General features: G+C 43.6%; 2 protein-coding genes and 1 long non-coding RNA gene across 11 annotated transcripts in view; 1 reads left to right on the forward strand and 2 right to left on the reverse strand.

Annotated features, from left to right (window-relative positions):
* Positions 1–9224: 9224 nt before the first annotated feature.
* LOC117522318 (acyl-coenzyme A thioesterase 1-like) lies at positions 9225–56315 on the reverse strand. Its single transcript, XM_034183713.1, has 4 exons — positions 56195–56315; positions 26340–26816; positions 15875–16074; positions 9225–12015 (listed from the first exon to the last, which is right to left on the reverse strand). The coding sequence occupies exons 2-4, from the start codon at positions 26794–26796 to the stop codon at positions 11407–11409; spliced, it is 1266 nt and encodes a 421-aa protein (XP_034039604.1). The 5' UTR covers positions 26797–26816; positions 56195–56315; the 3' UTR covers positions 9225–11406.
* On the forward strand, positions 44123–68156 carry LOC117522319. The gene is made up of 3 exons (XR_004564197.1): positions 44123–44351; positions 66558–66563; positions 68145–68156. It is a non-coding gene; the product is annotated as an uncharacterized LOC117522319 (long non-coding RNA).
* Positions 68157–101678: 33522 nt separating this feature from the next.
* The window catches only part of LOC117521482 (supervillin-like), a 207587-nt gene continuing 165086 nt past the window's right edge, over positions 101679–144179 (reverse strand). For 8 of the 9 annotated variants that reach the window (XM_034182785.1, XM_034182786.1, XM_034182782.1 and 5 more), the window contains 2 exons: positions 137388–137543; positions 101679–102452 (listed from right to left, as the gene is read on the reverse strand). In XM_034182785.1, coding sequence (XP_034038676.1) covers positions 102366–102452; positions 137388–137543 — 243 coding nt within the window. In that variant the 3' untranslated portion in view covers positions 101679–102365. Of the gene's footprint in view, positions 102453–124747; positions 124766–137387; positions 137544–144179 lie in introns of those variants that run through there. The other variant, XM_034182788.1, reaches the window with a different exon arrangement.

A 144179-nucleotide genomic window follows, 5' to 3' on the forward strand; every position in this document is an offset into this window, starting at 1 on the left:
CAATTATTATATCATTTACCAACAGGGACTTAGAAGAGAGAGACCTAATGTTTAATAGACCACATTTAACTGTTTTAGTCTGTGGTGCAGTTGAAGGTGCTATATTATTTTTTCTTTTTGAATTTTTATGCTTAAATAGATTTTTTCTGGTTATTGGTAGTCTGGGAGCAGGCACCGTCTCTACGGGGATGGGGGAATGAGGGGATGGCAGGGGGAGAGAAGCTGCAGAGAGGTGTGTAAGACTACAACTCTGCTTCCTGGTCCCAACCCTGGATAGTCATGGTTTGGAGGATTTAAGAAAATTGGCCAGATTTCTAGAAATGAGAGCTGCTCCATCCAAAGTGGGATGGATGCCGTCTCTCCTAACAAGACCAGGTTTTCCCCAGAAGCTTTGCCAATTATCTATGAAGCCCACCTCATTTTTTTGGACACCACTCAGACAGCCAGCAATTCAAGGAGAACATGCGGCTAAACATGTCACTCCCGGTCCGATTGGGGAGGGGCCCAGAGAAAACTACAGAGTCCGACATTGTTTTTGCAAAGTTACACACCGATTTAATGTTAATTTTAGTGACCTCCGATTGGCGTAACCGGGTGTCATTACTGCCGACGTGAATTTCAATCTTACCAAATTTACGCTTAGCCTTAGCCAGCAGTTTCAAATTTCCTTCAATGTCGCCTGCTCTGGCCCCCGGAAGACAATTGACTATGGTTGCTGGTGTCGCTAACTTCACATTTCGCAAAACAGAGTCGCCAATAACCAGAGTTTGATCCTCGGCGGGTGTGTCGTCGAGTGGGGAAAAACGGTTAGAGATGTGAACGGGTTGGCGGTGTACACGGGGCTTCTGTTTAGGGCTACGCTTCCTCCTCACAGTCACCCAGTCAGCCTGCTTTCCCGACTGCACGGGATCTGCCAGGGGGTAACTAACGGCGGCTAAGCTACCTTGGTCCGCACCGACTACAGGGGCCTGGCTAGCTGTAGAATTTTCCACGGTGCGGAGCCGAGTCTCCAATTCGCCCAGCCTGGCCTCCAAAACTACGAATAAGCTACACTTATTACAAGTACCGTTACTGCTAAAGGAGGTCGAGGAATAACTAAACATTTCACACCCAGAGCAGAAAAGTGCGGGAGAGACAGGAGAAGCCGCCATGCTAAATCGGCTAAGAGCTAGTAGCTACGCTAAGCTAGCGGATTCCTAAAAACACGCAAAGTGAATAATGTGTAAATAATTTAGAGGTGATTCAGCAGAAGGAGTGCTTTAGTTAAGGCACGTAAAGATTACACTGGGAAACAAATCGTAATCTAGATAACTAGATCAATCTAACTGCGCAGATTAAACAGCTAACAGATACAGAAAAACACCGCTGTGCTCCGGAACAGGAAGTGATACAATACCGCAGTGAGAGCCAACCACCAGTAGAGGTCAATCACAACAGAGTTGCCTCAAAGTGCTTCACACAGGTAAGGTCTAATCTTACCAACCCCCAGAGCAACAGCGGTAAAGAAAAACTCCCTCTGAGGAAGAAACCTCAAGCAGACCAGACTCAAAGGGGTGACCCTCTGCTTGGGCCATGATACAGACATAAATTACAGAACAATTCACGGACGAATATACAAGAAATGCTATTGGCGCACAGGACAGGAGGATCGCCAACACAAATATAACTCCCATCTCTGGATGGAGCTGCACCTTAAACAGAGAAAAAAAAAACAATCAGGCATCAGAAAGACAAAAAAAAAATACTGTATAATTTGTCAGCATTAAACAACAAGAAAAACAGAGAAATACTAAGGTGATCACCGGCCACCAGCCCTAAACTTCACTCACAGACCCAGAATTTATGTAAAGTTGAGGCGGCAGCCCGCTCCAATTACTAATAAATGAATTAAAAGAGTAAAAAGTGTAAAACAAAACTGTACCAGTATGCTGCCATATGAAAGTGAAAATAAGTGCGTCTAGGGTTGCCAACTCTCTGAAAAATAAATAAGAGACACCTCACTGGCAGGGCTGACTGGCCCATGGAAATATAGACCTGGAATGGACGTGCGCGCCTCTATCTATTAGCGTCACTCAGGACAGGAAGGCGCCATTACTAAGGGTGGAAATGTGCAGCTCATCAATAATCAATCAATTTTTTTATATAGCGCCAAATCACAACAAACAGTTGCCCCAAGGCGCTTTATATTGTAAGGCAAGGCCATACAATAATTATGTAAAACCCCAACGGTCAAAACGACCCCCTGTGAGCAAGCACTTGGCTACAGTGGGAAGGAAAAACTCCCTTTTAACAGGAAGAAACCTCCAGCAGAACCAGGCTCAGGGAGGGGCAGTCTTCTGCTGGGACTGGTTGGGGCTGAGGGAGAGAACCAGGAAAAAGACATGCTGTGGAGGGGAGCAGAGATCGATCACTAATGATTAAATGCAGAGTGGTGCATACAGAGCAAAAAGAGAAAGAAACAGTGCATCATGGGAATAATAAACTGACTGCTTTTTTTGCACTAGTGTCACTATTTCTTAATGGATTTTAATAAATGTAGGCTTGTTTCAAAGCCCTTTGAAAGCTCTTTCCAATGCACCTATGCATGTGGGTGAAAAAAAAAAACTTTTATGTAAAATGCAGAAATCTGGGGAAATTACAACAAACTGTGCTGCTTTTCTCACTTTATTGTCGCTATTTGTTAACAGATTTTAATAAAAGTAGGCTTGTTTTGAAGCCCTTTAATTGCTCTTTCTAATGAACCCATACATGTCTAGGTAGAAAAAAAGGTTTTATGTAAAGTGTGGAAATTTGTGGAAAATATTCCATTCTGTTCATTTACTGTGATTTTTTTTTCCCTGTCATCATAATTCTTGATGGATTTTTATAAATGACGCTTGTTAAGTTGTATTCATGCTAATTAAAAGCTCTAATGAACCCATACATGTCTGGATAAAAAATCCTTATGTATTAAAATATAAATCTGAAGTATGCCTTGACATTGTGCTCATTTATCTTGCTGCTTTTTCCACTGTAATATTACTGTTAGTCTTTTAATAACAACATATATATGATTTTTACTAACATTTTATTACAAGCAGTTTTAAAGCCATTCAGAATTTATGACTTAATTTTGACCCTCAGTCAGGGTAAAAAGTACCTCCTCCATCCCCTCCAACCACACTGTTCAAATTTAAATGCCTCCTGTGACCACATGTACATATCATATTAAACAACAGCTGCAAGTATATATATAGACATAAATATATTTAAACATTTTTGTTTCCGCATGTGAACGCAGCTTAATGAAAAGAACTTATGGCGTTGAGTTATAGTCTCAGTATATTGACATTAAATTGCGACATAACGACTTTAAAATAGACATTTGTTTTACATAATTACATTAAGGCTCTTGTACAGTTCATTTTAGTATTGGAGAATTTGTTGTTGTGGTTTGTGCAGTTGATTTCTCCTCATATCGCTTCTGTTTAACAGGATCAAGGTCTCTCTCCACCCTCAGTAACAGCCGCCGTGCAGCACGCCGCTAGTCACGTGACGTCCATTCCAGTCTCTATTTCCACGGACCGGCCAACTGACCATCACCTTCACCCTTCCCAGCGTGTGTGTGAAACGATTTTTAACCATTTGACTATTGACTTGACCCTGAATTTAAGTAGATGCACACATGCATTTGTTATATGAACATGCGGAAAACAAATTATTATTTAGCAATTTATTTTTAGTGCAAAATAAATTTTCACTCAATTTCAATATGAGCATCCTGTCCTGCTTCAAAATATATAAAAAAATGTCTTTAAAATCTTTCTCTGTCGTGTTATTGCTTAACTTAAAAGTGTATAAATTAACAAAAAATATCATCCAAAACAATGTAACAGTGAAAGTCTGAAAAAGTAAACAATACTTACAATACTTATAGATGTTGTCGCGCACCTTTTCCACCCAGACATTTTCCTTTTCCCATTTGTCCATGTACTTTTGCTTTCTTTTTTGTTTTGTTTTTTTCGAGGAGGAGTAACGACGTTACAGACTTTGCTGTTTGTAGGCGTGTCTGCAGTGCCAGTGTCGGTGTCTGTGTCGGTATCAGTCATGCTACTTTGTTATGGTCGTCAGACGACCGTCGTCGGCTCATGATTCTCGTCCGGGATCTTCTTGCGAGCAGATGTCCCTCAACCAATGAGATAAGAGTGATTCTGTATCGTCAACTCGTGTCTGTCAGCTCATTGGTGAAGAGCAGGAGAGAGGCTGGGATCAAATTTACCGTAAGTTTACATATAAAGCGCCAGTCAATTCCATTGACATTTTACAGACTTTTTGATTCTCACAGAAATATGGGACAAACTGCGTCCCGTTTCAGGTCAATACGGAACGCACACTTTTATTTCCAAATAAGGGACGATTCCGTTTTTCAAGGGACGGTTGGCAACCCTAAGTGCGTCTTAAATCTGGACTTGAAAGTCTCCACAGAATCTGACTGTTTTATTGACGCAGGGAGATCATTCCACAGAACAGGGCATGATAAGAGAAAGCTCTGTGACCCACAGACTTCTTATTGGACACAAAGTAGTCCTGCACCCTGAGAATGTAAAGCACGGGCCGGTATGTAAGGTTTAATTAGGTCAGTTATATAATTATATTATAGGTTATAATTATAATTATAGGTTAGTAGCAGAACCATAAAATCTGATCTCACTGGGAGAGGAAGCCAGTGAAGAGACACCAAAATGGGTGTAACGTGGTCGAACTTTCTGCTTCATGTCAAAAGTCTGGCTGCAGCATTTTGAACCAATTGGAGACCCCTAATGCTAGACTGCAGTGGAACTAGTGGAATGTTGGCAGAGGTGGAGAGAATTTTTGGGATCAAGCATCAGTTTGGAGCAGTATACCATCCAGCATCCCAGGGATTGGTGGAAAGGGCCAATAGATCCTTAAAAGAGGCCTTAGCTAAGGTCTGTGTGGATAGGACTTCCTTGCTTGGAGGCTTTGTCAGTGGTGTTGTTTGGAATTCGATCGCTTCCTAACAATACCATGGGCATCAGTCCACATGAACTTCTGATGGGTAGAGTGATGCCCGCCCCCTTTAGACTCCTCGGCTCAGGGGCCACAGGTGGAGGATGTGGGAGAGTATTTCAGACATTTAAAAATACTGTTGCTAGTGTTTCTCAACAGGTAACAAAGATCCTGGCAAAGGAGGAGGAGGTGGAGACTATGCCTGTGGAGTTTGGTGAGTGGGTACTTCGACATGCTGCTGATCACCATCGGACGGAACCACTGTGGATGAGACCATGGCATAGGTCTCTAGCCACACGATTAAGGTGTGGCAAGACGGAGAAATATTGAGTAACAGAATACACAAAATTCATTGCAAGACTGATCCTCCCACGGATAAGAACAAAAGACATCAGGGAACATTATAAGGATTTTGCTTATGACCAGGATCAACCGGGTTCACCAATTTAAGTCGTAATGAGATAAGATAAAATAAAAATACACTTGGTAGACAAGAGGGGGCCACTTAGTGATACTGGTCTTAAGTCTTTACTTCTATCGGAAAGAGGGATATTTTCTTTCAGTGGGGAAATTAGGGGGGTAAGTGTTGGCCCTAATTTGGTGGGATAACAGGCATATTCTATGTGGTTCGCCTACAAGGACCCAGCTGGGGGTCCTTATGGTCATAATTTCATGTGTAGTGATGATGTTAATTTGGCAGGAACATCCTTGGACAAGTGGTCACTAACTACATAAAAAAAAAATGGTCCGTGAGAATTACGTGTTAATGTACAGTAGTGTTCAGAATAATAAGTAGTGTATGTGACTAAAAAGATTCGTCCAGGTTTTGAGTATATTTCTTATTGTTACATGGGAAACAAGGTACCAGTAGATTCAGTAGATTCTCACAAATCTAACAAGACCAAGCATTCATGATATACACACTCTTAAGGCTATGAAATTGGGCTATTAGTAAAAAAAAAAGTAGAAAAGGGGGTGTTCACAATAATAGTAGTGTGGCATTCAGTCAGTGAGTTCATCAATTTTGTGTAACAAACAGGTGTGAATCAGGTGTCCCCTATTTAAGGATGAAGCCAGCACCTGTTGAACATGCTTTTCTCTTTGAAAGCCTGAGGAAAATGGGACGTTCAAGACATTGTTCAGAAGAACAGCGTAGTTTGATTAAAAAGTTGATTGGAGAGGGGAAAACTTATACACAGGTGCAAAAAATTATAGGCTGTTCATCTACAATGATCTCCAATGCTTTAAAATGGACAAAAAAAAAAAAAAAAAAAACAGAGATGCGTGGAAGAAAACGGAAAACCATCAAAATGGATAGAAGAATAACCAGAATGGCAAAGGCTCACCCATTGATCAGCTCCAGGATGATCAAAGACAGTCTGGAGTTACCTGTAAGTGCTGTGACAGTTAGAAGACGCCTGTGTGAAGCTAATTTATTTGCAAGAATCCCCCGCAAAGTCCCTCTGTTAAATAAAAGACATGTGCAGAAGAGGTTACAATTTGCCAAAGAACACATCAACTGGCCTAAAGAGAAATGGAGGAATATTTTGTGGACTGATGAGAGTAAAATTGTTCTTTCTGGGTCCAAGGGCCGCAGACAGTTTGTGAGACGACCCCCAAACTCTGAATTCAAGCCACAGTTCACAGTGAAGACAGTGAAGCATGGTGGTGCAAGCATCATGATATGGGCATGTTTCTCCTACTATGGTGTTGGGCCTATATATCACATACCAGGTATCATGGATCAGTTTGGATATGTCAAAATACTTGAAGAGGTCATGTTGCCTTATGCTGAAGAGGACATGTCCTTGAAATGGGTGTTTCAACAAGACAATGACCCCAAGCACACTAGTAAACCAGCAAAATCTTGGTTCCAAACCAACAAAATTAATGCCTCGCAAATGTGAAGAAATAATGAAAAACTGTGGTTATACAACTAAATACTAGTTTAGTGATTCACAGGATTGCTAAAAAAGCAGTTTGAACATAATAGTTTTGAGTTTGTAGCATCAACAGCTGATGCTACTATTATTGTGAACACCCCCTTTTCTACTTTTTTTTTTTACTAATAGCCCAATTTCGTCCTCGTCTCCCCCGCCTCCTTGTCTTCCCCTGCCCCTCCCTTCCCAGTCCTGAGATGTTGACTGTGGGACCTTGAGACTCTGGTGGACTGATTCAGGACTGGGATCCCCCCCCCCCCAGGATGGACAGATAAGGCCTGATGGCCTTATCTGTCCATCCTTCCATCTGACCTGTCGATTGTGGGACATGAGATACTCCTGCCATCTATCCATCTCTCCAGCTCGGTCTGTGATGTCTGAGTTCTCAGCAGCTCCCCCAAGGCCGCGCGTCCGACGCGGCGGCGTGAACTTCCTGAATATTAGCCCATTGCAACGCTCTCAACCCTCACAGCCTTTGGAATATCTCACGGTAAAAGTCGCATTACTGAACACCACGTCCGTGTTAAACAAGAGTTTTCTTCTAAATGACTTCTTTACTCAGCGCGATCTGGACCTATTGTTTTTAACAGAGACATGGATCGGTGACAGCGCTGGTGAGACATCCGTCTTCGGTGAGCTTTGCCCCGCAAACTGTTCATATATAAGCACTCTGAGAGGTTCGGGTAGAGGTGGTGGAGCAGGTTTGGTTTTTAAAAACCGATTCAAGGTACAGTCAATTCCTGTTCAGTGCATTTCATCATTTGAAGTTCAGTGCGTAAAAGTTGACTCTGTGCCAACCCATTGGTGTGTGTACTTGTATACCGACCGCCAAAATCAGATAAAAACTTCATAAATTTTTCAACTCTTCTGTCTCATTATGTTACATTCTATGATCGACTGTTGATTTTAGGTGATTTTAATATTCATGTTTGCTGCCCTGGAAAACCCATGGTTAGAGAGTTCTGTTCTTTATTGGAATCTTTTGGCCTTACCCAACACATTAATCAGCCAACTCCGGTTCGTGGCCACACTTCAGATCTCATTTTAACCTATGGGTCTCATTTTAACCTATGGGTTTTCCATTGATTCCATGTGTTTTGAGGACATATCTATCTATCCCCTTGAATTTCATAGCCTTAAGAGTGTGCATATCATGAATGCTTGGTGTTGTTGGATTTGTGAGAATCTACTGAATCTACTGGTACCTTGTTTCCCATGTAACAATAAGAAATATACTCAAAACCTGGATTAATCTTTGTAGTCACATAGCACTACTATTATGCTGAACACTACTGTAGGTTAACACCCACAAGGTATAAAAAGTGTTGTATGACTCATTTTAGGGGCCTTTCACAAGCTGGACAGTGTCTGTGAGGGTCCCAGGCCTGGTTTCAAACGTGACCTTGAATAAACTCAAAATGAGGAAACCAGTGGTTTGGTTTTTGGTAAGGGGCAGAATTTTACAAAAAAGAACCAGGTAGAAATAACGACCCCAAGTATTTAAACTCATCTACTTTCACCACCTCTGCTCCTTGGGACTCAGAGCTAATCAGTGGACTCATCTTCTCATTAGCATTTTAAAATGACAGAGAACAAGCAGAGATCTCCAGCTTAGTCCACAAACATTCAGACAAGGAGTTGATCATTTCAACAGTTTATTGCAGAATAGAAGCATCCTGTTATCCAAAGAGGTTAAACCAGAGATAAAACAGTGTAAAAATCATATTGAACAACAAAAATCACAAATGAACATTTGAAGATCTTTTTGGACTCTTCTGTCATTTTGAGACATAATTTCAAACAAGTCTCCCACATGTTCCACCATGTTAGGGACAAAGTGGAAAATTGTAAGAACAATAGAGGTGTAACTAAAGTCATCTGTAACGATTAACAAGGAAATGCTGCTATAGGATAGAATAGCTGTTTATTGTTGTACAACTGGGCAAACAATGAAATTAGAGGAAGCACCCTCACATTGGGGCGAGTGTGAGGCATTATTGTAAAGCACTGAGCATCTGATGCACATATGGAAAAGTGCTACACAAATGCAGTCCATTTACCATTTCTTTCTTTCTGACTGTAAATAGTTATTTATTCACACATTTTTGTAGTTTTGCTATTTGTGCTCTTAAATGTAATTGTATAGTTATTTATTTGGAGTTATGTGGGTTTCCTCCCACAATCAAAAACATGCTTATTTAGAGTCTGCTCCTTTCTCTGCCCCTGAGCAAGGCAGCATCTCTACACCTGGAGTTGTTCCCAGGGCGCCAGACTGTGGCTGCACACTGCCCCTAGTGGGTGGATTGTGTTTAACTGTAAGTAGGACGGTTAAATGCAGAGGAGAGATTTTGTTGTATGTATGTACAATGACAATAAAGATTCTATTCTGTTTTTTCTCTGGTTTATGTTTTAAAACAGTAAGAAATTGGACAAACTTAAGTTGTGCCAAAAAAAGTTAATGTACATTTCATGATTTTCAGCAGCCGTGTGAAGCCGCCGAGTTTTCAAATGAACCTGAACTGGTTGTTTTGATGACCCACGGTGTGTTCGGCTGCTTCATCTATTATTTATTGTTGTGTTTTTATTTGTCCTGCCTGCAAAGTAAGTCGTCCCTCTAGGACATTAAACTTAACTCTCTAAAGGCTGTGGCTTGAACTTCCAGCTGAGCCTTAAATGGCAAACAGGTGGAGCATGGGGCAAGACCACTGTGACCCGGGCGGGCAGATGAAGTCCAACCCCCCACCATGAGGTTCACTTTGGTTTGGCTGTTTGACTAACGCCTGATTTGTGGACCGCGCACTGGTTGTGCATGGGGATTCAAACCTGTGCTTTAGTAACCATCAGCGGATCTAAAGTCAGCAAGCTACCTGCTAATTAGTGCTAGCCTTGTGCTAACATATAAGACATAAATTAAATACTAAAATTTCACTCAGTGGAGTTAACAGAACAGCGATGTCACTGCTGGTCCGTTCGTACCACACAGTTCGCCGTATTATCTCAGATATTTACAACAAAATGCTCAGAAAAGACAAACAGTGGCACCTGGCTGTCAGTCAACGCAACCACACCTCCAATTATTCATAACTTTGCAGCTTAAAATGGCTTAAATCAGTGAGTTTTATATGAAAAAACAATTAGCCCCGTAGAGAAACATTCCACAGAGACCAATAATGTTTTTTTTTTTTGTTTTTTTTTATGTACGAGGCTTTACTTCAGCTGTAAAGTTGGAGTTTTTAACTACAGACTGTCGATAGTCTGGACAAAGCCTCTGTGACATCACCCATAGGTTTATTGAAGACCTGTTTTTGAAGGTTGAAAAGTGCTGATCTGGGTTTGGCTGTCCTGACAGCGTTTACTCCGCCTTTGTCCCACCCAACTCTTACACGGGTAAAGAGGTGGAGCCTGAGTGAGACTGAGACAAGGAAACTCCCATCTCAGCGTTAGAGAATCAGCTGAACTTAAGTGACCTTAGCCTTTGTTCGAGTGTTTTAACGCACACTGGGAGGTGGTCTTCATGATGGTTGGCTTGGCTGTGGTTACTAAAAAATATGGCCAACTTATTTCCTCAGAAATCGTGGATTAACTGGACCTCATGTCCTCAAACTACCAACAGCTGCTAAAAGTGCTGATGCAAAGATAAAAATTTCACTCGATGCAAATACTGGCGCACAGACATCTTGGACTTAACCACACAGCAACCCATATTATGACAGATATTTTTAAGGACCGATACAGTTATACAGTATCTGGTAGCGGAGCACACACTCCCCATCATTCAAAGTAACCACACCCCAATGAATTAATCTCTGTGTTATTAAAAGAGTTATAAAAACAGTATAATCCCCTCGTACAACAGTAATGAAGGGAGAACTCACAAATGAGACCAAAACTGTATTTCGACTCGAAAGTTGGGCATTTTAACATAGACTTCTATGGGAATCTGCTCACTTTTGGAGCCAGCCTCAAGTGGCCATTCAAGGAAATGCAAGATTTTCCAGTTCTGTGTTGGCTTCATTTTCAGCACTGGAGGTTAGGTCTCTGACTCCGTGTTCTTCAGGTGTATTTCCAGGAAAAAACAAAAACCCACTTGCTCATATTCAGGTAAATCAGATAAATGGCATAAACTGACCAAAAAGAAAGTTCTGAACTTTCTCCACTGTTCTTCCACTTGTTCATCAAAGTGACTCCGTCCCTCTGTGTGGCAGAAACCTCACAAACAGGAACATAGATTTTTGGCACCTGCTGTTTGGAGAACCTTTGCTCTGGTTGTCATTCACATTGTTTCAGAAATTGCACAATATTTGGCCAAGGCAGCAGAGCCAAACGTCGCCTTCTGCCGGACCGTGTTGGCAGCAGTTCAGATGAAGTAAAGACTAGATTTAAGTGAGCACACAAACTATCAAAGCAGAGTTCATCATGCTGAAAGCACCAACGCTACACTCAGCCATCCTGTCTACATCTATAACATGGCTTTACCCTGAGCCCCGTCACCGGTCAGGTGACTTCTGAAGAACTCTTGGATCTTCTTCCATAAGTGGACCTCAGCTGCAGCGTGGCTGCTGGACACACCTCCCCACACTACTGGTTTCCCCACCAGCACATGTCTGCTGGAGGTGCAGTGCGGTCCATATGGCGGCTCGAGGTAGTGCCCAGCTCCAGGGTAACTCAGTACCTCAAAGTTCTTCTTCCCATAATGCTTCAGCCTCTCCACCATCTGCTCCACAAAGGCCTTGCTGTCCCAGTTGAGGTCATCCTCTGCAGCCACGAAGAGGAAGCATCCCTTGGCTTGCTCAATGGGGACAACACACGACTTGTTCTCCTCAGCCCGGGGGTCGAACATGGTGTACTTAATAAGTGCAGCCCCCAACTCGGTGGTTATGATCTTACTGGTGTCATACATTAGTGGGGGGAGGATGATGTTTTTCTTATAGTGCAGAGGTAAAAGTGTGTTCGCACTGCAGCCGTTGATCCAAACTGTGGCTTCAACACCTGACAGGTAAGAAGCTGCAGAAAGAGCAAGATCTCCACTTTTTGACAGAGAAATCACACCGACACCTTTACTGCAAACCTGAAAAAAAGATACAAGTGAAAATGCAATAATTAGGTGATTTTACATCTTTAAAGGGGATAGAGAATCAAAATATCTTTTTCATGTTTTTGGTGTTAGTTCAGAGTCTCCCCGCTGTGGGGAAAACACACCAAGTGTCAGCAAGTTTCAGAACCTCTGTTTCAAGTATTTCTCCTTTTTTGAAATGCCGCCAGAAAACAGGCCAATCCGTTTTTGAGAGAAAACTTACGTCACTTTTTCCACCAATAGCCCCCCCCCACACACACACCCACACCCTTTCACACACGCCCCTTCAAAATTAATTATTCATAAGGTTGTGCCATAGACATGCGTTAGCGTTAAAAGTTAGCATTGCAGCTGTCATCACGTTCGGGTGCATTTGCTTTCAAATTGTAATATTTCTTAAATTTATTTTTGTTTATATATTAATAATCTAATGATTATTATATACAATTTTAGAGAAAGAGGCAAAAAAAAACCTGAATAGAAACACAACAGAAAATATAAAAGCAATGAAAATAAATAAATAATGCTTTCTTTTCAGTGAGAGCAAGGGCAGCCAATCAAACAACGGCAACCGATCAGCGCCACCTACTTGCATTTCATAATGAGGTTGCCAAATAAGCTCCAAAACGACGTCATTAAAGGCAAACGAGGCATTCTAAACCCAGCATAGTAACATAGCTGTTTCAGAGAGCCTGTTAGGAAGGCTCTGAGCCATTACAGACCCAACCAATTTTTTTTGGGCTACATATCACATCACAGAACAAAGATTAATGCCCCATTCAACCTCTCTCTATCACCTTTAATTATGACACAGTGCAGATTAGCTCCTTTGCAGGAAGTTTTTTAAATTTAATTTATGTTCATTATATAGTGCTAAGTGCTAACCTTACCAACCCCCAGAGGAGGAACACAGGAGGCAGTGGTAAAGAAAAACTCCCTCTGATGATTTGAGGAAGAAACCTCAAGCAGATCAGACTCAAAAGGGCGAACGTCTGCTTGGGCCATGATACAGACACAAATTACAGAACAATTCACAGAACAAATATACAGGAAATGTTGCTGGTGCACAAGACAGGGGGGGTCACAGAAACAGACACCACACCCATCTGTGGATGGAGCTGCAACTCAAACAGAGATAAAAAAAAAAGACAGAATCAGACATCACAAAGACAAGAAATACTGTATAATTTGTCAGCATTAAACAACAAGAAAAACAGAAGAAATACTAAGATGATCGCCGGCCACTAAAAGTCCCAGAATTTAGGTAAAGTTGAGGCCGCGGCACGCTCCGTTTACTAATAAAATGAATTAAAAGAATAAAAAGCATAGAAACGTGCTATACCAGTATGCTAGCCATACGAAAGGGAAAATAAGTGTGTTTTAAGTCTGGACTTGAAAGTCTCCACAGAATCTGACTGTTTTATTGATGCAGGGAGATCATTCCACAGAACAGGGGCACGATAAGAGAAAGCTCTGTGACCCACAGACTACTTATTCACCTTAGGGACACAAAGTAGTCCTGCACCCTGAGAACGCAAAGCTCGGGCAGGTACGTAAGGTTTAATTAGGTCAGCTAGGTAGGGAGGTGCCAGTCCATGAACAATTTTATAGACTAGTAGCAGAACCTTAAAATCTGATCTCACTGGGACAGGAAGCCAGTGAAGAGACGCCAAAATGGGTGTAATGTGATCAAACTTTCTGCTTCGTGTCAAAAGTCTGGCAGCAGTATTTTGAACCAATTGGAGAGCCCTAATGCTAGACTGCGGTAAACCGGAAAATCGAACATTGCAGTAGTGCAATCTAGAAGAGATAAACGCATGGATCAGGGTCTCAGCATCAGCCATAGACAGGATGGGACGAATCTTCACTATATTTCACAGGTGGAAGAAAGCAGTCCTTGTAATATTTCTAATGTGGAGGTCAAAGGACAATGTAGGATCATAAATTACCCCAAGGTTCCTCACTTTGTCAGTGTGATGTATGACACACGAGCCGAGGCTGAGCGTTAACTGGTCAAATTGACGCCGATGTCTCACTGGACCAAGAACCATCATTTCAGTCTTATCAGACTTTAAAAGTAGGAATTTTCTAGACATTCAACTTCTCACTGCTGCAAGGCAATCTTCTAAGGATTTTATGTGAACGAGATTACCAGCAGTTATCAGCATGTATAACTGAGTATCATCAGCATAGCAGTGAAAGATAATCCCAAAACGCTGCAATATGTGCCCAAGGGGTGCTATATAAAGGGAGAAAAGCAGGGGGTCTAAGACAGACCCCTGTAGAACCCCAAATTTCATGTCACTAAAGTTAGAGGTAGTGTTACTGTACAAAACACAGTGAGAACGACTGGTCAAGTATGACGTCAACCATGTAAGGGCACTTCCAGAAATCCCAAAATGATTTTCCAGCCTATCAAGTAGAATATGATGATCCACGGTATCAAATGCAGCACTGAGATCTAACAGCAACAGAACCGTAGTGGTGTCCGAACCCACTGCAAGCAGAAGATCATTCACCACTTTAGTGAGAGCCGTCTCTGTGGAATGATATTTCTAAAAGCAGACTGCAGTGGCTCAAAGAGATTATTCTCAGTAAGATAGTCTACGAGCTGCTGTGAAACCACTTTTTCTAACATTTTAGAGCAAAATGATAGATTTGATATCGGCCGATAGTTTGTCAATACACTAGGGTCAAGATTAGGTTTCTTAAGTAATGGTTTAATCACTGCAGATTTGAAACATTTAGGAACAGAACCATAATTCAAAGAAAGATTAATAATTTCCAGCACAGTCGGCCCAAGAGTGGGCCACAGGTCCTTAAACAGTTTTGTTGGTTTAGGATCAAATAAACAGGTTGTGTTTTTTGTCAATGTTATGAGTTTCGTTAGCACGCCTAGCGTCATACTGTCAAATTCTGTAAATCTAGGTAATACCTCAGTAGTGGCGCCCACCTCAATAGCAGGGTGTAGTGGCTGGGTTAAGGCATGCTGGGATATGTTTAACCTAATGTCTTCAATTTTCTTCACAATCCTGCTGTTCATCTTTGCATCAATGGAGAGTGACTTAGAGATGGTTGACCCAAGCTATATGAAGTGCTCCACGACTTCCAGGCTGTACCATCGATGTCAGTGTTAGGGGGAGCAACTGTGCCCTGTGGCATGACGTTTGTCTTCTTCAGTCCAAACTCCTTGCAGGCATGAGAGAGGCGACTAACAAGCTGCTGCAGGCTGTCTTCAGAGTGTGACGTCAAGCCTGCATCGTTGGCAAAGAGCATCTCACGGATGAGTACCTCCACAACCTCGGTTTTGGAATGAAGTCGGGCGATGTTGAAGAGCTTGCCGGTAGCCCTGGTGTGAAAGTACACTCCCTCACTGCAATCCTTCAAGGTGTACTGGAGAAGCACGGAAAAGAAGATTCTGAACAGAGTCGGCGCAAGGACACAGCCCTGTTTCACCCCACTGCTAACTGGGAAGGCCTCTGATGTTGCGCCAGTGAAGCAAACTGTACTGTGTGCAACCAAGTTTGATTATTAGTTACAAGCTGTCAGCAGCTGCTAATGAAGTAACTGTATAAAGTAACAAAAAATACCTAACAAAGTAACTGTGGAAACACTGTTGAGCACAGTTTGACCTATTTAGGGGTAATTATTTGATGATGGAAGAAGATTCTGGTGAAGGTTCTGTGAATCCAGCTTAAGCATTTGGGTTTTGTGTTTATGGTTTTGAGAAAAGGGTGTGAGGTTTCACAAAATGTGTCTTAGCAATTATGAAATACTGTACTGTGTGTATTTTGTGGCTGCTTTATAAATAAATAAAAGATAAATGAAATGTCAGTTATATTGATTTACTGACCTTATCTTGTCCTCTTAAAAACTCTATTGCTTCTTCAAAATAGTCCAGATGGATCTCATTAGTCTTCTGATTTTCACCACATCCATAGAGACCCACAGTCAGAACCACAAACCCACGGCTGGCCAGCAGAGCCGGCCTTTTCTCCGACAGTCCTCCACCAGAAGTGTACAAATCCAACACAGCCGGGAACGGACCTGGTCCTGGTCATACGGGACACAGTAAGAGTGATGAATCTGATAAAAATAAAGATGAAATAACAAAAAATGGCTCTAATCTCCTATGTGCCTATTAAGGGGGCTAAACATCTCAGGGTACCAGAGCCTTCTTAAAAATGTATGATGGCCCTCCCAGGGTGGCAGCTATAGACAGGAGTCAGTGAAAAACTACACAGGGGTCAACATTTAGAAGTGCTCCAGTCATATTGAAAAGTAAACAACATTATTTGTCTTAGCATAAGGATTCCAAAAATATTTAGTCCAAAAGGTTGGACTAAATATGACTGAAGGTTCTGGAATTATGATGTAAAAACAGTAATAAAGATGGCAACAAAGGTCAATTTCAGTTTGTACAGGGGTCAAAAGTTACAGTTGTTGACTTATAGCAAAACCGTAATGCAGATTATTGTTTGACAGGATTAATAACTGGAATAGTTTTGACGGTGTTGAATGTTTGTCAAATAAGGTCAATGTCCACTGGATTCTAGGACGTGACAGATGGCACATGTTGCCACTTTATGTGATAACTAAACATAACAGGTGGTTCAAACTCATCACTCACTCACTCATCTTCAAATGCTTATCTGGGATCAGGTCATGGGGGCAACAGCTCCAGCAGGGGACCCCAAACCTCCCTTTCCTGGGCGACATGAACCACCTCTGTCTGGGGGATCCCGAGGTCTTTCCAGGCCAGTGTGGAGATATAGATAGGCAATCCATCAGTTTCCTGTTGAGAACCATGGCCTCAGATTTAGAGGTGCTGATCCTCATCCCAGCCGCTTCACACTCGGCTACGAACCGATCCAGTGAGTCTTGTAGGTCACCAGCCAATGAAGCCAACAGGACCACATCATCTGCAAAAAGCAGTGATGAGACCCTGAGCCCACCAAACCAGAAACCCTCCTCCCCCGACTACGCCTCCATATCCTGTCCATGAATATCAGAAACAGGATTGGTGACAAAGCGCAGCCCTGGTGGAGGCCAACCCCCACCGGAAATGAGTCCGACTTACTGCCGATCACCCGAACACAGCTCTCGCTTTGCAAGTACAGAGACTGGATAGCCTTGAGAAGGGACCCCCTCACTCCATACTCCCACAGCACCTCCCACAGTATCTCCCAGGGTACCGGATCATACACCTTCTCCAAGTCCACAAAACACATGCAGACTGGATGGGCATACTCCCAGGCACCCTCCAGGATCCTTGTAAGAACTGTTAATATAACTTAGAGATAGATATTTTATATAATATTGACTCCAAAGGCTCTAAACCCACGTTAATACATTGTTGCATTTCTGCTGGGGGTTACGTGAGGTTAGGAGTGATTGCGGTCACTAAGTTTGCACTGGGTCAGAATGTTCCTGATATCTGCACAGTAATTTACTGTGTTCTTGTTCAGATATTTGTCTGAACCAAAAGTACATCTTGTAAAAGCTAGAGTCTTTCATTATCTCGTTATCATGTGAAAAGACGTTACAGCAGCCAGCGGTTCACCAGTCAGTCCAACCCAAAGACCTGTTTTTACGTCTTTTGAATTTTGATCTAGTTAGCACATGGCTTAAACATGTCCTTTTGATTACACACACGCCTCTCAGTGGCCACTAGTCAACAGAAATCCAGGTCCACCCATCATCTCCAGCTGTTTATAAAATATTTTTGTGAACTCTGTTTGGGGAATTTTTCGGATGGAGCTCCTGCATGAGTCCTACCCAGGACCCAGATCTGAACAATGTCACATGAAATAATAAACTGTAACTTTTGTAATAGCAGACCCAAAGAACCAGGGTTTACAAATTTGGTGCCAAACCCTGGTAGTATGATCCTGATCCCTGACTGTGGTAACATCAAGGATGGAGGATGATATTTTTTTTTTCCAAACAACTGAGGACTCACAAATTAAGGGTAAGCAGAAAACCTTTTGTATTAAAATAGAGAATTTCTGCATATTGAATATTTTCAAATTTATGTTGTTTTCGGAAAGAAATAAACTGAATAGTGTCCAGTAAATTACAAAAAACAATGATGGGATGGATTTTATTTTAATTTTGAACAATCACTGGTTCTTTGGGTCTGACCTGGATCAAAGAGATTCTGATATTATAGAGTGAAGAGCTGGTATTTTGTTCCATGACAGGATGGAACCCACACTGTTCCTCTTCAATCAGAGGTTCAACTATCCACCAAACCCTCCTTTCTAGCACCCTGGAGTAGACTTTACCAGGGAGGCTGAGAAGTGTGATGCCCCTGTAGTTGGCACACACTTTTTAAAGTTTGCCACTCCTTAGGCACTATCCCAGACCTCAACGCAATGCTGAAGAGACGTCTCATCCAAGACAATCCCTCCACACCCAGAGCCTTCAGCATTTCTGGACTGATCTCATGAACCCCCAGGGCCTTGCCACTGCGGAGTTGTTTCACTACCTCAGTGACCTCAGGGAAATTGATGAAAATCTTCCATCAGCTTCCAGGTCTGCCCCTACTATAGTATACACCCGCAGACAACACCAAAACCAATCTGGATGGCCTTCTTCCTCTTTTGTCCAGAGGACATGACGTCCATGATTTCCAAAAACAATTTGAAATGTGGACTCATCAGACCACAGCACACTTTTCCCCTTTTGTCTGTCCATTTCAAATGAGCTCAGGTCCAGAGAAGGCGGCAGTGTTTCTGGATGTTGATGTATGGCTTTTGCTTTGCATGGTAGAGTTTTAACTTGCACTTGTAGATGTAGCGACGAACTGTGTTAACTGACAATGGTTTTCTGAAGTGTTCCTGAGCCCACGCGGTAAGATCCTTTACACAATGATGTCGGTTTTTAATGCAGTACTGCCTGAGGGATCTAAGTTCACGGGCATTCAATGTTGGTTTTCGGCCTTGATGCTTACATGTCAAAAGTTGTCCAGATTCTCTGAATCTTCTGATTATTTAATGGACTGTAGATGATGGAATCCCTAAATTCCTTGCAACTGAATGTTGAGAAACATTCTTCTTAAACTGTTGGACTATTTTTTCACGCAGTTGTTCACAAAGTGGTGATCCTCACCCCATCGTTGCTTGTGAACGGCTGAGCCTTTTCGGGGATGCTCCTTTTATACCCAATCCTGACACCCACAATTAGTGTCCTCAGTTCCCAAACGCTTATTGAGTGTTGTTAGAAGGAAAGGTGATGTAACACAGTGGGAACATACCACTGTCCCAGCTTTTTTGAAACCTGTTGCAGGCATCCATTTCAAAATGAGCAAATATTTGCACAAAAACAATAAAGTTTATCAAGTTTGAACATGAAATATTTTGTCTTTGTGGTGTATTCAATTGAATATAGGTTGAAGAGGATTTGAAAATCACTGTATTCTGTTTTTATTTACATTTTACATAACGTCCCAACTCCATTGGAATTGGGGTTGTAGTTACAGTGAGGAAAATAAGTATTTGAACACCCTGTGGTTTTGCAAGTTCTCCCACTTAGAAATCATGGAGGGATCTGAAATTTTCATCTTAGCTGCATGTCCACTGTGAGAGACATAATCTAAAAAAAAAAAAAAAAAAAAAAAATCCGGAAATCACAATGTATGATTTTTTTAATAATTTATTTGTATGTTACTGCTGCAAATAGTGACAAGTGACAAAGTTTTTATTCGGCACACAAAATATTCAAATAGAAAAAAATGAACAATTCCACAAACGCATAAACAAAACTAGCGAGTCCGAAAGGGTGTGGGCTGAAGTAAAGCTTATTAGCGCCCACCCCTGCTAGTACAAGTCCATCAATTCTAATCAGTCATATTTACATAAATACAAATTCACTACTACATGTTGACACACAGACATACACATCAATATACTATTCACTTATATTTATATAGTACCAGATCACAAGAAAGTCAAATCAAGGCACTTTACGCAAGTAAGGACTAACCTTACCAACCCCCAGAGCAAGCACTAGGCAACTGTGGTGAGGAAAAACTCCCTATAAAGGATGAAACCTCAAGCAGACCAGGCTGTTGGGAGTGACTTTCTGTCTTGTCGCCCTCAAAGAGTTTGTGCTAACAACATTCTGTCAGGAGAGCTCATCATAAGCACTGGCTGCCCACAGGGTAGCGTTCTTTCACCTCTGCTCTTCTCTCTTTTTACAAACGAATTTGCAGTTAATGACACAAACTTTAAACTGATTAAATACGTGGATGACATGGCCCTAGTCGGCCTGCTACAGAAGTGTGACTCCTCTGGTGAAGCCTCCTATCTCGCTCACATTAAGGCTCTTGAAGCTTGGTGTCTCGACAGCCAGCTGGAAATCAATGTGTCTAAGACAAAGGAGCTTGTTTTTCACACAAAGCAAGAACTGACCGTGCAGCCAGTTTCACTCGATGGCCAGCTTGTTGAAACGGTTGAAACTTTTAAATATCTTGGTACAGTTCTTGATAGTCACTTGAGCTTCTTTGAAAACACTGATTTTATCTTTAAGAAATGTTCACAGCGACTCAGTCTTCTCAGAAGATTGAGTTGTCTTGGTGTTAATCTGCAGATTTTAGAGCTTGTGTATTCTGCACATATTGAGAGTATTTTAACATTTCATCTTTGTGTTTGGTTTGGTCACTTGAGTTGTAAATGTAAGGACAAATTAAATAGAATTGTAAAAATGGCGGGGAAAATTGTGGGAAAACCCCAGAAGACTCTGAACCACATTTACACTGACAGGATGAGGAGGAAAGCTGAGAGAGTCCTGGCAGACAGCTCTCATCCTCTGTCCTGTCAGTTTGAGCTCTTGAAGTCTGGGAGGCGCTACAGAGCTCCTCTGGCCAAAGGTTCTTTCAAAAAATCTTTTATACCAAATGCCGTCACCATAATGAACTCAAAAAAGTGACCACTCCACAAATTAAACCTGAACTGCTTTACTTCTGTTTTATCTGATTTTATTAGATCTTACTGTACGTTTTATTTATCTTACTAGGTCTTATTCTATTTCTTCTTTTACTTCCATGTATTTTATGTATCTTATTTTTGTTTTATTTGTGTGTTTGTATGAATGTTTTATGACTGTTTTTTTTTGTCTTTTTTGTGCTGGTGAGCCAAAGACAATTTTCCACATCGGTGGACAATAAAGAATTATTCTATTCTATTCTATACGCAACAAAAATATAAACGCAACACTTTTGGTTTTGCTCCCATTTTGTATGAGATGAACTCAAAGATCTAAAACTTTTTCCACATACACAATATCACCATTTCCCTCAAATATTGTTCACAAACCAGTCTAAATCTGTGATAGTGAGCACTTCTCCTTTGCTGAGATAATCCATCCCACCTCACAGGTGTGCCATATCAAGATGCTGATTAGACACCATGATTAGTGCACATGTGTGCCTTAGACTGCCCACAATAAAAGGCCACTCTGAAAGGTGCAGTTTTATCACACAGCACAATGCCACAGATGTCGCAAGATTTGAGGGAGCGTGCAATTGGCATGCTGACAGCAGGAATGTCAACCAGAGCTGTTGCTCATGTATTGAATGTTCATTTCTCTACCATAAGCCGTCTCCAAAGGCGTTTCAGAGAATTTGGCAGTACATCCAACCAACCTCACAACCGCAGACCACGTGTAACCACACCAGCCCAGGACCTCCACATCCAGCATGTTCACCTCCAAGATCGTCTGAGACCAGCCACTCGGACAGCTGCTGGAACAATCGGTTTGCATAACCAAAGAATTTCTGCACAAACTGTCAGAAACCGTCTCAGGGAAGCTCATCTGCATGCTCGTCGTCCTCATCGGGGTCTCGACCTGACTCCAGTTCATCGTCGTAACCGACTTGAGTGGGCAAATGCTCACATTCGCTGGCGTTTGGCACGTTGGAGAGGTGTTCTCTTCACGGATGATGCGAAGGAGATGTGTTGCACTGCATGAGGCAAATGGTGGTGACACCAGATACTGACTGGTATCCCCCCCCAATAAAACAAAACTGCACCTTTCAGAGTGGCCTTTTATTGTGGACAGTCTAAGGCACACCTGTGCACTAATCATGGTGTCTAATCAGCATCTTGGTATGGCACACCTGTGAGGTGGGATGGATTATCTCAGCAAAGGAGAAGTGCTCACTATCACAGATTTAGACTGGTTTGTGAACAATATTTGAGGGAAATGGTGATATTGTGTATGTGGAAAAAGTTTTATATATACACCTACCCATATCTATATATCTACATATGCATACACATACCCAGACATTCAAATATACAACAGTCCCACTTATAAATTGAACATTCCCTATAAATCAAATTATATTTGCTTCTTTATGATACTTAGACATAATGTTCTTTTTGAGTAGTTTCTTAAATCTTACTAAGGTACTACTCATTCTAACCTCTGTTGAACATTTGTTCCATTTCCTCACCCCAACCACAGACACACAAAAACCCTTTACATTTGTTCTTACTGGTGGTTTCATAAAAACTGCACAACCTCTTAAACTATATCTGGATTCCCTCAATCGGAACAGACTCTGGACATGTGTCGGTAAGGCTTGGTTTTTCGCTCGAAACAAAGTTTGAATTGTAATGTAATCAACCAAATCTATGAATTTTAATAAATTTAAAAAACACAGAGAATGAGTTGGTTCACGATAATGTTTATTGCAGATGATTCGTATGGCTCGTATTTCCAAAAGTAATATTGGATTGGTGTTTGATTTGTAAGTGTTTCCCCATGACTTAACACAATATGTCATATATGGTACCATCAGAGAATGATATAAAGTAAGTAACCCTTCTTGTGGCAGTACGTCTTTGGCTTTATACAAAATGGCTATAGTTTCTGACAATTTAGATTTCACATAATTTATATGTGGTTTCCAGCTAAGTTTATTATCAATTATAACACTTAAAAACTTATTCTCTCTTACTAACTCAATTTCCTTATTGTTTATAGTTAAATTTTTACATTTGGGTGCCTGTTTAAAAAAAAAAAAAAAAGCATGCAAAATTGGACTAAAAAAACTCTGTGAAACTGCAAGGCCGCGAAAGGTGAACCGCATTATAGCGAGGGACCACTGTATAGATGTAATTTCTATGGTAACACATTCCATGATGTTGTCCACTGTAAATGACATGTTGTTAATGAGTTTACAGTTATAATCTGACCTTACAAACAATGCAACACCGATTTTCATCATTGATTTTATAATTTTTGAATTGTTCTTCTGTAAAATATTTGCACTGTCTCACAATATTCTCACTGAAAAAGGTATCAGGATCATTTTCAGATTCGAAGGGGTGGTTAGCAGAGTTATTATAATTAAATGTATCTAGACAGAGCTCCTGGGCAGAAATAAACGGATCATTATCCTTAGTCATTATGTCTCTCTTGTCTCCGGGTGTAGATGATGTGGATGAGTGGGTTGCTCCAGTCTGCATCATGGTGCTGTGATGTGTTTGAGTCCTCATACCTATTGTTCATATTTGTCCAGCTCCTCGATGTTCCTTATTGCCATAACCTTTGCTTGTTCTGGTGATCCGTTCAGTTTGATGAATATTTTACAGTTTGAAGTCCATGTGTGCTGAATTTTTCCCTGTTTCTTTAAGAAGCGTGCTTTCCTGGCGATGTCGGCATTCCGTTTGGTGAGATGTTCATTGATGAATACGTTTGTCCCTTTCAGTTTTCTTCCTTGTTTTAACAGTGCTGTTTTGTGTTTTCTGTTGATGAATCTCATGATGACGGTTCGTTTATCACCGTCATTTCTCCGGGGCAGAGGGTGGCACGCTTCAATGTTATTTAAATCCATTTCTATACCTTTAGATAGGAGGAAATCAGCAACCTGTTTTTCCACAGAGCTGACCTCCTGTTCACTGGGATCCCCTCCGCTCTCATCTGTTACCGCCCGTGCGTAGGACCGTGGTTTGATGTGAAGACCGGTGATGATGACGTTGTCGATTCTGGTGTACTGCTCCAATTCAGCCACTCTATTTTCCAGCTGCACCAGACGACGGTCTTTCTCAGCGTTCTGAAGCCATAGTGCCTTCACCTCCTCCACCAGATCCATGATTGATTTCTGTTGCTGCTTCACAACAGAAATCTCCTCTGATTGAAAGTCCAGAGATTTTTTAATATCGTCACCTTCCTCCGCCATCAGAACCTTCTTAGGCCCCATGGTCAGCTTGTGGGCTGCTTGGCGATCACCGATGTTAACAGCCTGCGTTGTTTGTCACTGGGATAGATCTGCGCTGCGCTGGTGCCGCGCGGCCTCGGTGTTTCAGCGCTGATGGATCCGAGTGCCGCTGCCTTGGGGAAGCGGCACTCGTGACGCGCGGCTTCAATGACGCAGCGCGCGGCCTCAGTGAATTCACCACGTTGGGCGGGCCTCGGACATTGTTGGTGTCCAGCCGCGGGGCTAAGTTGCCGGTTGAGGTGGTATTCCCACTGTCCGGGTTGGCAAACACCGGTGTGGCAGATGGCAACTACAAACACCACCTCTGAAAACTCAGGTACAAACTTTTTGCAGCTCGCTCTCTGACGACACGCAGCTCTGACTGACGACCTACCTATGATTGCACTGAGGATGGTGGAAGATGCCAAGAGATCTGACAAATCAAAACCATAAGTCAGCATGACTTTATTTTTCAAGACCTCCGCCTGACCGGAGCATGAGTGAGTAAGTATTTGATCACCTACCAACCAGCAAGAATTCTGGCTCACACAGACCTGTTAATTTTTCTTTAAGAAGCCCTCTTATTCTGCACAATTTACCTGTATTAATTGCACTTGTTTGAACTTGTTACCTGTATAAAAGACACCTGTTCACACACTCAATCAATCACACTCCAACCTGTCCACCATAGCCAAGGACACCAGGGACAAAACTGTAGACCTGCATAAGAAAGTGGAAGAAACACAAGATGACTGTCAATCTCCCTCGGTCTGGGATTCCATGCAAGATCTCACTTTGTGGGGTAAGGATGATTCTGAGAAAGCTCAGAACTACACAGGAGGACCTGGTCAATGACCTGAAGAAAGCTGGGACCACAGTCACAAAGATTACATTAGTAACACATGATGCTGTCATGGTTTAAAATCCTGCAGGGCAGCAAGGTCTCCCTGCTCAAGCCAGCACATGTCCAGGCCCGTTTGAAGTTCACCAGTGACCATCTGGATGATCCAGAGGAGGCATGGGAGAAGGTCATGTGGTCAGATGAGACCAGAATAGAGCTTTTTGGAATCAACTCCACTTACCATGTTTAGAGGATGAGAACAACCCCAAGAAAACCATCCCAACCGTGAAGCATGGGGGTGGAAACATCATACTCTGGGGGTGCTCTTCTGCAAAGGGGACAGGACGACTGCACCGTATTGAAGGGAGGATGGATGGGGTCATGTATTGGGAGATTTTGGCAAACAACCTCCTTCCCTCAGTATGAGCATTGAAGATGGGTCATGGCTGGGTCTTCAGCATGACAATGACCCCAAACACACAGCCAGGGCAACTAAGGAGGGGCTCCGTAAGAAGCATTTCAAGGTCCTGGAGTGGCCTGGCCAGTCTGCAGACCTTAACTCAATAGAAAATCTTTGGAGGAAGCTGAAACTCCTCTGTATGGTGGAGTGGACCAAAATCCCTGCTGCAGTGTGGAAACTTGATCAAGAACTACAGGAAACGTTTGACCTCTGTAATTGCAAACAAAGGCTACTGTACCAAATATTAACATTGATTTTCACAGGTGTTCAAATACTTATTTGCAGCAGTAACATACAAATAAATTATTTAAAAAAAAATCATACATTGTGATTTCCGGATTTTTGTTTTTTTTTAAGATTATGTCTCTCACAGTGGACATGCACCTAAGATAAAAATTTCAAACCCCTCCATGATTTCTAAGTGGGAGAACTTGCAAAATCGCAGGGTGTTCAAATACTTATTTTCCTCACTGCATCAGTGTGATTGATTAAATGTTGCTCCCTGTGTATTTTTTACTGACCATTATCTGGCTCCAGCTGTCACCCTGGAATGGGCACCATACTTCACAGTGGTTTTTAGTCCCCTAAAGTGGTACTGAAAACCTGCTTGTCTGCTGGACAAATCTTGCAAAACTGAACCTCAGTTGCTTGCTAGTTTTCCATCGTGGTATTCTCTGTGCCATGTTACCATGGAGATGAGACCGGTCACTGTCACTGTGATTCTGTAACTATTAGATTCTTTAAAAAGTTTCTTGAAATTATAACAAATCTTGAAATGTGACAGAGACATCAGCAACAAAACAACCAACCTGGGGGAGTGAAAAGGACTCCACAAATCTTCCCATTATTGATAGGGGTCCGAATGACCCCATCTCCCATCAGCAGCCGCTCATTGACCACCTCCGCCAGCACCCGGTCATTCCCCTCCTCCTCGTGCACAGAAAACGTCACCATATAGGGATTAAGCGCCCTGGTTTTGTGCATCCTTGAGTGCAAAATCTCTGGCTTCATGGACCACAGCAAACCCATGGGTTGGGCCCCGATGTAGCTTCCGCTCATCGATGGGTCTCTTTGCAGATCGATTTCCCCGTTCCCATCGGCCTTGTAAGTGGCGGCGGAGCTGAACACCACACCCTTGTCGTCGGTGGCGTTGGCTCTCACAGAGACCACCTGCCTTGACTTTAATCCAGCCACTTTCAACTGGATGGGCTCGTCGAACAAGCATCTCACTCTAGGCAGCAGCTTTAGTTGAACCTGTGAGGTCATCGCTTCTGGAGCTGGAAACCCTAAAAAAAGGGGGAAAAGATGATCAGTGCCAATGTAAGAGAGTAAAGAGGGCACTCTATAAATACTGGAGAAAAGGCCCCGGGCACTGCTGGTACCTGTCATTATGTCCAGAGCTCATAAATCCTGGAATTAGACGAACTTGTTTTGGATTCTCTCATTTTTGGTGGGATCACCACAGCAGATCCAGTGTCACTGACCGAACGGTCCTCCCTAAAAATCTGTCTCCCTGCCTTCACTGCGCATGTTTCATTAGTCACGGTTCACTGATTATCACCTCGTTTCTGCTTCAAACTGCCTCCAGTCATCATCTGTCTCAGCCACAGATATCTGAAGCTTTTCTACAACAATCATTTCCTCAACAATCACAGAGAGACAGAGACAGACAGACAGAGAGACAGACAGACTGCAGCCATACAAGGTGCTCACTACACACCGGGAGTAATAGGGTCTTCTTCTGGTCTCAAGCCCAACACCTTAACCACTAGACCATCACCTCCCCTAAATCATGAGAAGAAAAGCAGGTTTGACTTATGGTTTGATTTATGAACCAAACTAATTTCGGATGGTTTATTTATATTAATGTTAACTGTCACTTTTACAAAGTCAAAATATCACAAAAATCTGTATTTCTAAATATGTATTTTTTTCATTTGTAAAAACAACAAAAAAGCATCTACAAAACTGAAAATTTTGTTTAGGTCTGACTGATACAGTGCACTAAATGGCGACCGTATGACATTTTGACCCAAAATGCATAGAACACTGCCATCTGGCCATTACTGAGGTATTACCTAGATTTACAAAATTTGATAGTATCTCACTAGGCATGCTGAGAAAAATCATAACACCTACAAAAAGCACAACCTGTTTATTTGATCCTATACCAACAAAACTGTTTAAGGACCTGTGGTCCACTCTTGGGCCGACTGTGCTGGAAATTATTAATCTTTCTTTAACTTCTGGATCTGTTCCTAAATGTTTCAAATCTGCAGTGATTAAACCATTACTTAAGAAACCTAATCTTGACCCTCGTGTATTGAAAAATTCTGGAAAAAGTGGTTTCACAGCAGCTCGTAGACTATCTTACTGAGAATACACTCTTTGAGCCACTGCAGTCTGCTTTTAGAAAATATCATTCCACAGACGGCTCTCACTAAAGTGGTGAATGACCTTCTGCTTGCAATGGATTCAGACACCACTACGGTTGTGTTGCTGCTAGATCTCAGTGCTGCATTTGATACAGTGGATCATCATATTCTACTTGATAGGCTGGAAAATCATTTTGGGATTACTGGGAGTGCCCTTGCATGGCTGACGTCATACTTGACCAGTCGTTCTCACTGTATTTTGTACAGTAACACTACCTCTAACCTTAGTGACATGAAATTGGGGTTCTACAGGGGTCTGTCTTAGGCCCCCTGCTTTTCTCCCTTTATATAGCACCCCTTGGGCACATATTGTGGCATTTTGGGATTACCTTTCACTGCTATGCAGATGATACTCAGTTATATGTGCCGATAACTGCTGGTAATCTTGTTCAAATAAAATCCTTAGAAGATTGCCTTGCAACAGTGAGAAGTTGAATGTCTAGCAACTTCCTACTTTTAAACTCTGATAAGACTGAAATGATGGTTCTTGGTCCAGTGAGACATCGGCATCAATTTGTCCACTTAATGCTCAGCCTCGGCTCATGTGTCATACATTAGTGATTGATCTCTGCTCTCTTCCACAGCATGTCATTTTCCTGGTTCTCTCCCCTCAGCCCCAACCAGTCCCAGCAGAAGACTGCCCCTCCCTGAGCCTGGTTCTGCTGGAGGTTTCTTCCTGTTAAAAGGGAGTTTTTCCTTCCCACTGTTGCCAAGTGCTTGCTCACAGGGGATTGTTTTGACCGTTGGGGTTTTTCTGTAATTATTGTATGGCTTTTGCCTTACAATATAAAGCGCCTTGGGGTGAGTGTTTGTTGTGATTTGGCGCTATATAAATAAAATTTATTTGATTTGATACATCACAATAACAAAGTGAGGAACCTTGACCTCCACATTAGAAATATTACGAGGACTACTTTCTTCCACCTGTGAAATATAGTGAAGATTCGTCCCATCCTGTCTATGGCTGATGCTGAGACCCTGATCCATGCGTTTATCTCTTCTAGATTGGACTACTGCAATGTTCTATTTTCTGGTTTACTGTAGTCCAGCATTAGGGTTCTCCAATTGGTTTGACCACATTACACCCATTTTGGCATCTCTTCACTGGCTTCCTGTCCCAGTGAGATCAGATTTTAAGGTTCTGCTACTAACGTATAAAATTGTTCATGGACTGGCACCCTCCTACCTAGATGACCTAATTAAACCTTACATACCAGCCTGGGCTCTGTGTTCTCAGGGTGCAGGATTAATTTGTGTCCCTAGGGTGAATAAAAAGTCTGTGGGTCACAGAGCTTTCTCTTATCGTGTCCCTGTTCTGTGGAATGATCTCCCTGCATCAATAAAACAGTCAGATTCTGTGGAGACTTTCAAGTCCAGACTTAAGACGCACTTATTTTCCCTTTCGTATGGCTAGCATACTGGCATAGTATGTTACTATGCTTTTGACCATTTTAAATTCATTTTATTAGTAAATGGAGCAGGTTCAAATCCCACCCCTGCCACATTTCTCCATGTAATGTGGAGTTGCGTCAGGAAGGGCATCCGGCATAAAACCTGTGCCAATTCAACATGCAGATCCACCTTGGATTTGCTGTGGCGACCCCGAGTGCAAACACGGGAGCAGCCGAAGGGACTTACTTTTTTAGTAAACAGATCGGGCCGCGGCCTCAACTTTATTTAAATTCTGGGTCTTTTAGTGAACCTTAGGGCTAGTGGCCGGCGATCACCTTTGCATTTCTTCTGTTTTTCTTGTTGTTTAATGCTGACAAATTATACTGTATTTGTCTTTCTGACGCTTTATTCTGCTTTTTTTTTTTTTCTTTTCTCTCTGTTTGAGGTGCAGCTCCATCCAGAGTTGAGTGTGGTGTCTGTTCTGGAAACTGTCCTGTGCAGCAGCAACATTTCCTGTATATTTGTGAATTATTCTGTAATTTATGTCTGTATCATGGCCCAAGCAGAGGGTCACCCCTTTGAGTCTGGTCTGCTTGAGGTTTCTTCCTCAGAGGGAGTTTTTTCTTACCACTGTTACTCTGGGAGTTGGTAAGGTTTGTGAAGCACCTTGAGGCAACTCTGTCGTGATTTGACGCTACATAAATGAAAATAAATGGAAATCGAAAAATCTACTGGATGGCAGTGCACGTGTAAATAGCATCCAACTGTCACATCATACACGTGCTTAGTAAACAAAGGGTCATTCAAGGCAGTGTGTCAGACAGGAGGCGTGTGAAACACCAGCTCTCTGAGCAGACATGATAGCTGTGTGAGTTCTTGAAAAAGCTGTAAATAAGCTGGAAGCTCCCAAGCAAGATAAGAAGAAACAGAGGGGGAAGGACACAGCTGTGAAATCCCCCTACACACACACACACGAAGAGAGTAAAGTCAAAAAGCCAAGGCACACGTGCAAACACACAGTACACAATAAGTAGTACAGAAGCTGTACTGATTACTAACTGAATATATGAAAGTTGGCTGCTTTGACTTTGCAGAAAGTAGAACTATTGAGGAATGGACTGTAAAAAAAAAAGAAAGATGGAGGTGCTGATGTGGTTCAAGAAATGCAGCCAGATGAGTGATACTAAAGTCATAAAAAGAAGAGCAGCAGGTCACACCATCTTCTCAGATGACCAGCCCCAGATCATGTGACACCAGAACCGGCAGGACAGCGCCCTCTGCTGGGAGCAGGAAACACAGCAGAAACTGTTTACAACCAGGCCTGCAGTAGAAAAAAAAAAAAAACTGTGGCCTGAGGAGACCAGGGACAGAGAGTGATGCAGCCAACAACAGCAGCCACCAGCTGAGGGTCGGACAGGACCCCCAGTCACCAGCTGAGACAGCAGCACCACAGCAGCCCGTGATACCAACTGAAGGCCACCATCGCCTGCACCCACACAGACCTTGAACTGAACTGTATGAAAGAACACATCCTGCAGATGGTGGTTATACTGGAACTGAAAGACTGGAGAGTCGGCTGCACGTGTTCAACCTGCAGTGTCTTGGATCTGGTGACCAGCTTGGAGTTGATGCATCAATGGAACATTTGGAGAGTTTGGATCCAGCGGGAGCTCCCTGCTGTGCATGATTCTCTGTCAAATCAAATCAAATAAATTTTATTTATATAGCGCCAAATCACAACAAACAGTTGCCCCAAGGCACTTTATATTGTAAGGCTAAGCCATACAATAATTACGGAAAAACCCCAACGGTCAAAACGACCCCCTGTGAGCAAGCACTTGGTGACAGTGGGAAGGAAAAACTCCCTTTTAACAGGAAGAAACCTCCAGGAGAACCAGGCTGAGGGAGGGGCAGTCTTCTGCTGGGACTGGTTGGGACTGAGGGAGAGAACCAGGAAAAAGACATGCTGTGGAGGGGAGCAGAGATCGATCACTAATGATTAAATGCAGAGTGGCGCATACAGAGTAAAAAGAGAAAGAAACACTCAGTGCATTATGGGAACCCCCCAGCAGTCTAAGTCTATAGCAGCATAACTAAGGGATGGTTCAGGGTCAGCTGATCCAGCCCTAACTATAAGCTTTAGCAAAAAGGAAAGTTTTAAGCCTAATCTTAAAAGTAGAGAGGGTGTCTGTCTCCCTGATCCGAATTGGGAGCTGGTTCCACAGGAGAGGAGCCTGAAAGCTGAAGGCTCTGCCTCCCATTCTACTCTTACAAACCCTAGAAACTGCAAGTAAGCCTGCAGTCTGAGAGCGAAGCGCTCTATTGGGGTGATATGGTACTATGAGGTCCCTAAGATAAGATGGGACCTGATTATTATTATTATCATTTTGAATTAACTGAAGGCTTTTCAGGGAGCTTTTAGGACAACCTGACAATAATGAATTACAATAGTCCAGCCTAGAAGAAATAAATGCATGAATTAGCTTTTCAACATCACTCTGAGACAAGACCTTTCTAATTTTAGAGATATTGCACAAATGCAAAAAAGCAGTCCTACATATTTGCTTAATATGCACATTGAAGGACGTTGTCCTTCAATGTCCTGTCACCGCTGCACTGCACTCTCATAAAATACAACAACACACTGACTATGTTGGAAAGATGTTTCCTGTGGTCTGACAACACCTCTGTCACGTGGACTACACTACTGGTGTCAAGTGCCTGACTCCGCCTCTTATGTCACGTGTGGTGACTAATGGACACAAAACAAGAGACTTGGAGCCCATGACAAAGAACAACTTTGCAAGTGTCCACATGGCAGCACCTCCCCTGATGGACAACATTTGAATATATTACTGAGAACATATGATGAGAGAACACACACACACCTTCAACCGTTTAGTCCAATTAAGGGTCATGGGTGGCTGGAGCCTATCCCAGCAGTCATAGAGTGTGAGGCGGGGTTCACCCAGGACAGGACGCCAGTCTATCACAGGGCCACAAACAGACAAACAAACACATTCACACCTACAGACAAGTTAATGTTTCCACTCCCCCGAACCCACAAGTCTTTGGATGTGGGAGGAAGCCGGAGCACCTGGAGGAAACCCACACAAACACGGGGAGAACATGCAAACGCCACACACACAGGCCACAGACGGGAATCAAACCCATGACCTTCTCACTGTGAGGCAACAGTGCTAACCACTAAGGCACCATTCTGCCATGATGAGGGAACAGGAAAACTAAATTAAAAACCCCCTACTTAACTGATATTATTATTAGAACTCACAAAAGAAAAGAGGAAAAGTTCACACAGACACCACATGAGTTAGGTCACAACACAAACAGACGTAGGATCAGTTCGGTCAGTCCAGCCGGTTCAGATCAAAGCACAAACGGGCAGGTGTTACCTTACAACAGGCAATATAAGCGAAGTGCACAACGCATTTGCACATGTGTGGGTCAAACGGGGTCAAAAATTCCAGCTACCAAACTCACATCGCTACCATTGAATTTTGTATACGGTCGCGTTAGCGGACTGTGAAAGTTAAGGCTTTTACATGGATTGTCTCAAAGGCTTTCAGTGCTGCATACAATAATGACTGTTACACTGTGCTGTTTTCAAATGCTCGAAAGGAATTTATAGACTGGAAAGTTGGCTGAAAACACATGATTGCAAAGCTCCGTCCAGTCCACACAAAGACGGAAAGAAGAAGAAATGTGGTCATAAACCTCCGTTCATTCTACACAATTTCTCCACAGAAAAGAAAGATCCAGACGGACGTAAAAGATGAACTAAAATTGTAAGTTTCTTGCACACATTTATTTTGTCAATATCCTGAAACTGTGCTGAATTCTAATGTGGCTGATGATGCTGTTTTCATGCATCGGCTTATAACTGTAATGTCGCGCCGTGAATGACGTGGTGCGTAATATTGTAAAATTGACATGTTCTATAAACAAACTGCATGCATGCACATATCACTGTACGTCTGTCAACTTATCAATACAAACGTGACACCAAAGAGGTTATATGTGAGACCTACCTTCCTTATAGTCATTACGAAGTCAGCGGAGTAGCGATTTCTCATCCCCAATTAGCAAATATTCTGCAATATCGGCTAACATGCAAGGTGGCCACAGTTTCAGACTCTGGACTTCGTCTAACCATCCATCAGTTGGCTTCAAGGGGTCAGAAATTTGTTTGTCTCCAACTATCAACAAGGACCGGTCGTGTTGGACAGCAGCTCTCTCTTCCTCCTTTGTCGGCACCAACGGTAGTTTCTGTACCGATGCAGCACACACCACGGCAGCCAGCTCTTCTTTCGGCTTTTGTCTGCTGCCGTACGCAGTCCTGGCTGTAACATGCAATCCGTGAAGCTTACAAAAACACTTTAAATCGTCAACTTTCCAGCGGTTGAAATGGTCCAAATCATAGCACTCCTCGCTGCTTCCTGCTGTCTTTGAATGTGGATTGGTAGCCAAAAAATTTAGCGTACCCAGAATGCACTGCACAGCCCAAGATGTGCTCTTTGCTTATTCCCTGAAAGCTCATCAAATAGTGGGTCTAAAACCCACAAATGAGGGCCTGGTAGCAGCAGGCGTGTTAAGACAGAAAACCTCTGTCAAAATGATAAATATTGCATGTTTTACTAAACGTTGTGTTTGAACTAAATGTTCTGTTGGACAGCCCTGACTGTCACCTTTCTGCTACCTAAAGTTAAGGCACGCTTACTGTGAAGGTATCTGATATGAGACATTCCTCCAGCGTTCTCACACAAATGATCTCTGAGTGACAATGCAGAACTCAACTCTGTTCAGTGGCTCACAGCGGGACATCGACCTCCAAGTGACCCCTGATCCATGCCATGATGAAAAGACATTCTGTTAGATGAAAGGGACCCTTTGATCATTACAGGCCTGTCTTCTTATAATGCACCAACTTTTTAATCAAAAACGCCAAATTCAGAAGGTGAGCAATCAGTTCGTTAGTGGACGCTGTGTCCCCAGTGGTCCCAGATCCACACACACTGGTCGTCCTGACGCCTGCTCGTACACAACCATCGACTTATGCTTAACCATTTTTAGGGTTCTACTACATCCAGATTCTCGTATCAATGTGCACTCACCTACATAGGACATCAGCATACTTACACTCATTTGGCACAAGATTATGTTGCAAGTCCTTAATCAAGTGTTAGCGAATGATTTCCAACACCTAGAACTGATAAGTAGGACACTGCAATATGTAGATGACCGGGACGTTTGTAGCACCACCAAATTCAACAAGAAAAAAAGATTCTGTATCAGTCCTGTTAGCTTTGGAAAAGGGAGGACATGAGGTGGGTAAAGATGAATTACAGTTCTGTCAGTCACAAGGTGAATACTGGGCAGACAGCTGTGTAAAATGAGCTGCTGCTCCCTCAAAAACTGAGGCAACATCAACAACAACAAAAAAAGCTCCCAAACTACAAACAGTTGGACACATGTTGTTGTTCTTGGGGATGGTTGGATTTGGCCGACTGTGGATCTGTGATGATGCAGTTATAACGCCTCCGTACGCGGCCTAAGTCGAGCCGCATGTCAAACTAATGGTTCAGCTGAGCTGCAGCGGACGGCCAAAGCTGAAGACGCCTTTCAGGCCTTAAAACATGTTACACAAACGACACTGAGAATGTTTAGAATTTAGAGAATGTTGTGACAGAACACTGTGCTGTCAGGGATCGGGAAAGCATTGGCTATCACAGTGGGACATCCAAACATTTTGTTTGCATCTCACCAGCCACATGTTGTGAACATTAGACCTAGATTTGTGTTAACGGAAGCAAGGTCGACTGGTTATGAGGTCATCCTTGTAGCCCCAGATCTTACAATTCAATGATGTAACATAAATAATGCAGCCATGCGACACCTGTAGAAGGGTCACCACATGACTGTGTCCAGTCAACTGATGTGTTTTTAATACCATGATCACATTTATACGATCAGCACAACTTAAACTGTCTGTAGATGGTTCCTGTTTTAGGGATGCAGCAGGGAACCACTCCGGGTATGTGACCATGCAACTGCATCTTGATGACAACTTTACTGGAGTACAGGCTGTGAAACCGCTCAGCCGAGCTCAGCACATCGTGCAGTAATTAAAACTTTAATCGAAGTGTATTGCCTGGCAAAAGGTTAATAGTACATGAATGAAAGGTCCATGTTGGACGTTTAATATTGGATTATATAGATGTGACAGAATGCTTAAAAGGGTTCAAATATATCTTAGTGGTAGCTGGCGGTTTACTCGGAGGGTAGAAGCAGTTCGAACAAAGGGACCAGACACAGATTAGTGGCCAGTGTTTTGTGTTGAGAAGTTTTTTCACAGTTAGGGTTGCCAGATACGATCAGTTCTGAGAATGGACCTTCCTTTGTAACTGATATAATAGAAACTGCTTTAACAATGTGAGGTATCAAACCAATATGTGGATGTGTGTACCATCACAGGGCACTGTGGAGAGAGTAACTGATACACTCAGTCTAAATTTACAGAAATTGTAGCAGATGGTCAATGCAGATATTAATTGGGAAGATGCTTTGCCTTTAGTTTTATGTCTATGTGCACACAAACTAGTCAACTAACACTTCTAACACCACATGAAACACTAATGAGGAGACCAATGCCAGTCCCCTATTTTAGGGGGCCATGTGAAGGTGCACCACTTGTACAATGTGATCGAGAACTAACCTGCTATCAATGCTATTTGATATGAGGAAACAAGGCTGTGCTTCAGAAGGTGAAAGCATATTCCAGAGCAACGGAGGAAAGTTGAACCAGAAGACTGGCTCTACGTTAAGGTGTCTAAACGGAAGTGGATCAACCAAGACGAGAGGGACACTTTAAGGTGAGCCCAGCTACCCCAACTGCACCAGACGTAGAGGGTAAGAGACTTTGATTCCATCTAAACTGTTGCTGCAAAACACATGGTTCAGGAAAGACAACAAGAGCTCCAGAAAGGGACGTTAAGCCTCCCTACTGCTGGAAACAAGCCAGCTGAAAGAACACCAAGGAGAGAGAAGATCACAGAGACGGACTGAGAGACAGAGAAGTGAAAGTAGAGAAGGAGAGAGGGTGTGTTACAGCCAGGAGAAGGTACTGCAGCTGAAATGGTTCCCCCAAAAGGTTAACTGGTATAATGTGTTAGGGTTAGACAACAAAACAGTGGGAAAGATCTAAGGATCAGTAGATGGAAAGTTTTGAATTTTGGCAGTAGTGAAGTAGGATTATTGGTTGTGGTTTGATGAGGTTTAGAATAAAACAGGGACAGTTCCCGATTAACAAAGTAATTTTCTTTTTCTTTTTCATTTATAATGCACCAAATCACAGCAAAAGCCGTCTCAAGGCGCATTACATAAAACAATTCAACATAAACTTAAATAAATAATTAAAAATTAATAAAAAAAATTCTAATACATAAATAAATACAGAAGTAAAAGAATAAAACAAATAAAAATAAAAACTATCCATAAGAAAGAGAATAAAAATAGGTTTTGAGTCTTGACTTAAAAATGTCCACAGACTCAGACTGCCTCACGGTCACAGGAAGACTGTTCCACAGGGTGGATGCACGATACGAAAAGGCTCTTTGACCTGCTGATTTCTTCTTCACCCTGGGAACACAGAAAAGTCCCGCATCCTGCGACCGCAAAGCCCGGGCCGGCACGTAGAGTTCCACCACATCAGCCAGATAAGATGGCGTCAGTCCATGAACAACCTTATAAGTCAATAGCAAAACCTTAAAATCTGCTGTCACAGAGACAGGGAGCCAGTGCATAGATGCCAAAATGGGTGTGATATGTTCAGACCTTCTGCTACGTGTCAGAAGTCTGGCGGCAGCGTTCTGAACCAGCTGAAGACCCCTAATGCTGGACTGTGGTAACCCTGAAAATATAACATTACAATATTCTAGTCTAGAAGAAACAAATGCATGAATCAGGGTCTCAGCATCAGCCATGGACAGGATGGGGCGGATCCTCGCTATATTTCTCAGATGGAAAAATTACATGGTAATTACACTCACATATATAAGATCCACCCAGTAAAAATCAAATATTCCTGCTGGGACCAGAGGATGGAAAACTAAAATATATTCAGTCCAATGTCTGACAGTAGGGATGGTGACAGTGTCAATGGAATGTGTAGAATCTAAATTTCACCAACTCATCACTAATAACAAATCATCTCAAGGTCGTACAGGTCAACGTCAAGGCAGAAGTCTGAAGGAAGGGAATGTAGTGGGATGGGAGAACAACCTGTTTACCAAGGGGTAAAATACGCAAGCAGACAGGTTGGTTCCCAACTCCACTAGACCTTTTCGGAAACTTTATATTTGTCCAGGTCTCCCTTGCAAAGAGGTCTCGATCTCCAGGAGACAAGCCTGGTTAAATAAAGGCTAAATAGAAACATTTGAAAAGTGAAAAATTACATAAAAAACCACAGGCCTTGAAAGAATATGATGAGAACCTATACAACTGCTAACTACACAGACAAGTTTCAATAGCACAAACTAAAACACATGATCGATATTCAAATTACTTTTGCATTCTAGGGATTTTCCGTTGCCACTCCCACCTTTGAAAGTCAACATGTCATCCACTGAAATTACATCATGGACATCTAAGAATTATAATTGGGACTCAGTATTCTCATAATTTACCCCAAAGTTTCTGTAAAATATAGGCTGGATACTTGTTCAGTACTTACAGTGAGGAAAATAAGTATTTGAACACCTACCATCCAGCAAGAATTCTGTCTCTCACAGACCTGTTAATTTTTCTTTAAGAAGCCCTCTTATTCTGCACTCTTTACCTGTATTAATTGCACCTATTTGAACTTCTTACCTGTATAAAAGACACCTGTTCACACACTCAATCAATCACACTCCAACCTGTCCACCATAGCCAAGACCAAAGAGCTGTCTAAGGACACCAGGGACAAAACTGTAGACCTGCACAAGGCTGGGATGGACTACAGGACAACAGGCAAGCAGCTTGATAGAAGACAACAACTGTTATGATTATTTATTAGAAAGTGGAAGAAACACAAGATGACTGTCAATCTCCCTCGGTCTGGGATTCCATGCAAGATCTCACTTTGTGGGGTAAGGATGATTCTGAGAAAGCTCAGAACTACACAGGAGGACCTGGTCAATGACCTGAAGAGAGCTGGGACCACAGTCACAAAGATTACATTAGTAACACATGATGCTGTCATGGTTTAAAATCCTGCAGGGCAGCAAGGTCACCCTGCTCAAGCCAGCACATGTCCAGGCCCGTTTGAAGTTCACCAGTGACCATCTGGATGATCCAGAAGAGGCATGGGAGAAGGTCATGTGGTCAGATGAGACCAAAATAGAGCTTTTTGGAATCAACTCCTCTTACCATGTTTAGAGGATGAGAACAACCCCAAGAAAACCATCCCAACCGTGAAGCATGGGGGTGGAAACATCATACTCTCAAAGGGGACAGGACGACTGCACTGAAGGGAGGATGGATGGGGTCATGCATTGCGAGATTTTGGCAAACAACCTCCTTTCCTCAGTAAGAGTATTGAAGATGGGTCATGGCTGGGTGTTCAGCATGGCAATGACCCCAAACACACAGCCAGGGCAACTAAGGAGGGGCTCCGTAAGAAGCATTTCAAGGTCCTGGAGTGGCCTGGCCAGTCTCCAGACCTGAACTCAAGAAACTCCAAGCCTGAAAGATTTGGAGAAGATCTGTATGGAGGAGTGGACCAAAGTCCCTGCTGCAGTGTGCAAACCTACAGGAAACGTTTGACCTCTGTAAACAAAGGCTACTGTACCAAATATTAACATTGATTTTCACAGGTGTTCAAATACTTATTTGCAGCAGTAACATACAAATAAATTATTAAAAAAAATCATACATTGTGATTTCTGGATTTTCTTTTTTTAGATTATGTCTCACAGTGGACATGCACCTAAGATGAAAATTTCAGACCCCTCCATGATTTCTAAGTGGGAGAACTTGCAAAATCACAGGGTGTTCAAATACTTATTTTCCTCACTGTATATGATCTTGCAGGGGAATGGTCAGGCTGAGATAGAGCAGGCATCGAGATATAAACAACAAAATTTGCTTTTTCCTGGTGAAGTAATTCTATATCCTTTCATGTCATGTTACTAAGGAAAACATGGCTTACGAGCCAGGTACTCAATGGCAATCTGGTTGGGCAGATCTGGCCCAACCAGATCATCAGCATGTGCCATCTGTTGGTCCAGGCAGTGTCCTCCAGCATGTGACAACCTGGTAGCTGGATGTGCCCTCTGAGGTACCCACAAACCTGCCACTGCTCTGCATGTTCTACGATCAACAACCCGGACTCAGGATCAGCTAGCAGTCACCAGTCGCTGCACGGATGGGTGACTGGGCTCAGCAACCTGCCAGGCTAATGACATCATACCCTGGGGAGCGTTGGTTGAGGATATCATGCCCAGAGCAGCATCGGCTGCAGACATCGTACTCCAGGCACTTCCAGATGGAAATGTGTTGGACTCCATGCTTGTGGAGCAGTTTAAAGCCGAGGGCTGAATGCACTGCAACACCAGATGGTAACTCCCCTGATAGTTATGGTTACTAAGCCCTTGCTTTGTGCCCTTTGTCACTTGCCCTGTGCTATGAACTGTGACTATACATGAACTGCCCGTTGCAAACTGGACTGTTACCTGCTTCATGCTGCACTGCGTCAGGTATGGCCATCTAAGAAGTCATCTGAGACACTGAAAAGTAGTATAAGTTACCGTTCATTTTCTTTTGGTTTTCTGTATTTTATTTTGGTGGGGTTTTTTTTTTTTTTTTTGTCAAAATCTTTTCTGTTTTGTATGTTAGTTCTCAAGATATTCCTTTGGGCTCATTATGTGTGATTTGGCTCCTTATCGTAGGGCTGTGGTAAGGAACCTTGGTGTGCTGTTTGACGACTGTTTAAAATTTGAGAAACAAGATGACAGTGTGATAAGAGCCAGTTTTTTCCAGCTGAGACTCTTGGCAAAAGTCAAACCCTTTCTAAGCCAAAAGGACCTTGAAAAGGCTATGCATGCCTTTATCAGCTCCCGGATTGACTATTGCAATGCACTTTATGTTGGTATCACTCTAGGCTCCCTAAACCGACTCCAATTGGTCCAGAATGCTGCTGCTCGCCCGTTGACCAACACCAGGAAGCACAGCCACATCACTCCTGTACTTTACTCTCTGCACTGGCTTCCAGTCCATTTTAGAGTTGATTTTAAACTGTTAATGTTTGTTTTTAAAGCTGTAAATGGCACTGCACCTTCTTATTTATGTGACCTGTTAAAAACACACAACCCTGTCAGAGCACTTCGGTCTGCTGACCAAAACTTTCTGGAGGTTCCCAGGTCCAGGTTCAAACAATGGGGTGACCGTTCTTTTGCAGTAGCAGGTCCTAAGTTGTGGAATGCATTACCTCCTGAACTGAGGTCCATTAATAGCTTGCCTTTGTTTAAAGCTAAGTTAAAAACGTACTTGTTCAGGGCAGCTTTTTGCACATAATTGCTTTGACACTTTGTCTATTTTTATTCTATTTGGATGCTCTTATTATGCTTTTATGTGTGTTTTTCGTACGGTTCTTTTTATTTCATCTTTAGCTGGTGCTATTGGAAAGCACTTTGGTTCAGTGAAAACTGTTGTAAAGTGCTATAGAGATAAACTTGATTGATTGATTTCTCATCATATGTTATTTCCTTTTGTCATTTTGATGTCTCCAAGATAGTCTTTTGCATTTGGATTTTTAAGTTTGTCTTCTAATATTATCAAAGTATTATGCAAGAAGGAATGTTATTAGTGTGGTCACCTTGACTGTTTTCTTTTTGAGCACAAATTGTTATGAAATTAAAATCTGAACCTTGCCATCTATAGGTTACTGTTACGACATACTTTGATCTGTTGGAGCATTGACCCCTGTCAGTGCTGACAGGGGTCAATGCTCAAAGTGCAAAGATTATATTGTGTATTTCTCATAACAGTGAACAGATGTTTAACAGAAAATGTGTTTTGTTCTCTTTCAAAGGAAACTATAAGACCAGAATTTGGAGTTAAAAGTACAATTTGAGTGTAAAGAAAATGCTGATATTGTCGTAAACACTGGATTAACATAAAGGGTAAAAATCTATGATTCAGGGCCTGTTGATCCGCAGATGAACCGACTGGCCTGGTCATTTTAAATGACTAAGGGTTTTTAACACCCCACCCTGACCCAGAGTGAACCCACAAGGTGGAGAATTTCCAGGAATTTAACTAATTTGTATTTGTAGAATGATGTCATTAATAACTAATTTCATTGGTGTAAAAAGTTGCAAAGTCTTGAAAGGCCACTGATTTTGGGTGGAGTCACTGACCTCTGAAGTGTATAAAATGGATCGTCCAGTAGAAAGTCTTCAAAGCGGTCGTGATCATTTTTGTAAGGTGGACTCTGTGCTGATGCGTCCTTTTGCCGGACTTTGTGACTTTAATTCTCTCTGATTTTTGTGGACACCTTTAAGGAAATGATTTAATGATTGAGCAGCAGAAAAAACAAAAACAAACTTAGACTCATGTCTGGTGAGTGAGAACTTAGTTCTAAATTCTCCATGACAAGACAGCAAGAGAATTTGAATTGAATTTTAAAACAGCTTTATTTACAACAATTGAGTTACATCACTTCCATCGGTTTGTTTTTTTTTTGTCTTTTTTTTTTTTTTTACCTATGTCCACATCTACCAATATGGACTCCGCCAACAGGCACCAAACTCCCATTTTACACAGATGAGAGAACGTCATTTATGCACCTTGCGTCTCTGAAGGTGTCCATGTTATCAGTAAGAGCATAAAACTAGCAGTCCACTCTGATCCGGGCTACCAAGAGTCCCTTCAGCATAAACTCAGGGTCCACAGATCCCTGAGCTAAAACACAGTTCTTCCGAGTCTTCCAGATGGCCAACTTAGCGAGTCCACAAAACAGGTTAATTAAAACATGCAACCTCCTGGATTGTGCACAATAGTTTGTACAAAGAATAAACACGTCCATAGTGAACAACAAACCCACCTCTCCAACAACCCAAACAGCCCTGACAACCGGTGACACTGTGCAAAAACATGGCAAACAGTTTCCCTAAGTGGACAAAAAGGACAAACCCCATCAACCCCTGGATCCAGGTGCGCAAGATAGCCGTTTGTAGCCAGAAGCCCATGGACAATCTTCCACTGGAGGTCCTTTGCGTTTGTCAAGCGGGGGTTTGTACAGGCTCCACCAGCACCCCACAGGAGACAAGGAGGCACCAAGAAACTCGGACCACTTCGACGCTGCCAACCCTGCCAAAGAGCATAAGTGTGACACCTGGACACAGGCGTAATAGAGCTTTCTTGCCAATACTTTCAAACTCTCCCAAAACAGGTGTCCTGAAAGACAGGAGATGAGATGAGATATACTTTATTGATCTCACAGTGGAGAAATTATGTTTACACTCCAGTTACCTCAGAAAGCAATTAGTCCACAATTATTACTTGTTTACCGCAATAATGGCACACATCAGAATTAAGGACAGCACATACACATTTGACATTGTTTACGTGCACTAAATTTGAAGAAGTCCGTTATCCGAGGCAAGTGGGTGAAGGTCGCGCAGCAACCCTGAGTTGCGCCACCATCAGCTTGGAGGGGAACGGGGACTACCAGCAGCTAATCCCTCCCACCCCCCACAGAAGGGAAGGAGGGTGATGTGAGCAGAAGCCGGAGTGGGGGTTTGTGATAGGGGGTGGGGAGAGGCAGTGGAGCATGCTTCAGTCCTATGAAAAACAGTTTATTGTCTTTGTGGGTTGAGATAAGAAAGGAGCCAAATAATCACCAAGGCCTGAAGACATTCCTCTGCAGGAAAACAGTTGGGCAATTTGTCCTTCAGGCTTGATAAGCCTGCCATATTGTGGTTTGAGCAGTGAAAAACACTTTTTACAGTTTCACTTGAACAACCAAATCCCAATTATGAATTAAGAATATTCCCAATTAATTAAGAATATTACCCAGGATCCGAAATCTTCAACTTCATCTGCAAGGCACACATCTGCCCCAAGATGTCATCCAATTTGCATCTAAGTTCAAGAGTCATAGCAGTCTGAGAATGCAACACCTTGCCCACCGTGGGCCGTGGTTCTTGATGCCGCCGTCTTGCTAATTTTCCAATAGATCAGGGTAGCACATAAGCCAGAAAGTACCAGCCCTGCTACCATAAGACCAAATATGAATAAATCCTCGACATCCTCAATGGAGAAAGGCGCCACGCATGCAATACGCCAAGACCCCCAGGAGTTGAGAACATAGCCCGCAGGATGCGTTCCATCTGGGCAGGTAGGATCCCCCGGTCCTGACCTTCTTGTACAAAAGATGGTGTCAATAGCGTTCAGAGACCAGCAGATCAATTCCATGGTTAATCCAATAGTAGTCCAATAGATCCAGAATCCGATATAATTTGAGGAATTCACAGTCTGGTGAAGTAGGGACTTGAAGGTTAAATCAGAGAACAGAGATAAGGGAGAGTGGAGGAGATGCGACCGCCCTCGTCGGAGTCCCAAGCTGAAACGTGGCAGGAGAGCCCCCTGCTCCTCCTGCCATGCCCCCACAGCAGGCGAGACAGTAAGTGAGGGGAACACGTACTCACATTCATCATCCCACTGGTCAGACAGAGTACGGTTCTCAGCAAACGCTCCATGGGGCCCTGGCAGGGAAGCGCAAACCTCCTCCACCACCCTGAGCAGCATCCTGGAGGACAGAACTCCCGCCGACTCCACCAGCCTCACAACAGACGTGCGCAGGAGATGGCCCAATTTGGTGCACCCCGCCTCCCTCAGGCGGGACCGCAGAGTGGTAGATGACAACCCAGGAGAGCTAACAAAGTCACTGAAGAAGAAAGGCTCCTCAAACAGCCGCATCCCAGGGGTACCTGCGTTGTCCCTGCGAAAAGCGAGGACCTGCCATACCTGGAGAACCGACTGGTAAAAAGCCGAGGTGCGCATCCCGATGGTGTCACGCCGATGTAGAAGGAACAGATGTTTGTCATACCCAAGACCTGCCTCCTTCGTCAGCAGGACACGTGCCATATCCTGCCAGCTCAATCCCAAGGTGTACAACAGTCTCTGAGCAGCCTGCAACCTGAAGGTCGAAACCGAGCAGAAATGTCCACCTGCCCCTGTCCTCCTTCATGAAGCGGCATGTACAACACGGGAGGTCTGATCCAGTGATGGCCTGACCAGAAAAAGTCCACCAGTAACCGCTGCAACTGCTCAATAAGGCCCCCGTGGTGGAGGGAGGGCAGACAGTTTGTGCCACAGCGCCAAAGCGACCAAGTTATTAGCGACCAGAACTCGCCCCCTATAGGACATCTGGGGCAGCAACCATTGCCATTTGGACAGTCTGGCACACACCTTCTCTGCCAAGCCCTCCCAATTCCTCTGACGATACCCATCTGCCCCCAGAAACACACCCAGAATTTTTAAACCCTCCACTGCCCACCGCAGACCATGTGGCAGACAGGGAGCAGCCCCTTCCTGCCACCTCCCCATCAGGACAGCCTCACTCTTCTCCCAGTTCACTCTTGCAGAGGTTCCTATCTCATAGAGCCATAAACTGCCTAATAACCCATCAATGTCTGCCTGATTTGTGACAAAAACCGTGATGTCATCTGCATAAGCAGAGAGCACCATGGGAGAAGACAGTTGAAAACCCAGCAAAACAAGGCCAGACAGCCTTGCCCTAATGCGAGACAAGAGTGGCTCAATGGCTAAAGAGTACAGCTGACCTGAGATGGGGCAGCCCTGTTATGCTCCACATTACAGGGACTGGGCAGCTCAACCTTCCCCCAACCTTAACCAAACATGAAGCCCCATTATACAATACCCTAACAAATGAAATAAACCCCTCACCAAAGCCAAATGCCCTCAAAGTGGAAAACAAAAACCCGTGATGAACCCGGTCAAATGCCTTCTCCTGATCAAGTGACACAAAACAGCAAACCAAATCCCCAGTATTGCACAAATCAAACAAATCCCTCATCAAAAAAAAGGTTGTTCATAATAGTCCTATCGGGCACATAATAAGACTTGTCCTTGTGAACAATAAAATCCAGGACACCTTTTAACCTGTTCGCCAGTACCCTTGAAAAAAAGTTTATAATCCGCACAGAGAAGTGCAACCGGTCTCCAGTTCTGCAAAAGGGCAAGATCCCTTTCTTAGGCAGGAGCGACAGAACAGCACGGTGACAAGAAGTGGGCAAGCAGCCTGCCGCAATGCTCTCCAGTAACACCTCCAGAAGATGTTCATAAAAATCCACTAGGAGTCCGTCGATCCCTGGAGCTTTCGCAGATGCCATCTGACGCACCGTCATTGTCAGTCATCCAATGTGATGGGGAGAGTCCAAGGCCTCTCGCTCTGAGGCCACCAGCCGGGGGAGATCTCTCAGAAGGTCAGCCACACAGACCCCGTCACAGTCCACAGCTCCGTAGAGAGCCGAGTAGAAGTCCATAGCATGTCTACGCATCTCCGTCGAATCACTCGTCACCCGTCCGTCATGAAAGCGAAGACAGGTCATCACCTTCTGTTGAGAGGTCCTCTTCTCCAGAATGAAGAAGGAACTAGGTGCATTCATGTCCTTGATGTTCACAAAGCGAGCCATCACCATCACCCCTTTCACCCTCTCCTGCAACAGAGCACCCAGCTCCACCCTCTTCCCCTGCTGCAGACCATGTTGGTCAGGATCCCCAGCTGTATGAAAGCTGGCCTAATTTCCATAATGTCCTTCTCCAGTGTTGCCATGGCTACCTTGACCGTAGCTGTAGAATAGGAAGTGTACTGTTGGCACAAAACCCGAACCTGAGTTTTGCCGGCCTCCCATCACTGACTCACTATCCCAAATGTCCCCTTCCTACCCCTCCAGAAACCCCAAAAAGATTGAAATAAATCACAAAAAGCCCTGTCGTGCAAAACGTGTTGAATTTCCAGTAAGTGTTGAACCCCTGAGTGTGTGAGTGGAATATTTATGTGGTGATGAGATGATGATCTGAAAAACCAGCTGGCTGAATGAAACTCCTGCGTAATCTGTTCCTAAATGAGTGTGACATATAAATCCGGTGAAGCCTGGCTGCAGACACCACCCCATCTGAAACCCGAACACATGTGTACTGTCTGTCCTGTGGATGTGTGACCCTCCACGTGTCCAATAAATCCACCTCATGTTAAAAAAAAAACAGCCAGCGAGGAAACTGACTGCAAATGTGGCTCCTCACCAACTCGATCCAGTGACATATCTACAGTGCAATTAAAGTCACCCCCAACACCAAACAGTCACCAGGATCCTGTTGAACTCAAATATCTCTCACCTGTTTGAATAGCGCCACCCCCTCCGAGCCCTCATTGTGTGCGTAAATATTTTTAAACACCACGGTCAACCCCTCGACCTGAGCCCTGACCAACAGAACCCGATCTCAGTAGTGGATAAAACAGTGATGTTAAGTCGAGGAGAAAATAAAACCACCTCTCCAGCACTGATGTTGGAGACATGACTCTGATAAAAAGGTCCCCTCCACCACTGAGCCCAGTCCACTTCATTAAGTGCATCAGAGTGAGTCTCCTGCAGGAATAACACCTGTAACCCCTTTTGTTCAAAGAGCTCAGAGACCAAAGCCCTCCTCCGGCCGTCCCTGCCACCGTTCATGTTCAAAGAGCCCACCGTCAGATACTGCATGTGGACTGAGTGGAGAGAGAATAGAGAGAAAGACAGACAGAGAAGATAGAACACCCGGTGAGACACACTCAGACTCTATCTGGTGGATTTACGACCCCTGAGACATCCTCCCTGCTTGGACAGAGATTCCTTCCCCAAAGCAGTGATGTGTTTCCTGAGTCTGTACCGCTTCTTCTCATCCAACAGGTCCAAGCCAATGAGCCTCCTCAACACTTTAACAGATTTAACAAATTTGTCTGTATGGGGAAAATAATCCACAACTTTCACTGATTTACCAAATGAATCATCCAGAAAACTGTTGATGTCCTGCAGTGTGTACAGATCACTGCTCTGACAGAAGGAATCGGTGGTGGACATGCTGGAATCTGAATCATAATCCATGTTGTCATCATTCATGGTTTGACTCCGTGGGGGTTTGGGTTCAGCTGGGCCTGATGTCTCCCCATCAGTCCGTTCGCCCTGTCCAACAGGAACTGAGGACTCACCCACAGCAGAAACACCAGCATCAACCACAGAAGGAGAGACAGAACCATGAACCGGACCGACTTCAGGACCGTCAGTCAACCCAGAATGTTCATTTGGCTGCTGATCAACAGTTACACTGACAGCTTCAGGCACCCTGCTGTGGAGAAACATCATGTCCGACCTGCTCACCAACAACCAGGAGGACATCCTCTGCAGACACAGCCGGGTCAGGGACCACCCTCACCCTGTGACCGAGCGAGAGGGCGGTCGGCGGCCCAGACGCCATCCACGCCAAAACCACGTGCAAACCAGTCAAAACAACCAACAAAACGAAAATGAACAAAAACACAGAAATGTAAGAAAAAATGCCACCTCACCTGAACTGCGTCACTCTCACCTGCGACTTTACACACCTCCCAGCATGCACCAGAGAGAGAGAGAGAGAGAGAGAGAGGGAGACAGAAAGAGAGAGACAGAGAGAGACAGACAGACAGAAAGACAGGGGAGAGGGCTGTCTTTTCACTTAAATTCTATAAAAATAAGGCTATAAAAAAATAAAAGTACTTAATTCTTTCATCAAAACATCGAATCTTAAGACCTGCTCACTTGGCGACAGGAACAATGGAAAAAAAGTCACAAAGTCAGAAATCGTCGAGAAAAAGTGGATGAATGAGCCGGCACTTCTCCCATCACCGAAAAGCCTTTGCGTCCAGAGCGCACAAAAGAACGAAACAAAACGGAAACTCACAAAAGAAAAATTAAGCGAACAGCGACCTTGAAGCTTTAAACAAAATCAAAATGAAACATTCATGATAACGTGACTGACAGCGCGTATCAGACCGAGCGCCAGTCTGTGATCATTTCTGCAGCCAGTCTGTGCTCTTAAACAATGTCTCCGAAAGTCCAGATTTCTTGTTTCGCTTTGACTTTGGTGTCCTTCATTTGTGCCGAGTGACCAGGGCTTTAGATTCACCTTCTGGCAAATTGTAGCTGAACTGAAAAAAAAGCTCCACACACTAGAAAACAAAATAGTCTGAAAACAGCTCGACCTACAATTGATTTGGTCTTGAATCAGCAGGTGCTGTTCTGGTGATGACGTAGCAACAATATGGCCGCGGCTGAGGACTGAAATAGAGCGCAGGCTTCAGACAGCTGCTGTTTATCCTTCACCTGCGCACTTATCGACTTTCATTGTTCAGGATTTTTAAAAATATCAACATTTCATCATTTTCAGTGATCATTTGTGCACATTTTTGGTGTCACCCACACTTTCAGCGAGTTAATAATAACAATTACTTATACCATTAATGCAATAAATTAACCACTATGTTATGTGGGCCGCTGAAGAGGAGGTACTGCTGGCCCACCACCACCAGATGGCACCCTGCTTGAAGTGCGGGCTTCAAGCACGAGAGGGCGTCGGAGCCACTGGGAGTGACAGCTGTCACACATCATCAGCACCAGCTCATCCACCTTATCACCATCACCATAAAGGCCGGACTGCAACTCCACCTCCTCGCCAAGAAATCAGCCACCAGAAGAGGTAATTCTCTGCTGTACTGAAAACTGAATAATAGTCTGAACTCTTTTGCAGCCATTTTCCTGTGGTGTTGCCTTATCTGTGGGATTGGCGTTTGGTGTGATCAGCGACGGCTTCGCTTCACACCCCAACCAGATAAGTGGTTAGACAGGAGCTGCACGAGTGTGTGATTGGAGGTGGAGGTGCTCCCTCCCTAACGAACACAGTCTGTGGGATTACTGAGTGTGCGAACTCACACTCATCAATACTGTTTCTGTTCTCTGCCAGCAGTACCAGGTCTGACAGCTGGAGACAGTGGCCACCTGGGGATCCAGGACTTGGCGGCTCCGGTGTTCTTCAGATCCGTTGGCGGTGAAGGCCGTGTGGGATCCGGCTCGGTTCTGGACGGACATCTCCTATCCTCAAGCCTGCCCACACGTCACTCTACATATAATTATCTGTGGTACCAAAAACTGTATTTGTCTGTATTCCGTTGTGCACTTCACAACATTAAATTGTTACTATTTGGCTTATCCATTGCCCGTTCATTTAACGCCCCCTGTTGTGGGTCCGTGTTCCTACACCTTCACAACAGGATTTCTCGGCCAGGAGGTGGAGTTGCAGTCCGGCCTTTATGGTGATGGTGATAAGGTGGATGAGTGACAGCTGGTGCTGATGATGTGTGACAGCTGTCACGCCCAGTGACATCCCGGATTTCCTTGATTAAAAGACTGGCCATTTATTGTGTCAAACCGTGCTCAGCCCCGGCGCATAAACAAGGCAGGACATAATTCAAGCTGGGTGATTATTAACAAAATGCTGCTTGTTGCCTGCACTGTAATATGGTGTTAGGTTTCACACACATCCCTGGGTGTGGAGAACCAAATACAACCTCTGCGGAGCTGCGAACCCTCTCCATTGCCCAGTCGAAACAACCGACACCACAAAGGCTGTGGTTTGTCAATTTTCCACTTTCACTCCTTCCTCTCCTGCCATATTTTAAAGGTTTTTGCAGTCTGCATGCTGATTATATTCAGTCATGGATCAAATAGAAAAACACAATAGAGGAATATTTGGCAGAAAAGTCCACAAATATGACCAACTTTACAACACTGAGTCTACAAACTTCGACGTACAATTCATGGAGGGAAACTGCACATACCGTAACACTGGTTTGGAGGTTGATGATTGTATGAAGAAGTGGAGCTCATTGAGGGACAAATTAATCCAGAAAAAGCCGCTCTTCCCACCATGATGGAGAACTTTAAAAAGGGTCACGCACACGTCGACATAATTGCGTGTACAGAGTTACGGACTTGTAGAAGCATAAATAAATGGACTGCATTTATATCGCGCTTTTCCATCTGCATCAGATGCTCAAAGCGCTTTACACATCAATGCCTCACATTCACCCCGATGCCAGGGTGCTGCCATACAAGGTGCTCACTACACACCGGGAGCAATAGGGGAATAAAGACCTTGCCCAAGGGCCCTTAGTGATTTTCCAGTCAGGCTGCGATTTGAACCGAGGATCTTCTGGTTTCAAGCCCAACGTCTTAACCACTAGACTGTCACCTCCCCTAACTCAGGCTTTAGGATGTTTAGGTACCACTCCACAGCGGACTGAGAAAAAAAAAAACAGTGACTCGAACAAATATAATCTTTTTAATGCACATAATATCTGTTGCTTATTTAAAACAGGTGTTTATTTTTTCAAATGCAGTTTTGACCCGGTCATGAAATGAGGCAGGTCCTGATTTAAGGTCAGGCGTTTAGTCAAGGAAATATGTAAGCCTAATTGGAGCCTTGGATTCCCTGTAGATCATCCTGTGCTTCCTGATTGTAACTAATCCATTATGTACATATAACAGATTTTGTCCATTTTATACATACAAGGGATTTCGATTATAATGGACAAAATTCACTGGTCCACCTGAATCTATTATATGCAAGTTTTACTGCAATACTTCTACCATTCATCGAATAAATAATAACCATAATTTAGACACCTAATCACACAAATAGTTAAGTCCCCTCGGCTGCTGGCTTGTTTTCACTCGGGGTCAGCACAGGTGGATCTGCATGTTGATTTGGCACAAGTTCTTTGCTGGATGCCCTACACGAAGAAATGTGGCACAATCAACCTTCCGTCGTGAAACCGAGCACACTACCCACTTGGACACCATCACTGCTTATTAATCACATAAATAACCACCACATATTTTACAAATAAACCAACCAAAAATAACAGGTTTTCACTCACTGTTCGTTTTTAATGCACTGGTCTTCTCTGGGCAGCACAGTGGCTTAGTGGTCAGCACTGTTGCCTCACAGCAAGAAGGTCATGGGTTCGATTCCCACCTGTGGCCTTTCTTGTGGGGAGTTTGTGTGTTCCTCCCGTGTTTGTGTGCGTTTCCTCCAGGTGCTCCGGCTTCCTCCCACATCCAAAGACATGCAGGTTAGATGGACTGGACACTTTAAACTGTCCGTAGGTGTGTTTGTTTTTCTGTATGTGACCCTGTGACAGACTGGTGTCCTGTCCAGGGTGAACCCGCCTCACGCTCTGTGACTGCTGGGTTAGGCTCCACCCCCCGCAACCCTTAATTGGAGGAAGTGGTTGAAGATGAATGAGTGAGTGAGTGAGTGAGTGGTCCTCTCTGTGTGCTCGTGATCAGATATTGTCAGTGTTTGATCACTCGTTATTCACACCTGTTATTCTTTCAATCCTTGTGTCCCATGATCCTCTGCACATGCAGCACGTCTTTAAAAAATGATGTCTGTGTTTCAACAATTCACATACTTTTGACTGCTGGATTCAGGGTTTTTGGGATGACGTCTTATGTTCAACGTGCCACAGAGTGGGCATGTACTAACCGATTTTGTAAGAATGGAATATTTTGTAACGTGCGAAAATTGTAATAATAAAGGGCCCATTTTAAAATACACATTGCCCCAACTGAAATGACATGAGGCCTGTTTTGTAATATCATACCAGAGGTGCACGGGGTCGCGGACATATCAGGACAATGGGTTCGTATGTTATTACATTTTAGACACTAGGGGTGTCGGAAAAAAAATCGATTCACGTCCGAATCACGATTCTTATTTATTACGATCCTGAATCAATCCAAAATGTCCAAGAATCAATTTTTAAAAAGCATTTTTTTCAACATTTTCTTGCTTACTCGCTGTGTGTACTGTTTGTCAGGCAACGGCTTCCGTACTACAGCGTCCCCGCGAGGGGGGTGGTCCGGCATGCTTCAAACACTCGTGAGCTGCGGAGTTCAGTGGCTGTAGCTTAGCATGGCGGACGAAGAGCTAATTCAGCCAGCACCGTCTTTGCTGAAGGCAAATGTTTGGGCACATTTTGGATTTTATTATTTGCTGCGTAAGAAGGAGCTTGATATGACTTATGCAGAGTGCAAAATCTGCAAAATAAAAGTCAAGTACTTCGGATACACTTAAACTCCGCAAGCCCACATGCTACGCTATGACCCGGAGCTAAAAGGAGCGGAGCAGCGGTATCTGCCGACTACTGACCAGCGCTTCGCTAAACTGCCAGCCAACTCCGAACGCGCAAAGCAGATAAGTAAATTTACATCTAGAATCACTTGATTAACCTTGAAAAGCTGCATTTTCTTCAACATAAACATTTTTAAGTAATATAACTATTTCTCAGAGCTCTTTGAATCGAATCGTCACCCCAAGACTCAGAATCGAATTGAATCGTGAGTTGTTGAACAATTCACATCCCTATTAGACACAGATTATAACACAACACAATGCTATAATACCCTCAGCCGTATGAGCATCATTTGCAGTTGTTTAATTCATTATTAAGATCCTATTGTCTTGCGTAGAAAGACTGATTACTATCAATCTTAAGAGTAACCAAGTGAGATTACTGTTAATGCTGTATGAAGCTGCTCATGAAGTAACTGTATAAGTATCGTGTGGCCTCGGGTAAATCTGTCCTTACAGAAACACCCTCCTTGAGGATGAACATAAAAATGTAAATTGTTGATTAAATCTACATATTTACTTCATCCCTGTTTTGCAGCTTTGCACAAACTGTGAACTGGTTTTATGACGACTGATATCTGCCATGGAACAAGACAACGCCACCGAACCAAGAACACGAGGGAACGCTGTTGTTCATTTCTGACTTCCCCCACATGTGCACAGACTCAGACGGGAAGGCAGAAAACTCCAAACTCCCAGCAGGTGCAGCGAGAAAACGCTGACCCGAGACTGATTATGGCTGTATTTACAACTATCTCATCAACACACCACCCGGGAAAAATGATGGAGAGGCTGTGAGGGCTTTCAGGTCTGTGGAGGCGTGTAATTATTTTATCAGTGATCACATGAGGGAAGGCCGTTATCAGCCTGTTGGTGTGTGTCTGAGCTCTTTCTACCCGCCTTTGTGGGCTGCAGTTCACCTGAAAACCAGTTTGAACAGTCGACTCTGTGTTTCTTATCGCTGGTTTTATTTCTTCCACAGCTTACAATCATTTTGACACTAATGAGTCCAACGTTTCACGTTGTGTTCGTCCATTAATCTGCAAATTTGCTCTTTTGTGCGCTCGCATTGTGATCATCTTTCAGAATGTTATACTGTGTTTGATTTCAAAAGAATGAACCAAAAATCAGATGGCTGTTAGTTTGCAGCCCTCATAATAACTTCAGTCACAGCTTATCACCTAAATGTGGAGTAAAGGAGAAAAGAAGAACTAAACTCCAGAAGGGGAGTGGGTTTGTTTTCATCCATCTGGACACTTCTGAGCCAATTAAACTGCTGCCAAGTGAACCTCTTGGAAATCCGTCTGGATGTGACGTGTCGGTGGGTTTTATCCGTCAACATGTGATGGATCACCGAGTGCACGTGACATCTTCAAATATGATGCACAGTCAGAGGTTTTTTTTTTAACTGCAATATTTCAAATAAAATGTACATAAACATCAGAACATCAGAATGCTAGGGGAGAAGCAAAAGCAATTATATATTACATACATTTTCTGTATCATAATGAGAAAAATACATAAGAAAATGTCTATACAATATATGAGATCAAATAATGTTGAATCTGTTAAGTGACAAGCAACTATCATATGTGAAGATTGCGTTTTGATTTGAGCTCTTTGCTAACAATCAAGTTTAAGACAATATTTTTGTTTCTGGGGAGATTAGTGTGAATACCAAAAATTACATGTTCAAATTTTAATAAAAAAGCAGAATCAAATTTACTGATAAATTGCTGACAATCTTTCCAAAAGATTTTCGTGATTGGACAGTTCCAGAAAAGGTGACTAATAGTTTCAGGGAGTTTTTTTTGCAAAAAGAACAGTTGGGATCAATAGTTTTGATAAATTTCACCATATATTGATTAGTGGGGTAAATTCTATGCAAAAGTTTAAACGCTACATCTTTCATTTTGTTATTTATCATAAGTTTTTGGAGGCTGGACCAGCTCTGGTTCCAGATATTATCACTTACAAAGTTTTGCCAGTAGAAACTTACATTTGGCACAGATATTATATCTTGTTGAAATAGGGCACGAATTCTTTCGTTATTTTTACGAGTGTTAGATGTAAAACAAGTTTTCCTAACGGCAGTGTCAATTACACATGATACAAACATAGTTCCATTAAAGCAATTCGACTTGAACAGTTCACAAATTTCTTCGGAAATGCATCAAACACAATTGCATATTCCTTCGGTGTTACAGCAAGATTATACCTTTGACTGAATTCATTGTACCTCAATAAAAGTCCATCTTTATCAAAAAGTTGACCCACCAGTTGGATATTCTTGTTAAACCAATGCGGAAAAAATAATGATTTGCTCTTATAAAGTATATTTTGGTTATTCCAAGGAGAAAAATTATGTTTATATAAAAGTGCCCATGTTAATAGTGACTTTGTGAAGCAGATAATTTTGCTGGAATCTTGTCAACATTGTAATTACAGAAGAGGAGGAAACTGAGGCCACCAACAGACGAGAATATATGATGAGGGAAGACATTCCAAATGGAAGTCGGGTTTTTAAGATAAGATTTTATCCAGTTTATTTTGAAGGTATTGTTTAGAGTTGTAAAGTCAACGAAATTTAATCCACCTTTCTCATACGGGTTCATTATGACGTATTTTCTCAAATAATGTATGTGATTTTTCCAAATAAAGTTGAACAGCATCTGGTCTATAGATTTAAGGGTAGGATTGTCTGAATATAGTGATAAGGCAGAATAAGTAAGCCGTGAGATTCCTTCCGCTTTAGAAAGCAGAACTCTGCCTTTCAAACTTAGATCCCTTTGGAGCCACTGGGTGAAACGCTTCTTTGTTTTATCAATTATGGGAACAAAATTTATAGCACATATCTCTAATAACGCCCAAATATGTTACTCTTTCTTTTACAGGAATATCACAAATTGAATCTAAATCACAATTCTTTATTGGGAGGAGTTCACATTATTTTTATACTGAGATTAAAACCTGAGACCTCGGAGAAAGATTGTTAAATTTAGGGCATATGGGATTTGGGTGTTGTCCTTTAAAAGAAGTGTAGTGTCATCAGCTAATTGACTAATTCAAATTTCTTTACCAAAAACAGATATACTATAAACAGTTAAAAGGTATTTATAAAAGGAATAAAATAAATAGGGACGGATTCCTTTATTCAGGCGCAGCTTTAATTTAACTGTAAATTGTTATTTTTATAGAGGGTTTAAACAGCATCACGCACAGTTTTCCGCCTACCGGCGCGTGACGTCATCGCGATCCGACGTCGGTCCCGGTTTAATGTTGCACTGAATGTGTGCGCGTGCGTGTTCACGAGTCTTCCCGTTCTTTTCTTTTTCTGTCTTAATGCGGGACGTGGACAGCCTCTTCTTAATCTTCTGAACGTTATTCTTTACCTGATGACGGCCATTTGTTCATTTTTCAGACACGAAGCGTTTGTCTCTCACCGGACCGAACACACCGAACACTAAAAACGCTTTTATTCACCGGGTGTCCTGGTTCAAACTGTTTAACCTTATCAAAATCAAAATGTGTATTTATGAACTTACCAAGTTTAAGACATGACTTAATTCCGTGGAGTTCAGAGGACAAACAGACCGTTCGACAACAAATTAACCAGCTGGCCCCGCCCCCTCCGGTAGACCACCTTCACCTTCTTCTTCTTCTTCTTCTTCTTCTTCTGCTTCTTCTTCTTCTTCTAATAGATTCCGGCAGGCTATATGCTGGCGTAGGATAATGCTGCCCCCACAGGTAATAGTTAAATACTTTATCTCATGTTAGACTCTCACATAGAGGTTGGTGGAATGGAGGAACTTAATCACAGCTTTGTCCACTAAATGCGAGTAACTGCCCTCAGAAAAAATTGACCTAAAAGAAAACTCAGTCAATCCACAGTCTGACAAATCTTTAAACAATTTCCGCCTATCACTAGAATACAGAGGACAGCACATTAAAACATGATGAACACTTTCCAACTGAGCACACTGACAAAACCCATCTGGATGTTTTCCAATCACTTTTAAATATGCTGCCAACCCACAATGCCCCAGTCTCAATCTAATCAATCTGACTTGATCCTTACGACAGGATGAGGAGTCTCTTATTTTTAATCGAAGGCTGACACATAGAATAGTGCCTCCCTACCGACTCACTCTCCCACTGCTTTTGCCACTTCTGATCACTCAACTCTTTAAAAATACTAAAACAATCAACCTTTCCCAAAGGGATATTAACATCAACTTTATTTTTCAGAAGGGACTCTTTGGCCAATGAATCTGCGATCTCATTACCTAAAATGCCAGAGTGCCCAGGAATCCAAGTGAAGGTTACACAACAGCCAGCTGACTCAACGTGATGGAGGAAAGACAGAATCTCTAGCACGAGGTCAAGACGAGCTCCTCCCGAGGCTCCGCCCATCAAAGCTTGCAATGCAGCTGCAGAATCAGAATAAATACGACACTCAGAAGGTCTGTTACTTTGTACCCACTCTAATGCCCACCATATGGCTGACAGTTCCGTCGAAGATACAGAAGAGCAATCAGTAACACGGGTACTCTGCCTTATCTGATTATTCATAACACAAACCCCAAAGCCTGCCCTACCAGAGCTTGGATCCCTAGACCCATCTGTAAAAATGTGGCACATACTAACTGTATTCTGAGATATAAATCGATTTACTAAATTGCTGGCTACAGTCTTATTCAGCCCCAGAAGGTCCAACTCAACATCTGGTACAGGCAAAACCCAAAAAGGAATAGGAGACCCCACTGGCCCTATCACCTTATTTCCCTGGACAGCCCTTTTAGCGACCTGCCGGACATCAAAAAGGAAATTAGATTTATCCTTCTTTTTAGTAAATTCATAACTCTCTTCCAATAAACACTTCGCGGATGAGTTATGTGCAAGTCCTGACAGCGTGGCCCAGTACTGAAGACCCAACTTCTCTCTCCTAACACTCAAAGGGGTCTCTCCCATTTCGACTAACAGTGCTGGGATAGGAGTAGTTCTAAAGGCACCGCTACAGATTCTTAGGGCTTTTGCTTGGATCCTATCAAGCTGGAGAAGTCTGGATTTAACCGCAGAACCAAAAACAAAACAACCATAATCTAGTGATGACCTTATCATTGCTCTATAAATCATGTGCAACGTTGACCTTTCTGCCCCCAATCACTACCAGACAGACTACAAAGTACATTATTAATCTTTTCACATTTCACAACAGTTTTTTTCTACATGTGTACACCACATTAGTTTTTCATCCATCCACATACCTAAAAATTTAAAAACTTTCACCCTCTCTAAAGGACAGCCATACATGATAAGGGTTATGTCTGGGATTTTCTTTTTAAGTCCAAAAATCATATAACTACTTTTTGATATAGGAATCTTAAAGCCCCATTTATTTGCCCACTGTACTATTTGGTTTAAGGGAATTTGAGTTTGTTTCATTAAAAACGCAATGTTTCTACCCCTCCTCCAGATGGCGCCATCATCAGCAAACAAAGACCTCCGGAATCCTACATTGATATCAGAAAAAATGTCATTAATCATAACATTGAATAAAACTGGACTAATAACTGATCCTTGCGGAGTACCATTAAAAATACTTACTATTTCAGAAAATTCCCCTTCAACTCTTACTTGTATAGTTCTGTCACTTAAGAAATCTTTGATCCATATGAACATCCTACCACAAATACCTGCATTATGTAATTTAATCAACAATCCCTCTCTCCACATACTATCATAAGCTTTCTCAATATCAAGAAACACTGCAACTACTGCTTCCTTATTGATTATAGCACGTCTTATATCTTGGTCTAACACTGCAACTGAGTCCATAGTATTTCTTCCAATTCTAAAGCCATTTTGATAATCAACAAAGAAACCACCAACTTCTAAATAATAAACAAGTCTGTTTGTGACCAATCTCTCCATCACCTTACACAACACCACAGTAAGTGCTATGGGTCTGTATGACAATGGAGAGGAAGGGTCCTTTCCTGGCTTCTAAATTGGGAGCTGGTAGACCCCGCCTGCGGATTTCCGAAACATAGTACGGTAGAGGAAGGGTCTGCCCTTTTGGCCTCTGATTGGCTAGAAGGTGAGCAGCAGCAGAAGTCCGTTTTGCTGGAGCAGGACAGACAGACAGACAGACAGACTGACAGACAGACTGACTGACAGCGAGAAACGTTTAAAAAGTGCTAAATGTTTGAAGCTAAGTGGTAAATATATCTGTAAAATAACTAGAAGGCTGTACTTGGTTATCACTGGTGAATAGTTTATCAAAGTCTGCCCACCAGACCTTAATTTGAATATGTGCACGATCCCAGATTAAATAAGATATAAGTTTATCAGTAGAAACAGATAAACAGTCATTTCTATATTCCAGTTATCACATTTCATGTCAACACATAAATGCAAGTGTTCAGGTCTCATTTCTCTTATAGACCCTTGGTTTCTTCCTGAATGATGCCTTGAAAAAGTTCCTGGTGACCCAGTGGATCTTACAGACTTTGTGGACTGGTGTGAGCACCACCACTTGTGTCTCACCACCAGTAAGATGAAGGAGATGGTGATCAACTTCAGGAGGAAACCACCACCTCACCCACCGGTGAACATCCAGGGGAAGGACCTGAAAATCTGAAGGACCTAAATTCTATTAATTCTAGAATAGAATTTAAAATTCTTCTTCTTACTTATAAGGTTTTGAATAATCAGGTCCCATCTTATCTTAGGGACCTCGTAGTACCATATCACCCCAATAGAGCGCTTCGCTCTCAGACTGCAGGCTTACTTGTAGTTCCTAGGGTTTGTAAGAGTAGAATGGGAGGCAGAGCCTTCAGCTTTCAGGCTCCTCTCCTGTGGAACCAGCTCCCAATTCAGATCAGGGAGACAGACACCCTCTCTACTTTTAAGATTAGGCTTAAAACTTTCCTTTTTGCTAAAGCTTATAGTTAGGGCTGGATCAGGTGACCCTGAACCATCCCTTAGTTATGCTGCTATAGACTTAGACTGCTGGGGGGTTCCCATGATGCACTGTTTCTTTCTCTTTTTGCTCTGTATGCACCACTCTGCATTTAATCATTAGTGATTGATCTCTGCTCCCCTCCACAGCATGTCTTTTTCCTGGTTCTCTCCCTCAGCCCCAACCAGTCCCAGCAGAAGACTGCCCCTCCCTGAGCCTGGTTCTGCTGGAGGTTTCTTCCTGTTAAAAGGGAGTTTTTCCTTCCCACTGTAGCCAAGTGCTTGCTCACAGGGGGTCGTTTTGACCGTTGGGGTTTTACATAATTATTGTATGGCCTTGCCTTACAATATAAAGCGCCTTGGGGCAACTGTTTGTTGTGATTTGGCGCTATATAAAAAAATTGATTGATTGATTGATCGATCTCTGCTCCCCTCCACAGCATGTCTTTTTCCTGGTTCTCTCCCTCAGCCCCAACCAGTCCCAGCAGAAGACTGCCCCTCCCTGAGCCTGGTTCTGCTGGAGGTTTCTTCCTGTTAAAAGGGAGTTTTTCCTTCCCACTGTAGCCAAGTGCTTGCTCACAGGGGGTCGTTTTGACCGTTGGGGTTTTTCCATAATTATTGTATGGCCTTGCCTTACAATATAAAGCACCTTGGGGCAACTGTTTGTTGTGATTTGGCGCTATATAAATAAAATTGATTTGATTTGATTTGATTTGAAGGACATAAAGACCGTGGACAGTTTCTAATACCTGGGTGTTCACCTCAACAGCAAACTGGACTGGACTCACAACACCGATGCCCTGTACAAAAAAGGACAGAGTCGCCTCCACCTCCTGAGGAGACTGAGATCCTTTGGAGTGAGCAGGCCTCTGTTTAAGACCTTCTATGACTCTGTTGTAGCCTCTGCTCTCCTCTATGCTGTCGACTGTTGGGCCCCGAGCAGCACAGAGCGGGAGAGAAAGAGACTGAACAAGCTGGTCAGGAAATCCAGCTCTGTCCTGGGCTGTCCTTTCGACTCTCTGGAGGAGGTGGCTGAGAGGAGGGTGTTAACCAAGTTCCAATCCATCAAGGACAACTCCTCTCACCCTCTGCACCAGACTGTAGTGGAGCTGAGCAGCTCGTTCAGTGACAGGCTAAGGCACCCTCAGTGCAAGAAGGAACGATACCGCAGGTCGTTCCTCCCTGCTGCTGTCAGACTGTACAATAACACTGTGAAATAACCACATGCAATAATATGTCCACAAATCACGTGCAATATTATTAATATGTCCACAAATCATGTGCAATATTATTAATATGTCCACAAATCATGTGCAATATTATTCATATGTCCACAAATCATGTGCAATATTATTAAGATGTCCTCAAATCACGTGCAATATTATTAATATATCCACAAATCATGTGCAATATTATTAATATGTCCACAAATCATGTGCAATATTATTCATATGTCCACAAATCATGTGCAATATTATTAAGATGTCCTCAAATCACGTGCAATATTATTAATATGTCCACAAATCATGTGCAATATTATTAAGATGTCCTCAAATCACGTGCAATATTATTAAGATGTCCTCAAATCACGTGCAATATTATTAATATGTCCACAAATCATGTGCAATATTATTCATATGTCCACAAATCATGTGCAATAATATTAATATATCCACAAATCATGTGCAATAACAACTCGTTTACAAATCCCAGCACTAATGTCACCTTATCACATCTAAACTCCACTTCACATATTGTAAATAAGATGCTCCTATCTGTTTTTTCAATTCCAATCATATTTATATATGCATATGTACTTATATATATATATATATATATATATATATATATATATATATATATATATATATATTCTATTTGTACCTCATTTTCTTATTTTATTGTACTGTTACAGGTATTATTATTATTGCTTATCCTTGCACACACTCTTTGATGCACATTTTCCTCTACTCGCACCCACCTTGTGTGTTTTTTAACAGCTGACGTAACATGTGAATTTCTCCTCTGTGAGATCAATAAAGTCTTATCTTATCTTGTCTTACTACCAGTCACCTCCTTATTACTTCACATCATTAACCCATTTAATCCCACATTTTTACGACATGAAAATATGTAAATCATGTGCCATTTTTTTTACCGTTATTATTTAAGTGTTTTATTTGTGTGTGTGTTGATTTATTTATTATGTCCCTTGCCGGTAGTGTGCAAAATTTTGCTATGCCTGCATAATGACAATAAAGATCTTGATTGATTGATTGATTGATTAGTACCCCTAATGGGGGGGATACAATGAGATGGTGAAAGGTGGATGAGGTGTGTGTGTGTGTGTGTGTGTGTGTGGAGTGTAATATCTATAAAATGCAGTATGTTTGGTCCATTGGGGTGAAGGTGAGACACTGGTGGTGCTGTAAAGTGTGTAAATATCGGACTATTCTGACACGTTTGGCTCACTGGGGGGGTATGTTTCTGATTTTGATTTGAGTGTGTTGAACTGAGCTGGGACAAAGTCATAGTAACATTTCTGAGTGAGATATGTTCATATTTTGATGACTGCACAGAGAAAAGTGTCAATTCTGGGAAATGTGTCAATCTTGGTGAGATGTTTATTTGAACAAACCTTCCTGAGGTTTTGTTTGAGAGCTTTGGTGGAACAATTTGATTCTGTCTGTGCCACTATAATGTAAACAGCTCTGGTCATGTGACAAATTGCTCTACACACTTGATATTGTACATTCAAACCCTTCATGTCTCCATTTTGCTCTTCATGTACTGATGATTGATTCAGTAACATTTTTAAAGCCTTAATTGTGACCGATGGGTTGAAATGGGTTGACTTTGGAGGAGATATCTGACTGCACAGGCCTACATTTGGACCCAGGCATTGCACAAGTCTGCATATGATTTAATAGGATCCTGTTCAACTCTCGAGAGCCAACAGAGAAAACAACAATCCAACATTGTAAGTTCACATGTTCATCACAAATCTACCCCAAAAAGCTCAGAGTAATGTAAACACGGTCTAAACAGGCTATGAAAACATTATGATCGAGATAAGACAAAAGCAGATCCTGAACTTAAGATGACTTTTTATGGCCAAATCAAATAACCAATCTGGTTGACACCTTCAAGCCAATCAGAGGCGAAAAGGGCGGAACCTTCCCCCTCCCATCCAACGTTTCGCAAATTCGCGTCCCGCCTCCTCTGACAGAGTGGGCGGCGCATCGACCGCTGCTGCCTCTTAGCGCTGACGAGCAGTGGGGCCGCCATCTTGGAGCGGTCACCCTCTGCACTCAGTGCCGTTTGTCAGCACTTTTAATCCATCGTAACTCTCTGAATACTAAACTGATTTTCATGCATATTTCTGCTATGACACAGGACAAATGGTTTGGCGTATTTTAGTATTTGTAGTGGGATTAACAATAATAGACAAGTATTTTGCAAACACTGTAAACACACATTATACACACACACACACACACACACACACCAATATATAATAGAGAAGCAGATAGTGGCAGTAAAGTCAACTATTTTAGTAATTTGAAGACACAAGATTAGGCTATATATAGATATTGACGTATACAAACAAAATACTAATATATAACTTATACTAATAACATTATATTTAATTAATTTAATAGCATTATATTTCTATAATATGCATAGGGGGTGGTGGCCAAGTGGTTAATGTGCTTGGTTTCAGTGCAGAAGGTTCCGGGTTCAAATCCCACCCCTGCCACATTTCTCCATGTAATGTGGAGTTGCGTCAGGAAGGGTATCCGGTGTAAAACTTGTGCCAATTCAACATGCAGATCCACCTTGGATTTGCTGTGGCGACCCCGAGTGCAAACAAGGGAGCAGCCGAAGGGACTTAATATGCATGTCACAGACATGAACGAGTGAAACTTGTCAGCATCTCACCATGTCATTTAGGTCCTTCAGACTTTATTTTGAGTAAATGCTTCAGGGGAGCATGAGCATGACAAAAACCTTTCAGCTTCAGCCCCCCACCTTTTTAAGCATTTTCCTTTATTTGCCTCTCACATACCTGGAAAAGCTCTTCACCATATAACCATGTCCTTTAGGTCCTTCAGACTTTTTCCAGTAAAATGGTTCTTGGGAGCATGAGCATAACTAAAACCTTTCAGCTTCTGGGGTGCTCTGCCCCCCATACTCCCCACCTTTTTAAGCATTTTTCTTTTTTTGCTTTTCAGCTGACCCCCTCATTGTAGCTCCTTTAACCTCCTGCCACTTTAAGCATTTTTCTAATGTAGATGTAAATTAATATTCAAAGTTTTCAGCTAGTTGACAGTAGGGCTGTACAATATGGACAAATTATCCGTCACAACCCCAGACAGCCAATCAATCCGGGGATTGTGCTGTAACACCCATGGAAACCCCAAAATCACTCGGGAGGTAGAAGGTGTTACATAAAACACAATCTCCTCCCTGTGATTTCCAGACACAACCATTGTCACTGGCTGTGTCTGATGTGTGATTAGTGAAAGAAGGGTGCCATCTAGTGCACATACCGACAATGGTGACGGTAAGGCCACTAGAGGGAGCCCAACCTCCTTTGCCCATCTGCTATCCAGCAGATTCCCCTCTGACCCCGTGTCCACCAGCGCTGGGGCGTGAAGGGTTAGATCCCCACTCAGGATCGTAACTGGGATGCGTGCAGATCGTCGGGGTTTCCCCGCGTGAGTATTATGACCCACCCTTAGCCCAGTCTCTAAGGACGTGTGCTGCTGTTTTGACCGTTTGGGGCAGTTTTTCTGCGTGTGCTCGGTTGAGCTGCAGAGAAAACACTTCCCACGGACCAGCCTCCTTTATCTCTGATCTGATCTTATTTTGGTCCTGCTCGTTTCCCTAACAACGGCAGCAGGGGGAGCTGTCATCACGTGGAGTACCCTGGCTGTGGAGCGTGGGGAAGACGGCTCCCTTTCGGACCCGGGAGGAAGAGGGACGGCTTGTGCCTGACCACGCCCTTCGTCTCGCTCCCGTTGGTGTTCTGTTAATCAGTTGTCTAACCGTATAACCAGGTCGATAAGCCCGTCTAAATCCCGCGGCTCGTCCTTCGCCACCAGGTGCTCCTTAAGGACCAGAGACAGTCCGTTTACAAAGGCGGCGCGGAGCGCAACAGCATTCCAGCCGGCTCGCACTGCCGCGATGCGGAAGTCGACTGCATACTTAGCTGCGCTCCAGCACCCCTGTCTTATCGACAGCAGCACGCTTGAAGCGGTCTCGCCTCTATGAGAGTGGTCGAACACCTGTCTGAATGTTAAAGATTTTATATATATATATTTTTATCACTGTTAAACATTTGTTCCTTTGTCTTTTGTTCTGATGAAATGTTATTGAGCTGTTTTGCACCTGTCTTAACGTAACCCTGAGAATGTACTTGTTATTATTACACTGACAGCACAACCTTTGTTTCTGTAGCCACTAACGACTGGGAGTGAAGAGATGGAGGTTATTTTGACCTTATGCTGTACAAATGCTTACTGTTTTAAACAGGACACTCCAAGCTTTTGCAGAACAGATGATAAGTGCAAACAGAGGAGCCTGCAAGAACGAGATGTGCTGACCTTCAAAGATATGATTAAACAAAGGAACTGTTTTTCCACGCAGCTGCACTTATTGACGTATGTGTTTGTTTTACTTGAAGAAACTTGTCATGCGTTCCCCCCCCCCCCCCCCCCCCCCCCCCCCCCCCTTAGGACAAGTTTCACGCTGTGGGTAGGTTTTCCTAATAAAAAGAGTGAGCAGGCGCAACAGTCCTTAGTGCTTTCAGTGGTACTACGTGTAAGGACTGTTTGCACTCCTCGCGAGCTAAATTTGACTTTCTGTCTCACTGGTGTTTCTTGACTCTGTTTGTCTTGTTAAAGGTTTTAAGAATGTTTGGAGGAGAAAATACCCAACATTGACTGGGGGCTACGTCCGGGATCTCAACAATACCAGAGGTGTCCGGCGGGGGTCGCCAAGTCCAGACGTAAATCCTTGGCCAAGGTCCGATCGATTGATCGTGTCTGCAATTGTCGACCGCCGGTGGCATCGTCTGGTTGACGAGATTTTCCCGAAGAAGACAGACAGGAAGTCGAGTCAGTGAGTAGAATTTCTTTGTAACAGTACTGAGTGAATGGTGATCAGATCACATAAACAGTTAAATTCCGCAAGCGATGATACAGAATCGTCTGTTAATGAAACACAGTTAAACTCTGTAAGGAGGTCGGACTCCTCTACGATGGCGAGGAACGCACGTAGTTAAATTCCGAAGGAGGGTGCGGACTCCTCTGTTTATATACGCGTACCGGTAGGGAATAAAAGTGTGATCACATAAACAGTTAAACTCCGTAAGCGATGGCGTGGAATCGTCTGTTAATGTAAAGCAGTTAAACTCCGCGAGGAGGGCGGACTCCTCTACGGTTGCGAGGGACGCACGTAGTTAAATTCCGAAGGAGGGTACGGACTCCTCTGTTTTAATACGAAGTAATACCGGTTTTTGAGAATAAAAGTGTGAAAGTGTAATACTTTGGACAACGTAAGTGACAACCGTGTGTGTGGATGCAGAGGCAAGTGATTCCGCTTCCTACGGGGAGGTGAAAGGAATCAACCACACGACGGCAAATTAATTGTCACGTCCAAAGAAAGTGAAAACTTCAGATTTAGAACACCCTAGGTGTGCCCCCGTCTGAAGTCCAAATTATAACAAGGAATAATAAAAATGGGGGGAAAGACGTCTAAAAATAAGGAAAATTTATCAACTGACGACTGGAAATTTATGGAAGCAAAAAATCCAAAAGCAACAAAGAAATTGGAGACCTGGATAAATAAACATGACTTTGACGGACGACTAAACCTGACTAGTATTCAAAAACTGAAGGAAAGGTTGGAAAAGGAGCATAAAGCTGATAAAAAAAGAAGCAGAAAGTAGGGGCAGATTTAGTGGCATTTTGGGAGGAGGAAGCAGAGAACAGACGGAAGGGAGCAGAGAAGCGACGATTAGAGAAAGCAAGGAAAAAGAAAGCTGTAGGTAAGGCAGAAGAAGATGTGATAATTCAGCACAGAGAACCTGAACAACCTCAGAAACCACAGACGGCTGGACCGCCGGCAACAACGCATTTGTACCCTCCTCTACCAGAGGATGATGATGTGCCGCCACCGCAGTATGATATGGCGGTGCGACCTAAAGTAAAAAGTGAAAAACAAGAAAAGCCACAAACACGCAGTCAAACAAAAGCGCCTATAGCTCCTCCCATGGAGGAACACAGTGACCAGGAAGGTACCTATCCTTTGATAGAAGTACCAAATCCTCGTGCAGGAACTCCAGGGCACCGATCAACCATGCTCGTATATCGAACATGGAATGCTGATGATATCAAAGCAGCAGTTGACATGATACCATCACCTCATGTTGACATTGAGGGATTCATGCAAGACATAGAAAACATTAGAAAGTCGTATCACCTAGATGGAACTGAGGTCCAACAGGTATGGATGAAAGCATGTGGCCCAAAGTGGAGTCAGGTACGTGGGGACTGGAATCCTGTAGACGCGGAAAGAAAGCCACTGGAGCATGATAATCCAGTGTTGCAGACAAGAGTGGAAGCTATGATTACACGAGCAAAAGGAGTATTGGGCCCAAAGATAAATTATACTGAAATTACTAGGACAACTCAGAAAGAAGGAGAGCCATGGGCAGAGTTTAGATGCAGATTTGAGAGTGTCTTTAGGGTCCATAGTGGCATATCGCCAGGAACACCGGTGTATGAACAACAATTAAAAAACGCTCTGATCCAGCATTCCAATAAGGATATAAAAGCTTGGATACAGAAACACTGGATTGGCTTGCTGTTGGGTATTTTCTCCTCCAAACATTTTTAAAACCTTTAACAAGACAAACAGAGTCAAGAAACACCAGTGAGACAGAAAGTCAAATTTTACGCGCGGAGTGCGGCCAGGCTGTACACCAAGGCTACACTAAAGTCTGGCCTGCTTTTCCGCTCTTTTTATTAAGAGACGCCCTCATCACAACAAAAAACTTGTCCTAAGGGTGGGGGTGATGACGCAAGACAAGTTTCTTCCCGTAACATAAACGCATACGTCAATAAGTGCAGCTGTAAGGAAGGACACTTTCTTTTACACAGGTCAGCACATCTTGTTCGTCTGTTGCAGTTATCAGCTGTTCTGCATCTGCCTGAAGTGTCCTGTCCTTCACACTCCTTCACACTAAGCACCACATCACAACAGTCAAAACGTTCTCTTACTCCCAGTCGTTAGAGGCTGCGAAAACAAAGTTATATTATAATAATAAGTACATCCAGCCCTTCATTCCCAGCTCAGATTGACCCCAGAGTGCTAAAACAAAATTGAATTCTCAGGCTTGGTTAAGACAGGTGCAAAACAGCACAACACCGTTCTCATGAGAAAGAAGACAAAGCTAAAACAAGGTTGAATAACACGTACATTCTCAGGGTGAAGTGCAAAACAGCACAACACCGTTTTCATAAGAAAGAAGACGAAGGTACAAATGTTTAACAGTGACAACATATATATATATATATATATATATATATATAAAATCCTTAACACTTGCCAACTGGCACATTAGAAGAAACACACACTCACTGTTGTCATGCCGAGGAGGTCCTGAAACAGAAAAAGCAGACAGGAAGTAATGACAAAGGAGTGTATGTGGCACAAGGGGATGATGAAATATATTACCAGCAGAGTAATATGAGACAGCAAAAACAATGGAAACGTCCCCAAAAACCATGGCAGAATAGACAAGGTGGACAACCACAACGTCAAGGACCATGGCCGCCACAGCAACCACTGAACAGACAGGGAGGATCACCCCGTGATCCCCTGATATGTTGGAACTGTGGAAGAGAGGGACATATGTCTAGGAATTGTCCAAATCCACCCCCGAATGCGGAAAGAGCTCCACAGCGAAATACTCCTCCGCAGCCACAATATCCACAATGACTAGAATCCATAATCCATGACTCCACATCAGATAGGCAGTCTGATTGTGATATGGATCTGTGTGCCTTGCTGGGAAATCCAGTACCCAAACCAGAAGTGACCTTGTTAGTAAATGGGCGGCCCGTAGTGTTTCTTTGTGATACAGGGGCATGTAGAACTACATGCAATGATAATATACCAGTTCATAAATTGAGCAGCGAAACGTTCAAAGTTCGCTCAGCAAATGGGCAAACATCAAATGTCCCTCTCACTAAACCCATAACGTTGACAGATCCATTTGGCCTGACATGTACTATGTCAGTGTTGAACATGCCACAATGTCCAGTTAACCTCTTAGGACGAGACGGATTGACTGCATTGGGCTTGTCCATAATTGTGGAACAAGGGAAATTAGTTGTTGAACGCACAGGAGGCGTTAACATGGTGAGAGAAGAAAGCGATGACCCCACATTCCACTATTACTATACATTTGACATTTCTGAAGAAGATGCTGCAGGATGGGGTAAAGATGTCGTTTTGCAAGCAACAGCCCTACTGAAACATCCTGAACAAAAGATGTCACCACCTGACCTGCATGTCACAATGTGGCATAAAGATCCTCCAGGTCCGGATGGTGACTATGAAAACAAATTGAAAGACATTTCACCTGTGAAGCTGACAATGACAGATTTGATTCATGATGGCAACTCAACAGCTGTCATAACAGTGACAGGTGCCACTGAAGATGTTTAAAATTGAGATTCACAGGTATGCCATTACATGTGTCACTTTGTAAACCATATTTGACAGAATGGCAAGATTTGGGACTGATGGTCATAACAGCTTTGTCAGCCACTGATTGGAGCAGAATTGGACCACTAACGGAATTCAGTCCATCAACTAAATTGTATAAAGTGCCAGTTAATGTCTCATTAGTGCTGACAGCTGGAACACACATTGATGTGTCCACTTCACAATCCTGAGTGTTTCAGTTGAGTCCTGAAGAAGATGATTTTCTTTCTTCAGTACCATCAGGATTGTGGACAACAGGTCCTTCAGACGTAGGACTGATTAAAAATGCACAACCTGTAGTTATAAGACCAAAAACAGAATACAGACCATGTGTAAGACAGTATCCATTGAAACCTGATGCAATTGAAGGAATCAGGCCAGTAATAGAGAATTTGTTAACAGCAGGAGTAATAGTGCCATGTCCAGATTCACCATGTAACACACCCATATTTCCTGTAAAAAAGGCTCCGCCCTCAGTGGGGTGGAGAATGATACAAGATCTCCAAGCTGTAAATGCTGCTGTAGTAAAAAGAGCTCCATGTGTTCCAGATCCGCACACACTGTTAAACTCATTGAGATCAAATTCTAGTTGTTTTTCTGTAATAGATATCAGTAATGCATTTTTCTCTGTGCCAGTACATCCAGATAGTCAATTCTGGTTTGCTTTTACCTTTAAAGGACAACGATATACATTCACCAGATTACCGCAGGGTTACGCAGAGAGTCCAACTATTTATTCTCAAGTCATGTCAGCATGTTTAGCCAATTTTGTTCCACCGGCAGATAGCCAACTATTAGTGTATGTTGATGACATTCTGATTGCCTCTGACACACGAGAAAACTGCATAACTGACACAGTAGCATTATTATGTTTCTTATTTAATAATGGCCACAAAGTGAGTAAAAACAAAGTTCAGTTGTGTAGGGATAAAGTAAAATATTTAGGACATGAATTTTCAGCCACAGGGCGCATGATCCTGTCTGACAGGAAGGAAGCGATTTTATATGCTCCGAAACCACAAACCAAAAAGCAGATGATGTCATTTCTTGGACTGACTAATTACTGCAGGGCATGGATTCCCTGCTATGCAGAGTTGACTAGTCCACTTTCTGATTTGATGTACAAGGATGATATTTCAATGTCAACCGTGTTGGAATGGAACAAAGATGCTGAGGAAGCTTTTGTAAAAGTCAAACAAACATTAGTGTCATCCACAGTTTTGGCACTACCAGATTATAGTAAACCATTCATTCAAACAGTTGATTGTAAGAATAAGTTCATGACTAGTGTTTTGGTTCAAGTGTATGGCTCAAAATTAAGGCCAGTTGCCTACTACTCATCTAAATTGGATGCAGTGGCAAGTGCTCTACCACCATGTGTACAAGCTGTTGTTGCAGCCTCTATGGCTGTTCAAAGTAGCAGTAATGTTGTTCTATTCCATCAGCTGACATTGAAAGTTCCACATGCAGTTTCTGCACTTCTGTTGCAGACAAACATGAGCTTTTTGTCCCCAGCAAGACATCTTTCGTGCATGTCCTTGCTATTATCACAACCACACCTTACGGTAGAGCGCTGTACAACATTGAATCCATCCACATTGATACCTTTACCTGAGGATGGTGAGCCGCACAATTGTCTTGATGTAGCAACTGTCTGTATGAAGGCCCGTGTTGATCTTTTGGATACGCCCATCCCACACAGTACAATTGTGTATGTGGATGGATCCTCCACTAAAAATGCTTATGGACAAACACAATCTGGATATGCTGTTGTCACAACTTCAGAAGTATTGGATTCTACTTCGTTGCCATCATCATTCTCAGCGCAAGCAGCTGAATTAGTAGCTCTAACTGCAGCTTGTCATTTATTTAAAGGAAAGGCTGTAACAATCTATACAGACAGCCAGTACGCTTTCAGCACAGTGCATGTGTTTGCAAAACTGTGGGAAGAGCGTGGAATGGTGACATCATCTGGAAAACCAGTGACTCATGCCACACTCCTAACTGCACTACTGAAAGCTGTGAAATTGCCTAAACAAATTGCTATATGCAAATGTGCGGCTCACACCAAAGGCTCTGACAGTGTTTCAAAAGGAAATGATTTTGCTGACAAAACCGCAAAGGCAGCAGCAGCTTTTTCTATTTTTCTCCTACACGAAACCCCTCCGGATTTGCATTTAGGTCATACACTGCTTGCTGACATGCAACAGCAGGCAACTGAAAAAGAAAAACAAATGTGGTTAAATAAAGGAGCTACATATGCAAATGATTTGTACTTATGACCACAAAAAAAACCCATATTGCCAAAAAATATGTTTAAATGGGCAGCTATCATGAGCCATGGCGTGACGCATGTCTCATCAGGGGGTATGATATCGCAATTGCAATCTATTTTTTGTCTTTATGGGTTCGATGCATATGCAAAACAGCATTGTAGAGCATGCATGACATGTGCAAAACACAACTCACAAGGCAATTTGAGACCCCAAAGAGGCAAATTTCCAACACCACAATATCCCTTTCAAGTGATTCATATGGATTATATACAGCTGAGTAAACATGAAGGGAAGGAATTTTGTTTAGTCATAATTGATGCCTTCTCAAAATGGGTAGAATTGTTCCCCACAAAACATGCAGATGCACTTACAGTGGCTAAAGCACTGTGCAAAGACATCATTCCACGATTTGGAATACCAGAAACAGTCTATTCAGATAATGGAGCGCATTTTGTTAATACAATAGTGCAATACGTAGGAGAAGCGCTACAGATTAATCTCAAAAATCACTGTGCTTATCATCCACAAAGTGCCGGATTAGTGGAAAGGATGAATGGAACAGTAAAAAACAGACTTAGAAAGACAATGGAGGAAACAGGCAGACCATGGACACATTGTGTAGATTTGGTAAAAATGTATATAAACATAACTAGTACCATGGGGTTGACACCGTATGAAACATTGTTTGGCAGAAAATACCGATTGCCATATTATGGGCAAATTTGGGATGTACCTGAGGAAGCCAATTTGGCAGATTACATGAGGAAGAGTTTCAAACACTGATGATCCCATTTCTCCACAGGATGACCCTAAAGTGGTACCTGGAGACTGGGTGTTGATAAGAAGCATCAAGAGAAAACACTGGCATTCACCTAAATGGGAAGGGCCCCATCAAGTACTACTCACAACACCCACAGCTTTGAAAATTGGGGAAAGAAGTACATGGATTCATTTAACTCACTGTAAGAAAGTCATTTCTGCAGACACAGACAAACAGTAAGAACAGTAGGATAAGACTAGTAATAGTGTGTGAGCTTGGTGTTAAGATCCAGGTTAGACACGAAAGCTAGCAGAAGACATTAAGAAGCCACTGTTCTGAACATAGGTGTGCTGTAGTGTGCAGAAATGGCAAAAGTAAAAAACAAAAAGAACGAGGGTCCCTGGACCCCATGGACAGTCCTTATTATGCTACTTTTCTTTTTTGGATTAGGCTTATTAGTGAAAGCCATAAGTGTCGGACACGACAATACAGGACACATCAACAAACTAAATAGGCCAAAAAGAGAGGACAGAGGCCCCAATCCACTTATACCTGTAGGGCATCGATGTAGTAAACAAAGAGCATATCAATTTGGTGTACAGGCCTGCTTTCCCCGAAATGCTTCAGTAGTAATCAAAGTCCCTTTTACATCCTTGACACGGACACAGGATGATCAACAGGGATCATGGTATAGTGGCTATGATTGGTATATGACAAATGATCAACAGGATAAGAGATGGGAGACCTTGGTGGCAGATAGGTATGACAGATGGACGCCTAGTTGGGCTCAAACCGGGTGGGCTAAGTACCAAAGCCAATTCCTCAAAATGTATCAAACAGAGGATAGCTTGCTGATTGCAGTGGATACAAAAAACAAATCCATAATCCCACCAGGAACACCGGATCCAGAATGTTGGTTGTTTTTGTTGTGGGTCCACAAAACAGGGTCTGACCCCTACTTCTCCCTGATATTGTGTGAAGATAATATCATGGCTACAGCTAACAAGACATTAAAGCAACCAGTTATGACTGATCTCAGCAGGACAAAGGGTGCATCCATAAGAAATACAAAAGACATGAAAACAGATGACTGGTTCCTAGTAACTACAGGAATTATTGGACAAAATAATAATTGGCTTTTAATGGCAGAACAGGCAGGACTAGCTACAAAGAAGGACTGTGTTGTATGTATGGGACCCAGACCTATATTACAGGTAATACCGGCAGCATTACCCAAAGACTGTCTGCTGACTGTAATGACACAGACATACATTGCAGCAAACAACAATTGTTCTAAGTGGGACAAGATCTATCCATTGACCAAATTGACTAAGATTAAACCTTTATTTTCAAGCAAAGTTGGGCATGCTAACCATACATGTGTAAACTTGACAGGGACAAGTAAGACTTTGGGTAGCTTAAACCACACTGCCTGGTGTAAGGATGTGGTCCATAGTAATTCCACATTCAAACCTGTCAGTAGGAGTGATGTATGGTGGTGGTGTGGTGATAACAGAATCTTTGACAGACTGCCAAGACATGTGTCAGGTTATTGTGCATTAATATCATTATTGTTACCGGTTAAAGCTATACCCATGACCCCTGAAGAAGTCATGACATATACAGCCTCTCTCGTTCCTGAAGACTGGCAGAAAGGCATAACCAGACATAGAGTAAAAAGAGATTGGAAAGGAGTGGAAGATCCAACATATATTGATGCAATAGGAGTCCCCAGAGGAGTGCCTGACGAGTATAAACTGGTTGATCAAATAGCAGCTGGATTCGAATCCTCCATCTGTTGGTGGTGTTCAATTAATAAGAACGTAGACAGAATAAACTACATCCACCACAATGTGCAGAAATTAGGAAATTGGACTGAGGAAGGATTTAAGGCTGTCCATTCACAGTTAGAAGCCACGTCCCTTATGGCCTTCCAGAACCGTATTGCTCTGGATATGTTGTTGGCAGAGAAAGGAGGTGTTTGTGCCATGTTCGGAGAACAATGCTGCACATTCATTCCCAACAACACAGCTGCAGATGGCAGCCTCACTCAAGCCATCGACGGGCTGAGGACGTTGAACAGGAAGATGAAAGAGCACAGTGGAGTAAACACCGAAGGCTGGGATTGGTGGCTGGAAGGGATGGGAAAATGGAGGTCTTTGATTTCTTCACTATTAGTGTCTATAGCAGTATTTGCTGCGATTCTAACATTGTGTGGATGTTGTTGTATTCCATGTCTTCGAGGCCTTGCAAATAGAATGATAACCACAGCAATAAGTCCAGGACCAGGAGGGGGACCAGCTTCGTATCCACTCCTGGGGCAAAACGATGACGAGGAGGAAGAGGGCTCTCATGACCTGTACCCAGACCAATGGAAGTATGATGACCCAGACACCGATGATGATGACAATGATGACATCACCTCTGGGGTGTAAGCCTGTAGAACATACCATGATGAACCTCTTAGTGAAAATCTCAAAAGAAGTGCTAAGCTAGGTGATGCCTACTATATGTTTAACAAGCGATAACAGGAGGGAAATGTTAAAGATTTTATATATATATATATTTTTATCACTGTTAAACATTTGTTCCTTTGTCTTTTGTTCTGATGAAATGTTATTGAGCTGTTTTGCACCTGTTTTAACGTAACCCTGAGAATGTACTTGTTATTATTACACTGACAGCACAACCTTTGTTTCTGTAGCCACTAACGACTGGGAGTGAAGAGATGGAGGTTATTTTGACCTTATGCTGTACAAATGCTTACTGTTTTAAACAGGACACTCCAAGCTTTTGCAGAACAGATGATAAGTGCAAACAGAGGAGCCTGCAAGAACGAGATGTGCTGACCTTCAAAGATATGATTAAACAAAGGAACTGTTTTTCCACGCAGCTGCACTTATTGACGTATGTGTTTGTTTTACTTGAAGAAACTTGTCATGCGTTCTCCCCCCCCCTTAGGACAAGTTTCACGCTGTGGGTAGGTTTTCCTAATAAAAAGAGTGAGCAGGCGCAACAGTCCTTAGTGCTTTCAGTGGTACTACGTGTACGGACTGTTTGCACTCCTCGCGAGCTAAATTTGACTTTCTGTCTCACTGGTGTTTCTTGACTCTGTTTGTCTTGTTAAAGGTTTTAAGAATGTTTGGAGGAGAAAATACCCAACACTGAACTCCCTCACAAACCCAGTATATGTCGTTAGGAGCCGTGAATTCTGCTCCCAGAGCGCCGTAGCCCAGGCGCGTGCCTCTCCTCGAAGCAAATTTATTACGTAAACCCGGCTGGCGTCTGACTCGTACATGACGGGACGCTGTGAAAAGACGAGCGAGCACTGCATTAACAAGTCCGCGCACATCTCGACACAGCCTCCGTATGGCTCCGGAGGGCTTATGTAAGCTTCAGGGGATGGTGGGGGGGTTGTTGAACGACCAGCGGAATGTCTGTTTCAGGCCTCCGGTCAGCAGGAGGAGGTGCTGCAGCAGCGCCATGAGCATGCACTTCCACCTGGGTGGTGAGAGCCTCCATCCTCCGATTGAGAATAACATTCTGCTCAGTGACTAAGTCCAACCGAGCAGTGAAAGCGGTTAAGATTTGCTGCAGCTCACCTAACACGCCTCCTGCTGACGCCTGTTCACCTCGCTCTTCCATTGGCTGTTCAAGCGATGGTTGCCGCCCCTCGGGATCCATGACGCTGGCCGAGAAATCCTATTGTGAAAGTGTAGTGACACGGACCCACAACAGGGGGCGGTAATGAACGGACAATGGATAAAGCCAAAAGTAACAATTTAATGTTGTGAATTGCACAACGGAATACAGACAATTGCAGTTGAGGAGTACAGTCAATCATACACAAGGTGACGTGTGGGCAGGCTCGAGGATAGAAGACGTCTGTCCAGAGAAGAGCCGGATCCCACACGGCTTCCACCGCCAACAGATCTGAAGAACACCGGAGCCGCCAAGTCCTGGGTCCCAGGTGGCCACCGTCTCCAGCTGTCAGACCTGGTACTGCTGGCAGAAACAGAAACAGTTAATGGTGGGTGCGTGGATACACACCCAGTAATCTCTCCGTACTCAGTTCCTCCGGGAGGGAGAACCTCCACCTCCAGAAACAGTTTCACCCGTGCAACTCCTGTCAGTCTCTTCCCTGGAAGGAGTGAGAGGCGACAAACGTCGCACTCCCACTATCCGCCAATCCAGCTTCAGACTGAGTCCACAGGAACACGGCTGCACACAGAACAATGTTTAGATACAACAATACTCACTGCAGAGAAGGTTACCTAAGTGGTAGCTGATTTCTCGGCGAGGAGGTGGAGTTGCAGTCCGGCCTTTGTAGTGATGCTGATAAGTGACAGCTGTCACTCCAGCGGCTCCGACGCCCTCTCGTGCTTGGAGCCCGCACTCCAAGCAGGGCGCCATCTGGTGGTGGTGGGCCAGCAGTACTTCCTCTTCAGCAGCCCACACGACAGTGCACTCGTATTATATTGTGCGCACGTTTTATTATATTGTGCACTCGTTTTATTATATTGTGCACACGTTTTATTATATTGTGCGCTCATTTTATTATATTGTGCGCTTGTTTTGTTATATTGTGTGCACGTTTTTTATATTGTGAGCACATTTTATTATATTGTGTGCTTGTTTTGTTATATTGTGCGCACATTTTATTATATTGTGCACTTATTTTGTTATATTGTTCGCACATTTTATTATATTGTGTGCTCATTTTATAATATTGTGCACTCGTTTTATTATATTGTGCGCACATTTTATTATATTGTGCACTTGTTTTGTTATATTGTGCACTCATTTTATTATATTGTGCGCACGTTTTATTATATTGTGTGCTCATTTTATAATATTGTGCACTCATTTTATTATATTGTGTGCTCATTTTATTATATTGTGCGCTTGTTTTGTTATATTGTGCACACGTTTTATTATATTGTGCGCTTGTTTTGTTATATTGTATGCACGTTTTATTATATTGTGCGCTTGTTTTGTTATATTGTACTCACATTTTATTATATTGTGTGCACATTTTATTATATTGTGCGCTCATTCTATTATATTGTGCACTTGTTCTGTTATATTGTGCGCACATTTTATTATATTGTGCGCTCATTTTATTATATCGTGCGCTTGTTTTGTTATATTGTGTGCACGTTTTATTATATTGTGCGCTTGTTTTGTTATATTGTGCGCTTGTTTTGTTATATTGTACGCACGCCTTGTTATATTGTGCGCACGTTTTATTATATTGTGCGCTCATTTTATTATATTGTGCGCTTGTTTTGTTATATTGTGCGCACGTTTTATTATATTGTGCGCTTGTTTTGTTATACTGTATGCATGTTTTGTTATATTGTGCGCACGTTTTATTATATTGTGTGCACATATTATATTTTGCGCACGTTTTAAGCATCATTTGAGTACAACAACACAATTTGTAAAACGTGCACTCAATATTGTCTTGACACATAAATGTTGACTATTAGTCAACAAACCAGCAGACAGTGTGATACATTTCCCCATTAGAAATGGATCTGGTCAGAGTGTATCATCATAGTTTGGACGTACAAGGACATATAGAGAACTCCAGCTGCCCAGCATGGCATCATCTGGAGTTTAAGCACATTAAAAAGGATGCTGAGGGCGAAGCGTCGTGAGGATGACAATCTAGGTCATATTATGGAGTTCATTTTGAACAAAAGGAAAACGTGCAGTCATTGTATTAATTTGATGGCTCGATTAAAGGAAAATGTGCATGTTTTATTAATTCGAGGGCTCAGTTAAAGGAAAACGTGCACACGAATGATCACAGCCATTAAAACGTGCGCACGTTTTATTAATTCGAGGGCTCAATTAAAGGAAAACGTGCGCACGAATATCACAGCCATTAAAACGTGCACACGTTTTATTAATTTGAGAGCACGTTTTATTAATTCGTGGGCTCAATTAAAGGAAGACGTGCGCACAAATTATCATGGCCAGAAATCATTGCCATGCTAATGCTCCCCTGAAGCTTCTTCTTCTTCTTTGTCTTTCGGCTGTTCCCATTAGGGGTTGCCACAGCAGATCAATCGTTTCCATCTCACCCTGTCCTCTGTATCTTCCTCTGTCACACCAACCACCTGCATGTCCTCTCTCAGCACATCCATGAACCTCCTCTTTGGTCTGCCTCTTCTCCTCCTGCCTGGTGGCTCCATCCTCAGCATCCTTCTCCCTATATACCCTGGGTCCTGCACATGTCCAAACCATCTCAGTCTCGCCTCTCTGACTTTGTCTTCAAACCGTCCCACCTGAGCTGTCGCTCTGATATGTTCATTCCTAATCTTGTCCATTCTTGTCACTCCCAAAGAGAATCTCAACATCTTCAGCTCTGCCTCCTGTCTTTTTGTTAGTGCCACTGTCTCTAAACCATACAACATAGCTGGTCTCACTACTGTTTTGTAAACTTTCCCCTTCACTCTAGCTGATATTCTTCGGTCACAAATCACTCCTGCCACCTTTCTCCACCCACTCCACCCTGCCTGCACTCTCTTCTTCACCTCTCTACCACACTCTCCATTACTTTGAACAGTTGACCCCAAATATTTAAACTCGTCTACTTTCACCACTTCTACTCCTTGTAACTGCACTATTCCACTGGGCTCCCTCTCATTCACACACATGGTGTTGGGAAAGTGTAGTGACACGGACCCACAACAGGGGGCGTAAATGAACGGACAATAGAGGAAGTTAAATGTGAACACTTTACTGTTGTGAATGTCACAACCACACACAGCAGATTATAGAATAGATACAAGTCAATGAATGAAGGTGTCGTGTGGGCAGGCTCGACGATAGGAGACATCCGTCTGGAGATGAACCAGAACCACACGATTTCCACCGCCACCGAACCCGAAGGATACTGGAACCGCCAAGTCCCGAAGTCCCCAGGTGGCCACCGTCTCAGCGTGTCGGATCTGGTACTGCTGGCAGAGAACAAAGACAGTCAACTGGTGGGAAGTAGGACGAAACAGTCGCGACCCACGCCGGTCCTCTGAGTAGACAGCTGCAACACAATAGCTCTTGGAATCAATCAACACAGGCAGAGAAAGTTACCTCTCAAAGAAGTCGATATCTCGGTGACGTGGTGGAGGTGTCATCCTGCTTTTATCCAGGGTGAAGTGCAGATGATCGGTGACAGCTGTCATAGTTGATGAGTGACAGCTGTCACCACGGCTGTTCCTGTAAGGCGGCAGCGCCCCCTCGTGCCTGAAGCCCGCACTTCAGGCAGGGCGCCCTCTGGTGGTGGGCCAGCAGTACCTCCTCTTCTGGCGGCCCACACAACAGGACCACCCCTCAACGGGCGCCTCCTGGCGCCCGACCAGGCTTGTCCGGGTGGCGTCGGTAAAAATCGACCAGGAGGGCCGGGTCCAGGATGAAGCTCCTCTTCACCCAGGAGTGTTCTTCGGGTCCATACCCCTCCCAGTCCACCAAATATTGGAAGCCCCGGCCCATTCGACGGACATCCAAGAGCCGGCGTACTGTCCAAGCTGGCTCCCCGTCGATGATACGGGCAGGAGGCGGCGCCGGACCGGGAGTACAGAGGGGTGAGGTGTGATGCGGTTTCAACCGGGACACATGAAAGACTGGATGGATCCGCAGTGAGGCTCCAACTCCTGGCCTCACTGGGACTGAGGACCTTGAGGATCCGGAATGGCCCTATGTAGTGGTCCTTTAATTTTGGGGAAGCCACCTGGAGAGGTATGTCCCGTGTGGATAGCCATACCTCCTGCCCGGGCTGATATGCGGGAGCCGGGGACCGTCGACGGTCTGCATGGGCCTTTGCCCTCGTCCGGGCCCTCAACAAGGCCGAACGGGCGGTGCGCCACACCCGACGGCATCTTCGCAGGTGGGCCTGGACCGAGGGCACACCGACCTCTCCCTCCACCACAGGGAACAAAGGGGGCTGGTACCCCAGACACACCTCGAACGGGGAGAGGCCGGTGGCAGAGGACACTTGGCTATTATGCGCGTACTCTATCCAGGCCAGGTGTTCACTCCAAGCCGTCGGGTGTGCGGATGTAGTACATCGCAGGGCCTGCTCCAGCTCTTGATTGGCCCGTTCAGCCTGTCTGTTAGTCTGAGGGTGATACCCAGATGAGAGGCTCACGGTGGCCCCCAGTTCCCAGCAGAAACTTCTCCACACCTGCAAGGAAAACTGGGGACCGTGATCCGAGACGATGTCTGTTGGTATCCCATGCAGACGGACGACATGGTGGACCAGGAGATCCGCTGTCTCCTGGGCCAATGGGAGCTTTGGGAGGGCCACGAACGTGAGGATGGTGGTGTGCCCCCTGGACGGCGGGAGGCCCGTGACGAAATCCAGACCGATGTGGGACCAGGGGCGATGAGGCACAGGAAGTGGCTGAAGGAGTCCCTGTGCCTTCTGGTGGTCCGCCTTGCCCCTGGCGCAGGTGGTGCAGGCCTGGATATAAGCCCGGACGTCAGCCTCCAGAGACGCCCACCAGAAGCGCTGCCGGACCACTGCCACCGTCCTACGCACCCCTGGGTGGCAGGAGAGTTTGGACCCGTGACAGAAGTCCAGGACGGCAGCCCTGGCTTCTGGTGGGACGTATAGTCTATTTTTCGGCCCTGTTCCGGGATCCGGGCTCCGTGCCAGGGCTTCCCGGACGGTCTTCTCCACGTCCCAGGTAAGGGTAGCCACGATAGTGGACTCCGGTACGATGGGTTCCGGTGGATCCGACAGCTCGGTCTTGACTTCATGTTCATGCACCCGGGACAGGGCATCCGACCTCTGGTTTTTGGTCCCGGGGCGGTAGGTGATCCGGAAGTCAAAACGGCCGAAGAACAGTGACCAGCGGGCTTGCCTGGGGTTCAGTCGCTTGGCGGTCCTGATATACTCCAGGTTCCGGTGGTCAGTAAAAACCGTGAAAGGCACTGCCGCCCCCTCCAGCAGGTGTCTCCACTCCTCAAGAGCCTCTTTCACCGCAAGGAGCTCTCGATTGCCCACGTCATAGTTCCGCTCTGCCGGGGTCAACCTGCGGGAGAAATAGGCACACGGGTGAAGAACCTTATCGGTCTCTCCGCTCTGGGATAGCACGGCTCCTATCCCTGAGTCAGAGGCGTCCACTTCAACCACAAACTGGCGACTGGGATCGGGTTGCACCAAGACGGGTGCAGTCGAGAAGCGCTGTTTCAACTCCCTGAACGCGGCATCGCACCGATCCGACCAGGTGAAGGGAACTTTTGGTGAGGTCAGGGCTGTCAGGGGGCTAACTACCTGACTATACCCCTTAATGAACCTCCTGTAAAAATTTGCTAAGCCGAGGAACTGTTGCAGCTTCCTACGGCTCGTAGGTTGGGGACAGTCTCTCACCGCTGCGACCTTGGCCGGATCTGGGGCGACGGAGTTGGAGGAGATGATAAACCCCAGGAAGGACAAAGAGGTGCGGTGAAACTCACACTTCTCGCCCTTCACAAACAGCCGGTTCTCCAACAACCGCTGCAGGACCTGACGTACATGCCGTACATGAGTCTCAGGGTCCGGAGAAAAAATGAGTATATCGTCCAGATACACGAAGACGAATCGGTGCAGGAAGTCCCGCAAGACGTCATTTACCAAAGCTTGGAACGTCGCGGGGGCGTTAGTGAGGCCGAACGGCATGACCAGGTACTCAAAATGACCTAACGGGGTGTTGAATGCCGTCTTCCACTCGTCTCCCTTCCGGACCCGAACTAGGTGATATGCGTTCCTAAGATCCAGCTTTGTGAATATTTTGGCTCCATGCAGGGGGGTGAACACCGAATCCAACAAAGGCAACGGGTATCGGTTGCGAACCGTGATCTCGTTCAGCCCCCGATAATCAATGCATGGACGAAGACCGCCATCTTTCTTGCCCACAAAAAAGAAACCTGCTCCCATCGGGGAGGTGGAGTTCCGGATCAGCCCGGCAGCTAAGGAGTCCCGGATGTAGGTCTCCATCGATTCGCGCTCAGGTCGTGAGAGGTTGTACAGCCTGCTGGACGGGAACTCCATGCCTGGAATCAAATCGATGGCGTAATCGTACGGACGGTGCGGGGGAAGGGTGAGTGCCCGATCCTTGCTGAAAACGTCAGCAAGATCGTGGTACTCAACCGGCACCGCCGACAGATTGGGAGGGACTTTGACCTGCTCCTTAGCCTGGGAACCGGGGGGGACCGAGGATCCTAAACACACCCGATGGCAGGTCTCGCTCCACTGTACCACCACCCCGGACGGCCAATCAATCCGGGGATTGTGTTTTAGCATCCACGGGAAGCCCAAAATCACGCGGGAGGTAGAAGGAGTCACAAAAAACTCGATCTCCTCCCGATGATTGCATTCATACCTGACAGACCGCTCGTTCGCTGTCAAGTTGGGGGACTCCACCTCGTCCTCTGCCCCTTTGAACTGTGGAGTCCCCCAGGGTTCTATTCATGGGCCTGTTCTTTTTACCCTGTACCCTCTTCCTCTTGGTCAGGCATTTAAAAGACATGTCATTTCTTGTCATCTCTATGCAGATGACACTCAAATTTATGTGCCAATTAAGAACAGTAGCAGCCCCCTGACACCCTTGCTTGAGTGTCTTAATGACGCCAAGGTTTGGTTGGCACAAAATTTTCTTAATTTGAATGAAACCAAAACTGAGCTGATTGTGTTTGGGTCCAGTGTCAGTTCTACAGCTCCTTTAGACCTGGGCCCTCTGATCCAACACACTAAACCTACAGCCACCAACCTTGGTGTCATTATGGACTCTGATTTTAAACTTGATAAGCAGGTCAATGCGGTTGTTAAATCTAGTTTTTATTATCTTCATCTTTTAGCCAAAATTAAATCAATTTTATCCTTCTCAGAGTTTGAGCGCGTTATGCATGCTTTTATCTCGCCACGTCTGTAATACTGCAATTAATTTTATCTAGGAATAAATCAAAAATACCCTTAACCGATTGCAGATAGTCCAGAATACTGCTGCGCCTTTTAACAGGGAGCACAAAACGTGTTCGTATCACACCTATTCTTGCATCTTTGCATTGGCTCCCTGTTAATCTTAGAATTGATTGTAAGATCTTATGGACTGGCCCACCAGTACATCGTGGACCTCCTCCACATTTATTCCCCGTCACGCGCTCTGAGGTCTGAGGGTCAGTTCCAGCTCGTGGTGCCAAAGACCAGGCTTAAAACCGGGGGGGCAGAGCCTTCTCTGGGCCTGAGCTCATTTGAAATGGACAGACGCAAAGTGGAAAAGTGTGCTGTCATCTGATGAGTCCACATTTCAAATTGTTTTTGGAAATCATGGACGTCGTGTCCTCTGGACAAAAGAGGAAAAAGACCATCCAGATTGTTACCAGCACAAAGTTCAAAAGCCAGCATCTGTGATGGTATGGGGGTGTGTTAGTGCCCATGGCATGGACAACTTACACATCTGTGATGGTATGGGGGTGTGTTAGTGCCCATGGCATGGACAGCTTACACATCTGTGATGGCACCATCAATGCTGAAAGGTACATCCAGGTTTTGGAGCAACACATGCTGCCATCCAAGCAACGTCTTTTTCAGGGACGTCCCTGCTTATTTCAGCAAGACAATGCCAAGCCACATTCTGCACGTGTTACAACAGCGTGGCTTCGTAGTAAAAGAGTGTGGGTACTAGACTGGCCTGCCTGCAGTCCAGACCTGTCACCCATTGAAAATGTGTGGCGCATTATGAAGCGCAAAATACGACAACGGAGACCCCGGACTGTTGAACAACTGAAGTCGTACATCAAGCAAGAATGGGAAAGAATTCCACCTACAAAGCTTCAACAATTAGTGTCCTCAGTTCCCAAACGCTTATTGAGTGTTGTTAGAAGGAAAGGTGATGTAACACAGTGGGAAACATACCACTGTCCCAGCTTTTTAGAAACGTGCTGCAGGCATCCATTTCAAAATGAGCAAAAACAATCAAGTTTATCAGTTTGAACATTAAATATCTTGTCTTTGTGGTGTATTCAATTGAATATAGGTTGAAGAGGATTTGAAAATCATTGCATTGTTTTTATTTACATTTTACACAACGTCCAAACTTCATTGGAATTGGGGTTGTAAGTTGTACCTTTTTTTCTGTACTATCAGCTCTTGGAATTTTGTACATTGTTGTAGTGTACTTTTTATTTTTGGCTTTTATAATTGTCTTATTAGTTTATTTTGTTTAGTACTTGGATTCCAATGAGTCTGATATAAATAATAATAACTGTGTGGAGTTTGCATGTTCTCTCCGTGTCTGTGTGGGTTCCCTTCGGGTGCTCCGGCTTCCTCCCACATCCAACTGGATACTTTAAATTGATGGTAGGTGTGAATGTGTCTGTCTGTATGTGGCATCCTGTCCAGGGTGGACCTATGACTGCTGGGACAGGCTCCAGCCCCTTGTGAGCCCTAACTGGAGTAAGCAGATGTAGAAAGTGGATGGATGCAAGAATGTGTAATTTTTTTGGTACACAAGTCGCACCTGAGTCTAAGTTGCAGGAAATCCAAAACTAGTAAAACTATAAAATCTGTATAAAATACATGACTAAACACAATTAAGTATTAATTAAGTATTAAGTTAATTATTAATTAACTGTTAGTTAGTGCTTACTGTTGCATTAATGAATATGACATCATTGTAGAGTGTTATGTATTAACTAGCTGGGGTACCCAGCGCTGCCTGGGTTAACCTGTTTTAGACATAAGCCAAATGTCAATCATTTTAATCAAAACAATTGCCCAACATTTGTTTTTGTAATGCTGATGTCTTATAAATATAATAGTTAATGGGCTAAAGTTTGTCCAGCAGAACTATAAGAGGTGGACTCCCCAAACTAAGTGGAAATACTTAGTTAAAAGGCAAACACATTTGAAGTCCTTCATGCAGACTTTGTTTTGCAATCAAATTTATAACAAAATTACACACAAAAGATAGGTAACAGTAAATGTAAATATCAATGAATCAAGATTGAGGTAGTGGCATATTTCACTGTTTTTACATTGCAATTTTACAACTGCAATGTAATTGTAATGTCGCTGTCACGTGGCCACGACAGTGAGACCTGGACGGGGGTGATCGGGAAGCACGGCCTCCCCGATCTGAACCCGAGTGGTGTTCAGTTATTGGACTTCTGTGCTATTCACAGTTTGTCCATCACGAACACCATGTTCGAGCACAAGGGTGTCCATAAGTACACGTGGTACCAGGACACCCTGAGCCGGAGGTCGATGATCGACTTTGTAGTCGTATCATCTGACCTTTGGCCATGTGTCTCGGACACTCGAGTGAAGAGAGGGGCAGAGCTATCGACCAATCGCCACCTGGTGGTGAGTTGGATCTGCTGGTGAGTTGGATCTGCTGGGAGGGGAGGAAGCCGGTCAGACCTGGCAGGCCCAAACGTATCGTGAGGGTCTGTTGAGAACCACTGGCGGAACTCTCTGTCGGCAAGGTCTTCAACTCCCACCTCCGGGAGAGCTTCTCCCAGATCCCAAGGGAGGTTGGAGAGATGGAGTACGAGTGGACCATGTTCTCCACCTCCATTGTCGATGCGGCCGCTCGTAGCTGTGGTCGCAAGGTTTCTGGTGCCTGTCGCAGCGGCAATCCCCGAACCCGGTGGTGGACACCGGAAGTAAGGGATGCCGTCAAGCTGAAGAAGGAGTCCTACTTATCTTTGTTGGTAGGTGGGACCCCAGAGGCAGCTGACAGGTACCGGCAGGCCAAGCGTGCCGCAGCCTGTGCGGTTGCAGAGGCAAAAACTCGGGTCTGGGAGGAGTTCGGGGAGGCCATGGAGGAGGACTATCGGTTGGCCTTGAAGAGATTCTGGAAAACTGTCTGACGCCTCAGGAGGCGAAAGCAGCTCTCCACCAGCCCTGTTTACGGTGCGGGTGGGGAGCTGTTGACCATGACTGGGGATGTTGTCGGGCAGTGGAAGAAGTACTTCGAGGATCTTCTCAATCCCATCATCACGTCTTCCAAAGAGGAAGCAGAGACTGGGGACTCAGAGGCGGACTCATCCATTACCCAGGCCGAAGTCACAGAGGTGGTTAGAAAGCTCCTCGGTGGCAAGGCTCCTGGGGTGGATGAAATTCGTCCTGAGTACCTTAAGTCTCTGGATGTTGTGGGACTGTCTTGGCTGACATGCCTCTGCAACATCACGTGGCGATCGGGGACAGTGCCTCTGGATTGGCAGACCGGGGTGGTGGTCCCTCTGTTTAAGAAGGGGGACCGGAGGGTGTGTTCCAACTATAGGGGGATCACACTCCTCAGCCTCCCCGGTAAGGTCTATTCCAGAGTACTGCAGAGGAGAATTCGACCGATGGTTGAACCTCAGATTCAGGAGGACCAGTGTGGTTTTCGTCCTGGTCGCGGCACACTGGACCAGCTCTACACGCTCCATCGGGTGCTCGAGGGTTCATGGGAGTTCGCCCAACAAGTCCACATGTGTTTTGTGGATCTGGAGAAGGCGTTCGACCGTGTCCCTCGGGGCACCCTGTGGGGGGGTGCTCCGGGAGTATGGGGTCCGGGGTCCTTTGCTAAGGGCTATCCGGTCCCTGTACGACCGCAGCAGGAGCTTGGTTCGCATTGCTGGTAGTAAGTCAAACCTGTTTCCAGTGCACGTTGGTCTCCGCCAGGGCTGCCCTTTGTCACCGGTTCTGTTCATTATTTTTATGGACAGAATTTCTAGGCACAGCCAGGGTGTAGAGGGGGTCTGGTTTGGGAACCACAGAATCTCGTCTCTGCTGTTTGCGGACGATGTGGTTCTGTTGGCTTCGTCAAATCAGGACCTTCAGCGTGCACTGGGGTGGTTTGCAGCCGAGTGTGAAGCGTCCGGGATGAAAATCAGCACCTCCAAATCCGAGGCCATGGTTCTCGACCGGAAAAAGGTGCTTTGCCCTCTTCAGGTCGGTGGAGTGTCCTTGCCTCAAGTGGAGGAGTTTAAGTATCTCGGGGTCTTGTTCACGAGTGAGGGACGGGTGGAGTGTGAGATCGATAGATGGATTGGTGCAGCATCTGCAGTGATGCGGTCGCTGTATCGGATCGTTGTGGTGAAGAGAGAGCTGAGTAGGGGGGCAAAGCTCTCGATTTACCGATCGATCTACGTTCCGATCCTCACCTATGGTCATGAGATTTGGCTCATGATCGAAAGAACGAGATTGCGAGTACAAGCGGCCGAGATGAGTTTCCTCTGCAGGGTGGTTGGGCGCTCCCTTAGAGATAGGGTGAGGAGCTCGGTCACTTGGGAGGAGCTCGGAGTTGAGCCGCTGCTCCTCCATGTCGAAAGGAGTCAGTTGAGGTGGCTCGGGCATCTTTTCCGGTGTCACGGTCTGAGATTACCACCAGTCTGAATTTACCAGGTAAAATGAGACTGTAGCAGCCACAGTCTGAACTTACCAGTCTGATTTTACCATCTTGGTATATTGAGACTTGTGTGTTACTGACCCTGGTCCAAATTTGCCAAGCAAATATATTAAAATTTTTTTTTAAATTGGAACCACAAGTAAACCCTGTCACTTTATATTGATGCTTGATTTAACCATTACAATTCTGGTTACTAGTTACCTAGCTATTCTGAAATTTCCAGCCTGCAAGTCTGAATTTACCAGCTTAGACTATATATACCAGTCTGAACTTACCAGGGCAACATAGTATGGGATTTCTGTATTTGAAATGAACCCATTAACACTGTAAAAATGATTTGTATAACTCAGTATAATGAGTAACCAGTCTGATTTTACCAGGCTGGTATAAATTTACCAGGCAATTCTGAATTTACCAGAACAACAAATTTATTTTTGTGTTTGATCCCCAAATGGATCCTTCAACTTCATAAATGAATTTTGAATTATCTCACTGATTAGTTAACCAGACTGATTTTACCAGCTTGGTCTGATTTTACCAGGCAAGTCTGGATTTACCATAGCATTATAATAGGAGATTTATTGTTGTGTTTGATACCCAAATGGAGCCTTCAATTTCATATATAAATATATTTTGAATTGATTATCTCACTGATTAGTTTGGCAGCATGCAGGTCTGAATTTATCACACAATGTGATATTTTGCTTAGGATTTGATCTGCAAAAATCTATTCTAATTAACCAGCCAGGCATGAAATCATTTGGGATCCCTTAATAATAAGGAGAAACTTGATTTAAAGTTTATTATCCTTGATAGAACAAAATCAGAGTGGGATAAATTTTTTATTATCTTTATTCACACATTTACTAACAGCAACAAGAAACAATAAAACTCACATGAACACCAAGCTATATACAAATTTCAAAACATTTGAGGCTGCATATACAAATTACTTCAACTACACATATAATAATAAAATCAAATTCACCCTATTCACCCTACCAAGGAATCATTACACATTATATAAATACCAAGTTTAGCAAAAAAAAAAAAAAATTACAAAACAGGGAACATAAAAAATATCTAAAGTCTATCAACAAAATCATCCGCGAGAAGTTTGTGTCCCTGAGGGCGACATCCCTTGCAGAAGAATGGGGTGTTTTTCTGCACTATTCTGGGCACTGTTTCACATTGTCAGTGAAACCAGTCATCGCACAGGTCACATTGCACCATGAAGCGTTTTGGGTCATATGGCATGCGGCAGTGACAGAAGATGTCAAAATATTCATGGTGTGTGAAGGACTGGTGGGTACGGGGCATCAGGGAAGGGGAGCAGGACATCTTGTCTAAAACAAGTCAGCGAGATGTTGGCGCATCATATGCTGGTCCCAGTCTTGTGGCGCAAGGCCGTGGCACATGCAATCACGAAGAGACCGCAGTCATCCGAGCCAGTCTCTTTATGTCTGCCCACTGAATACACACGTGTGGCTCTCTTGCGTGAATCATGCATGCAATTTGCCTCAAAACCTTATCCCTGGAATCAAGGGGGAGAGAACTGTTCAAAGAGTTGTAAATCATGATTACGTTGTGATCAGCTTGGCCAAGATTGCTCAGGGTGACCCAGTGATTTACAGATATGTTGAGAACCTGGACGAAGTCTGTGTTCGGCTTGCCGACATTCTGGCTTGCAGCTGGCTCAAAAACAGACTGCTTGAAATCCAGTGATTGCGGGGGAAACTTTCGGCTAACATTGCCTGGGCGTGGTCTATCTGCTCATCATCGAGCCAGCTGTCTGTTTGAAGTCTGGAGCAAAGGGCTTCCACATTCTTGATCTTGCTTGCACATTTCGTGATGGGAACAGGGCCTACTTTGCGGGATTTGGGGGCGGTCACACTTGTTATGAAGATGTCAGCTTTTCTTTTGGCTGCTCGCTTTGGGAGATACGGCGGCAAAGATGGGGCACTGACTGCAATGATGACTTTTTTCTTTGCCTGCAGAGGATAGTGTAGTTCTTCATAGAAGCAGCTGTCTTCTGTTTGCAGAGGGTGGAACCATAGATCTGTTAGGAAACTTTTATCAGGTAGGTGCTCAACTGATTTTCAATTTTAAAAATGTTTGCTGCTGTTCAGCTTTGTTTACTACATTATCAGTCTAAAAGTTATCGGACAAAAATTCATCGGAAGATAATTAATCCGATAATGATTTTTAAAGTTATCTATAAAGATAAACTGAGAATGAAAACATTATCTTCGATAATTATCTATTATCAGATTATCGGAACTGTGCCCACCACTGCCATGCACACACTGTATAATAATTACCTGCAAACAAATGTCTTCAGACACGCAGCTACACCCTCGGCTGACTTGTTCTTCAGGGGGAAAAAGTCCACAAACTTGGTGTAATAATCTGTGAAGGTGAGCACATACTTGTACAATGTGTCTGTAGTAGTAGTAGGCAGGGGACCTAAAATACAGAATAGAATTTTATGTCTCATATATATACAATTTGTCAAATTCAAACTATGCAAAAACTATTATTTATAATATGAGAGGGTGTCACATTATATCTTAGTTCAACTTTACAGTGATGCGAGTTACAACCATTTTTTTTCATAAATTCACAGATTTTGACAATTTCTATGCTGATCATAATTCTTCGTTGATTATCTATATCAAAAATATTTACCTATGAGAGCCATTCCAACAAGTTCAAGTGCCTCACTGACTTTGATGGTTTGTAGCTCGGGGGCTTGGGTCTTGAGCTTCTCAAATCGCTGACACTGATCACATGAAGAAACCTTAAAAATATAAATAACATGCATAAGTACAATAACCTCTCATACTCTGACAAAGTCACATCAACAATTTCCCCAAGTAAAATCAACCCAAATCAGAAGAATACTAATAAACATTGATATTTGCAATGACGTATCTAGTTGGTAGTTCCTTTTTTCCATGCACATCACTCTGACACCAATCATATGAGGAGGTACAAATTAAACATATGAGTATGAGCTTAATAAATTCTCAAACTTGCACAAAGTAAAATTAGCAATTCTTAAATAAAATCTTTGAAATGTCTAGAACATAATATTCATTAGAATTTTAAAGATATTACCCAGAAACAAGCACTGATAATATATAATTTAAACTTAGTTTGTGGAATAAAAAAGTAAATCATAAAAACTAAATGCTTACATATTCCTGGACATCTTCTTTCATCCCGTTCCACCAATAATACTGGGATATCTTGGCTAAAGTGTTGTTGACACCACTGTGGCCGCCCATTGGTGATGAATGATACTGCTGGAAGACTTCGATAACTTCGGCAACCTCAGTCAGCACTTTCTTCCTGCAGTCTCCTTTCGGGCCAGTGTAGTACAGCTCTTTTTCTGCAAAGACATTATCATAAAATAGAGTGAGACATAATCATAAATTAAAAGCGAAGCTAGTAATTCTCAATACAAAATCTCTGAAATGTCTATGACATTAAACACTTATTATAAATTAAAATATATTACCCAGATTACATGAAATTCAATCTCATTCTACAATCTAAAGGAAAACAGGCTCATGGCGAAATTATGTCCTGGCGGAGTTAGGCAGTCCAGCTCGTATGTGGACAAAGTTGATCAGTGGCAAAGCTGGTGTAGGGGTGCCCATAAACAACATGAAAATAGAGACTGGAATGGACGTCACGTGACTAGCGGCGTGCCACACAGCGGCCATTACTAAGGGTGGAGAGAGCACCTTGAGCCAGTTAAACAGAATCGAAATGAGGAGAAAAAAGGCAGCCAGAGCTTCACCATCAACTGCACCAACTACAAAAACAAATTCTCGAATACTAACATGAACTGTACAAGAGCCTTAATGTAATTATGTAAAACAAATGTCTATTTTAAAGTCGTTATGTCGCAACTTAATATCAATATACTGAGACTATAACTCAATGCCACAAGTTCTTTTCATTAAGCTGCGTTCACATGCATACAAATATGGAAACAAAAACATTTAAATATATTCATGTCTGTATACTTGCAATTGCTGTTTAATATGATGTGTTCATGGTGGTCACAGGCGACATTTAAATTTTAACAGTGTGGTTGGAGGGGATGGAGGAGGTACTTTTTACCCTGACTGAGGGTCAAAAGTCATAAATTCTGAATGGCTTTAAATCTGCTTGGAATAAAATATTAGTCAAAATCATATATATGTTGTTATTAAAAGACTAGCAGTAATACTACAGTGGAAAAAGCAGCAAGATAAATGAGCACAATGTCAAGGCATACTTCAGATTTATATTTTAATACATAAGGATTTTTTATCCAGACATGTATGGGTTCATTAGAGCTTTTAATCAGCTTGAATACAACTTACAAGGCTTCATTTATAAAAATCCATCGAGAATTATGATGAAAGGAAAAAAAACATCAGTAAATGAACAGAATTGTTGTGAAAGTGTAGTGACACGGACCCACAACAGGGGGCGCAAATGAACGGTCAATAGATGAGCCAAAAAGTAACAATTTAATGTTGTGAAGGTGCACAACGAATATACAGACAATCTCAGAATCTGATAACAGTCAATCCACAAAGGTGACGTGTGGGCAGGCTCAAGGATAGAAGACGTCTGTCCTGAGAAGAGCCGGAACCACACGATTTCCGCCGCCACCGAACCCAGTGAATACCGGAGCTGCCAAGTCCCGAATTCCCAGGTGATCACCGTCCCCGGCTGTCAGATCTGGTACTGCTGGCGAAGAGCAAAGACAGTCAAGTGTGGGTGTGTGTACACCCAGTAACAACAACGGTGGGAATGCCACCTCCACCTCTAACACACACTCGTGCAGCATCTGTGTAACCACTTATCTGAATCTGCAGGCTGAGAAGGTTACCTCCATAGAAGTACGATATCTCGGCGATGAGGTGGAGATGACGTCTGGGTTTTATGGAGTGAAATGATGAAGGATGAATGAGTGACAGCTGTCAGGAAATAATGAGTGACAGCTGTCACTCCCGGCTGTGTCCGTGGCGGCAGCGCCCTCTCGTGCCTGAAGCCCGCACTTCAGGCAGGGCGCCCTCTGGTGGTGGGCCAGCAGTACCTCCTCTTCTGGTGGCCCACACAACAGGACCCCCCCTCAACGGGCACCTCCTGGCGCCCGACCAGGCTTATTGGGGTGTCGACGGTAGAAATTGGCCAGGAGGGCCGGATCCAGGATGAAGCTCCACCCAGGAGCGTTCTTCGGGTCCATACCCCTCCCAGTCCACCAGATATTGGAACCCCCGGCCCATTCGACGGACGTTCAGGAGCCAGCGCACTGTCCAAGCCGGCTCCCCGTCAATGATCCGGGCAGGAGGAGGCGCCGGACCGGGAGCACAGAGGGGTGAGGTGTGGTACGGTTTGATTCTGGAGATGTGGAACACTGGGTGGATCCGCAGTGAAGCTCCAGCTCCCAGCTTCACTGCGGCAGGGCTAAGGACCTTGAGGATGCGGAAGGGTCCGATGAACCAGTCCATCAGTTTCGGTGACTGTACCTGAAGCGGGATGTCCTTTGTCGACAACCACACCTCCTGCCCGGGCTGGTATGCAGGGGCCGGGGACCGCCGGCGGTCTGCATGGGTCTTGGCCCTCGTCCAGGCCTTCAACAAGGCAGAACGGGCGGTGCGCCACACCCGACGGCACCTCCGAAGGTGGGCCCGGACCGAGGGCACACCGACCTCTCCCTCCACCATGGGAAATAATGGGGGCTGGTACCCCAAACACACCTCAAATGGGGAGAGGCTGGTAGCAGAAGACACCTGGCTGTTATGCGCATACTCGATCCAGGCCAGGTGGTTGCTCCAGGCCGTCGGGTGCGCGGATGTCACACAGCGGAGGGTCTGTTCCAACTCCTGGTTGGCCCGCTCTGCCTGTCCGTTCGTCTGTGGATGGTACACGGACGAGAGGCTCACGGTGGCCCCCAGTTCCCTGCAGAAATTCCTCCAGACGTGAGAGGAAAACTGGGGACCACGATCCGAGACTACGTCAGTAGGGATCCCATGCAGACGGACAACGTGGTGGACCAGGAGGTCCGCTGTCTCCTGGGCCGTAGGGAGCTTCGGGAGGGCCACGAAGTGGGCCGCCTTGGAGAATCGGTCCACTATCGTGAGGATGGTGGTGTTGCCCTGGGACGGTGGGAGACCCGTGACAAAATCCAGGCCGATGTGGGACCAGGGGCGATGAGGCACAGGAAGCGGTTTGAGCAGACCTTGGGACTTCCTGTGGTCAGCCTTGCCCCTGGCATAGGTGGTGCAGGCCTGGATGTACTCCCGGACGTCGGCCTCCATAGACGCCCACCAGAAGCGCTGCCGGACAACTGCCACGGTCCTTCGCACCCCCGATGACAGGCGAGCTTGGAACCGTGACAGAAGTCTAGGACCGCAGCCCTGGCCTCTGGTGGGACGTAAAGTTTGTCTTTTGGTCCAGTTCCCGGGTCCGGGCTTCGTGCCAGGGCCTCCCGGACGATCTTCTCCACGTCCCAAGGTGAGGGTGGCCACGATAGTGGACTCAGGCAGGATGGGCTCCGGTGGATCCGACAGTGCAGTTTTGACCTCCTCTTCGTGTACCCGGGACAAGGCATCCGACCTCTGGTTCTTGGTCCCGGGGCGATAGGTGATTCGGAAGTCAAAACGCCCGAAGAACAGTGACCAGCGGGCTTGCCTGGGGTTCAGCCGCTTGGCGGTCCTGATATACTCCAGGTTCCGATGGTCAGTGAAAACCGCGAATGGCACAGACGCTCCCTCCAACAGGTGTCTCCACTCCTCAAGAGCCTCTTTCACCGCAAGGAGTTCTCGATTGCCGACGTCATAGTTCCGTTCAGCCGGGGTCAATCTGCGAGAAAAGTAGGCACACGGGTGAAGAACCTTATCGGTCTCTCCGCTCTGGGATAGCACGGCTCCTATCCCTGAGTCAGAGGCGTCCACTTCAACCACGGACTGGCGGCTAGGGTCGGGCTGCACCAAAACTGGCGCAGTAGAGAACCGTCGTTTCAACTCCTTGAATGCGGCTTCGCACCGATCCGACCAGGTGAAGGGGACTTTTGGAGAGGTCAGGGCTGTCAGGGGGCTAACTACCTGACTGTAGCCCTTAATGAACCTCCTATAGAAATTAGTGAAGACGAGGAACTGTTGCAGCTTCCTACGGCTTGTTGGTTGGGGCCAATCTCTCACCGCCGCAACCTTGGCGGATCAGGGGTGACGGAGTTAGAGGAGATGATAAACCCCAGGAAGGACAAAGACGTACGGTGAAACTCGCACTTCTCGCCCTTCACAAACAGTCGGCTCTCTAACAACCGCTGCAGGACCTGACGTACATGCTGGACATAGGTCTCAGGATCCAGAGAAAAGATGAGAATATCGTCCAGATATACGAAGACGAATCGGTGCAGGAAGTCCCGCAAGACGTCGTTAACCAAGGCTTGGAACGTCGCGGGGGCGTTGGTGAGACCGAACGGCATGACCAGGTACTCAAAGTGACCTAACGGGGTGTTAAATGCCGTCTTCCATTCGTCTCCCTTCCGGATCCGAACCAGGTGATACGCATTCCTAAGATCCAGCTTAGTAAAGATTTTGGCTCCATGCAGGGGGGTGAACACAGAATCTAACAACGGCAACGGGTATCGGTTGCGAACCGTAATCTCATTCAGCCCCCTGTAATCAATGCATGGACCGATTCCGCCATCTTTCTTGCCCACAAAAAAGAAACCTGCTCCCATCGGGGAGGTGGAGTTCCAGATCAGCCCGGCAGCTAATGAGTCCCAGATGTAGGTCTCCATTGATTCGCGCTCAGGTCGTGAGAGGTTGTACAGCCTGCTGAACGGGAACTCAACGCCTGGAACCAAATCAATGGCACAATCGTATGGACGGTGCGGGGGAAGGGTGAGTGCCAGATCCTTGCTGAAGACGTCAGCAAGATCGTGGTACTCAACTGGCACTGCCGTCAGATTGGGAGGGACTTTGACCTCCTCCTTAGCATGTAAACCGGGAGGAACCAAGGATCCTAAACACACCCGATGGCAGGTTTCGCTCCACTGAACCACTACCCCAGACGGCCAATCAATCCGGGGATTGTGTTTCAACATCCATGGGAAGCCCAAAATCACGCGGGAGGTAGAAGGAGTTACAAAAAACTCGATCTCCTCCCGATGGTTTCCAGACACCACCAGCGTTACTGGTTGTGTCTTGTGTGTGATTAAAGGGAGGAGGGTGCCATCTAGTGCCCACACCTGCAATGGCGAAGGAAGCGCCACCAGAGGGAGCCCTACCTCCCTTGCCCATCTGCTGTCTAGCAGATTCCCTTCTGACCCCGTGTCCACCAGTGCTGGGGCTTGAAGGGTTAAATCCCCACTCAGGATTGTAACCGGGAGTCATGTGGCAATATGTGTGTGTCCCACGTGAATGTTATGACCCCCCCTTAGCCCAGTCTCTAAGGGCGGTTGTTGTCATTGTGGCCGTTTGGGGCAGTTTTTCTGTATGTGCTCTTTTGAGCTGCAGAGAAAACACTCCCCGCGGACCAGCCTCCTCATTCTGTCATCTGTTCTCATTTTGGCCCTGTGCGTTTCCCTAGCAACGTCAGCAGGGGGAACTGTTGCCCCGCGGAGTGCTGCGGCTGTGGAGCGTGGGGAGGGCGGAACCTTTTCGAACCCGGAAGGGAGAGGGACGGCGCGTACCCGGCCACGTCCTTCGCCTCGCTCCCGACGGCGTTCCTCCAACCGATTGTCTAACCGTATAACGAGATCGATAAGCCCATCTAAATCCCGCGGTTCTTCCTTAGCTACCAGATGCTCCTTCAGGACTGATGACGGTCCGTTTATGAAGGCGGCGAGGAGCGCAACGTTATTCCAGCCGGACCTCGCAGCCACAATGCGGAAGTCGACTGCATATTCGGCTGCGCACCGGCGCCCCTGTCGCATTGACAGCAGCACTGTTGAAGCGGTCTCTCCTCTGTTAGGGTGATCAAACACTGTTCTGAACTCCCCCACAAACCCAGTGTATGCTGATAACAACCGTGAGTTCTGTTCCCAGAGCACCGTAGCCCAGGCGCGTGCCTTACCCCGAAGCAAGTTAATAACATAAGCCACCTTGCTGGCGTCAGACGCGTACATCACGGGTCGTTGTGCAAAGACGAGCAAACACTGCATCAGAAAGTCCGCGCACGTCTCCACACAACCCCCGTACGGCTCTGGGGGACTTATGTATGCTTCAGGGGATGGTGGGGGGGGGTTCGTTGAACGACCAGTGGAATGTTAATATCCGGCACCGGGTCGGCAGGAGGAGGAGCCGCAGCAGCGCTCTGATCGCGCGCTTCCACCTGTGCGGTGAGAGCCTCCATCCTGCGATTAAGGATGACGTTTTGCTCGGACATCAAATCCAGCCGAGCGGTAAAGGCGGTGAGGATTTGCTGCAACTCACCGACCACGCCTCCTGCAGACGCCTGTGCACCCTGCTCTTCCACTGGCTGTCCAACAGATGGGTGACGCCCCTCGGGATCCATGACGCTGGCCGAGATATCCTCTTGTGAAAGTGTAGTGACACGGACCCACAACAGGGGGCGCAAATGAACGGTCAATAGATGAGCCAAAAAAGTAACAATTTAATGTTGTGAAGGTGCACAACGAATATACAGACAATCTCAGAATCTGATAACAGTCAATCCACAAAGGTGATGTGTGGGCAGGCTCGAGGATAGAAGACGTCTGTCCTGAGAAGAGCCGGAACCACACGATTTCCGCCGCCACCGAACCCGGTGAATACTGGAGCCGCCAAGTCCCGAATTCCCAGGTGATCACCGTCCCCGGCTGTCGGATCTGGTACTGCTGGCGAAGAGCAAAGACAGTCAAGTGTGGGTGTGTGTACACCCCGTAACAACAACGGTGGGAATGCCACCTCCACCTCTAACACACACTCGTGCAGCGTCTGTGTAACCACTTATCTGAATCTGCAGGCTGAGAAGGTTACCTCCATAGAAGTACGATATCTCGGCGATGAGGTGGAGATGACGTCTGGGTTTTATGGAGTGAGATGATGAAGCATGAATGAGTGACAGCTGTCAGGAAATAATGAGTGACAGCTGTCACTCCGGCTGTGTCCGTGGCGGCAGCACCCTCTCGTGCCTGAAGCCCGCACTTCAGGCAGGGCGCCCTCTGGTGGTGGGCCAGCAGTACCTCCTCTTCTGGCGGCCCACACAACAAGAATGGCATATTTTACCCCAATTTTCCACACTTTACATAAAACATTTTTTTTCTACCCAGACAAGTATGGGTTCATTAGAAGGAGCAATTAAAGGGCTTTAAAACAAGCCTACTTTTATTAAAATCTGTTAACAAATAGCGACAATAGAGAGAGAAAAGTAGCACAGTTTGTCATAATTGCCCCAAATTTCTGCATTTTACATAAAAGTTTTTTTTTCACCCACACATGCACAGGTTCAATGGAAAGAGCTTTCAAATGGCTTTAAAAAAAGCCTACATTTATTAAAATCCATTAAGAAATAGCAATGCTAGTGCAAAAAAAGTGGTCAGTTTATTACTGATGATCGGCACATCTCCACCCTTTGTAATGGCGCCTTCCTGTCCTGAGTGACGCTAATAGATTGAGGCGCGCACGTCCATTCCAGGTCTATATTTCCACGATAAACAATATGTACTTGCTTAAGAGAATCTACAGGTATTATTCTTGAAAATATTGGCAAATTAATAACAGCTTGGTTGTTCAATTGTCGGTGGTAAATACTATCATACGGGTGGATTACAGTTCGTGTATTGTACCATTCCACAAGAAGTAAACAAAAAGATATGTACTTACTCTCTTCATCCCAAACATGCTTCTTGGACTGGTTCCTGATGTTGCAATAGTCCTTTTTGTCTGTATCACTGGAGTACTTCCCAGTCTGTAGGAAGACTATCAGTTGGGACATTTTTTTCCTGAATGTTGAAAATCGCTGGTTTCACTCTCCTTTGGGGTGTGCGTTTTCCTGACATTCATTTTGAGGCTCAGAAACAAGTGATTCCTCCTCCATATTGAAGATCGCCGCAAGAAATGGTAAAAAAAAATCGATCACAAATATAACCCCACTTCAAATTTTCTGAATCAAAAGTGTGTGTTTCAAAATATGTCTGGTCGGTTGAAGATCGCCGCAAGAAATGGTAATTCTAGACCTCCCGGAAGTTGACCACGAAAAAAAAAATCGATTTGCGCATGCGCGTGGTAAAATGAGACCGGCACAAACTCAGACCACGACACCGGATGCCCCCTGGACGCCTCGCTGGAGAGGTGTTCTGGGCATGTCCCATTGGGAGGAGGCCACGGGGAAGACCCAGGACACGCTGGAGGGACTACATCTCTCAGCTGGCTTGGGAACGCCTTGGGGTTCCCCCGGAGGAGCTGGGGGAGGTGTGTGTGGATTGGGAGGTCTGGGCGGCTTTGCTTGAGCTGCTGCCCCCGCGACCCAACTCCATATAAAGTGGAAGAAAATGGATGGATGGATGGATGGATGGATGAATTTTACAAATATAAAATGAATGCATTCAGACAGGAAGGCAAACTGGGTTGTACAGTGCTTAACAGTTGAGAACATAAAGTAGCTGAAGAAAGGGATTAAATAAACAGAGATGGCCAACACATAGAAAGGGCTGGAAATTTGAATCTGCCTGGTCAAACCCACATCCGGCTATTTTGGGGTAATTTTCAGTTCAACTTTTTTTTTAAATGGTACCAGTTTGTTCCCCATGTCATGAAGATTCAGAAAATACGAGGGCTGTCCATAAAGTATAGGTCCTTTTTATTTTTTTCAAAAACTATATGGATTTCATTCATATGTTTTTACGTCAGACATGCTTGAACCCTCGTGCGCATGCGTGAGTTTTTCCACGCCTGTCGGTGACGTCATTCGCCTGTGAGCACTCCTTGTGGGAGGAGTTGTCCAGCCCCTCGTCGGAATTCCTTTGTCTGAGAAGTTGCTGAGAGACTGGCGCTTTGTTTGATCAAAATTTTTTCTAAACCTGTGAGACACATCGAAGTGGACACGGTTCGAAAAATTAAACTGGTTTTCAGTGAAAATTTTAACAGCTGATGAGAGATTTTGAGGTGATTCTGTCGCTTTAAGGACTTCCCACAGTGCGAGACGTCGCTCAGCGCTCTCAGGCAGCGTCATCAGCCTGTTCAAGCTGAAAACCTCCACATTTCAGGCTCTATTGATCCAGGACGTCGTGAGAGAACAGAGAAGTTTCAGAAGAAGTCGGTTTCAGCATTTTATCCAGATATTCCACTGTTAAAGGAGATTTTTTTAATGAAAGATGTGCGGACGGATTGCAGCGTCGGCTCGCAGCCGCCGCGATGCTCCGCCACAGGAAAAACACCTCTGTTGGAAGCCTTAAGGACAAGTTGGAACATGTCCTGCCTGTTAAACAATTTTTCATATACTCACTCCACTGAAAGCCATCAAAAGCCGCCTGGATTTTACAAATGGTTATCAACACGGAGGTGTTTTTCCTGTGCCGCCGCGCCGCGTCGGCTGCGTCCCAACGCGCGGACCCGTCCGCACGTCTTTCATTAAAAAAATCTCCTTTAACAGTGGAATATCCGGATAAAATGCTGAAACTGACTTCTTCTGAAACTTCTCTGTTCTCTCACGACGTCCTGGATCAATAGAGCCTGAAATGTGGAGGTTTTCAGCTTGAACAGGCTGACGACGGCGGCTGAGAGCGCTGTGCGACGTCTCGCACCGTGGGAAGTCCTTAAAGCGACAGAATCACCTCAAAATCTCTCATCAGCTGTTAAAATTTTCACTGAAAACCAGCTTAATTTTTCGAACCATGTCCACTTCGATGTGTCTCACAGGTTTAGAAAAAATTTTGATCAAACAAAGCGCCAGTCTCTCAGCAACTTCTCAGACAAAGGAATTCCGACGAGGGGCTGGACGACTCCTCCCACAAGGAGTGCTCACAGGCAGATGACGTCACCGACAGGCGTGGAAAAACTCACGCATGCACACGAGGGTTCAAGCATGTCTGACGTAAAAACATATGAATGAAATCCATATAGTTTTTGAAAAAAATAAAAAGGACCTATACTTTATTGACAGCCCTCATATATCGTTTTTTGGGCTACATGGGTGATTCTTTAACTACGGGCACTATTGGCCTTGTAAATGTAATTTCCACCACACCATTGCCTTACAATATAAAGCGCCTTGGGGCAACTGTTTGTTGTGATTTGGCGCTATACACATGTGCTCTGATGTCACTGTTTATCTCCATAGAAATTACCCAAACAATCTTTCATACAAACTGTTTAAAGGGACATTACAGTGTTGTGGTGGAAATTATGGCAATAGTGTGGGACAACTACATTTTGTTTAAAAAAATCACAACAGTTGTATGACATTGAATACCCCAATTATGTTTTGATTATTTTACTGATATTTTATTCAGAGATATTTTAAAACATTAGAAAAAACGTTTCTTTACCATTCATTTTTATCATTGAAGATCAAAAGTCTGGGTGTGGGACAAGCACAAAACGGCAATATTTGCATATAATGATGCTGAAAAAAGGTGAAAAAGTCATCATAGACTACTAGAACAAATTTCTTAACACACTTTCATTGTAAAGATAACTATAAAAGTGTGAAATTCCCCTTTTTTCTGTTTTTCATACAATATGATCAAAGGACATAATAAGTGCCCATAGTCTAAGAATCACCCACATATTATAGTTTGGGAGTTTATCCCAGACAGACAGACAGACATAGCTCTTTATGTATATAGATGATGCTTTATTTGTGTTTGCTTTAATAAATGTGTTAAAATAGACAGGAGTCAGAGTTCAGTGAGTCATTACTGTGATTTAATTCTCTATGTTTTATCACAAAGGAAGTCATTAAAAATGCAGACTAGAATTTCTGTACACAAAAAGCAAATTAAGGCACTATACAGTCAGGATCATCAAGCTGCTGCTTCTCAGGGCCAAAACAAATCAAACCTCTGAGTCCTGATGAAAAATCAAACATCTACAGAACCTGTACACACACACACACACACACACACACACACACACACACACACACACACACACACACACACACACACACACACACACACACACACACACACACACACACACACACACACACACACACACAAACACACACACACAAACACACTCTGCAAAGACTTTGTGCTGCTGCTACAGTGTTTGTTTGTACATAGATACAAGATACACACACACTTTATATACAGTCAGCACACACACACAAACACACACACACACGGTGTCCTGCAGCTTGATTAGACTCTAAATGCATGTGTGTGTGCACCGTGTACACACATGTACGATCTAAAGCAGCACGTCTTCAGCATTTCCATTAAAACACCTAAACTTTGCTCCAGACTCCGGTCTCCTCCATCACGTCCTGCATCCGTTTCCACGTCAACCACGTTCTTGAACGCTACACGTCTGAGACGCCTGGTGTGTCTCAGCTGTCCTCTGTCCCTCCGTGCACGCTCTGTGAAGGGTTAAAATAAGCCTTTAGCCTTCTTTAAGTTCACTTGCTTCCACCCAGGCAGACTTTCATATTCTTCTCTCGTCACCTCCAAAGCTTTCTGGGAAACAGAGATGAGCAGAGTTTGGAAAAAAAATGAAGTGACAAGGCAACAAATTAACACTATGACTGAAGCTTTTAGTGGTTAATAACATCAGGACCAGTTAACTAATTCATAAAGATTAGATAAGAGCCAGTGACGTGACAGGATGTGACCTCGAGCACAGATAGAAAAGTTTCCTCGTGGTCATTTTGTGCTCAGTGCAACAAATCTATAGTGACAGAGAACACACTCAGGCAAAGATATGTGTGTGTGTGTGTGTGTGTGTGTGTGTGTGTGTGTGTGTGTGTGTGTGTGTGTGTGTGTGTGTGTGTGTGTGTGTGTGTGTGTGTGTGTGTGTGTGTGTGCGCGCGCAAAAGAATTTTCTGGAAAGAAAAAAAAAAAAGAAGAAAATGGAAGAAAAGTGTGTCCTGGCTGCTGAAGTGATGCTTACTTTTTAGCTGTCAAACATTGTTACTAAAAAAAAGATTAATACAAAACAATAATTAGTTTTGTAAGTTTTAATTGCTTGAGAGTAATGTAACATTACTTCTGATCACTTATTGAACAAATGTTTTAAACTGGACAATACAGCTGAAAACTCTCAAAAGTCCTTTCAAGAAACAAGTCATGTTTCTCCTGATAACTGCAACCTTTTTGTCCTTATTGGACTATGTTGATGTCGTGTATATGTGCGCTTCAACCAGTTGTCTACAGTCTCTGACCCAACTGTGTCACTGCACACTGACATTCTTCACTGGTTATCACCGCCTCACCTGCCACTGTGAGTTGTCTGCCAAAGCCGGCATGACCTCTCTGTCTGTCAGGTGACAAGACTCTTATTGGACGGGTTATGACCTATTTGTCCACTTTACTTTAGAGATCTGAAAGCAGTTACTCTCTACGCTCAAACGACATGTCTTCCTGTACCTCATGTCCCCCTCCTGTCTGCAGTGTCCCCTCCTGTCTGCTGTGTCCCCCTCCTGTCTGCTGTGTCCCCCTCCTGTCTGCTGTGTCCCCTCCTGTCTGCTGTGTCCCCCTCCTGTCTGCAGTGTCCCCTCCTGTCTGCAGTGTCCCCCTCCTGTCTGCTGTGTCCCAGTGTCCCCCTCCTGTCTGTCCCAAAAGCTGTCTGTCTGTCCCAACTTTCTAACACTCACAGTGATAGAAAGTTGACAGTTTGTGTGGAATAAAAGTCTCCAGATTTGTTGCTTGTCTTTATAGATGCAATTTTTAGTCACTTCAAACCCACAAAAAGTCCTTAACTCCTTAAAGCCTGAATTTATATAGCTGTATACTGTATAAAAAAATGTTTATGTTTTGTGTGTGTTTTTGCCTTTAAGTAGATGGTAAATAATGTTGAGATTATTAATTTCACTGTTGCACAAAAAATAAATAGTAATTTTGGTATTTTGGTCATGACTTTATGTTATAATAATAATAATGGTATGTTGCAAATTTGCGACAACAGACATACTTGTCAATTTGGTATGTTGCATATTTGAGTCAAATATTGTAGCATATATGCGACAATAGGCGTTAAGCAGTTGACAAAGTTGCTAAATCATCGTCCACTTTTAGCTTGCCATAAGCTAAGCTAGTGGCGCTCGTGAGAGTGTGATGTCAAATGTGTTTAACTTTTGAAAGTGTATCTCTCTCTCTCTCTCTCTCTCTCTCTCTCTCTCTCTCTCTCTCTCTCTCTCTCTCTCTCTCTCTCTCTCTCTCTCTCTCTCTCTCTCTCTCTCTCTCTCTCTCTCTCTCTCTCTCTCTCTCTATATATATATATATATATGTACAGTGAGGAAAATAAGTATTTGAACACCCTGTGATTTTGCAAGTTTTCCCACTTAGAAATCATGGAGGGGTCTGAAATTTTCATCTTAGGTGCATGTCCACTGTGAGAGACATAATCTAAAAAAAAAAAAAAAAAATCCGGAAATCACAATGTATGATTTTTTAAATAATTTATCTGTATGTTACTGCTGCAAATAAGTATTTGAACACCTGTGAAAATCAATGTTAATATTTGGTACAGTTGTTTTTAATTACAGAGGTCAGTCGTTTCCTGTAGTTTTTCACCAGGTTTTCACACACTGCAGCAGGGATTTTGGTCCACTCCTCCATACAGATCTTCTCCAAATCTTTCAGGTTTGGAGTTTCAGCTCCCTCCAAAGATTTTCTATTGAGTTCAGGTCTGCAGACTGGCCAGGCCACTCCAGGACCTTGAAATGCTTCTTACGGAGCCCCTCCTTAGTTGCCCTGGCTGTGTGTTTGGGGTCATTGTCATGCTGGAAGACCCAGCCATGACCCATCTTCAATGCTCCTACTGAGGGAAGGAGGTTGTTTGCCAAAATCTCGCAATACATGACCCCATCCATCCTCCCTTCAATACAGTGCAGTCGTCCTGTCCCCTTTGCAGAAGAGCACCCCCAGAGTATGATGTTTCCACCCCCATGCTTCACGGCTGGGATGGTTTTCTTGGGGTTGTTCTCATCCTCTAAACATGGTAAGTGGAGTTGATTCCAAAAAGCTCTATTCTGGTCTCATCTGACCACATGACCTTCTCCCATGCCTCCTCTGGATCATCCAGATGGTCACTGGTGAACTTCAAACGGTCCTGGACATGTGCTGGCTTGAGCAGGGGGACCTTGCTGCCCTGCAGGATTTTAAACCATGACATCATCATGTGTTACTAATGTAATCTTTGTGACTGTGGTCCCAGCTCTCTTCAGGTCATTGACCAGGTCCTCCTGTGTAGTTCTGAGCTTTCTCAGAATCATCCTTACCCCACAAAGTGAGATCTTGCATGGAATCCCAGACCGAGGGAGATTGACAGTCATCTTGTGTTTCTTCCACTTTCTAATAAATAATCATAACAGTTGTTGTCTTCTATCAAGCTGCTTGCCTGTTGTCCTGTAGTCCATCCCAGCCTTGTGCAGGTCTACAGTTTTGTCCCTGGTCTCCTTAGACAGCTCTTTGGTCTTGGCTATGGTGGACAGGTTGGAGTGTGATTGATTGAGTGTGTGAACAGGTGTCTTTTATACAGGTAAGAAGTTCAAATAGGTGCAATTAATACAGGTAAAGAGTGCAGAATAAGAGGGCTTCTTAAAGAAAAATTAACAGGTCTGTGTGAGACAGAATTCTTGCTGGTTGGTAGGTGTTCAAATACTTATTTGCAGCAGTAACTTATAAATAAATTATTAAAAAAAATCATACATTGTGATTTCCGGATTTGTTTGTTTTTTTTAGATTATGTCTCTCACAGTGGACATGCACCTAAGATGAAAATTTCAGACCCCTCCATGATTTCTAAGTGGGAGAACTTGAAAAATCGCAGGGTGTTCAAATACTTATTTTCCTCACTTCCTCACATATCATATATATATATATATATATATATATATATATATATATATATATATATATATATACACGAGGGCTGTCAATAAAGTAATGGTCCTTTTTATTTTTTTCAAAAACTATATGGATTTCATTCATATGTTTATACGTCAGACATGCTTGAACCCTCGTGCGCATGCGTGAGTTTTTCCACGCCTGTCGGTGACGTCATTCGCCTGTGAGCACTCCTTGTGGGAGGAGTCGTCCAGCCCCTCGTCGGAATTCCTTTGTCTGAGAAGTTGCTGAGAGACTGGCGCTTTGTTTGATCAAAATTTTTTCTAAACCTGTGAGACACATCGAAGTGGACACGGGTCGAAAAATTAAGCTGGTTTTCAGTGAAAATTTTAACGGCTGATGAGAGATTTTGAGGTGACACTGTCGCTTTAAGGACTTCCCACAGTGCGAGACGTCGCTCAGCGCTCTCAGGCGCCGTCGTCAGCCTGTTTCAAGCTGAAAACCTCCACATTTCAGGCTCTATTGATCCAGGACGTCGTGAGAGAACAGAGAAGTTTCAGAAGAAGTCGGTTTCAGCATTTTATCCGGATATTCCACTGTTAAAGGAGATTTTTTTTAATGAAAGACGTGCGGACGGGTCCGCGCGTCGGCTCGCAGCCGCCGCGACGCTCCGCCACAGGAAAAACACCTCTGTTGGAAGCCTTAAGGACAAGTTGGAACATGTCCAGCTGTTAAATAATTTCTCATATACTCACTCCACTGAAAGCCATCAAAAGCCGCCTGGATTTTACAAATGGTTATCAACACGGAGGTGTTTTTCCTGTGCCGCCGCTCTGCGCCGGCTGCGTCCCTGACGCGCGGACCCGTCCGCACGTCTTTCATTAAAAAAATCTCCTTTAACAGTGGAATATCCGGATAAAATGCTGAAACCGACTTCTTCTGAAACATCTCTGTTCTCTCACGACGTCCTGGATCAATAGAGCCTGAAATGTGGAGGTTTTCAGCTTGAAACAGGCTGATGATGCCGCCTGAGAGCGCAGCGCGACGTCTCGCACCGTGGGAAGTCCTTAAAGCGACAGTGTCACCACAAAATCTCTCATCAGCCGTTAAAATTTTCACTGAAAACCAGCTTAATTTTTCGAACCATGTCCACTTCGATGTGTCTCACAGGTTTAGAAAAAATTTTGATCAAACAAAGCGCCAGTCTCTCAGCAACTTCTCAGACAAAGGAATTCCGACGAGGGGCTGGACGACTCCTCCCACAAGGAGTGCTCACAGGCGAATGACGTCACCGACAGGCGTGGAAAAACTCACGCATGCACACGAGGGTTCAAGCATGTCTGACGTAAAAACATATGAATGAAATCCATATAGTTTTTGAAAAAAATAAAAAGGACCTATACTTTATGGACAGCCCTCGTATATATATATATATATATATATATATATATATATATATGTAGCTGGGTTGTAGAGTTCAGTGGTTGCACTGGACTTCCCTGAAATCTGATTGGACACCCTAGGTGCCACCCAGATGATTGGCATGTCACAGCACCGCACGCAGAGAGAACATAGAGAGGGCCGACTTCCTGTATGCTGCATTGTAAGTGGCTGGAATGCAGGCCATCATTTTGAATGTGTGTAACTGGGTGTTGCTATAGACACACAATATTAGAGACAAAGGTTTTTGTTTAAGTGCATTTTTCATGATCATAACTGTCATACCAGCAACATCAGAACAAACATCAAGATCTAAAGGAACTGAGCGTTCAGCTATCAATTGCACCAAGTACACTAAAACAAATAAGGAAGTGGCATTCTACTCCTTTCCAAAGGGTATCGTTAAGAAATGATTCGATCGCCCGACATCAATAACCTTTTTGCTTAACGATTCCCTTATCGGTACTTCAGAATGGCCATTGTTTTTGGGGGTGTTGGTCAGGAAAATGATCATTTTTCTACATTGATTACAGACCCTGCAATGGGTCTGTAATCAACTTTTCTGCAGCGTGGATTTGCTTTGAACATTGAACCAATCGAAGCAGTGATTCGCAGATTGAAGCACTTCAATCTAATGCTTCGTTGATTCATTGTTTTATTTCGCTTTTGTTGGGAAAGTGTAGTGACACGGACCCACAACAGGGGGCGTAAATGAATGGACAATGAATGAGCCGAAAATAGAACACTTTACTGTTGTGAATGTGCACAACGAAATACAGACGACTACAGAATTTGTATGTAGTCAATCTACAAAGGTGACGTGTGGGCAGGCTCGAGGATAGAAGATGTCCGTCCAGAGAGGAGCTGGAACCCACACGATTTCCACCGCCACCGAACCCGGAGAATACTGGAGCCGCCAAGTCTCGAGTCCCCAGGTGGTCACCGTCTCCGGCTGTCAGATCTGGTACTGCTGGCAGGAAGCAGAAACAATCAAGGGTGGGTGTGTGCACACCCAGTAACACAGTCAGAACAGTCAGACTTCTCCTTTTAAAGTGGGAAAGAACACCTCCACCTTTTATTGACAGTTAAACTCCGGTTGTCTCTGTAGTTCGGTGTGACAAGTGAACACCCTTCACTTCGTCACCACTCTGTACTCCGACAGAACAACAACAGCGAGTAGACTCCTGAAACAATATCAAAGACTGGAGAAAATAATGTGCGCACGGCACAATCACGGCTGAGGTATTACCTTCTTGGCTTGACGATATCTCGGCAACGAGGTGGAGATGTCATCCGGCTTTATGGAGTGGTTGATGAATGACAGCTGTTGGAGATGATGATTGACAGCTGCCACGTCTGACTGTCCTGAAGAGGCGGCAGCACCCTCTCGTGCCTGAAGCCCGCACTTCAGGCAGGGCGCCCTCTGGTGGAGGCCAGCAGTACCTCCTCTTCAGTGGCCCACACAACAGCTTTATCTTAATTTTCCCCGCTAAAACCCTAAAGAGCATATGTCTGTGAGTAATATTTACCTTTTTATGTTAAACCGACCTGTTATGGTCTTCTGAAACAGTTGACAGATGTATTTTATAGCTTAAAAATGGGATGCTAATGATGCTAACCAAAGCTAACAAGTTAGCATGTCTATGGCATTTTTAATGTTAAAGTTAGCATTAAGCTGCTGCAGCTGTCAGCACGTTTGTGTGCATTTGTTTTCTGTATAATAATGACCAAGCATTTGTTCTCGTGAAAGAGTCAAATGTATTACAAATTGTAGTTTTTTTTAATTTATTTTTGTTTATATATTAATAATAATAATATCAAATCAATTCAAATCAATTTTATTTATATAGCGCCAAATCACAACAAACAGTTGCCCCAAGGCGATTTATATTGTAAGGCAAAAGCCATACAATAATTACAGAAAAACCCCAACGGTCAAAACGACCCCCTGTGAGCAAAAAAAACTCCCTTTTAACAGGAAGAAACCTCCAGCAGAACCAGGCTCAGGGAGGGGCAGTCTTCTGCTGGGACTGGTTGGGGCTGAAGGGAGAGAACCAGGAAAAAGACATGCTGTGGAGGGGAGCAGAGATCAATCGCTAATGATTAAATGCAGAGTGGTGCATACAGAGCAAAAAGAGAAAGAAACAGTGCATCATGGGAACCCCCCAGCAGTAGGGATCTGGTTCCACAGGAGAGGAGCCTGAAAGCTGAAGGCTCTGCCTCCCATTCTACTCTTACAAACCCTAGGAACTACAAGTAAGCCTGCAGTCAGAGCGAAGCGCTCTATTGGGGTGATATGGTACTACGAGGTCCCTAAGATAAGATGGAACCTGATTATTCAAAACCTTATAAGAAGAAGAATTTTAAATTCTATTCTGGAATTAACAGGAAGCCAATGAAGAGAGGCCAATATGGGTGAGATATGCTCTCTCCTTCTAGTCCCCGTCAGTACTCTAGCTGCAGCATTTTGAATTAACTGAAGGCTTTTTAGGGAACTTTTAGGACAACCTGATAATAATGAATTACAATAGTCCAGCCTAGAGGAAATAAATGCATGAATTAGTTTTTCAGCATCACTCTGAGACAAGACCTTTCTGATTTTAGAGATATTGCGTAAATGCAAAAAAGCAGTCCTACATATTTGTTTAATATGCGCATTGAATGACATATCCTGATCAAAAATGACTCCAAGATTTCTCACAGTATTACTAGAGGTCAGGGTAATGCCATCCAGAGTAAGGATCTGGTTAGACACCATGTTTCTAAGATTTGTGGGGCCAAGTACAATAACTTCAGTTTTATCTGAGTTTAAAAGCAGGAAATTAGAGGTCATCCATGTCTTTATGTCTGTAAGACATTCCTGCAGTTTAGCTAATTGGTGTGTGTCCTCTGGCTTCATGGATAGATAAAGCTGGGTATCATCTGCGTAACAATGAAAATTTAAGCAATACCGTCTAATAATACTGCCTAAGGGAAACATGTATAAAGTGAATAAAATTGGTCCTAGCACAGAACCTTGTGGAACTCCATAATTAACCTTAGTCTGTGAAGAAGACTCCCCATTTACATAAACAAATTGTAATATATTAGATAAATATGATTCAAACCACCACAGCGCAGTGCCTTTAATACCTATGACATGCTCTAATCTCTGTAATAAAATTTTATGGTCAACAGTATCAAAAGCAGCACTGAGGTCTAACAGAACAAGCACAGAGATGAGTCCACTGTCTGAGGCCATAAGAAGATCATTTGTAACCTTCACTAATGCTGTTTCTGTACTATGATGAATTCTGAAACCTGACTGAAACTCAGCTGAACATAAAAATACGTCTTTGGGATGGTTATGAGTAATTTTTTGTCTAATAGTTAAAATTTTATTAGCAAAGAAAGTCATGAAGTCATTACTAGTTAAAGTTAATGGAATACTCGGCTCAATAGAGCTCTGACTCTTTGTCAGCCTGGCTACAGTGCTGAAAAGAAACCTGGGGTTGTTCTTATTTTCTTCAATTAGTGATGACTAGTAAGATGTCCTAGATTTACGGAGGGCTTTTTTATAGAGCAACAGACTCTTTTCCAGGCTAAGTGAAGATCTTCTAAATTAGTGAGACGCCATTTCCTCTCCAACTTACGGGTTATCTGCTTTAAGCTGCGAGTTTGTGGGTTATACCACGGAGTCAGGCACTTCTGATTTAAAGCTCTCTTTTTCAGAGGAGCTACAGCATCCAAAGTTGTGCTCAATGAGGATGTAAAGCTATTGACGAGATACTCTATCTCCCTTACAGAGTTTAGGTAGCTACTCTGCACTGTGTTGGTATATGGCATTAGAGAACATAAAGAAGGAATCATATCTTTAAACCTAGTTACAGCGCTTTCTGAAAGACTTCTAGTGTAATAAAACTTATTCCCTGTAATGATCTGTGATTGTTCGGCTCTTCGGCCATGTTTTAGGTCAGTGTTTTTTGGTGATTATGTCTTCCTTTTCTCTTGGTGCTAGGTGGTGGGCATGGTACTGTCTTGACCACACCCACTTCTGGATCCTTCTGCACAGGTGTTTCTGATCAGCTGCCTATTACCCAGGTGTATATTAGTCTCACTGGTTGCACTGGTTATTCGCTCGATCGTTGCGCCTGGTGCCCTCACTTCTAGCTCTGTTCAGTTTGTATCTTCTAAGTCCTGTTGCCACGTAGTGTATCTGACCATCTGCCTGTTTGTACCGACCACGCTTTTGCCTGATGATTCTGCTTTGTTTGCTTGTTTTGGACTGCCTATTTGTGTACCGAACCCCACTGAGTTTCTCAGTAAACGCCGATCTCAACCAGAGCTATTGTGTCGCGTCCTGCATTTGTGTCCAGCCATTCCTGTCTGACTCTCCTGATATTCCCCACTGCTGGGTAGTCCATTAAACTAAAGGTAAATGTTATTAAGAAATGATCAGACAACAGGGGGTTTTCAGGGAATACTGTTAAGTCTTCAATTTCTATGCCATATGTCAGAACAAGATCTAAAGTGCAGTTAAAATGGTGGGTGGGCTCATTTACATTTTGAGCAAAGCCAATAGAGTCTAATAATAGATTAAATGCAGTGTTGAGGCTGTCATTCTCAGCATCTGTGTGGATGTTAAAATCACCCACTATAATTATCTTATCTGAGCTAAGCACTAAGTCAGACAAAAGGTCTGAAAATTCACAGAGAAACTCACAGTAACGACCAGGTGGACGATAGATAATAACAAATAAAACTGGTTTTTGGGACTTCCAATTTGGATGGACAAGACTAAGAGACAAGCTTTCAAATGAATTAAAGCTCTGTCTGGGTTTTTGATTAATTAATAAGTTGGAATGGAAGATTGCTGCTAATCCTCCGCCCCGGCCCGTGCTACGAGCATTCTGACAGTTAGTGTGACTCGGGGGTGTTGACTCATTTAAACTAACATATTCATCCTGCTGTAACCAGGTTTCTGTTAGGCAGAATAAATCAATATGTTGATCAATTATTATATCATTTACTAACAGGGACTTAGAAGAGAGAGACCTAATGTTTAATAGACCACATTTAACTGTTTTAGTCTGTGGTGCAGTTGAAGGTGCTATATTATTTTTTCTTTTTGAATTTTTATGCTTAAATAGATTTTTGCTGGTTATTGGTGGTCTGGGAGCAGGCACCGTCTCTACGGGGATGGGGTAATGAGGGGATGGCAGGGGGAGAGAAGCTGCAGAGAGGTGTGTAAGACTACAACTCTGCTTCCTGGTCCCAACCCTGGATAGTCACGGTTTGGAGGGTTTAAGAAAATTGGCCAGATTTCTAGAAATGAGAGCTGCTCCATCCAAAGTGGGATGGATGCCGTCTCTCCTAACAAGACCAGGTTTTCCCCAGAAGCTTTGCCAATTATCTATGAAGCCCACCTCATTTTTTGGACACCACTCAGACAGCCAGCAATTCAAGGAGAACATGCGGCTAAACATGTCACTCCTGGTCCGATTGGGGAGGGGCCCAGAGAAAACTACAGAGTCCGACATTGTTTTTGCAAAGTTACACACTGATTCAATATTAATTTTAGTGACCTCCGATTGGCGTAACCGGGTGTCATTACTGCCGACATGAATTACAATCTTACCAAATTTACGCTTAGCCTTAGCCAGCAGTTTCAAATTTCCTTCAATGTCGCCTGCTCTGGCCCCCGGAAGACAATTGACTATGGTTGCTGGTGTCGCTAACTTCACATTTCTCAAAACAGAGTCGCCAATAACCAGAGTATAATAATAATAATAACAATAGCAACAACAACAATAATAGTAATAATAATAATGCTACAATACAATGGGGGTGAAGATTTTTAGCCATGCTAATGCTCCCCAGAAGCATTTACTGAAAAAAGTCTGGACAGTGGTGTACACAGCTAACCAAAAAATTAGCTTCGATAACAGATAATCAGCTAACTGAAAAGTTATCTTTTATAAAGTTAAACCAATAAACCACCCAAAAATTTATCGGAAGCTACAGCTAACTGAAAACTTTTAGTATTATCTCCAGTACACTTACAACTACTAACAAGCTGATTTTGAGTTTTAACATAATGATTGCTTCTGTTAGCATCAAAGGCAACTACAGACCCAAACAATGAGTCAGCACTTTGTTCTTTGTGCACCCTGCCCCCTGCTGGAAGCTCCTGTTTACTACATGGCTTCCAACACAGAAGCAGCTGAGAGGAGCAGCGAAGCTTAACTCTCTACTCAATAACAGTGTCGCCGTCAGGCCGGGGTCTTGAAAAAAGCAGTGCTGACTTATGGTTTGGTGTATAAATAAAATGAATACTGATAGAATAACTACATTAATGTCAATTCTGTCATTTGTACAAAGTTAAAATATAACATATCTTTTAATGTTGAATAATGCACTAATTCTGAAGTTTTGTAACAAACACAGACAGATGGCAAAGGATGATGGATAAAATGTGCCTCCGCTAACACTGATTGGTTGACTCATTCATTCTATGTAAACACTAACACGTTAATGTGACATGTGTTCGTGTTTACAGATAAATGTGCTTTTGTAAAATATGCCATTTTTTATTTGTTAAAAAAAGCCATTTTCAAAAAAAAGGCAAGTTGTAATTAGATAACCGTCTGATATAACCGGTGTCAAAATAAATAGAACACTGCCAACTACTGGACGCTCAGTACTAGGGCGAATACTGCCATGAACACTACTGGCCAGTAGATGGCAGTAGAGACCAAAACAAAATTCCAGATAATCTGTGTCTGCTACTTTTTAAGATGCGTGGAATTTAATAAATGCAAACTGAATTTCAGACATCTTATATATATATTACTCTGGAACAAAGACAACAGACAGTGTATGACAAACAGGACTCTAATAGGGCCCTCTCTACTTTTAAGATTAAGCTTAAAACTTTCCTTTTTGCTAAAGCTTATAGTTAGGGCTGGATCAGGTGACCCTGAACCATCCCTTAGTTATGCTGCTATAGACTTAGACTGCTGGGGGGTTCCCATGATGCACTGAGTGTTTCTTTCTCTTTTTGCTCTGTATGCCTCACTCTGCATTTAATCATTAGTGATTGATCTCTGCTCTCTTCCACAGCATGTCTTTTACCTGATTCTCTCCCCTCAGCCCCAACCAGTCCCAGCAGAAGACTGCTCCTCCTTGAGCCTGGTTCTGCTGGAGGTTTCTTCCTGTTAAAGGGAGTTTTTCCTTCCCACTGTTGCCAAGTGGTTGCTCACAGGGGGTCGTTTTGACCGTTGGGGTTTTACATAATTATTGTATGGCCTTGCCTTACAATATAAAGCGCCTTGGGGCAACTGTTTGTTGTGATTTGGCGCTATATAAATAAAACTGATTTGATTTGATTTGATTTAATAGCAAACAGGAATTGACTGCAATGAGTTCAATTGAAAATAATGGAGAAGCAACCTAGGCTTCTTTTGGCATTTTTACATAAAACAAACAATAACGTCTATAAACCCAGAGAATATATTCATGAGAGTTTTAGGCACAATATACAAAGAGGTTTGTTGTCCTTGTGGAGCCTGATCAAGAGGAGGTACTGCTGGCCCACCACCAGAGGGCGCCGTGCCTGTTGGCGGGTTTCAGGCACCAGAGGGCGCAGTGGCCTGGTTGGATCACCAGGTGCACCTTGTCGGCAGTCAGCTGTCAGTCATCAACACCCATCACCTCAGCCATTAAAGCCTGGGAGAGACACCATAACTCTGCCGAGTTATCTGCTTACCTTTCTGGTAAACTTCTGAGCCGTTTTTGTGCCGTACGCACATATTTTGCTTCTGAACTCTTTGCAGTCATAACCTTCTGTATACTTGCAGCTTGGAGCTGGTTTTGTGGAGGTTTGGAGGAGCTGGCGTTTCCACTCCTCACTTTCCTAATCTCTAAGTATTACATTAGGCACTGCACGTACTCAGTCTTCCTGCTCTCTGGGAGTGGAGGATTTTCCTTCAGGAAGGAACTGTGTTTTTTGCTGACTGTTTGCTGGGTGTACACACACCCACCTTAACCTGTGCTTGTTCCTGCCAGCAGTACCGGGTCTGACAGCTGGAGCGGTGGCCACCTGGGGATTCGGGACTTGGTGGCTCTGGTGTGTTGCAGGTCTCCACTGGCGGTGGAACATCGTGGGTCCCGGCTCTTCTCTGGATAGGCGTCTCCTACCCTCGGGCCTGCCCACGCGTCACCGTTTTGAATTGACTGACTAAAGTGTTTGAGTGTTTGTGCACATTTGCAAAATAAATTATTTATTTAGAAACTCTATTGACCGTTCATTCACGCCCCCTGGTGTGGGTCCGTGCATTCACTTTCCTCAACAGGATAACTCGGCCACGTCATGGACTAATATATTTAATATTTTATGCTTAAATCTATTTAAGCATAAAAATTCAAAAAGAAAAAATAATATAGCACCTTCAATTGCACCACAGACTAAAACAGTTAAATGTGGTCTATTAAACATTAGGTCTCTTTCTTCTAAGTCCCTGTTGGTAAATGATATAATAATTGATCAACGTATTGATTTATTCTGCCTAACAGAAACTTGGTTACAGCAGGATGAATATGTTAGTTTAAATGAGTCAACACCCCCGAGTCACACTAACTGTCAGAATGCTCGTAGCACGGGCCGGAGCGGAGGATTAGCAGCAATCTTCCATTCCAGCTTATTAATTAATCAAAAACCTAGACAGAGCTTTAATTCATTTGAAAGCTTGTATCTTAGTCTTGTCCATCCAAATTGGAAGTCCCAAAAACCAGTTTTATTTGTTATTATCTATCGTCCACCTGGTCGTTACTGTGAGTTTCTCTGTGAATTTTCAGACCTTTTGTCTGACTTAGTGCTTAGCTCAGATAAGATAATTATAGTGGGCAATTTTAACATCCACACAGATGCTGAGAATGACAGCCTCAACACTGCATTTAATCTATTATTAGACTCTATCGGCTTTGCTCAAAAAGTAAATGAGTCCACCCACCACTTTAATCATATTTTAGATCTTGTTCTGACTTATGGTATGGAAATAGAAGACTTAACAGTATTCCCTGAAAACTCCCTTTTGTCTGATCATTTTTTAATAACATTTACATTTACCCTGATGGACTACCCTGCAGTGGGGAATACGTTTCATTACACTAGAAGTCTTTCAGAAAGCGCTGTAACTAGGTTTAAGGATATGATTCCTTCTTTATGTTCTCTAATGTCATATACCAACACAGAGCAGAGTAGCTACCTAAACTCTGTAAGGGAGTTAGAGTATCTTGTCAATAGTTTTACATCCTCATTGAAGACAACTTTGGATGCTGTAGCTCCTCTGAAAAAGAGAGCTTTAAATCAGAAGTGTCTGACTCCGTGGTATAACTCACAAACTCGTAGCTTAAAGCAGATAACCCGTAAGTTGGAGAGGAAATGGCGTCTCACTAATTTAGAAGATCTTCACTTAGCCTGGAAAAAGAGTTTGTTGCTCTATAAGAAAGCCCTTCGTGAAGCTAGGACATCTTTCTACTCATCACTAATTGAAGAAAATAAGAACAACCCCAGGTTTCTTTTCAGCACTGTAGCCAGGCTGACAAAGAGTCAGAGCTCTATTGAGCTGAGTATTCCATTAACTTTAACTAGTAATGACTTCATGACTTTCTTTGCTAACAAAATTTTGACTATTAGAGAAAAAATTACTCATAACCATCCCAAAGATGTATCGTTATCTTTGGCTGCTTTCAGTGATGCCGGTATTTGGTTAGACTCTTTCTCTCCGATTGTTCTGTCTGAGTTATTTTCATTAGTTACTTCATCCAAACCATCAACATGCTTATTAGACCCCATTCCTGCCAGACTGCTCAAGGAAGTCCTACCATTATTTAATGCTTCAATCTTAAATATGATCAATCTATCTTTGTTAGTTGGTTATGTACCACAGGCCTTTAAGGTGGCAGTAATTAAACCATTACTTAAAAAGCCATCACTTGACCCAGCTATCTTAGCTAATTATAGGCCAATCTCCAACCTTCCTTTTCTCTCAAAGATTCTTGAGAGGGTAGTTGTAAAACAGCTAACTGATCACCTGCAGAGGAATGGTCTATTTGAAGAGTTTCAGTCAGGTTTTAGAATTCATCATAGTACAGAAACAGCATTAGTGAAGGTTACAAATGATCTTCTTATGGCTTCGGACAGTGGACTTATCTCTGTGCTTGTTCTGTTGGACCTCAGTGCTGCTTTTGATACTGTTGACCATAAAATTTTATTACAGAGATTAGAGCATGTCATAGGTATTAAAGGCATTGCGCTGCGGTGGTTTGAATCATATTTGTCTAATAGATTACAGTTTGTTCATGTAAATGGGGAATCTTCTTCACAGACTAAAGTTAATTATGGAGTTCCACAAGGTTCTGTGCTAGGACCAATTTTATTCACTTTATACATGCTTCCCTTGGGCAGTATTATTAGACGGTATTGCTTAAATTTTCATTGTTACGCAGATGATACCCAGCTTTATCTATCCATGAAGCCAGAGGATACGCACCAATTAGCTAAACTGCAGGATTGTCTTACAGACATAAAGACATGGATGACCTCTAATTTCCTGCTTTTAAACTCAGATAAAACTGAAGTTATTGTACTTGGCCCCACAAATCTTAGAAGCATGGTGTCTAACCAGATCGTTACTCTGGATGGCATTTCCCTGATCTCTAGTAATACTGTGAGAAATCTTGGAGTTATTTTTGATCAGGATATGTCATTCAAAGCGCATATTAAACAAATATGTAGGACTGCCTTTTTGCATTTACGCAATATCTCTAAAATCAGAAAGGTCTTGTCTCAGAGTGATGCTGAAAAACTAATTCATGCATTTGTTTCCTCTAGGCTGGACTATTGTAATTCATTATTATCAGGTTGTCCTAAAAGTTCCCTAAAAAGCCTTCAGTTGGTTCAGAATGCTGCAGCTAGAGTACTGACGGGGACTAGCAGGAGAGAGCATATCTCACCCGTGTTGGCCTCCCTTCATTGGCTTCCTGTTAATGCTAGAATAGAATTTAAAATTCTTCTTCTTACTTATAAGGTTTTGAATAATCAGGTCCCATCTTATCTTAGGGACCTCATAGTACCATATTACCCCATTAGAGCGCTTCGCTCTCAGACTGCGGGCTTACTTGTAGTTCCTAGGGTTTGTAAGAGTAGAATGGGAGGCAGAGCCTTCAGCTTTCAGGCTCCTCTCCTGTGGAACCAGCTCCCAATTCAGATCAGGGAGACAGATACCCTCTCTACTTTTAAGATTAGGCTTAAAACTTTCCTTTTCGCTAAGGCTTATAGTTAGGGCTGGATCGGGTGACCCTGGACCATCCCTTGGTTATGTTGCTTTAGACGTAGACTGTGTTTCATAATTATTGTATGGCCTTGCCTTGCAATGTGGAGCGCCTTGGGGCAACTGTTTGTTGTGATTTGGCGCTATACAAGAAAAAAGTTGATTGATTGATTGATTGACTACGAGGGGCGTATACCAAGGTGCGCAGGCTCCAGCAGGAGGTGCGTTGGGTGAGTTGCAGCATATTCTCACCAACCTCACTGCTCGGTTGGATTTCAACTTCAAGGATTCAAAGGATTCAAAAGAATTTTATTTTCATATGCACATAAGAACATGTTCAGATGCTCGGACTGCCGTATTTGACGGTTCCAAGCTCTCCTGCCATCCAGGGGTGCGAAGAACCATGGCAGTGGTCCGGCAGCGGTTCTGGTGGGCGTCGGTTGAAGCCGACACCCGGGACTACGTCTGGGCCTGTACCACCTGTGCCAGGGGCAAGGCAGTTCATCAACCACAGAAGGGACTCCTCCAGCCGCTACCCGTGCCTCGTCGCACCTGGTCCCACATTGGCCTGGACTTTGTCACGGGCCTCCCTGCGTCCCAGGGAATGACTGCCATCCTGACGATAGTGGACCGGTTTTCCAAGGCGGCCCACTTCGTGGCCCTCCCGAAGCTCCCGATGGCCCAGGAGACTGCAGACCTCCTGGTGTACCACGTTGTGCGTCTGCATGGTATCCCAACTGACATTGTTTCGGACCGTGGTCCTCAGTTCTCCTCGCAACTCTGGAGGAGTTTCTGTAGGTAGCTGGGGGTCACGGCGAGCCTGTCGTCCGGGTACCACCCCCAGACCAACGGCCAAGCAGAGCAGGCAAACCAGGACTTAGAGCAGGCCTTGCGGTGTGTTACCTCCACGCACCCGACGGCCTGGAATCAACATCTGGGATGGATCGAGTACACCCACAACAGCCAAATCTCATCATCTACCGGCCTCTCCCCCTTTGAGGTATGTTTGGGGTACCAGCCCCCATTGTTTCCTGCCGTAGAGGGAGAGGTCGAGGTGCCCTCGGTCCAGGCCCACCTCAGGAGATGCCGTCGGGTGTGGAAAACTGCCCGCTCTGCTCTCTTGAGAGCCTGGATGTGGGCTAAGGACCATGCAGACCACCGACGAGCCCCGGCCCCAGCTTACCAGCCCAGGCAAGAGGTTTGGCTATCAACCAAAAACATATCTCTGCATACGGACTCACCAAGACTCACTGACCGGTGTTTCATGTGTCAAAGATCAAACCATACCACACTTCAGACTTCTGCACCCTCGGACTGGTGCCGCCTCCTGCCCGCATCATCGACGGCGAGCCAGCTTGGACCGTACGAAGGCTCCTTGATGTACGTCGGAGGGGTCAGGGGTACCAGTACCTGGTAGACTGGGAGGGATATGGACCAGAAGAATGCTCCTGGGTGAAGAGGAGCTTCATCTTGGATCCCGCCCTCCTGGCGGACTTCTACCAGCGGCACCCCAACAAGCCGGGTCAGGTGCCAGGAGGCGCCCGTTGAGGGGTGCACCTTGTCGGCTGTCAGTCATCAACACCCATCACCTCAGCCATAAAAGCCTGGAAGAGACACCATAACTCTGCCGAGTTATCTGCTTACCTTTCAGGTAAACTTCTCACCCGTTTTTGTGCCGTACGCACATATTTTGCTTCTGAACTCTTTGCAGTCGTAACCTTCTGTATACTTGCAGCTTGGACCTGGTTTTGTGAAGGTTTGGAGGAGCTGGCGTTTCCACTCTTCACTTTCCTAATCTCTAAGTATTACATTAGGCACTGCACGTACTCAGTCTTCCTGCTCTCTGGGAGTGGAGGATTTTCCCTCAGGAAGGAACTGTGTTTTTTGCTGACTTTTTGCTGGGTGTACACACACCCACCTTAACCTGTGTTTGTTCCTGCCAGCAGTACCGGGTCTGACAGCTGGAGCGGTGGCCACCTGGGGATTCAGGACTTGGCGGCTCTGGTGTGTTGCAGGTCTCTGTTGGTGGTGGAACTTCATGGGTCCCGGCTCTTGTCTGGATAGGCGTCTCCTACCCTCGGGCCTGCCCACGCGTCACCGTTTTGAATTGACTGGCTAAAGCATATTTGGGTGTTTGTGCACATTTGCAAAATAAATTGTTATTTATTTAGAAACTCTATTGACCGTTCATTCACGCCCCCTGGCGTGGGTCCGTGCATTCACTGTCCCCAACAAAATGTATGCCTCTGGATGACTTGGGTGACATTGCCAGCATATCAGTATGGGATCAAAAGAAATGCGTCTTTTTTTCCCCCTTTTTTGTGACCAGTTCTCCTTTGCCTGCAGAGGATAGAGCGGTTCCTTCTAGAAGCAGCTCTCCTCTGTTTACGGAGGATAGAACTACACTTCTATCAATCAATCAATCAATCAATTTTTTTATATAGCGCCAAATCACAACAAACAGTTGCCCCAAGGCGCTTTATATTGTAAGGTAAGGCCATACAATAATTATGTAAAACCCCAACGGTCAAAACGACCCCCTGTGAGCAAGGGGGTCGTTTCTACTATGAAACATTTAACAGGTAGGTGCTTAGCTGATTTTAGATTTCACAGATGTTTGTAACTATTCAGCTTTGTTTACCACGTCTGCAAATTACGTTAGCGATCTAAAAATGATCAGAAGATAATTAGTCTGATGATGGGTTTCAACGTTATCTGAAAAGTTAATCCGATAATGAAAACATTATCTTCAATAATTAGCTGTTAGCAAGGACCTAAATGACATGGTGAGATGAAGAGCTTCGTGCATTCATGTTCGTGACATATACATATTAATTAATAATGAACATGTGATGTTTTTCCTGTATATAAGTCACACAGGTGTATAAGTTGTAGAACTTCCCAAACAATAACTTTCACAATTTATATTCCGGGAACATACAGTTATCAAATTTGCCTCCACAGATTTTGGTGACCCATGTTGTTCAGTAATATGCCCCGCCCACACAGGAAAGACGGAAAAAAAATTTACACTTAAGTTTTTATTATTTATATGTAATTTCTTTGTAATCACCAATATTTTAATTAGTAACTAAATTACATATTTTCCTTAGTAACTGTAAGAGATTACAATTACATTTATTTTGTAATTTAATTTTGTAACTCTGTCCTGCTGTAGATGTGTTCATGTCAGCGTGTCATTATGAATTTATTGACACAACACGACATGATTATGAATTTAATTTACTGCCACCTCATTTTGGAGGTTCATTTCATTTCTTTTTTCCCTCAGTTCTTATGTTACCAACTTATTCTTGTAACAATACAACTTTTCTGCCATATTAATTCTGGGTTTTCACGTATCCCATAATCCCTTGCGCGCCAGAGAGTCGCTGCAGTCAAAACAACATAGAGAATCCACATGATGACAATTGTAAATTAATATTATACTACAAAAATGTATTTTTTTATGCTTTTCATCACATTAATAAGAGACTGCTGCATGATACCCTGAAAACTTGCTAAAACAATTATAACAAATAATCCGTGTCTGTTACGTTTAATCTGCGTGGAATTTAATAAACGCAAACCGAATTTCAGACATATTATATATATTAGTCTGGAACAAAGAGGACAAACAGTGTTGTAAAGAACAATAATCAAGACGTTACAGAGCAAACTTCACTTTCCCCCAGAACGACATGATCAGGAAGCGATTGTAGCTCACAGCAGCTCCCATTGAAAATAACAGAGAGACAGACTGTGATTCTCGCATGTTTACATGAAACAAACACAATAACAACGTCTATAAACCCAGAGAATATATTCACAAGAGTTTTAGGTACAATATAAAAATAGTTTTATGTTGTGATGTTAATGGTGTTGTCTGTGTGCAGCGGTTAAAGTGCAGCATGATCAGAGCGTCTCAATGCAGTTCTCAATGTTACTGAGATCTCGCAGCGCAGCGACGTCTCCGAGGTTTTACGGGATTTGAAACCTGAAAAGCCTCTATGGAGATAAAGTGCAATATGCTGACTCAGCATAAACAGTAAAAACTGAAGGAGACTCGGGCAGGAACAATTTCGTAACCTGTCTTAAATTTCTCGTGTCTTTTTTCGTGTATGAGTGTAGCACGCGTGATTTGGCGAATGCTTGTAAATCCAGATAAATGCTTGAATTACTTCTGTAAACCTGCTGTATCCCACCTGTATCTAACTCAGCGCACATTAGTTAGAAGAGCAACTTAACACGAATAAACTCCCATGACCTAATAAGTTTACATGACCCGCACATGTGCATCAGAGTTGTCCACTAAGGACACTGGAGATTTTTTTTTTTTCTTGAAGAAGAACATATTCAGGATTTTGATGTACAGCTGTCAGAAGAACACAGAATAAAGTCTGTCTTAATGGTATAAAAATTGGAATTAACAGAGGAACTGAAGCCAGCAAATGGGAAAAACTAAGGAGCGTGTTTAACACCGTTTCATCCCGCTGAGGTTCAGATTCCATCGCTGAATTAAGGACGTCGCCCTCTGACACGAATAAGCATTTTAAAAACATGTTTCCTCACATAAAGGTCATGAATAAAGGAAACTCTTCCTTCACTCAAACTTATTTTATTGCAGCTTAAATGATTCATCTCACTGGACTATATGAATAAATGTGTCACATTTGAAATTGTAGAATTAAACAGGATAATTTGTGTGGAATTTTCAAATTGAAACTACTTCAAAGTAATGAAATATCAAAGCAGTTACTGAAAAAGTAGGATTGGATGTCTATCTTCACATAAATCTTACTGCAGGTCTGGATTATTTGTAGATTTTGTTCATAGCTGTGAGAAAATGACTGAATGTGTGAAGTTGTCTTAAATCACTCGTACACACCGTGAATCAGTCTGTTAAGGCCCCCTGCCACTTGCACAACTTTGATCTGCACACCTGCACACATTTCATCATGACCATCCCACCCGCTGTGTTCCCAGCTGGATGCCGCGTTTTGTTCCACTGTATGCTGCGTATAGAAAATAATTAGTAAGCATTTTCTCTCAGAGTTGACTGCTGAAAATGCCTGTAATCACTTACAGAATCACAGAGGACCGTTTCAGCTGGATCTTTTCTCTCTGTTTCCTGCACTGCATGAGGTGGAGAACATATTTGGAACAGTCTAAAACGTCATTATTTGTCATGTTTATAGTTTAATAGCTTGGTAAAACAGTTGCATGCTCAGTCCTTCTTATGAGCAGCTGTAAAAGTATGTTTATGATCGATTTAACATCTCATTATTAATCAATCAGATGAGATGTGCTCTGATGCGGTGCACTGATGCAATCACTTGCACTCACAGTGTTTTTTAATTGTTTGCACAATGTTCAAGTAAAGTTCACTGAAATTTTTTTGAACATTTCAAAATCTTCTTTGCGCACTTGCATGAAGCCGCAGACAGTTTATAATGGTTTACAACGGTCAGCAATTAATTTACTCTCCTGCACGCCAGAGTGTGCGCAAGTGCCCGGATCAAAGTTGTGCAAGTGTCAGGGCACCTTAAGAATGTGTGGTTCACAGCTGGTTCACAGTTGGTTCACAGCTGGTTCACAGTTGGTTCACAGCTGGTTCACAGTTGGTTCACAGCTGGTTCACAGCTGGTTCACAGTTGGTTCACAGCTGGTTCACAGCTGTTACACTGACACGGTGTGCCTGAGTGCTGATGCAAATTCAGGAAAATGCTAAATGTGGTTAGCATTTCTGGTAGGGTTAGGGTTAGTGGCTGATGTTAATGGTTAATGATAATCACACAGTTGGTGACCATATATAGCAATGCTAACCACTAACACATGAAAGGATATGACAATGCTAACCACAGTTAGCATTAGCATGATGTAACCACAACGGCCATTGCCAGAAAATGTCAGTCTCTGTTTTATGACTGTATTCTCCTAACAGTGGAACTCTTGTTAAAAGTATTTTGCACTCAGTGTAGTAAGTGTACAACTTTATTACTGACATTTTATGATTTTTCAGTGGTTTTCAGTGTAAATGTATTTGCGCAACACTGCAACTATATAAAATTCACATTTTTGGTATGGTTTATTGAAAATCATGCAGCCATGAACACAACGTTCCTCCTGAGTCAGGAGAGATTCAGTGATCCGATCAGAACAAACGAGGAGAAGGTGTCAGTGGTGGTTCGTCACATCACGCTGCTTACCTTAAGACACCTACAAGCCGCTCTGCAAAGAGTCAGATGGAGCCAAAACAATCACCGCCTCAACACTCATTCTGGTGTGCAAAGAGTTACTTTATGTTCCAAAAATGATGTGAAGTCAATAAATTTATTTTTTTGGAAATATTTGAAAACTGCACGATGAAAAGTGTCCCCAGTGATTCCAGAACTAAGCCCTGGAAGCAAGATTTGATCCATGAATTCATGTTTGTTGTGATTGTGAATATTGAGACGTTCACAAAGCGATTCTAGCGGAACACAACAGCCAGATCAAAGTCGTTTTGAAAACAGTTACACAGACTATTTGAAGAGTGTTCTTGATCTGGATAACTGCAGTAAACTGTGTAGTCCGAATCAGGAAGATAATTCACTGTATGTTGTGCTGAGCTCAACACCAACGAACCAAACTCATGTTTTTTGTTTATTTGTTGTTTTTTGCTGCCTGTCTTATGGGGGGGGGGGGGGTAATGATGACACCTCTCCAGACTTTATATGAACAATAATACTAGCATTGACCTGAATGTAAGATCAAAATGGCAAAGTATCAGGTTGTCTTATAATTGCAGATTGGACTTGAACTCGCAACAACAGGTGGACACCATGATCTTACCCATAATTTATGCAAGCAAAGTGACGTGAAGTGACGTGCAGTGGTGTGAAGTTCACTCATGGTACAGGGAGTCCCAAACAGGAAGTGCAAAATTTTGAGTCCACAGTGAAACAGGAAATGTCAAATGTTGAACACTTCCTGGATCCCACGAGACGAGATCTCGTGGGATATCGCGGGAATTGAGTGGCAAGTTGAAACTGAAACAGGAAGTGCCAAATTTTGAGTCCACAGTGAAACAGCAAATGTCAAATGTTGAACAATTCCTGGCATGGGCGGAGCTAGAGCGGAGGGTTGCACTGGACTCCCCTGAAATCTGATTGACACAGATGATTGGCATGTCACGGCACCGCATGTCTGATTGAAAAGAGCTGCATTTTGAAATCAGCAGTGGTGGGCACAGCTAACCAAAAAGTTATCTTTGATAACCGTTAATCCGCTAACTGAAAAGTTAACTTTTATAAAGCTAAACCGATAAATCCTTAAAAAATTGAGTGGAAGTTACAGCTAAACCAATAAGTTTTAGTATTGATTCCAGTACACTGGCAGCTACTCATACTTCTGAGTAAATTCAAGGCAATCACAGACAACAACGAGCCAGCACTTCTGTCTAAGATTACCCTTCTCTCAGCAAAAGACACCTAGTGACCAGAGAGAAAGGAAGGAAAAGGGGCAAAGAAAGAAAAAGAAAAAGAAGAAGAAGGAGAAGAAACACATTGTTCTATACATTTTGACTTAAAATTCATACAATACTGCCATCTACTGGATGGGAGTGTGAATACCAACTGCCGCCCATTCGCTATAAGTGCTGAATCACACTTAAACACAATTTTCAGTTTTCCAATTGCCTTTTTTTTACAAATGAAAAAATTTGGACATATTTACAAATACAGATTTATTTGTAAAAACCAACACACACATTACAGTAACTTGTGTGTTGGTTTTTACATATAAATAAACCAATCAACTGATGACAGGAAGCTCATTTCCCCATAATGCCTTTTGGCACGTGTGTCTGTAAACGCTCAAACCTTCAGAATTAGTGCATTACTTTAAAACTAGCACATGTAGCTGATATTTTCACTTTGTAAAAACAACAGAGGTAATGTTAATTTCGATAACCTGTCCGGAATTTATTTGTTTAAAATTTTAACAATAAGTCAAAACTGCCTTGCTTTGGATGTCTTCTGCGACACTTCTGCAAGATTGTATGGCTGTGAAAATAAATTATCTTTTTTTTCTTCTCTTCCTTTTTCCCCAGTAGCCAGATCTCCTGAGCTGGCAGAGGACTGAGCTCTACCTCTCTATCTGTCTGTCTGCTACAAAACACATAACGGACAGGAACTAAAATGTATGATTTTAGGCTTTACAAATACTTTTAACTGTTAAGGTTTATTCACTATGACTGCAAAAAGATGTTAGCGGGCTAAAAGTTATCAGCACTAAATTTAGCGGAAGTTAATTGGTGTGCTGATGGTTTTCAAATGTAGCAAACAACAGCAAACAAAAAAGTTAGCTTTGCTAATTAGCGGTTAGCAGATTAGGGCTCCAGACGGCAGACGGCATCCATCCCACTTTGGATGGAGCAGTTCTCATTTCTAGAAATCTGGCCAATTTTCTTAAATCCTCCAAACCCTGACTATCCAGGGTTGGGACCAGGAAGCAGAGTTGTAGTCTTACACACCTCTCTGCAGCTTCTCTCCCCCTGCCATCCCCTCATTACCCCATCCCCGTAGAGACGGTGTCTGCTCCCAGACCACCAATAACCAGCAAAAATCTATTTAAGCATAAAAATTCAAAAAGAAAAAATAATATAGCACCTTCAACTGCACCACAGACTAAAACAGTTAAATGTGGTCTATTAAACATTAGGTCTCTCTCTTCTAAGTCCCTGTTGGTAAATGATATAATAATTGATCAACATATTGATTTATTCTGCCTTACAGAAACCTGGTTACAGCAGGATGAATATGTTAGTTTAAATGAGTCAACACCCCCGAGTCACACTAACTGTCAGAATGCTCGTAGCACGGGCCGGGGCGGAGGATTAGCAGCAATCTTCCATTCCAGCTTATTAATTAATCAAAAACCCAGACAGAGCTTTAATTCATTTGAAAGCTTGACTCTTAGTCTTGTCCATCCAAATTGGAAGTCCCAAAAACCAGTTTTATTTGTTATTATCTATCGTCCACCTGGTCGTTACTGTGAGTTTCTCTGTGAATTTTCAGACCTTTTGTCTGACTTAGTGCTTAGCTCAGATAAGATAATTATAGTGGGCGATTTTAACATCCACACAGATGCTGAGAATGACAGCCTCAACACTGCATTTAATCTATTATTAGACTCTATTGGCTTTGCTCAAAAAGTAAATGAGTCCACCCACCACTTTAATCATATCTTAGATCTTGTTCTGACTTATGGTATGGAAATAGAACACTTAACAGTATTCCCTGAAAACTCCCTTCTGTCTGATCATTTCTTAATAACATTTACATTTACTCTGATGGACTACCCAGCAGTGGGGAATAAGTTTCATTACACTAGAAGTCTTTCAGAAAGCGCTGTAACTAGGTTTAAGGATATGATTCCTTCTTTATGTTCTCTAATGCCATATAACAACACAGTGCAGAGTAGCTACCTAAACTCTGTAAGGGAGATAGAGTATCTCGTCAATAGTTTTACATCCTCATTGAAGACAACTTTGGATGCTGTAGCTCCTGTGAAAAAGAGAGCTTTAAATCAGAAGTGCCTGACTCCATGGTATAACTCACAAACTCGTAGCTTAAAGCAGATAACCCGTAAGTTGGAGAGGAAATGGCGTCTCACTAATTTAGAAGATCTTCACTTAGCCTGGAAAAAGAGTCTGTTGCTCTATAAAAAAAGCCCTCCGTAAAGCTAGGACATCTTTCTACTCATCACTAATTGAAGAAAATAAGAACAACCCCAGGTTTCTTTTCAGCACTGTAGCCAGGCTGACAAAGAGTCAGAGCTCTATTGAGCTGAGTATTCCATTAACTTTAACTAGTAATGACTTCATGACTTTCTTTGCTAACAAAATTTTAACTATTAGAGAAAAAATTACTCATAACCATCCCAAAGACGTATCGTTATCTTTGGCTGCTTTCAGTGATGCCGGTATTTGGTTAGACTCTTTCTCTCTGATTGTTCTGTCTGAGTTATTTTCATTAGTTACTTCATCCAAACCATCAACATGTTTATTAGACCCCATTCCTACCAGGCTGCTCAAGGAAGCCCTACCATTATTTAATGCTTCGATCTTAAATATGATCAATCTATCTTTGTTAGTTGGCTATGTACCACAGGCTTTTAAGGTGGCAGTAATTAAACCATTACTTAAAAAGCCATCACTTGACCCAGCTATCTTAGCTAATTATAGGCCAATCTCCAACCTTCCTTTTCTCTCAAAAATTCTTGAAAGGGTAGTTGTAAAACAGCTAACTGATCATCTGCAGAGGAATGGTCTATTTGAAGAGTTTCAGTCAGGTTTTAGAATTCATCATAGTACAGAAACAGCATTAGTGAAGGTTACAAATGATCTTCTTATGGCCTCGGACAGTGGACTCATCTCTGTGCTTGTTCTGTTAGACCTCAGTGCTGCTTTTGATACTGTTGACCATAAAATTTTATTACAGAGATTAGAGCATGCCATAGGTATTAAAGGCACTGCGCTGCGGTGGTTTGAATCATATTTGTCTAATAGATTACAATTTGTTCATGTAAATGGGGAATCTTCTTCACAGACTAAAGTTAATTATGGAGTTCCACAAGGTTCTGTGCTAGGACCAATTTTATTCACTTTATATATGCTTCCCTTAGGCAGTATTATTAGACGGTATTGCTTAAATTTTCATTGTTACGCAGATGATACCCAGCTTTATCTATCCATGAAGCCAGAGGACACACACCAATTAGCTAAACTGCAGGATTGTCTTACAGACATAAAGACATGGATGACCTCTAATTTCCTGCTTTTAAACTCAGATAAAACTGAAGTTATTGTACTTGGCCCCACAAATCTTAGAAACATGGTGTCTAACCAGATCCTTACTCTGGATGGCATTACCCTGACCTCTAGTAATACTGTGAGAAATCTTGGAGTCATTTTTGATCAGGATATGTCATTCAAAGCGCATATTAAACAAATATGTAGGGCCGGTTTTTTTTGCATTTACGCAATATCTCTAAAATCAGAAAGGTCTTGTCTCAGAGTGATGCTGAAAAACTAATTCATGCATTTATTTCCTCTAGGCTGGACTATTGTAATTCATTATTATCAGGTTGTCCTAAAAGTTCCCTAAAAAGCCTTCAGTTAATTCAAAATGCTGCAGCTAGAGTACTGACGGGGACTAGAAGGAGAGAGCATATCTCACCCATATTGGCCTCTCTTCATTGGCTTCCTGTTAATTCTAGAATAGAACTTAAAATTCTTCTTCTTACTTATAAGGTTTTGAATAATCAGGTCCCATCTTATCTTAGGGACCTCGTAGTACCATATCACCCCAATAGAGCGCTTCGCTCTCAGACTGCAGGCTTACTTGTAGTTCCTAGGGTTTGTAAGAGTAGAATGGGAGGCAGAGCCTTCAGCTTTCAGGCTCCTCTCCTGTGGAACCAGCTCCCAATTCAGATCAGGGAGACAGACACCCTCTCTACTTTAAGATTAGGCTTAAAACTTTCCTTTTTGCTAAAGCTTATAGTTAGGGCTGGATCAGGTGACCCTGGACCATCCCTTAGTTATGCTGCTATAGACGTAGACTGCTGGGGGGTTCCCATGATGCACTGTTTCTTTCTCTTTTTGCTCTGTATGCACCACTCTGCATTTAATCATTAGTGATTGATCTCTGCTCCCCTCCACAGCATGTCTTTTTCCTGGTTCTCTCCCTCAGCCCCAACCAGTCCCAGCAGAAGACTGCCCCTCCCTGAGCCTGGTTCTGCTGGAGGTTTCTTCCTGTTAAAAGGGAGTTTTTCCTTCCCACTGTCGCCAAGTGCTTGCTCACAGGGGGTCGTTTTGACCTTTTGGGTTTTTACGTAATTATTGTATGGCCTTGCCTTACAATATAAAGCGCCTTGGGGCAACTGTTTGTTGTGATTTGGCGCTATATAAAAAAAAATTGATTGATTGATTGATTGATTAGCAGGACTGTGCCCACCACTGGAAATCAGTGACACATACTTACTGCTAGGCTCCTCCTGTACAGTAGCTGGTGCTGTGTACCACAAAAAGTTCTAATCCACATTAGTAGAAGAAAAATGTTTAACTCATGGACTCCAAATGACACCAAAGTTATATTGGTGAATAAACAACCATATTGCCAGAAATGAGGTCCAGGTTGTTAAAAGCAGCATTTCTCTTTTAATTCTGATTGTTTTATATATGCATGTGTCTCCAGTGATTTTAAACAAGCGGGCAGCTGTTGATTCAAGAGATATAACGTGAAGAAGCTCAGGCTGAAAGAAATACAGGTAATTTACTCCACCTCTGTTCTGTATAAAACCTGTGTAACCTCTTAATTTTGCTCTCTGAAGGACTTATTTTTAACTAGCCTCTTAATTTTGCTGTCTGAGTGACACACAAGTGACACAACTTTAAATAAATAAATCTAACGTTATCTTCCTTAAACTCAAACTGAAAGCAAATCTCTACAACTTGATATAAATGAATTAAAAATATAAAATCCAGCTTCCTGGTGAAGTGGTGTAGAGGAGGATGTTTGATGCTTTGGTGAAAGAAACTTTTGTATTTCTTCATAATTGATGTAAATAAACTTGGAAATGTGACTTGGAAATGTTCATGTTTCCATCCCCTAACTTGTCTAAAGAAAACTGGCAATAAACCTGATTATTATTTACAGGATTTATCACGTTTTAGAGATTTGCTTTCAGTTTGAGTTTGAGGAAGATAATTTTAGAAATTTGTATTCTTTATTTTTTGTATTTCTTGTATTTAAAATGGCATAAACAAATTAAAATATGTGAAATTCCAAGTGTCTCAATACTTTTGGAGGGCACAGTATCCTAACCTTATGATGAGTGTAAAATGAGTGTGATGATATTACTGTTTTGTTTAAGAAGGTTTAATTTTCACTGTTGCTGCACTTTGTGTCAAATCATAGTCATATCATATATCATATTGATATCACAATATTGTTCAGCCCTACTGTCAACTAGCTGAAAACTTTGAATATTAATTTACATCTACATTAAAGCTAGGAAGCTGAAGGTGTTTAGTCATGCTAATGCTCCTGAGAAGCATTTACTGAAAATAAAATGTGAATGACCTAAATGACGTGGTTAGATGGTGAGGAGCTTCCAGGCATGTGAGAGGCAAATAAAGAAAAATGATTAAAAAGGTGGGGAGTCAGAAGCTGAAAGTTTTTTGCCATGCTAATGCTCCTCCTCAAAATAAAGTCTGAAGGACCTAAATGACATGGTGAGATGCTAAAGAGCTTCACTCATTCATGTGCGTGACATGTGCATATTAAACAGAAAAATAAATATGCACAATAATGTTCACATCAGCAAAGGAGGAGGCGGGACCAGCCAACATATACATATTATTTATGGTACTAAATCAGTTGCAGGAGTCCTTTGGACGCTGTACCAGAACAAAAAGGGAGCTGAGCCAGAGGCCAATGCTCTTGATTTACCGCTCAGGTTACACTCCTATCGTCACATGTACAACCCCAATTCCAATGAAGTTGGGACGTTGTGCAAAATGTAAATAAAAACACAATACAATGATTTGCAAATCCTCTTCAACCTATATTCAGTTGAATACACCACAAAGACAAGATATTTAATGTTTAAACTGATAAACTTTATTGTTTTTGTTCAAATATTTGCTCATTTTGAAATGGATGCCTGCAACACGTTTCAAAAAAGCTGGGACAGGGCAACAAAAGACTGGGAAAGTTGACGAATGTTCAAAAGACACCTGTTTGGAACATTCCACAGGTGAACAGGTTAATTAGAAACAGGTGAGTGTCATGATTGGGTATAATGAGCATGCCATAGGTATTAAAGGCACTGCGCTGCGGTGGTTTGAATCATATTTGTCTAATAGATTACAATTTGTTCATGTAAATGGGGAATCTTCTTCACAGACTAAAGTTAATTATGGAGTTCCACAAGGTTCTGTGCTAGGACCAATTTTATTCACTTTATATATGCTTCCCTTAGGCAGTATTATTAGACGGTATTGCTTAAATTTTCATTGTGCTTTATCTATCCATGAAGCCAGAGGACACACACCAATTAGCTAAACTGCAGGATTGTCTTACAGACATAAAGACATGGATGACCTCTAATTTCCTGCTTTTAAACTCAGATAAAACTGAAGTTATTGTACTTGGCCCCACAAATCTTAGAAACATGGTGTCTAACCAGATCCTTACTCTGGATGGCATTACCCTGACCTCTAGTAATACTGTGAGAAATCTTGGAGTCATTTTTGATCAGGATATGTCATTCAATGCGCATATTAAACAAATATGTAGGACTGCTTTTTTGCATTTACGCAATATCTCTAAAATCAGAAAGGTCTTGTCTCAGAGTGATGCTGAAAAACTAATTCATGCATTTATTTCCTCTAGGCTGGACTATTGTAATTCATTATTATCAGGTTGTCCTAAAAGTTCCCTAAAAAGCCTTCAGTTAATTCAAAATGCTGCAGCTAGAGTACTGACGGGGACTAGAAGGAGAGAGCATATCTCACCCATATTGGCCTCTCTTCATTGGCTTCCTGTTAATTCTAGAATAGAATTTAAAATTCTTCTTCTTACTTATAAGGTTTTGAATAATCAGGTCCCATCTTATCTTAGGGACCTCGTAGTACCATATCACCCCAATAGAGCGCTTCGCTCTCAGACTGCAGGCTTACTTGTAGTTCCTAGGGTTTGTAAGAGTAGAATGGGAGGCAGAGCCTTCAGCTTTCAGGCTCCTCTCCTGTGGAACCAGCTCCCAATTCAGATCAGGGAGACAGACACCCTCTCTACTTTTAAGATTAGGCTTAAAACTTTCCTTTTTGCTAAAGCTTATAGTTAGGGCTGGATCAGGTGACCCTGAACCATCCCTTAGTTATGCTGCTATAGACGTAGACTGCTGGGGGGTTCCCATGATGCACTGTTTCTCTTTTTGCTCTGTATGCACCACTCTGCATTTAATCATTAGTGATCGATTTCTGCTCCCCTCCACAGCATGTCTTTTTCCTGGTTCTCTCCCTCAGCCCCAACCAGTCCCAGCAGAAGACTGCCCCTCCCTGAGCCTGGTTCTGCTGGAGGTTTCTTCCTGTTAAAAGGGAGTTTTTCCTTCCCACTGTAGCCAAGTGCTTGCTCACAGGGGGTCGTTTTGACCGTTGGGGTTTTACATAATTATTGTATGGCCTTGCCTTACAATATAAAGCGCCTTGGGGTAACTGTTTGTTGTGATTTGGCGCTATATAAAAAAATTGATTGATTGATTGATTGATAAAAGGAGCATCCCCAAAAGGCTCAGCCGTTCACGAGATGGGGTGAGGATCACCACTTTGTGAACAACTGCATGAAAAAATAATCCAACAGTTTAAGAACAATGTTTCTCAATGTTCAACTGCAAGGAATTTAGGGATTCCATCATCTACAGTCCATAATATAATCAGAAGATTCAGAGAATCTGGAGAACTTACACCTACACGTAAGCAGCAAGGCCGAAAACCGTGACCTTTGATCCCTCAGGCGGCACTGCATTAAAAACCAACATCACTGTGTAAAGGATCTTACTGTGTGGGCTCAGGAACACTTCAGAAAACCATTGTCAGTTAACACAGTTCGTCACTACATCTACAAGTGCAAGTTAAAACTCTACCATGCAAAGTGAAAGCCAAACATCAACAACATCCAGAAACACCGCTGCCTTCTTTGGGCCCGAGCTCATTGGAAATGGACAGATGCAAAGTGGAAAAGTGTGTTGTGGTCTGATGAGTCCACATTTTAAATTGTTTTTGGAAATCATGGACATCCTGTCCTTTGGACAAAAGAGGAAAAAGACCATCCAGATTGTTACCAGAGCAACGTTCAAAAGCCAGCATCTGTGATGGTATGGGGGTGTGTTAGTGCCCATGGCATGGACAACTTACACATCTGTGATGGCACCATCAATGCTGAAAGGTACATCCAGGTTTTGGAGCAACACATGCTGCCATCCAAGCAACGTCTTTTTCAGGGACGTCCCTGCTTATTTCAGCAAGACGATGCCAAGCCACATTCTGCACGTGTTCCAACAGCGTGGCTTCATAGTAAAAGAGTGCTGGTACTAGACTGGCCTGCCTGCAGTCCAGACCTGTCGGCCATTGAAAATGTGTGGCGCATTATGAAGCGCAAAATACCACAACGGAGACCCCGGACTGTTGAACAACTGAAGTCGTACATCAAGCAAGAATGGGAAAGAATTCCACCTACAAAGCCTCAACAATTAGTGTCTTCAGTTCCCAAACGCTTATTGAGTGTTGTTAGAAGGAAAGGTGATGTAACACAGTGGGAAACATACCACTGTACCAGCTTTTTTGAAACGTGCTGCAGGCATCCATTTCAAAATTAGCAAAAACAATCAAGTTTATCATTTTGAACATTAAATATCTTGTCTTTGTGGTGTATTCAATTGAATATAGGTTGAAGAGGATTTGAAAATCATTGTATTCTGTTTATATTTACATTTTACACAACATCCAAACTTCACTGGAATTGGGGTTGTAGTCATGAACTTTGGATCAAGACTGAAAGAACAAGGTAGCAGATGTAAGTGGCAGAAATGAGAATCCTCCAGCGAGTATCTGGGCTGACACTCCTGGACAGGGTGAGAAGTTTGACTACCCAGGAGGGACTCAGAGTAGAGCTGCTGCTTCTTTGCATCAAAAGGAGCCAGCTGAGGTGGTTCAGGCATCTGGTCAGGATGGTCCCTGGTCATCTCCTTGGGGAAGTCTTCCAGGCACATCCAACTTGGAGGATGCTCCGGGAAAGACCTGGAGATGACCCAGGACACACTGGAAGGATTATATTGCTCAGTTGGCTTGCGAATGCCTTTGGGATAACTTTTTAATCACTATGTGCACTAACTGTGTTACTGTATGTGCAATATAATCTGAACTTATTTGTCTTAATTGTGTCTCACATGTGTCTGAAATGTGGTACCTTTTTTGCCTTCTTATACACTCTGTTGTCACTTTTCTGTTGCAACAATGAAAATTTCCCCACTGAGACAATAAAGGATTATCTTATCCCATAGGAAGAGTTTAAGGCAGTGGTGTCCAAACTATTCCAGGAAGGGCCAAGAGGGTGCAGGTTTTCTTTGCAGCCACTGACTCCAGCAGGTGATTTCACTGATAAGTTCTTCCCACCTGCTCAAAGTGATGTTAATCACTGAAATCACCTGCTGAAGTCAGTGGCTGCAAAGAAAACCTGCACCCTCTCGGCCCTTTCTGGAAGAGTTTGGACACCACTGGTTTAAGGACTTGGTATAGGATAGGGAAGTGTGGGTGCCACTGTGACCCAGACCCAGATAAAGGGTTCAAAATAAGTGATTGGAGCCAAATTGCACTTGTCTGCATTTTAAAACCATAATCATTTATCAACATATGTAGCTTTAACAAGATCACCACAAGAACCAGCAGATAACATTCACAAATAATACAATAAATCACAATTATTCAGAAATATTTATAATTCCAACAAACATCTTTGCACGTGTCTTCCAATGTCAGAGTGATATCATCCCCTGACTACACCACTGATATTTGACAAAGCAGCTCCTTGTTTCTACACAATTTTATTTCAGCAATCGAGCCAGGTTTCTTTCTTTCTTTCTTGCTTGCTTTCTTTCTTTCTTTCTTTTCAATGCTTAAACTGCATCAGGAGAGATTTATAAAGAGAACAGCAGAATCACACCACGTTGTGCTGTTTTCTTCCATGTCTTATTGTGAAAAATTGAAGTGGCACTATTTCTGCGTTCTGCAGCCAGACAGGTTTTGACTCCACTCTGTTAGCAGAGACTGTTGTTTCTGACCACTAAAACAATTAAAGGTTTTTTTTTAAGTAAGTTCTTTCAGGCTTCTCCCTTTTACACCCCGGGTCACCACAGTAGATCTAAAATGGATCTGCATGCTGAGATTTACACTGGATGCCCTTCCTGAACTAATTTCCCATTACAGGGAGATTTGGCAGGGGTCTGTAATGGGAGATTTGGCTCTCTGGCCTTGAACTGAGAACCTTCTGCTTTGGAAACAAGCTACTAACGAACTAATTAAGTAACTGCTTGGCCACCACACTGCCTCATAATGTTTAGAGATTTTTTTTATTATTTTTGAAAGTCTCCATAGTCTCTTTCATTGTCCCTTCACAGAAATCTCGAAGGACCTGCAGGACATTTACCCATCTGAAAAGTCTTCAGAGGATATCATTGATTTGATGTGATTAAGCAAGTGGTTAACGAGGGCGGAACATCCCACCTGTGGACAACCAACCAACTTATGACATGAGGACATGAAGATCTGAGGAGCCAAGACAGGCCAGTCTGTATCTTATTTTATTCCACGACTTCATTATAAAGTCTCACTTCTTCGAACCCCCTCAGTGTAAAGACAAATATCCGGGGGGTCCTACATTGTTCAGCCATTCTGGATAAAATGATGTTGAAGCTGAAAGTCTGTAATACATGTTGCTGCTGTTTCATTGTATGTTTTAGTGTTTATTGTCTTATTTCTGTTGGTCATCAACAAAAATGCAAATCTGAATTTCATAGATGATCAAAATAACCTTGAAATCATAAACTGATTCCAGAAAGAGCCGAGAGGGGGCAGGTTATGTAACCACCCACTGACTCCAGCAGGTGATTTCACTGATGAACGTCACTTTGAGCAGATGGAATCACTTCCATCACTTCATCCTCTCAGCCCGTTCTGGAATCAGCTTGACGCCGCTGCTTTAAATATTGATCAAACAAATCCTGGATAATCAGGATCTGTGCATTTACTGACCTCAAAGTCGGGCTCAGATAGATAGACCTCCAGTCGGAGGGGGTCGACACCTTCAGGGAGGGGCCGGGCCTGCAGCTGGGCCAGTGGGAAGGTATTCTGACACAGTCGAGCCAACACGTCCTCCACCAAGATGATCTGATGACACACCTCCGCCTGCTGTGGACACATGAGAGGACAGGGTGTTCATGCGTTCATCACTAAGAGAACCTTAGTTTGGTTGCTTCACGCAGAGACAAAGTGTAACGTGTTGGATTGCCACCAAAGGATCTGGTTTTTACAAAAGAAAAGGAAATATTTTGTTCTGGTCTGGAATAAGAGTATGAAAATCTCAAAAACCTGTCAGAGTTGTAACTCTTAAAGTGTTATTTTTAACAAATGCTCTGTTGAATCTTGAAAAGTGTTGGAGTTACTCTCCTTCGATCACAAGCAGTGTTTCACTTGTCTACAGGTGTTATTTACCACTCTAAAGTGCAGAATTAACTCTGTGGTTTTCATGAGAAATGAGTGAAAGGAGTGTTGTGCTATGAGAGCGGGGTTAGCTTATACCCAGAATGTCACTGGGTCAAACCCAACCTCAGGACTTTGTATTATGGTGTTCTAATAGCTGAAGACCAAACAATTCCAATGGAAGACCTGAAGGACTGAAGTCACGTTTTTAGACAATTCTGTTCAAGTTCATTCAATTTAACTGAACAGACAATCTATGTGTTTAGCTCAAGTCCACCTCAGAACTACTATTCACAAAAAAGGAGCCTATGAGTCTTTTCTCCATCATGAACACATCAAGTTATAATATTCTGGAACACAAAAAGTGCCTTAGTCCAATGTTTCGGTGCTACAAGTGCCTTAGTCCGGTGTTTCAGTGCTACAAGTGCCTTACTCCGGTGTTTCAGTGCTACAAGTGCCTTAGTCCAGTGTTTCAGTGCTACAAGTGCCTTACTCCGGTGTTTCAGTGCTACAAGTGCCTTACTCCGGTGTTTCAGTGCTACAAGTGCCTTAGTCCAGTGTTTCCGTGCTACAAGTGCCTTTGTCCAGTGTTTCAGTGCTACAAGTGCCTTTGTCCAGTGTTTCAGTGCTACAAGTGCCTTTGTCCAGTGTTTCAGTGCCACAAGTGCCTTAGTCCAGTGTTTCAGTGCTACAAGTGCCTTAGTCCAATGTTCCAGTGCTACAAGTGCCTTAGTCCAGTGTTTCAGTGCTACAAGTGCCTTTGTCCAGTGTTTCAGTGCTACAAGTGCCTTTGACCAGTGTTTCAGTGCTACAAGTGCCTTAGTCCAGTGTTTCAGTGCTAGAAGTGCATTAGTCCAGTGTTTCAGTGGCAGAAGTGCATTAGTCCAGTGTTTCAGTGGCAGAAGTGCATTAGTCCAGTGTTTCGGCGCTACAAGTGCCTTAGTCCAGTGTTTCAGTGCTACAAGTGCCTTAGTCCAGTGTTTCGGTGCTACAAGTGCCTTAGTCCAATGTTTCGGTGCTACAAGTGCCTTAGTCCAATGTTTCGGTGCTACAAGTGCCTTTGTCCAGTGTTTCGGTGCCAGAAGTGCCTTAGTCCAGTGTTTCAGTGCTACAAGTGCCTTAGTCCGGTGTTTCAGTGGTATAAGTGCCTTAGTCCAATGTTTCGGTGCTACAAGTGCCTTAGTTCAGTGTTTCAGTGCTACAAGTGCCTTAGTCCAATGTTTCGGTGCTACAAGTGCCTTTGTTCAGTGTTTCTGTGCTACAAGTGCCTTTGTCCAGTGTTTCAGTGCCAGAAGTGTCTTAGTCCAGTGTTTCAGTGCTACAAGTGCCTTAGTCCGGTGTTTCAGTGCTACAAGTGACTTAGTCCAGTGTTTCAGTGCTACAAGTGCCTTAGTCCAGTGTTTCAGTGCCAGAATTGCCTTAGTCCAGTGCTTCAGTGCTACAAGTGACTTAGTCCAGTGTTTCAGTGCTACAAGTACCTTAGTCCAGTGTTTCAGTGCCAGAGGTGCCTTAGTCCAGTGTTTCAGTGCTAGAACTGCCTTAGTCCAGTGTGTCAGTGCCAGCAGTGCATCAGTCCAGTGTTTCAGTGCTACAAGTGCCTTAGTCTTGTATATCAGTGATACAAGTGCCTGAGTTCAGTGTTTCAGTGATACAAGTACCTTAGTCCAATATTTCAGTGATGCAAGTGCCTTAGTCCAGTGTTTCAGTGCCAGAAGTGCCTTAGTCCAGTGTTTCAGTGCCAGAAGTGCCTTAGTCCAGTGTTTCAGTGCTACAAGTGACTTAGTCCAGTGTTTCGGTGCTACAAGTGCCTTAGTTCAGTGTTTCAGTGCTACAAGTGCCTTAGTCCAATGTTTCGGTGCTACAAGTGCCTTAGTTCAGTGTTTCAGTGCTACAAGTGCCTTAGTCCAATGTTTCAGTGCCAGAAGTGCCTTAGTCCAGTGTTTCAGTGCTACAAGTGCCTTAGTCCAATGTTTCCGTGCTACAAGTGCCTTAGTTCAGTGTTTCAGTGTTACAAGTGCCTTAGTCCAGTGTTTCAGTGCCAGAAGTGTCTTAGTCCAGTGTTTCAGTGCTACAAGTGCCTTAGTCCAGTGTTTCAGTGCTACAAGTGCCTTAGTCCAGTGTTTCAGTGCTACAAGTGCCTTTGTCCAGTGTTTCAGTGCTACAAGTGCCTTTGTCCAATGTTTCAGTGCTACAAGTGCCTTAGTCCAGTGTTTCAGTGCCAGAAGTGTCTTAGTCCAGTGTTTCAGTGCCAGAAGTGCCTTAGTCCAGTGTTTCAGTGCCAGAAGTGCCTTAGTCCAGTGTTTCAGTGCTACAAGTGACTTAGTCCAGTGTTTCGGTGCTACAAGTGCCTTAGTTCAGTGTTTCAGTGCTACAAGTGCCTTAGTCCAATGTTTCGGTGCTACAAGTGCCTTAGTTCAGTGTTTCAGTGCTACAAGTGCCTTAGTCCAATGTTTCAGTGCCAGAAGTGCCTTAGTCCAGTGTTTCAGTGCTACAAGTGCCTTAGTCCAATGTTTCCGTGCTACAAGTGCCTTAGTTCAGTGTTTCAGTGTTACAAGTGCCTTAGTCCAGTGTTTCAGTGCCAGAAGTGTCTTAGTCCAGTGTTTCAGTGCTACAAGTGCCTTAGTCCAGTGTTTCAGTGCTACAAGTGACTTAGTCCAGTGTTTCAGTGGTACAAGTGCCTTAGTCCAGTGTTTCAGTGCTACAAGTGCCTTTGTCCAGTGTTTCAGTGCTACAAGTGCCTTTGTCCAATGTTTCAGTGCTACAAGTGCCTTTGTCCAGTGTTTCAGTGCTACAAGTGCCATTGTCCAATGTTTCAGTGCCAGAAGTGACTTAGTCCGGTGTTTCAGTGCTACAAGTGCCTTAGTCCGGTGTTTCAGTGCTACAAGTGACTTAGTCCGGTGTTTCAGTGCTACAAGTGACTTAGTCCGGTGTTTCAGTGCTACAAGTGACTTAGTCCAGTGTTTCAGTGCTACAAGTGCCTTAGTCCAATGTTTCAGTGCTACAAGTGCCTTAGTCCAATGTTTCAGTGCTACAAGTGCCTTTGTCCAGTGTTTCAGTGCCAGAAGTGCCTTAGTCCAGTGTTTCAGTGCTACAAGTGCCTTAGTCCAGTGTTTCAGTGCTAGAAGTGCATTAGTCCAGTGTTTCAGTTCTACAAGTGCCTTAGTCCAGTGTTTCAGTGGCAGAAGTGCATTAGTCCAGTGTTTCGGCGCTACAAGTGCCTTAGTCCAGTGTTTCAGTGCTACAAGTGCCTTAGTCCAGTGTTTCAGTGCCAGAAGTGCCTTAGTCCAGTGTTTCAGTGCCAGAAGTGCCTTTGTCCAGTGTTTCAGTGCTACAAGTGCCTTAGTCCAGTGTTTCAGTGCCAGAAGTGCCTTAGTCCAGTGTTTCAGTGCCAGAAGTGCCTTAGTCCAGTGTTTCAGTGCCAGAAGCGCCTTTGTCCAGTGTTTCAGTGATACGTTTGCCTTAGACATATTTTACTTATTTACGTTGTGATGGTGGCGCAGCTGGATGCAGTGGCTCAGCAGTCTGTCTTTTGGTGCTATGTGTGGCTGTTTGTGTATGAGTTTTTGTTTAACCTGTCGTTCTGTTGGCCGAACATCATATGCACCAGCAAGCAGCGAACAGACAATCACAGCCGAGTTTCTCCACTCTCACAATATCTTGGAGGACATTGCCAGAGCCCCCGGAGCTCCGTGGATTACCATCCTTGATGACATGTGCCGCAGGCGGCGTCGGGAGAGGAGGCAGAAGTGCGGCTGTAGAGCAGGCTTTCTCGTGAGGCTACAGAAATGGCCGTACAAACAGCCACTCCCCAGCATTTTTCTCACTAATGTGAGATCACTGGAGAACAAATTGAGGATGCTGGTATCTGAGAACACATTTGTGAAGGACTGCTGCTGCTGCTGCTCTTCACCGAGACCTGGCTCCACTCGTCCATCCTGGACGAAGCTATCGAGCTAGCAGGCTACACAGCACATTGTCACAACAGGACACGGGGATAACAGCAAAGGAGGAGGGTTGTGCGTGTTTATTAATAACAGCTGCTGAGTAGACTGAATGAATGTGAGCAGTTACTGCTCCCTAAACTTGGAGTACATGTCTGTTGAATGCAGACCGATTTATCTGCCCCATGAACTCACTGTCATTATGATTACTGCTGTGAACATTCCACTTGATGCTAATGCTAGCTTGGCCCTTGGGTGGCTACATAACACCATCAGTAGCCAACACAGCACATGTCCTGAGGCTGTCCACATTATAGCAGGAGACCTTAATCATGCTGATTTAAAGACTGTGCTCCCCAACTCTATCAGCATGCTAAGTGTGCAACTAGGGGAGACAATACACTGGACAAGGTGTACTCAAACATCAAAATGGGCTTCAGAGTGAAGCCTCTATCCCACCTTGGCCAGTCAGATCACCTGTCCCTGCTCATGAAACCAGCATACATTCCCCTCAGGAAAAGTGCTCCTACCACATCTACAACTATCACGACCTGGTCTGATGGTGCTTTACAACAGCTTCAGGACTGCTTCGAGACTGTTTTTGAACACCAGGACTTGGAGCAGTATACAGCAGCTGTCTTGTAAAATATCAGGTTCTGCACCGACATAGTCACTGTGGACAAGTACATTCATGTTTATCCCAACACGAAGCCCTGGATGATGACTGGGGAGGTGCAGAACCTGCTTCGGGAGAGGAACGCCACCTTCAGGTGTGGCGATGGGGAGCTGTATAGCGCTGCCCGAGTCAACCTGAAGAGAGGCATTTGACAGGCCGAAGCAGCCTATAGGAGGTGAATAGAGGACTGCTTCCAGACGTCTCAAGGTGGGTGTGGCAGGGTGTTCAGTATATCACCAACCATAGACCCAGCACCCTGTTGGCAGATTACAGCGATGCCTCATTGGCAGAGGACCTTAACAGCTTCTTTGCCCGTTTCAAGGTGCAGCCACCAGAGAGAGTCATCCTCCACTCACCTGCCCACAGCAGCCATGTAATAACACTGGAGGAACAGCAGGTGAAGCGGGTGCTGAGTGTGTGTGTGTGTGTGTGGGGGGTGAATCCAAGAAAAGTTGTCGGTCCAGAGGGCGTCTCAGGTCAGGTATTGAGGGAATGTGCGTCTCTATTGACTGGAGTCTTCACAAACATTTTTAACCAGTCCTTGAGCCAGGCTGCTGTCCCCCCTGCCAGAAGTCCTCTATTATTGTCTCCCTCCCTAACAAGACCAAGATCAATGGTTTGAATGATTATCGCCCGGTGGCACGAACTCCCATCATTATGAAGTGCTTTGAAAAGCTAGTCCAGGCCTACATAATTTGCTGCCTCCCCCCTGGGTTCAACCCTCACCAGTTTGTTTATCATACCAGCAGGTCCACAGAGGACGTCATCATTACAGCTCTACATGCGGCTCTGTCCCACCTGGAGCAGCAGTGGAGCTACGTTAGGCTGCTCTTCGTGGACTTTAACTCAGCATTTAATACCATCCTTCCAAGCAGACTGGTGACTAAGTTGTTGGACCTGGGGGTGTCCCACTCCATCTGCTTGTGGATCCTGGACTTCCTCATGGGCCGCTCTCAGAGGGAGAGAGTTGGCCCTCACATCTCCTTGGCCATTAGCTTCAGCACTGGCTTTCCTCATGGCTGTGTGCTGAGCCCCTTGCTCTATACCCTCTATACCTACGACTGCACCCCCTCTCAGCTTTGTAGCAAGAGCCATTTGTGCACTAAATACCACTGTACAATAATTGTTTTATGCAATTGCTGCACTGTGTGAGAATGAATTTAGTGTTTTTAGTCATAGTATTATTGTAGTTATTTTAGTATCATTTTAATGTTTATTTATTAGGTGTACATGCATTCTGAGGTGAAATTGCACTTTTAATGTTCTTGTGCTCACATGCACAATGACAAATAAAGACATTCTATTCTATTCTAGTCCAGTGTTTCAGTGATACAAGTACCTTAGTCCAGTGTTTCAGTGATACAAGTACCTTAGTCTTGTATTTCAGCGATACAAGTGCCTGAGTCCAGTGTTTCAGTGTCATAAGTATTTTAGTCCAGTGTTTCAGTGATGCAAGTACCTTAGTCCAGTGTTTCAGTGATGCAAGTACCTTAGTCCAGTGTTTCAGTGATACAAGTACCTTAGTCTTGTATTTCAGTGATACAAGTGCCTGAGTCCAGTGTTTCAGTGTCAGAAGTATCTTGGTCCAGTGTTTCATTGATACAAGTACCTTAGTCCAGTGTTTCAGTGATACAAGTGCCTCAGTCCAATGTTTCAGTGCCAGAAGTATGTTAGTCCAGTGTTTCAGTGCTACAAGTACCTTAGTCCAGTATTTCAGTGATACAAGTA

The sequence above is a fragment of the Thalassophryne amazonica genome, chromosome 12 (genome assembly GCF_902500255.1).
Source record: "Thalassophryne amazonica chromosome 12, fThaAma1.1, whole genome shotgun sequence".
Classification (NCBI taxonomy): Eukaryota; Metazoa; Chordata; class Actinopteri; order Batrachoidiformes; family Batrachoididae; genus Thalassophryne; species Thalassophryne amazonica.

Excerpts from the sequence above, each read along its gene's own strand:
- LOC117522318 (XM_034183713.1), bottom strand. The coding sequence starts at position 26,796 with ATGACCTCACAGGTTCAACTAAAGCTGCTGCCTAGAGTGAGATGCTTG. Across the intron at positions 16,075-26,339 it reads AGTCCTTTTCACTCCCCCAG|GACCAGGTCCGTTCCCGGCT; the intron begins GTTGGTTGTTTT and ends CCGTATGACCAG. Across the intron at positions 12,016-15,874 it reads TTTTAAGAGGACAAGATAAG|GTTTGCAGTAAAGGTGTCGG; the intron begins GTCAGTAAATCA and ends TCTTTTTTTCAG.